At 35.7% G+C, this 144,179-nt stretch overlaps 2 protein-coding genes across 2 annotated transcripts; both read left to right on the top strand.

Moving 5' to 3' along the window:
* Positions 1 to 13,779: 13,779 nt before the first annotated feature.
* Positions 13,780 to 14,187, top strand: LOC129063038 (NADH dehydrogenase [ubiquinone] 1 beta subcomplex subunit 11, mitochondrial-like). The gene has a single exon (XM_054564050.1). The coding sequence runs from the start codon at positions 13,780 to 13,782 to the stop codon at positions 14,185 to 14,187; it is 408 nt and encodes a 135-aa protein (XP_054420025.1).
* A 20,153-nt stretch (positions 14,188 to 34,340) lies between these two features.
* ABCB5 (ATP binding cassette subfamily B member 5) lies at positions 34,341 to 124,992 on the top strand. The gene is made up of 27 exons (XM_054564528.1): positions 34,341 to 34,393; positions 37,028 to 37,085; positions 39,491 to 39,641; positions 43,315 to 43,369; positions 50,172 to 50,363; positions 50,443 to 50,614; positions 53,216 to 53,340; positions 53,425 to 53,602; positions 54,875 to 54,988; positions 55,298 to 55,408; positions 57,472 to 57,597; positions 58,898 to 59,101; positions 68,941 to 69,111; positions 85,181 to 85,342; positions 86,899 to 87,036; positions 93,294 to 93,437; positions 94,315 to 94,419; positions 94,600 to 94,677; positions 99,523 to 99,606; positions 106,856 to 107,059; positions 109,754 to 109,854; positions 110,700 to 110,840; positions 117,901 to 118,057; positions 118,398 to 118,595; positions 119,553 to 119,759; positions 123,010 to 123,156; positions 124,795 to 124,992. The coding sequence occupies exons 1-27, from the start codon at positions 34,341 to 34,343 to the stop codon at positions 124,990 to 124,992; spliced, it is 3,774 nt and encodes a 1,257-aa protein (XP_054420503.1).
* The last annotated feature ends 19,187 nt before the right edge of the window (positions 124,993 to 144,179 follow it).

The following is a 144,179-nucleotide window of genomic DNA, read 5'->3' as shown; positions in this document are numbered from 1 at the left end:
AGATTGATGATGATTACTCCCTCTTAATGTGTAATAGCTATGAAGCTCTTGAGAAGAACTGGGGCCAAATTTATCTCCTAAGTGGTATACCATGACTCTTAGAGAACTTTTAAAACAATAACCTAGTACATAAATTATACACATTCACAGAAGCCATTTACTTGTGAAAAAAAGAAAGAGAAAGAAAAAAGCAGAGTTTGGGTATGATGGAAAATTGGATTTTTCAATATCTATTATTTTCTTCATGAATAAAGCCTTAAATTCATTGGGGGAAAAATCCCTGAGCATTTGTTAATGTTGTGGTTTATTCCAATAGTTGCTTCAGATCAGATCATAACAATCCTTCACTTTGTGAAACCAGTTACTCATGGTCATTCAAGTTCTTTCTTACTGGACCCGAACAGAGGCATTCTTCAAGCCTATTGTTCTCAACGGTTAAAATATCCTATGAACCACTACATCACTGCAAAAGTATGTCCTGGTCAGGGGAACAAAATCAACAACATGACCAAAGATTCTTGGGGAGAGAATGGGGAGACCTGAATTTTAATGTGATTTCTACAACTAGATGAGAAAAACTCAGGCAATTATTCCATCTTGAGTTTTGGCCCCAGATATAATTTTTTTTAAATAAACAAACAGTTGTCTAATGTAGCCATTCCTAAGATATGTGCCAAAGCACCAAATTGCTTCACAAAAAAGTATGGGCAATCCTGAGACCTACATATATACCCCTCTTGGAGATTCCCAAAGAACATTAACACCATAAGGTTCTGAAAATTCCTGCAGCTCTGCTTAACCCACACAAAACTTACATTTTTTTTTTTGTAACCTAATACCCCTGAACATCTGTGGTGCCTGCACTGAGAAATGCTGCACTGGTGATTTTCAAATTATGTTCTGCAAATTCCTCTTAGTGTTTATCAAAAAACTGTAGTGAGAGAAAGCAAGGAAGGGAAGAGGAAGCAGTCCACAGGTAGGACATTAGGTCCTACCCCCACTTCAACATTTTTACTTTGGGATCTCAAAATACAGTATCACTTTAAATAAAGGAATCTATTTATTTTAAAGCACAAAAATCACTTTTGTTTGTAAATTTTTCTAAGAACTAATTTATTTCTAGTATGAACTGACATGTTGAGTTTATTATGCAATTGTTAAAAAAAGAGTCCACAGTATTTCCAAGACAGGTTCTTGCAGTACATTGAATTTACTATTCATGCCATTCCCTCCCACCTTTCTGTGCTATCCAAGAGAAAGAGTTCACTTCTCCGCCCCACTGACTTGGGGCTGAGCCATGTGATCTTCTTTTGTCAATGGGATGTGAAGGTCTAATGTACTTGTGTAGTTTACTTGTGTACCTTCACCCCTATTCACTCTTCACCAGCCAAAGCCCAGGAATTAGAAGACACATGAAGCCCAGCTGATACCAACAAAGCAACAGCCAACCCACAGCCCTCATGTAATATGAGCAAGAAATTGTTTATGTTTGTAAGCCTCTGAAATTTGGGGACTGTTTTTTGACACAGCAAAAGCTGAAATTCAAATCAAATGAAGCTGATTTGATTCTCAACCAAACATCTGTTATATTATCCTAGACTAGATAATCAGTTTTAAGATATGAATAGCTGAATTCAATAACAGTTTTGTAATTTCTTTTTATAAGTGTAAGAAAGTGCAATAATGCTTCATTCTCCAAAGGTAAATGCTTTGCCCTCCATGATTTTTAAGAAAATCAATGGTTAAAAACAATGCCAATACAACTCACTGTATATAGTTTTCCACTAGGGAAATCAGAGAATTTTCCCTTTGTTCACAAAGCCAAATACAGCTTTGGAGTTGGAATTTAATAAGAAAAATTCAAATATGAATCATCCATGCCTATAATTGTTTTCATACAGCTTAATCAGGTCAAAATTAAAAGTCAGCTGTTTAATCAAGCTGTAAATCAAACAAAAGCCTTCCCAACCAACACACATGAAAAGCAATCTGAAAGAAAAAAGCAACTTTATTCACTGCCATCCTAAAAACTGAAGCCACATCTATTAAAAATGGATACATAGGGAATTAATAAGCTTTCATTTTATTCATGCTCTTTAAATTTACAGTTACATAAAAGACAATGTTCCACAGTACATGGAATGACCATGCAATTACTCTGCTTAACAGAAAATACAGTTGGGAAAACACTTACCTCAGAAAAAAATTCTACTAGTAAGGAATTAACCCATGGTCGTGTATAAGGAAATGAATAATGAAAGGTTCCTGGATGTAATCTATCCTTACTGAGTTAAACTTGTGCACAGAAGGGCCACACAACCAAAAGGACAACTGTATTAGAATTACAAGACAACTCAGGAGCAAGATTCAAAATTTCTAAGAAGTGAACGCTAATAATTTCTGTGAAGCTTACTATTCATGGTTCTTTTGAAAAATGAGAAAGACATTCATAATCTACTGAGGGAGAGGAACTTTTCTCTTACTTAAATAATTAAAAATAATGCCAACTATAGTATTACTTATTAAGCACCAACAATGTGATAGAAAAGAGTTGAATAAAATAATGAAGTAGGGGACACCACCCTGGCATAGTACAATATTCGCATTCTACAGATGAACAGATGAAAACTCCAAGAGTTTAAGTAACATATCCCACAACTCCCATACAGTATATTTTTTCAAAGATAAATTGAATTAATAAACACTTAGCCAGATTACCTAAGGAAAAAAGAGAGGAGACTTAACTAAAACCAGAAATGAAAAAAGGGACATTATAACTAACGCCAAAGAAATAAAAAAAGATGATAAGAGACTATTATGAACAATTATACACTAACAAATTGAACATCCTAGATGAAATAAATAAGTTCCTAGAAACATACAACCTACCAGGACTAAATTATGAATAGAATATATTAACAGACCTATAACTATAAGGAGAATGAATCAGTATTCAAAAACCACTCAACAACAACAACAACAAAAAACCCAGGATCAGATGGCTTTATTGGTGAAATCTACTAAACATTTAAAGAATATGAATCTTTCTTCAACTCTTCCAAAAAATAAAAGGGAGAGCACTTCCAAAGTCATTTTATGAGGTTAGTATCACCCTGATATGAAAGACAGAAAACATACTATGAAAACAAATAAAAAAAAAACCCTGATGTCTCTGATTAATATTGATGCATAAATCGTCAACAAAATACTAGCAAATCAAATTCAGCAGTGCATTAAAAGTATTATACATCATGATCAAGTGTATTTATTCCTGCAATGCAAAGACAGCTCAACATACAAAGATAATCAATGTAATAAACAACATTAAAATAAAGTAAAAAAACCACTTTACCTCAATCAATGAAGAAAAAGCACTTGACAAGATTCAATGCTCATTCATGATTTTTAAAAAAACACTCAAAAAATTAAAATAGAAGGAAATAACCTCACTATAATAAAGGCCATATATGAAAAATCATATATAAAATTTTCCTCAGACCACTGCACAAGAATGTGGATAGACTTAACACTACTGAACTATATGGTTAAAAATGATAAAGTTGATAAATTTTATGTCTTTTTTACCACAATTTTTTTTTTTTAATGGATAGAGAACTCTAATCCGGTGGGGGTTTTTTTCACAGATATTTTCCTGCAAAATACACTTGGAGGTTGATGAAAGGAATAGCATGCAGTCCAAGTGGAATAAAGGACATGGTCAGGTGAACAAGTGTCCCCAGTTATACGTGTTAAATGAAAATAACATGATAGGAAAGCAGAATTGTTACATAAGTACCAGTATATACAGAAGACTGCAGTTGATATGTTAGGATATGTACCTTTGTAAGAGTTTTAAATGGCTCAATGCTTTTTATTCAAAGGTTTAATAGTTATTTCATTTTCACTGTATTAGTTTGCTAGGATGCCAAATGACTGGCATTTTTCTCACGGTTCTAGAGGCTGAAAGCCCTTCTTCAATACATTAGAAGGTTCGTTTCACCTGAGGTCTCTCTCCTTGGCTTGCAGATGGCCCATTTCTGTGCGCATGCTCCCCTGCTGTCTCTCTCTGTATGTCCTAATCTCCTGTTCTTATAAGGACACTAGTCAAATTGAATTAGGGCTTACCTTAATGGCCTTATTTAACCATAGTTACCTCTTTAAAAAAGCCCTATCTCCAAACACAGGCATAATTTTAAGTGATGGGATTTAGGACTTCAACACATGAATTTAGGGAAAGCATAACTGAGTCCATAAACAATCACACATAGTTTAATTTCCTAGTTAGTTGTACATGTGATTTTTGCTAAAGAAAAAAAGAGAAGATCTATGGACAAAGTTGAGGTCATACACTACCAAGCAGGGAGACTAAGAGAATATGCCTCAAATGGTATTTTCGAAGGGGTTCACTATAGGCAATTTCACAAATCATACATTTCTACAGATACAACCATTTTTGTTTGTTTGGTTGATTGATTGGTTAGCTGTTCTACATTTTTTTTGCAGCAGCAGGAAAAACATCAAAAAGCAGGCTGTCAGGGCCAAATGAAGTCTGGAAGAACATCTCTGTAATTCTGCAAGTTTGTTCCCAAGAGATTTCACAACATCCTTGGGGAAATCTGAAAAGACAACTTTTCCTCAAAAGGTTTTAATAATCTGGTCTCCAGACGTACTCTGAATTGGGAAGTCCCTAAGTATTTTAAAATAAAATTTAAAAGAAATCTACAAATATTTCAAAAAGTTTCTTTAATATTCTAAAGAAAACGCAATATAATTTTGTCCCTGGGAACCAGATGTTTTCTTTATTTCCAGGTTCATTTTACCGTCTTGTCTGTAATATATTCAATAATCATTAATTTTCTCTTCTGGACTTTTCCTGATTTAAATTCTTTAGAAATTTATATTCTGTACACACTGACTAATTTTCCCAGTTGTCACTGATATGAGTAATTAATATGAAAGACCAACTGAGTAAGTTGCTTTAACTAAATATATGCACACACTACATTTTTGCAATAATAAAGCTAATATAAAGCTCAGGTGTTGTTTTTAAGTCAAGGACCTAATTGATGTGTTTAAGTGCACATCGACCTGTGTTTAGTGTCTCTTAAAAGAAATTCATGGAATTGAAAATAACAGCCCAATTCAGTTTTCTGTAATTTATGAAAAGTTATGTACCGAAAAAATACCCTTTTTTTATACCTTTTTAATCGTCACCTGAGGATATGTTTATTGATTTTAGAGAGAGAAAGAGAAACATTGATTAGTTGCTTCCTGCACATGCTCTGACCAGGAATCAAACCCACAACCTAGGTATGTGCCCAGATCAGGGATTGAACCTGCAACCTTTGGTTTTATGGGACAACACTCCAACCAACTGAGACACCCAGCCAGGGCTAAATATACTCCCTTTTCAATAATATGAGGTCTGGCATGTCTTTTAATCTGTAAAATAAAAAAAATGTAGGATAATTTAGAACAGTTTCTAAATGGTTAAAAAATGAGATTGTTCAAATTTGAGTAATATTTGAGAGACCAGTTCTACATAGTAATAAGAACATCTTTCCTTATATAGATTCAGTATGTTTAATTATTATATATTTAAAATACAATCAAATTCATAAATTTTATACCCAAGTATTAAACATTTTTTACTGCTGATTAAATATTTCATTTACTCTCCCTACTACATGAATAACATCCTTAAGCACAGCTCTCTATATTTAAAAAAAAAAAAGGCAATTTAATTTAATGGTAATAGCTGCTAGAGAACTGAGTATCAGTAATTGTCATACAACATTCAGATGAGGTCATCAGAATGTTAAATTTCAAATAGATTGGTATCATTTCAAATTTCATTATATCAACCTGGAGACACTGGCATGTAATACTTCCTATTTCCCTGAAAAGTCCAGAAAACAAATAAAGCATCCTCATGTTAGGAATCTTGATCTCAAGTTAGATTTTAAAGGGGGGATATTAACATTTCCAAGTATTGAATTCCTCATAGTCTCAAGTTATACAAGTTACAAACATGCACACATATTTGTATACATAGGACTAATGAGTACTCCCTCACACCCTCATGCCCTCTGAATCACCTGTGTGCCAGTGTAGACCATGAAGAAATAGGAGTCTTTACCTCAATCAAGTTCATATACCTAGAAATCTCCCCCTGGTAATGCTGTATTTTGTCTCTGAATCAGGATGTCTAACCCTGGGATATAGTGTCCAACCTTATGGCATGTCTGTGCCACACTGGTTGAAGAGGACTTGTCCAGGGGCACAGATTAAATACATTGCAACATGTAATTACAAAAAAAAATCTCATAATGTTTTAAGTAAATTTACAATTTTGTGTTGGGCAGCATTCATAGCTATTCTGGGCTAAATGGGGCCTATAGGCTGTGGGTTGAACACCCCTGGATACGGTGTCCTAGAATTTCCTCTTAGGATAGTAGACTACCAGCTCAAACATCTTCCCAGATTTCCCATGTACATCTGGATGTTAGAGTGGCACCCTGTATCCCCATGCCAACTGCCACAATATTCCTCCCAAAAAGGAACAGAGACAGTGCACTTTGCTCCCTTTCAAATAATTTACTGAAAAAAAGTCTTATATTATCTAAATAAATTCCAAATATGAAAAATCACACAATCTAAACATAACCCAACTACATGACTTTAGGTAAGTCAGAACCTCAATGAAATAGAAATATCAGAAGTTTAGGTCTTTTAGTTCCGAGTTCATCATTTTTTCCACAGTACTTCTTGCCTTAATTATTTCTTTGATACTTAATGTATCAGACCACAATCCATATTCAAAAACACTGAAATAAATGTTAGTCACAGAGTATTTTCCATGTAATAGTCATGCAAACACACAATAAACTATCCACATCACAATAAGAGTGATACCTTTCAGAATACTTTTATTCATGTACTAATGATTTCCAAAGCATTTAGTATGTGCCAGAAACCATTCAAAGCACTTTACAAATTATTATACCATTTTACAGGCTAAAAAACCAGAGACACAGAGCAATAATAACTTGCCTGAAGTTACCCAGCCAGCCGGTCAGGAAGCCAAGACTCAACTAAGGCAGTCCGTTCACTCAAATAGCACCATTCCCCTGCCTGTAAACATTCATTATCTCCGCATCTCACACAGAATGAAAATCAAAGTCCCCACAATGCCTTAATAGGTCCTAGATATCTCTAGGTTAGACAAGTAGTCCCGCACCACAGGGTCTTCCAGCTGTCCCTCCCCCGAGCACTGTTCTTCCATATAAGTGTTTGACTTGCTCACTTGCCTTCCCTATTTCTTAATCGGGCATTGCCCATCTTCTCAATTCTGCTTTATTTTTCTCCACATATGTAGGACCATATATGTAGGTACTACATTGTACCACCTACATATATGTTATATGCTTTTGTCCATTCCCTCCATGAGGCAAGGGCTCTGTCTTTTGTTTGCTCTTTTATCTCCGGTGCCTAGAACTGTGGATGGCATGTAGCAGGCACTCAATTGCTATCTGTAGGACAACTGATTAATGATTTATGAGTGTGTAGAAGATCACATACATATGAAAAAAGTAGGAAATTCCAATTCCACTCTTTGTAGCCTGTCTTTTGACCCCAGGACTATTTGACCTGACATTTTGACTCTGCTGCTTACTTTCTGCTTCCTAAGGACTCAGGCGACAAAGTGATTCAAAATACACAGAAGACTATACTTGTAATACAATAAACCAATCCTACACATAAAGTAATCCTAAAATATTTGTGGGGAATTATTCACTTTTTTCATGGTTTTGCTAAAATTTAAATATAACGTTTTAAATATTATTTTTCCCATTTCATGGGGAAAAAATTTTATAGATTAAAAACTGATTAAAACTTACCTTACTGACAGAATTTACATTTTATTTAATCTTCACCAGAGGATATGTTTATGGATTTTAGAGAGAAGAAGGAAGAGAGAAACATCGATGTGAGAGAGAAACATCAATTAGTTGCCTCCCGCATGCACCTGACCAGGGATAGAACAAACTTTTGATTTACAGAACAATGTTCCAACCAACTGAGCCACGTGACCAGGACAACAGAATTTATACAGTAGCTACAAGAGCAGTGCAAGTAATAATTATACTTTGTACAAATAAGGAAAAAATAGTAAGTAGTTAAGCCTGTACATAATATTTAGTTTTTATAGTTCCAGACACCATTCAAAGAAGTTTGAAAAAGGTACTCTATTAACCCTTTTCATAAGATTAATCATAAAATTATCATAAGATATTATAAAACCTCCTATGAGTTAGATGCTAATATTATCCCTTTTATAGATGAAAGCAGTGAAACACAGAGACCGTTAGAAAATTTATCTCAAGTGACAAAGCAGACAGTGACAGAGGCAGGTTTGGAACCCATCAATCTAGACCGTGAATTTGTTCCATGCACCGCTCGCCTCTAATAAACCTTTATTTTTTACTACAAAATTACAGAAGATTCACATTTTCCTACTAGAATTTATACTTCCAAATTTTGAAACAAGTAAATTGAGCTTATTAGAAATAATAACAACAAAAGAAAGCTTATGACACGAAAGCTAGAATTAGTGCCATGCGATATGAATGAAACAATTATGAATTAACAATTTCTGAGAATTTGCATAAAAAACAGTTCACTGTAGAAAAATAATTTCTGAACAATGAAATGAAAATGAAAAAAATTTTAAATGACAAAAGTATACTATATAAAATAGTTATCAAAGAGTAAAATAGGTTTTATGGACTTTGCTCTTCTATGCCCGCTGGGATGAGCTAGGGAGACCTGTGGTAATAGATAACAACCATATTTCAATCATTTCAATCATGTCAGGTTTAAAGCTGAAAAGTTTATTTTTCATTCATGCTACATGTCTACTACACTTTGGCAGGGGTTTCTGTAACCACTGTCCTCTCTTGGGACTTGTACCATCTGGACTGTAATTGGTTTAGGTGACAAGCATCATTACTCTTATTTCATTAACCCCAGGGCCATGCCTACATTCAAGCAGGTGGGGAAGTGCCATTCCCCTGTTGTTCAGAAATAGAGAGGAACCATTTAATGAGCAGTTTTTCAATCAAGATTATCAGTACAAGGTTCCCAAAAAAATACACAAAATCAGTGCTCAGATTACAAGAAAGATGGAGCAGGAGGAAATGTCTGTATTTTCTGCCACCATCAGTGCTGAGAATGATAATAAACATGATAATAGTAGCTAACATTCATTGAGAATGCTGGGCACTGTGCTGTGTATGCATTTCTTCTTAAATCCCCAAATCTCACAAGAAAAGTATTCTTTGTCTATTTTACAGAAAACTGAAGAACAGAGAAGTAAAAATACCATTCTGGGCCTTAGAGCTAGTAACTGTTGGAGCTAGGACAAGAACCTCTACAATCTAATGAATACCCCCTGTTAGAAACGCTCTCCTATATCGCTTTCCCTATTGTACTTCTAAATTGTACAAGATTTGGAATTTAGAGCACTTTATCTCTGGGTACTGCAGGCTTTGCAACTATATTCATCAGCAGATCTTGAGTGCTAAATAGAATTTGACCCTGGTGGTTTAGCTATAACTGGAAAAGACAACTTCCACAAAATTTTCTCATAAAGTCTGTTGCCAAGATTGTTGAGAACAGCATGTGCTTTTCCAAATTACAGTGATAAGAAAGTCAATGTTGCTGAGAGCCACAAGTAAGTCCTAAGGAAGCAGCATGTCTCCAGGACAGGGATATTTCTCTGCTGGCTTCCACAAAAGCCTGTGCGTTGGTTTCTTGGGGAGGAGCTGGCTGATACTACTGGGAAACCATATTGAAGAGATTCATGCTGTTGGAAGGGCCATCAACAGGAAATGGTCAATAGATTGCCCTAATTCCGCTAACTGAACTTGCAGAGGGGGGCTTCTGGAATATTTTGATATCGCCATGCTATCTGTTCCCTCAAAGACTAAAAGACCCCTTCCATTCTAAAGGGAGAGTAATGAAGTAATGAAAGAAAAAAAGAATCTTTGACTAAATAAGTCGCATTCAGATTACTCACCCATACCTGGGAATTTACACCAATCATACCCCACCTCAAACTGTAATTATTACAATGTCTGGTGTCTACTGAGCTGTAAATCTCATCAATAGGTGCTTATTGTCATGGGCTGGTAGGTGCTGATGATAATGGCCACCAGCCATTGCACACATACACAGTCCATACCTTCCTTTCTTGCCCCAGGTTCCCTCAAGTCCACTCTCTCTCAATAATTTGCACCTCCATTTGGATCCTTTCTCTCACCTCTGGTGTACAAGGGATTCCATGAGGAGTTTTCAGAGCTATTAGCTCAGGCTCTTCACCATGCCATAGCTGGTCTGCTATTCCAGCCCCATTATAACTATGGGGCTTCTAAAAGGTCTCCAGTCTCCCTTGGCTCCACCTAGGAACCCTGGGATATCATGCACCAGTTTGGATCAACCAATTTGGGAGAGAATTCAGGGCAGGATCTGGGTCTCTCTCTTTAATTTTTACATAATTATACATTGTAATGATTTGGGCATAATCTCTGTCTTATTATCTTCAGGACTTTGAATTCTCATGTCCAAAGGCAAGCTTTTGAACTTTAAAGCACCTTATCTGTTTCAAGCACTTGGCTTTCAGGAATTTAAAAATTCTTAAAAATTTGCTTCTGCTATGAGTTTCAACACCCACTTATCAATTCCCTTTCTAAGCTATACCTTCCCTCCCTCTGTGGGTAGTGTATAAAAAAACTATCTTGTGAGGAAAAGGTAATTGGTTCCAAGCTGCCCAATGGAGGCAGGAAAGTGGGGTCAGGAGCTTTGACTAATGCACCTCAAAATATTATTTGTTGGATATGCTTTCTGGAATTCTGGGTGTTCCCTCCTTTTCTAAGGTTACTCTGATAACTGTAATAGCTACATTTATGTAGCATTTACTATGCACCAACACCTTAAAATAAAAGATTATTTTATCTTTTAAGCTTCACAAGACACTATGATTTGGACCTTTTATCTTACTTCTCAGATAAGGAAAGGGAGTCTTGGATACACTTACTAATTTGGCTAAGTCCACACAGGTAGTAAGTACATGGTAGAGCCAGGCACTATGTTAGTTCCTGAGTATACAAAAATGAATAGTACAAAAAATGAATAATATATCAAGATGAATGCACCAAGTGGTACAGACACCATACACTTAAATGGATCCTGATAGCCCGAGTGACTAGGATTGGGTTTATATGATTTGTATAAATACCTAAAAATTAGTAACTTCCTAAAGATACTAACACCTGAGTTGCTTCAAGAAGAATAAGCGGTAAAGTTAAACAAGTGAAAGGAATGGGATAGGAAAAACAATAAACAGTATTTCAGGTCCAAGAAACAGAATCAACAAAAAGCACAGAGGCAAGCTGAAATAATGGTTTGAATGGCTATGAATGGTTTGCTCCCTGTTTGGGTCTACTTCTCCATCTATTGTCGTGTAACAAACCACCTGAAAACTTAATGTCCTATAACAATTGTTATTTTGTTTATGAATCAGCAATCTGGACAGAGTTTTTTGGGAACACCCCATCTCTGCTTGACCCAGCAACATCTGAGAGAGCTCAAAGCCTGGGGCTAGAATCAACCAAAGTCTCACTCATATGTGAGTTGATAATGGTAGAGGCTGAGACCTTAGCTGGCTCTGTGGGATGATAAACCTACCCCTAGCCTGTCCTGTGGCTTGAGCTTCCTCACAACATGGGGCTTCCTCTTAGAGTAGCATCCTGAAAAAGAGGAAAGCAGGTGAAAGCCATATCATATTTTTTGACCTAGTCATGTAAGTCATGCAGTGTCATTTCGATCACATTCTCTTTGTCAAGACAACTACAAAATGCCACCCAGTTTCAAAGAGAGGAGAAAATACCTCAGCCCTTAAGGGAGTATGGCAAGATTTTAGAAGAGCATGAGGAACTGAAAATATGGCTGTGATTATTTTTTTAAATATCCAATCTGATACAATGTAAATAAAAACAATATAAAATTCTGTTGGAGGGATAAGAGTGGAAAGAAGGGGAAGGGACTAGCCAAGGAACATGTATGAATGACCCATGGACACGGACAACAGTGTGGGGAATGACTGTGGGAACAGCGGATGGGCTGGGCAGAGGAGGGTAAATGGGGTAAAACTGGGACAACCCTAACAGAATGACAATGAACTGTTTAATAAAATGTTGTTAGCCATCTCCCATAACAATGCTGCTCTTCCTCACCTAATCACATGATTAGCTGCATGATATTACTGATTGACTCGTTGTTTACTAGGAGGGAGTTACCAGCCAAAGCCAAAAAAAATAATTTGTCATTCACAAGGTATGAACATGACTTACCCACTCAGTAGGCTGGGCACAGGAAAATCCTGTAATCACTGCCAAAAATATTTGTGTTATCTTGGCCACATGGCAAGCAACACATTCATAAACTGTCTGCAACAAAGACTTAGCTAAAAATTGTGTCCAAAGGCTTTTATTTGATTTTTGCAATTAAAAGACCGTTTCAAGCTATTCATCCCAGGCTGCCATAGATGCCTCTATTTCTCGAGGCAGTAATCTCTAAGTCTTGACCAAGAATCTCTAATAATTTTGCAGTCATTTCAGGAAAGGTCTTCTTGTTTGTGGAAATATCCTCTGAATGGCTTGAACACTTTTAGCTTCATCTCACTTACTGGGTCCAACAATCATAGCCCCATGCCATTTAATTGTTAACAGTCAGATTTGAAAATGTTAGTGTTTCTATGTCCTACAGGGCCCAGGCTGCAATTGGCTCAGTATTGCAATGCCATGTTAATGAAATGTAAAGTTGCTTTTTCTCAGACAACTTGGAATGAAGCTAAAAGGACTGGAATCCTCTTATCTAGAGGAATTTAACTCTGAACTTTCAGTTTCTTCACCACCTCACCACCACTTCCCATGGGATCAGCAGAAACACAGAGTAGAGAAGCAATGACTTTTACTGTCTCTCACAGCAACGAGGTTAGAAATGATGGTGAGCAAAGGCAGGCAGTTACCAAGAAATTTACATTCTAGTAGGAAGGACAGAATGTACCTAGACACACAGATACGGGTTATAACCGAGAAGGGATAAATGCGATGACGGCCAAGCCCCTGACTCATGAAAGCAAATCATAAGGACACTGACATACCTGGGGAAGGCTTCCCTGAGGAAGGGGCGGTGGAGCTAAAACTGAAGAAAGAGTTAACCTGGAGTCAGAGATGAGAAGGGGGACAGGATGGAGGGGAGGTCCAGACAAAGAGAGCAGAACGATCAGGCGACCACGCAGGCCAGAGCATGGCAAACTCAAGGAAGTAGAAGGACAGACAGCAGAGCACAGAGGAACCCTGGAAGGGTGGGACTATGTCAGTCCGGAGCGCCCTTGTCCTGAGAACAATGAGAAGCCACGAACAAATTTTAAGCCTCTAGATTTTCTTAAGTTCATTCCATGCAGAAGCATGGAATATTCGACTACAGAAAACCTTATGAGAGTAGCGCGGGAGTTTTTGTGTTGCCTCTACACTTGTCTGCCATAGCTGCTTGGTCCTGGGCACTACAGCCGTCTTCCCCTTCGTTTAGCAAGAACTTGGCCCTTGCTGACGCGGGGATGGGGGGTGCCAGATGCCCACGAGGTGAGAAGCCCGCCGAGTTTAAGTCAGCCCTCCGCCTCCGCGGATTCCCAGTCATGGATGGAAAGCATTGTGCATGTTCTCCCTACCGGTTGTTTCCATCCTCCACGTGACTGTGTACAGATCACGTCTTCCAGGGCTGCCAGCGCCCCAGCCATCTGGCGGGAAAGCAGCCGCAGCCAGAAATGCCCTCGCCGCCGGAAACGCCCACGAGCTTCAGGAGGACCCGGATCTTGAGGTGGAACATCTGTGTGAGAACAGCCTGGAACTCGCGCAGGTCCCGCAGGCCCCTGGGGCGGGCCTCTGGAGTGGTCGAGGCATCGTCTTGGTTGGCTTTTCCATCCTCCTGCTCCTTGGCAGCTCCTTTGCACCCTATCTGCCTGACAACGGGATGCCGGCGTGGGCCCACCCGGAAGCTGAGAGGCTTGTGAAAAGCCCAGAGGCCGAGGGCCTCCCGGAAACCAACAAGATGCAGCCGAACTGACGGGTTTCAGAGTGCCCCTCAAGAAGTGCCACCTTCTCCAGCCCCTGCCAGCCGTTCTGCCCTCACCTCAGAGCATCTAAAAAGGGCCTGAGAGTATAAACTTTTCTGAATACTCTCAGAACTTTATTAGGATGAGTTTGAGCAAAACAAAACACCTGACACAGTCGCCCACCTGCATCATGACAACTGGAATAGAGGAGCCTTTGCTTGGAGATGGGCTCTCAGTGAAGAGAAAGCATTTTGTTTTTAAGGGGAGTTGACTGGCCGAACCTCTGTGAGCACAAATTCAGGTTATTATCAAATTGGTCAGCCAGAGGAGGGCAAGTCTCTGGGAACAAGACCAGAGCAGAAGCTGAAGCCCCTGCTCTACATGAAGACAAGTAGGTGGCATTTTATGTTGGGGGAGGGGCAGATATCACTATTTCCAAGTCAACATTTGCTGGGAGGGGAGCAGGGCACATGACAAATAGACCAGTTTCTCAAAAACAGAGGGATAAAGCAATTACACAGGGAAGAAAACTCAAATAATGGTTTACAAGGGAGCAAAATAAATTGTGATTCGTCAATGGTACCTGACCCCAATACCCAGTTAATCTTCCTACGATGAAAGTTTGGTCACATCACTCTCCTGTTCAAAATTTTAGAAGTAAATTTAGGAGCGAGGGCAAATTCAAACGCTCCTCTGGTCTAATAAATCTGTCTCCTCCACAACCAACCCCCACTCTCCCCTAAAGGAATTTTCCATTTCACGTGGACGGTGCGTTTATGCTTGTGCTCATGTCATTCCGCCTTGGAATGACTTTGCTCTCTTCCTACCTTGACCACTTCTTATTCATCCATTAGAACATCACCCAAGCCCCACATCAGTGGAGCCTTCCACAGCAACTCCAATTTACAATTATCTCTCTCTCTGAGATGTTATAGCTCTTGTTAACCTCTCCCCTTCATATTTGCAACTCACAATATTCTGTTAATCACAAATGAACTCACAATATTGTTAACTACTCACATAGGTTTGTCTTGTCGCTTGCAAGAAAAACGCGGGTTCCTGTCAGGACCCATGTGTTTGATCTCTTTTACACCTCTCATAGCTCTTAATTGAAAGGTAAACTTGAGGGAAGAGGACAGAAAGCATTCAACATACAATCCTTAAAAACTTGAATTCACCTGAGACTGGGCAATTCTATTTCATGAGCAACAGTGACATCTAGTGGTTGCAAGGTTGTATACCTTCTTCTAACTTTTTAATATTAATACTTGGAAAAGGCATTCACAGGGTGTTGCAGAATATTTAATTAATCCAAATTATTCCCATAAATTATGCTTGATTTTGAGGGGATTGCAAATGTAAATTTATGTGCTCTGCTTTCCTCCCAATGCCTTCCCCCCACTCCTGTGGTCCAACGGCCCACAAACTCCCAGTTAGGGGGTCTCCACATGTGCCCCTTGTAAACCACAACTTCCCTTTCCCGTAGGACGATCACAGAGGCTTTCATGGTGATTATGCGATTTTTAATTCTCCACTTCCTGTTAAGATGAGGCTTACGTGCATAAATATTTATTTTGGAAATGAAATATGTAATTTAAAATGAAACTTGAGATGATAAATTTGATAGCCAGAGTAGAAGCCAAATGGGAGAAAGGCAGTGTGACAATTGAGGAAAGCTATGGACTTGCATTTCCAAGGGACCTGGGATCAGAAACCATTTCTTCCCATTAAAATCTCATGGTAGTTATAACAGAGTAACATCCCTGGGACTCAATTTCCATACCCCAAGCAATGAAGTTGACATATACCTTGCCAAGCTGCTTTTGGGAGGTTAAATAGAATCATGTAAAATAGAATTCTGGCCCAGAGTAGTTAGTCAGAGAAGGGTAGCTATTATTATTATTTACATTTTACTAAGAATAATTATCCTCAAGTTTACAGGTTGATATTTTAAAGAACTAAAATGCTGGTTTTTAAATTTTTGATTGTCAGTAACTTTGATCCTGATTAAAATTACCTCATCTCTCTTGGATTCAGGTGCTTAAACTGCAAAATAATGAGTTTGGGAAAACTACTTTAAATCTCTGAAAATGAAATAAGAATTCTAATCTACTATAGGCATCAAAATTTGAATACTAATGAAAGGCTTAGAAGAACCGGAGTAGACTGATACCATCTTTATAGAGAGAACTTGAAACATGACCTCTTTATCTCAAGTTATAAATTGTGAAGATAATCTGGATTTGAGGAGGAGAAAAAAGTGCGAGGAATAAATATGTAAACAAACTTATCACAATAAAATATTGTGAAGTACTAATTTTTGTGGTCCTCCTGTGAGTAGAGTATGAATCACAATAACCCTTTTAAAATTAATGTATTGTGATAGAAAACATCATCTGAGTGTTCTAAATTTTATCTGGAACCTAAGGTAAAGCAAGAGCTTGTTTCAAAAGTTGGCCATTTTGCCTATTGTTTTGAGCTTGGCAAACTTTTTTTCCATATAAGGAATATTATATACTATGGTTTATTTCCTAGTCAGTCCCACAGATTAATGCCACAGTTAAGCCTCAACTATATAACCTACAAATAATACTAGCCCAAGTAGCATCAATGGACAGTGGTTTCTTTGGGAATGTCAAAGAACAATAGAATATTTGGGTTAGAAGAAATTTGAGATCTCCATTCTAAGTTCCTGTGGAATATACCAAAATGATACCTTCCCCAGTTTTGACCCTAGCAATGGGAGCCAATAATCCCCTCCCCACCTGGAACCAATGTAACTGTCTTCTTCTCTAATCAGAACTATAGAAATAGCAAGGCATGGGCACACCTGGGTTCTAATTTTCACTCTTACGTCCATTACAGGAGAGATAAATAAGGGGGCAGGGGTTAGTCATACCAAAATCTCAGAGAGTTAAACAAAAGTCTGTTCCAAATCTATATTCTGCGATCCAGGCTGCAGTAGCAACCTCTAACAGGGACATGTTTATCTGGTAGCAGAGGGAAAAATAAATTGACTAGTGAGAGGACTCAAAGTCTAAACTCAGGATTGCAATAAAGACCAAGTAAGACTAGGATTATATGATATGATATGATATGATATGATATGATATGATATGATATGATATTATCTTTATTGTCTTTATTATATTATATTTATTATATCTATTACATTTATTATAATCTATTATATTTTTTACCAGAGATTCTGTCCAGCAGGTCTATTGTTTTTAAGTGCTTTAGGATTGAGAGAGCCTTGGGGAGGCATAATTCTAGTCCTTCATTCTGGCTGTGCTTGAAGCTAACAAAACCCCAAGACTTTGTTTTTCATTTAGCCATTTGCCATTGGATTTCTGTCACTTGTAACCTAAAGAGTACTAATTAATACATTCCCCTCAGGCATAGTCAATTTTGTTATTGTTGTTTAATACATAAAATTCGAAGAATAACCAGGTAGGTAACCTTGTTCAGAGTACAATTGTCAAAATGATTCATGCCATAACACTGCGGCCTTTCATGTTGAAGCCTTTCAGTCACCTAAAAAGTTTTTGTGGTACAGACTTCTAAGACACATAAAATCTGTTGTAGATGTTCCATGAAGGTACAAGGAAAACCACCTTTCTCACCAGATGAAGACATTGGGAAAATGGGGTAAATGTTGTGCTCAAAGAGCCTTCCATCTGAGCAATTCCTGACTCTTCCCTCCTGTCCCTTTTGTCTACATTTTGATCACTTCTACTACATATCTGAGCCCTTTACCCAACATCACTTTGCTCAGAGGTTCTTTAGACAGCATTAGCTCTGTATGGGAAAATATTCTTTTCATCAAAAAACCAATGGAATCTTGGATAACCTCTGCTTCCATGCCTATAATGGCAACTGTTAAGATGTAGCAGTTCACATTTACAAGTTTACAAGAATAACTCATGATATTCAAATGTTAGGTGTTCCAAGGAAGAAAACCAATTATTACTTCTCTTGGGCCATACGCAGAATTTCAGAACAGATGGACCTAGCTGCCAAATGTTGCTATACATTAATTTTTTTTCTTGCTCTAAATTTAAAATGTCATTAAAATACTTAGTTTATTATGAATTTAAAGCTATTATATTTAAAAAATACACTCTCCCTCCTTCAGAAGTGATAGAACATTAACACATGATCTCAGAATAGAGTTAGTATTATATGAGACCACCTACTCACATCTGCTACAGATATATCTCATGTATGAATTCAAGAATTTGTCCTGTTTTATACTAACAGCACAAGAACTTCCCTCATATTGATCATGTTTTTTATTTTCTGTTTTTTTACGATGCTTTGACACCTTGGGCCTTGCTGATTATGAAAGGACTGCCCTTCCCAGGGTTAGCTAATTCCTAGAGACAGCAAACAATCATCCCAGAGTGCTTCTTCAAAACCAACCAATCCAGAGCCCATACCTTCCTCCATCCCCTTTATTGGCTGTCACATGCTGAGCAAGCCACTACCCCTGCCCTATCAATCCAAGACAAGGTACCAAACAGCTAGAGGCAACCCCCACACCCTAAGTCCGCTGAAATTATTCAAACTAGCCAGCTCTAAGCCTGCTTATCCTGCATTGCTATGCCTTTCCTATGGAAACCACAATAAAGGCCCTTGCACACAGTTTCCCCTTCTTCCTCTACCTCCTGGCCAACCCATGGTTCTTCCCTATGTGGCCCTGTGTAGAGTAACGTATTTCATATTTCTAGGGTTCTGAGAGTATAAGCTTCTTTTTTCGTGACTGTCATTTCCGTATCTATATGTCTTACCAGACCTGATTAAAACAAATCCTGAGTACATTTTAAAATTTCAACATCTAATATTTTATTAACTATTTGGTAAAAAATAGCTTTTCTTCGTAAATGTATTAATAATCTAATATTTTTTACAATATTCAAAGGTTTTCTTGAGATACATTTTTTTAGGCAAAACTTCAGGAGAGAGGAAAATTCAATTCCATTGAGACTATTTTGGAATGAATCACTTCATATTTTTTAGGAAAACTTCAGTAATAAAGTCCATAAAGTTGGATTTGCGGTTTACAGAACTCTCTATAATCTGTTTTTGATATGCATAAAATACTGTGAGTCATGAAAGGAAAAGTAATTACCCTCTGTGGATTAGAAATGATTTGAGAAACTTTTATAAAATTCGAAAGGGAAAGGCATTGCTTCTAACAACTTTCCTAATTGTTCATTTAAATCTGGTGATTTTACTTATCATTTATTTACAAAAGGAGCTATTAACAAGCAAGTGGCCCCCACAGATGAGTAGCTGGTGTTTCCTTGCCTAGAGGAAATTAATTTTGTATCAAATTATACCTCTTCTTTCAATTGATGTTTAAATGAGAATGGAATTGATGGCCTGTTGGTAGACAAAATAGATTAATGAGTGTTGGCTGCCTGACTGGGAGATTTTACACATCAGAGCCACACTAATGTAATCTTTCATAATTCATATTCTGAAATAAAAATATCATTGTCCCTGAGAAGTTATTTTTTCTCCCTTGAGAACTTTAAAAAGATTCTATATATAAAAACAACCAGGGATAGAGCCAGTGTCTTTTACCTTAAGCAATGATCTCAAATTCTCATTCAAATAAAATCACTTCTGGTGTTTGTCTAAAATGCAACTCCCCAGGTCATACTCTCCAGAGATTCTGATTCACTAGTTTAAGGAGAGGCTCAAGAATCTGCATTTTTATTCAGCACTCATCATGTTGACATAGGTGTTCTAAGAATCACAATTTAATTAACACAAAGAAGCCATGGCCTACTTTCCTGCTTCCAAAGACTCATTGTTGAGCCATGTGTGCAGTGAGCTGTCAGCGTGGGTCCTAAAATATCTCCTAGTAGCAGTTTCTCTCTAAACATTGATCTGATAATATTAATTTCATATATAATATATATATTTATATATAAATAAATATATGTAGATATAAGACAGATGTCTAGGTATATATTTAGGTTTATTGTTGTTATTATTACTGTTATTATTCCCCCCTTTCAGGTCCAGATATAAATGAGCAAAAACTTCAGGTCGATCACTGATCAACTCTCTTAGGGCATGATAAACACTTTGAATCTCAATTTCCTCATCTTTACAATGGGATTACAATGCCGCTTCACAGAATTATAGTGAGGATGGAAGGCCCAGTTGTATGTAATGCATTTAGCCCAATACCTAGCAAAGAGTAAGTCTTCAGAAAACAGTAGATATTGTTATTAAAAGATAGGGGTGGAGACACCACAACCCATTGATATCAGAGGGTACATTGTATTGTCCAGTTTATAAATGAGGTTCAACCTCAGTCTGTCACAGGGAGTATTTGCTCAGAGATTCAGTGGGAGGAAAAATGAGCCTCAAAGCAGCTGAGAACATAGGCACTTTTTTCACCTTTTGATACCAAGGATAGTGTACGTTAGAATGTTCCTGTAAACTTCAGAGCTCACAATAGGTTTCAGATTTGTAGAATGGCAGAGTAGTACAGGGGCTAAGAGCATAGGTTTTGGAGTAGACAAATTTAGCTTTGCCACTTGAACAGTTGTGTCATCTTGAACATGTTATTTAAGTCTTTTAAGCCTCAATTGCCTCTTTGCATAATAGTAACATCTAATATTTATAGAAACTTTCATATAATGTTTTTCACAGTGAATAGCAGAGTGCTGCTCAGAATAGAGTTAATATATAAGAGACCACCCACCTATACATGCTACAAGTATTACTAATGTCTGTGAACTATTATTACTATTGCTAACAAAGAATAAAGTAATGAATTTTTCCTAATGTGAAGAGTTATCTGATGAACAAGTTATTCGTCACCATTATAATTATTCACTTCACTAGGAAACAGTAAACATGAGACTGGGTCGCTAGGCCCAGATCACAAAATGACTCCATGGCAGGGTCAAATTTCTCCTCTGTCCAAGACCTTGTCTCTTCTCCAGAGATCGCTGTGATCCTTTCATTTCATTCAGAAAAAGGACTTGCACTTGCGAATTCCCTTGTAGAGTTCCATAATTTTATCCCAACTACTCTTAGGTCTGGAAAACTACTTTGTATTCTTATGTTTAATATTCTCAGTTTCTGTTAAAGATGGAATTTTTGCTGAGTTGAAGGCCCACACAGTTCTTACAGGTTCCAACTTGGAACCAATCTGAATCTTTTGTGGTTTTGAGTTAGTCTTGGCAGAACACTTTCAGAGTGGGAGGATTTTTAATGGGTTTCTTTAAAGAGTCACTTTAAAGTATGCATTTAGGCTCAAACCAAAGTAAACTGACCACTCTATTCCCATGGATTTTAGAGCAACAAGGGTTAGAATTCAAGGGAAATGTGGTAACCAAGCCTACTGAGAATTTGGTTGATATTGTGGGCCATAGAGCAGAAGACTATGGTATCACTAAAAGAAACTTTCTCACAAAGACTTTCAAAAGCATTCTATTATGTTATGTTTCCGTTATAGTAGAGGTGTCTTTGAATACATACATATATGCATGTACACACATACATATACTTTATACCAATGCCAAAGGTGGAGTTATAAAATGGATACCTTGCTGAATATTAAATCATAAAATAGCTTCCAATATAAAAGAACAGTTCTAAAATTTTTGCTGAAAATCCTAGTAAAAACTTTAGTCTAACATGACAGTGAAGAACCATAATGTTCCAACAACCGCTAATAGTTTCTACAAGTCACTACACAGCACATTTTTCTTACTAAATAGACGTTTATTTGAGATAAGTGAAAGACAAAAATATTTCCCTACAATAGTTTTTTTCTGTACTCCATAGTTTTTAAATTTTTTATTATGTCTGAAAATTGTATGTGATTATGAATTTATAATCCTCAGGATTATCTGAGGTAGCAAAATGGATTTGCTGCATCTAATTATTTTTCATAAGTTGTGAAGAATTCCAAATGGGACTTTTTCTTGAAAAAACTCATGATTTGAATATATTTTAAAAGTGTTAAATTAATATATCTTGTAATATGTATTATAGTTATTGTATAATATTATGTTTTATAGTATTCTGATACATATTAGTTATCAAAAAATTCAATGAAGTTTAAAAAAATACCACTTTTTATTATTTATTCTACTAATGTGATGCATCACATTTATTGATTTGCATATGTTGAACCATCCTTGCATCCCAGGAATGGATTCCACTCAGTCATGTGGTATGATCCTTTTAACATGCTGTTGAGTTTGGTTTGCTAGTATTTTGTTAAGAATTTTCACATCAATATTCAAAAGGGATATTGGCCTCTAGTTTTCTTTTCTTATAGTATCCTCATCTAGTTTGGTATGATGGTAATGGTAGGCTGAAGAATGAGTTCAGGAGTGTTCCCTCCTCTTCAATTTTTTTAAATAGTTTGAGAATTGGCATTAATTCTTTAAGTGTTTGATAGAATTTACAGGGAAAACATCTAGTTCTGGGCTTTTTTGGAGGGAGAGCTTTCTCAATCTTCTTATTCATTGTTGGTCTATTCAGATTTTCTATTCACGATTCAGTCTTGGTAGGTTGAATTTTTCCTCAGAATTTATTCATTTTTTTTCTAAGTTATAGTTTGTCAGGGCTTCCTAGTAGTCTCTTATGATCATTCTATTTCTGTAGTAGCTATTGTAATAGCTCTTTCTTTCATTTCTGATTTTCTGTATTTGAGTCTTTTCTTTCTTTTTATTAGCCTAGCGAACCATTTGTCAATATTGCTTATATTTTTAAAAAACTAACTCCTAGTTTCTTTTGTCTTTACTATTGGCTTTCTAGTCTCAATTTCATTTCTTCTCTTTGTGTTCTTTGTTATTTCCTTCCTTCTACTAACTTTGGTCTTGTTTGTTCTTTTTCTAGGTCCTTGAGCTGTACAATTAGGTAACTTGAGATCTTTTTCTTAATGTAGGCATTTATTGCTATAAATTTTTCTGTTAGAATTGTTTTCGTACATCTCATAAGTTTTGATATATTGTGTTTCCACTTGCATTTGTTTCAAGATTTTTTTTATTTCTTTGATCAATTGATTGCTTAAGAGTGTGTTGTTTAATTTCCACACATTTGCAATTAACCAGTTTTTGTTTTCCTCCATTTTTGATTTCTAGTTTCATACCTTTGTGGTCAGAAAAGACACTTGGTGCCATTTCAGTCTTCTTAAATTTGATAAAACTTATTTTATGAATTAATATATGATCTGACCTACAATATGTTCTGTGTGCATTTAGAAGAATGTGTATTCTGCTGCTGTATATATGGAATGTTACATATGTGTGTGTTAGGTCTATTTGTTTTAAAATTCTAGTCCATTGTTTCCTTATTGATTTTCTGTCTGGATGATCTATCCATTGTTGAAAGTGGGATATTAAATTACCCTACTATTATTGTATTGTTACCTGTTTCTCCCTGGAGAGCTGTTAGTATATGCTTAATATATGTAAGTGTTCAGTGCTCAGTTCATAAATATTTACAATTATTATGATTTTTGATTAATTGACCCATTTATCATTATAGAATAACCTTCTTTGTCTCTTATCACAGTTTTTGACTTAGAATCCCTTTTTTATGATATAGCTACCCCTGCTCTCATTTGACTTCTATTTGCATGGGACATCTTTTTCTATCCTTTCACCTTAAGCCTATGTGTGTTCATAAAGTTGAAGTGAATCTTTTGTAGGCAGCATATAGTTGGGTCTTATTTTTTAATCCACTCAGTCACTCTATGCCTTTTGATTGGAGAATGTAACCATTTACATTTTAGTAATTATCAATAGGAGAGGGCTTACTAATATCATGTTATTAATTGTTTTCTGGCTGTTTTATACTTCCTCTTGCTGTCTTCCTTTGTGAATTAATGATTTTATGTAGTTGTATGCTTTGATTATCTCTCTTTATCTTTTGTGTATCTACTGTAGGCTTTTGCTTTGTGCTTACCATGAGACTTACATAAAACATCTTAAGGATATAACAATCTATTTTAAGCTGATAACAACTTTGATTGCATACAAAAAATATACCCTTTTACTCCTCTGCCAATACTCTATGTTTTAAAGTAAAATTTACCTTTTTTATATTATGTATCCATTAACTTATTATTATAGCTATAATTCTTTTTAATAACTTTGTCCTTTAACCTTTACACTAGAGTTAAGTGATTAGCACACCATCATATTGCTGTATTAGACTATTCTGATTTTGACTGCATACTTACCTTTACTGGTTACTTTATATTGTCATGTTACTAGTTAGCATCCTTTCATTTCAGCTTCATGAACTCCTATGAGCATTTCTTTTAAGGCAGGTATAGTAGTGATGAATTCCCTCAGCTTTTGTTTGGGAAAGTCTTCATCTCTCCTTCACTTCTAATGGACAACTATGCCAGGTTATGTTTTCATGGTTGAAAGGTTTTTATTTTTCTTTCAGCATTTTGTGTATATCATCTCACTCTATCTTGGCCTACATTTCTGTGGAAAAATCCAGTGATAACCTTATGTGGGTTTCCTTGTTTATGAGGATGTTTTTTGTCTTGAAGCTTTAAAATTCTTTGTATTTAATTTTAGATCATATAATTATAGTGTGTATTGGAGATCACTTTGGTTAGAAATTGTTTAGAGATCTATGAGCTTCATGAATTTGGATGTTGGGGTCCCTCTCCAGACTTGAGGAGTTCTCAGTCATTATTTCTTTAAATAGGCTCTCTGCCCCTTTCTTTCACTCTTCTACTTCTGACTCCTAATAGTGCATTGATTGTGTCTCTGAAAGTTCATGTAAGTTTTGTAAGTTTTCTTTAGTCTCTCATTATTTTTTTTTTTGTTCTCCTCTGACTAGTCATTTCAAATGACCTATCTTACACTTTATAGATTTTTTCTTCTGCTTGATCCAATGGGCTATTGATTGCTTTCTATTGTATTGTATTTTATTTATTGTATTCTTCAGCTCCAGAATTTCTGTTTGATTCTTTTTTATGATCTGTTATATTTCTCATTTTTTTCATATATTGTTTTCCCAATTTTGTTGATTCGTTTTTCTGTTTTCTAGTGGTTCACTGATCTTCCTTAAAACAAGGATTTTAGATTATTTATCAAGCAAATTGCAGATTCCCATTTCTTTGGGATCAGTTACTTGTAAAGTATTGTGATTCTTCCATTTCTTTGATTTTTCATGTTTCTTGAAGTCTTGCAGTGTTCTCTTTGCATTTGAAGGAGTAGACTCCTGTTTTTACTGACTGGGTTAGGGAGGGCGATATCTTCTATCAGCCCTGTTAGGGATTCTGAGGCATTCTTAGACCCTTTTTATGACTATGTTCCTCCACATTTCTTGTTTCCTTTCGGAGGGAAATTCTTAAGACTGACTATCTTCTCTTCCTCCTGCAAAGCCATACCATGTGCTGACAGCTTCTTGTTTCTTTGTGTTTCCTACAGTTCAGCTGTGTGTGCTTTCTCCCAATCCCACAGAGTCCGGCCAGCTTTCTACACATGTGCATGCTCACTAGCTATCTGAAAAGGCTTGCTTCCACTGCCCTCACAGGTACACACAGGGAGATAATCACTGGTTGGGGTGTCAGGGGTGGGGGTGATGTGCAGAATGTTGGTAATGTCCATGAACCAATCAGAGGGAATCTGCAGGCAAGGCATCCCCAGCAACTCATGAGCAGGCTTTCTGATAGTTTTTCTTTCAGCATTTTGTATATATCATCTCACTCTCTCTGTTTCTGCAGAAAAATCCACTGATAACCTTATGGTGGTTTCCTTGTATATGACAGAGTCCACCATAGAGTTAATAGGATCTGCATTCCCTTGATATGTTCCATCTGAGCCCTGGCTGGTGTTTTCCCAGTTGCTTCCTGCCCCTCAGTCACAACACACTGCAGTTTGTCCTCTGAATCTATATCCTGTCAACCTTCCCTTAGAAACATGTCTCAAGTATGACTTTCTTATGGCTATCAAACTGGATCATAATAGGTCTACCTAAATATTATCTTTCCCCAAGTCTTTCCAGTCTATCCTTGGTATCAGGTTAATTGTACCAAATACCAATGGCCCTGTCCCTCTCATTCTCAGAAAATTATAGTATTTTCCCTAAAAAATTAGTTCAATGCTTTGTACAAGCATATCTACCTTATCTCTTCCCCCATTTCTGCATGAACTGTCTGTTCTAACAAGACTGGTCTTATTCCATTATTGTGAGATAATTTACCTTTGAATTCCTGAAATTATGTTCCCGTTCCTCCTCCACTCATTTCCAAGTACTAACCTCAGGGCCCTCCTTATCTGTGGAGTGAAACCATTTTAAGTCATAATGTTCTTTTCAGATGCTAGAGTAGTCAGTCACTCTATGTACTATTCATCACCTTACTTTCTGTCTTGCTAGTTATATTAGTCAAGGTTCTCCAGAGAAACAAAAGGAATAGGAGAATAGGAATATATATATAGTGTTTATTTATATCTCTATATAGATATGAGAATGGATAAATGATAGATAGATAGATAGATAGATAGATAGATAGATAGATAGATAAATAGATAGATGATAGATAGATTTTGATTGATTAAGCTTAAGGAATTTGCTCACAGGAGTGTGGTGACTGGCAACACTAAATCCTCAGGGCAAGCTAGAAGGCTGGAAATTCTGGCAAGAAGTTGATATCTTGAGTCTAAAAACAGTCTGGAGGCAGAATTTTTTCTTCATCATAGGACCTCAGTATATTCTCTAAAGGCTTTAACTAATTGGATGAGGCCTACCCACATTATGAAGGGTAATCTGCCTTACTCAAAATCAACCAACTTGAATGTTAATCACATCTAAAAAAATACCTTCACAACAATATACAGACTGGTATTTATTCAAATAACTGGGTGTCATTGTCTAGCCAAATTGACACATAAAATTAATCATCACATTGGGTATGTATATTTTTTAGAGTTCTTACATATAATTCTCAGTTCTGCAATCTTGCTAGACATGTGGAAGGAAGAAGGAAACAGCATTTGAGGAACTGCAGTAAGTCAAGTATTAGAAGGTATGAAAACAATTGGAGCCTGTAAAGAGTATAAAACACTTCATTTGAGAAAGAATAGCTTTATAGAGAAGACAAACAAAAAAAATTTTGTGAAATTTGTCCATACTCAACAATGATCTTCTTACTGCTAGTTTGTTCTTTTTGGAGCTTTTATAGAATTTATATCTTTTTCCATCTTATCAAAAACCTCATGTTTTCTATCCAACCTGTCTATCTTAGCTATGCATCATATTATTCTTATTCACCATGTTTCAGGATTAAGTTCCACTCAGAAAATTTCTTCCCACAGTTTTCCATCTGACTTTCCATCTTGGCATATGAACTCCCCCCCAAAAATTTTTTAAGCTAAGAGCCCTTGTAAACAAAATATTTCTTTCTAATTTTGTATTTCTTTGTATCCTCTATAGTATTTGCTATGATAACCTCTACATAGTTATCAATCAGTAAGAATTGGCTGACTGGCAGATTTTACTTAGGCCAAGTAAGATGTTCACAGTTCTATTCTCACATTACCCACTTACTGTTGGATATTACCAGCTGATTATCTCACCAGTATCTCACATTTGATATGTTTCAAACCAAATTTATTTTCTTTTCAAAACATTGGATGATATAGAGGAACAAACCAAACCTGTATCTTTCCATATAATGATGAACTCCTCATTGTCCCATTTTTTCATCTTGTGTCCCTTTGTCTCATGCACCTTTTTCTCTCCACCATATAAATCATACTCCCTCTTTCTGGAATACTCTCCTTGATCTTTATATGTCAACCTCCTTCTTAAAGTTCAACTTTCATCTTAAAAATTACCTCATAGAAGAGGTTTACCCTGACTGGACAGTATAACAACCACATTACTCTTCATCACATTGCCTTATTTTAGTTCTATGCCTAAAACTTACCACTGACTGGCATGACAGTTGATTGAGCACTGTCCTGCAAAATAAAAGGTCACAGGTTCAATTCCAGGTCAGGGCACATATCTGGGTTGTGGGCCAGTCTGCATGAGAGAGGCAATGGATCAACCAATTTGTGTTTCTCTCCCTTTTTCCCTCCCCTTCCACTCTCTAAAAATAAATAACATCTTTTAAAAAAAAACCTTACGCTATCTCATTTTTCTAATTTATGTATGTTTTTGTTAAGACTGTACCAAAAATAGGGTATAAGCTCCATGACAGCAGAGACTTCTAGGACAAAAAAAATCATCAGTTAGACTGGCTGGTATGGCTCAGTTGGTTGAGGTGTCATCCCATAACCAAGTTTGCAGATTCAGTTCTCAGTCAGGGCACATACCTAGGCTGCAGGTTGGATCCCCAGTCTGGGCATATGGGAGTAAACAAATAAATGTGTCTCTCTCACACTGATGTTTCTCTCTCTCCCTTCCCCTCTCTCTAAAAGCAATCAAAAAATGTCCTCAGGTGATGATTTTAAAAAGTTATTTAAGCTTGTTAAAAATGTAGATTTCCCAGAATATTGCCTTAGTTTCTTATTCACTACATGAGGGGTAAGGACTTGAAATCTGTTTTTTTTCCTAAATCATGTTTATTCTATTACAGTTGTCTCAATTTTTCCCCCTTTGCCCTCCTTCACCCATACCATCCCTCCCCCTTTTCCCACAGTCAATTCCCACTCTGTTGTCCATGTCCATGGGTCATTCATACATGTTCTTTGTTTAGTCCCTTCTCCTTTCCACCATTGTCCTCCTTCCCCATCCCTTCTGGTCACTTTCAGTCTGCTCCATGTTTCCATGCCTGTGGTTTATTCTGTTCATTAGTTTAGCTTGTTGAATAGATTCCAGTTTTAGGTGAGATCATATGGTATTTGTCTTTCACCGACTGGCTTATTTCACTTAGCATAATATTCTCCAGTTCCATCCATGTTGTCGCAAATGGATGGAATTCCATCTTTCTTTTTTTTTCAATGCAGATTGATTGATTTATTTATATGTAAAAATTCATTATAAAGTATTTAAAAATTTAAATCCATTATAGTCTCAGCAATTAAAACATGACACCAGCACAGAAATAATCAGGTAGATAAATGAAATAAAATGAGCATTCCAGAAACAAACATATATATCTGTCTAACAATGTAATATATGATTAAACTGATATTTCAAATCAATGGAGAAAATAAGGCTTTTTCAACAAATAAGGTGCATGGACCGCTATTATTTGAAATAAAACAAATATAGAGTCCTATTTCATACATCATACAAAACATATTCAAGTGAGTTAAAAATTAATATGTAAAATCTAAGGAGTTTTAGGAGAAACTACAAGATTTTTCTTACCCTGAAGTAAAATATTCAAACCCAGAAGCTGTAAAGTAAAATATTAACAATATGAGTATATTAAACATTTAAGCCTATACAGTAATATACATATAAAATAATTAAAGGACAAGTAATAGAATAGGAAACTATTTGCAACACATCTAAAAAAGGATTAATAGTTTTTTTGGGGGGGAGGAGAAAAATTCTACAACCATTTAATCAAAAAATGGACAAAGAATACCAAAAACTCATTTAAAGCTTTTTAAAAATAATAGAAATAGGCAAGAAATATACAAAAACAGGTTTAGTTTCAACAAATAATAAAGGAACAATTAAAATAACACATCATTGTAACAATCAGATTAATAAGTATTAAAAATATTGGTAATATCAACTATTGGTGACTGTGAAAGGAACTGAGTATTCACAGACTTTTTCTTCATCTTCTTAAAGCAGTCCCTTTAGCATATTTTGCAATGCTGGTTTGATGGAGATGTATTCTTTTAGCCTTCTTTTGTCTGGGAAACTCTTATTTCGTCTTCCATTTTAATTGAGAGCTTTGCTGGGTAGAGCAGTCTTGGTTGCAGCCCTTTGCTTTTCATGACTTGGAATATTTCTTGCTATTCCCTTCTGGCTTATAGTGTTTCTGTTGAGAAGTCAGCTCCTCGCTATACTGGGGCTCCCTTCTATGTTACTACCTCTTTCTCCCTTGCTGCCTTTAGGATTCTGTTTGTCTTTGATATTTGACATTTTCATGATGATGTGTATTATAGTGGGCCTCATTGGGTTCCCCTTGAATGGGACCCTCTGTGCTTCCTGGATTTATGTGACTTTTTCTCTCCTCCAATTGGGGAAGTTTTCCATCATTACTTTTCAAACAGGTTCTCTATCCCTTCCTCCTCTCCTTCTCCTTCTGGTATCCCTATTATACAGATATTACTACAGTTCAGGTGGTCCCGCATTTCCCTAAATGCCTCTTCATTCTTTTTTAGTCTTTTTTCATTTTCTTGCTCTTTTTGGGAGCTTTATTCTACCTTGCCCTCCAGCTCACTGATTCAATCCTCAGCTTCATCTAGCCTGCTTTTGATTCCTTCTACTGTGTTCTTCAATTCTGAAATTGTATTCTTCATTTCCTCTTGTCTCTTATTGATAGTTTTGATGTCCTTTTGCCTGCTGATTTAGTTTGCAGTAAGTTCCTCGTAGTTTCCCTGTAGTGTTTTTGTAATTTTCTCTGAGCTCACTGAGCTCATTGAGTTTCCTTAAAACTGTTGTTTGGAACTCAATATCTGATAGTTTACTTGCCTCTATCTCGTTTAGTTCTCTTGTTGTTGTTTTTTTAACATATGCTCAAGGAGATTTTAATGCCAAGAGGTTCTTTGATCATATTTTAAAACCATGATATGGACAGTAGATAAGAATAACATTGTTAGCATTGCACTGTATTTTGAACTTTATTTTTATATTCTTAAATATAGCAGAAAGAAAAATAAAACTTTCTCTAAGGAGTTAATGCCTTCTATTTGCCAATACTAGTGCTAGGTGCTATAGACCTGTGCTTCTCAAATTTGATATACAAACCACCTGAAAATTCTTATTAAAATGCAGATTCTATTCAGTAGTTCTAGGGATGTATCCAAAATTCTGCATTTCTATAATAAGTTTTAAAAAGCATGATCCAGTACAGCCACTATGGAAAACAATACATGGGTTCCTCAAAATATTAAAAATAGAGCTGCCATTTTAACCAGTAATTCCAGCTATGGGTATGAATATGAAGGAAAATAAATCACTATTTCAAAGGGACATTTGCACCCCTGCATTCATTATAACATTATTTACAATAGCCAAGACCAGGAAACAATCTAAGTGTTCATGGATGGGTAAATGAACAAAGAAAATGTGATATACAGTCATACACTGCCAAACAACAGAGATACATTCTAAGAAATGCATCCTTAGGTCATTTTGTTCATTATATGAACATTATAGGGTGTACTTACACAAACCTAGATGGACTAGCCTAAACTGTATGGTACACACCTAGACTATATGGTATAACTTATGGTTCCTAGGCTACAAGCCTGTCCTACATGTTACTGTACAAAACTGCACAAGATTAAATCAAGCACAAAAGAAAATGATTCAATCAAGAGATGTGGTAAACATAAGATGTATGAGGCTGCTACTAGTGTAATACGGCATACTGTTTTACAACAAACTTTATTTTTATAAGTAGAAAGAATACACTCTAAAATAACAATAAAATGTACAGAATAGTAAATACATAAACCAGTAAAGTAACATAGTCATTTATTGTCATTATCAAGTATTATGTACAGTACACGATTGCATGTGCTATACTTTTATACAATGGGCAGCACACAATTGGTTTGTTTTCACCAGCATCACCATAAACATGTGACACATTGCCCTATGATGATAAGACAGCTACAGTGTCACTAGGCAATAGAAAATTTTTAACTCTGTTATAATCTTATGGGACCATCACTGTATATGTGGTCCACCATTGATCAAAATGTCATATATGGCACATTACTGTATATATACATTGGAGTATTATTCAGCCATTACAAAAAAAAAGGAAATCCTGCCATTTGTGAAAACATGGATGGCCCTGGCCAGGTGGCTCAGTTGGAGCATCATCCCTTACACCAAAAAGTTGTGGGTTCATTTCCTGATCAGGGCACATACCCAGATTATAATTTTGATCCTCAGTCAGGGCATGTATGGGAGGCAATCAATCAATTCTCTCTCTCTTTCTCCCTCTCTCTCTCACACACGCATGCACACACACAACACACACATACTTATTCTCCCTCTTTAAAAAAATAGATAAATCTTGAGGTCATTATGCTAAGTGAAATGAGTCAGACAGAGAAAGAGAAGTATTGTATGATCTCACTTATATATGTGGAATCTAAAAAATTTGCTTTTCTACACACTAACAGTGATCAGGAAAAAATTAAGAAAACAATTTTATTTATAATAGCATCAAAAATAATAAAATGTTATATATGTTTTGCCGCAACTCAAAATAATTAATTCTTCATTTCTAGTAATGTACCAGGTATTGCTGATGCTACTGGTCTTGGGACCGCACTGAGTAGCAAGGCTGTAGTATAGAGGAAAAAAAAATCATATGAGTTCCTCAGGAGAAGAAATCATATCTTTTTACTTTCCAACTAATGACTGATACATCTTATAAGCTCAATAATTTTTCAATGAACTCATAAAGGACTAGATAAAAAAATATAATAGGGTAACTAGGAATTGTAAAATAAGGCAGAATTTGTCAAAGAACATAATACAGATATGAGCAAAGCACAAAAAGGAGGTGATTATTTTCACACTGCAACAATGGGGTAATTGAATGAATGCCCTGCATGTGGTATTACTCAATGATTATTTATTGTGCCAGTGTGACATTGACATATTAAAGAGATTTATTTTAGTTACTATAATTGCTAATTCAGCTAACTAAAAATATTATGGGACTAAATAGAAAACTGTGCATGTAAACATTGCAGATCTTTAAAAAGAGTGTTTATTTGGCTCATTGAATTGTCTTTGCTTACCTTGTTTCCTGGTATGCAGCACAACATGAAGAACAGAATGTGCTCTACCTGGAAATTAACCATTGTTGGAACCCAGAGACTACAGAGTGATCAGAAAATGAGCTTTTTAAAGCACAGTTATAAAAGTGCAGTTATTTGTTGAGAAGAGAAACCACACATGATTTTTATGTAAATGAATAGACATATACTTCATAAGGTGAGCTTCAATTGTTTTGATTTCTTTTTATGAATATGAGTCTTATTATATAATAGTTAACTACCATAAAATATAAATGATTAATAGAGTGTGTTTTATTACTTTTCTTACACATATGTCAAAATAATGAAATGGGGTAAAGTCAGTATAGCAATTGTAAAGATTTTCTATATGGAATTATGACCACTGATTTCTGAAAAAGGAAGAACATGTCTTCTTTCTCAGGCACTAAAAACTGATCCATTAGGACTCCTTTCTTCAGGGAGAAGCTTACTATTTCAAAGTGTATTTTTTTCAGATATTCAGGTAATATTTAATGACTTAGTAATTCTACTCTAGATTTTAAATTTATATTCTGCATAATCATCTCAACATAGGTAGTATGTTATATGGCCTAACAAATGGAATTGAGTTAAAAAAATCTCTTACATTTGCATTGAAATGATAATTTATGTAAATAATTGTGACCTTAAGACAAGCTAAGATTCTGGAGTGTCATCCAAAGAAAGAATACATTATGCTTAATAGAATTTGAATGATGAGTTTTAATATATTCTATTTTTTGATAACCATTAGTTTATATTTGGTAGAAGCTCTAACTTGCTTATATTTGGTGAACTAAAGAGCCCTCTCTCTCTAACTGCTCACAGAGACTACTGCATGAAATTTTTACAGAGAAAAATAACCATAAGATAAAGTTTTCATCAATTACAACAAATCAGTGGCAGAGTAGAAATAAAATCCAATGTCTTGAAAACTATTCATTGTTGTAGAATCTAACATTCCTTTTATTCAGTTTCTAGAATTTTCACTGACTTTAAGTCCAAGCCCCAAATGAAACAAAGGAGCCATAAATTCAATGATAAAATCTGAATAGTTACCTAACCAGAAACCTCAGTTGGGGTGGGGAGTGGAGAGGCAGTGTGAAATTCAGTAGTATGATTTTTCAGAAGCTATTAGGGATATAAAGAATGGTTTATATAAACTAAGTGATAAAATTTCATATAGCTATGATATATTTGTTAATATTTGGTTTCAGAAGAATTAAATGGTAACTAAGATGGAAAATTCTGAAAGAGCTGAAGAAGTACAAGAAAATTACCGGAGAAATAGGTAAGCTTTACCCAAGTTCTAAAGAAAGGGTTCTGCAACCTCAAAGATACCTTATCCTTTTCACAGCTGTTGCAAAAATGTTTATATTTTTCCAAAAATGGCATTCCTACTTGCTTTTTGCTGGACTTCAACATAATCAGTGTTATAGATGGTTTAATAGTAATTTTAGGAAGTGTTAATAACTGTAAGATTTAGTGATTTGGTACTTCAGGTATCACCTCTTCTGAACTTCTTGTAGCTTACCAAATGCAGACAATCCCATTTTAATTCTCTATGGATCCTTCATTTCATATGGCATATTTAATAAAAGAAAATATTAGATTCTGATTTTTTCACTGAATGGAAGTCTATGTGTGTATGTATGTTATAAAAAGTGTCTTCACCTATATAATCCATTAATTTAGAGATATAAAGTGAAAATGGTTTAAAATCTATTATATTTCTACTTTCACCATAGTAACTGTGTTACATTTCAATGTATAAACTGTGAGACTCAGGTGGACCCCTCTAGATCATTGGTTCATAAATGCAGGACTACAATAGCCAGATAGGGAGTTCCTGCCATACCTGCCCATTCCTCTTCTTCACTTTCTTTTTTAATTATTATTGTACAATCTCTTTTCTTGAATTTATTGGGGTTACATTGGTTAATAAAATTGTATAGGTTTCAGCTGTACAATTGTATAATATATCCTCTGTATATTGTATTGTGTGTTTACCACCCAAAGTTAAGTCTCCTTCCATCACCATTTATTTCCCCTACACCCTCTTCTACCTTCCCCAACTCCCTCTTCCTTCTGGTAATCACCATGCTAGTATGCTGTTGTCTGTGTTTATGAGTTCTTGTTTTTGTCAGTCTTTTCTTAATCCTTCACCTTCTTTACCCAGCCCCACATTCCCCCTCCCCTCTGACATCTGTCAATCTGTTCTCTATCTAGGAGTCTTCACTTTCAACTCTGGTAGAAAAAAGACTTTTAGAAGAATACCCAAGGGGCACCCAGTTAGCTCAGTTGCTAGAACACAAAACTCTTAAAAGACTACTCAGTCCCTCCTTCCAAGGCTTTCCATGAAAGTCAATGGCAGATAAAAGTGTTTCCCTAAAATAAAATCTATTAAAATAGAGTTTACTTCTTGATCTTAGGCTTTAAAATCTTAGTTTGGGGTGGGGGAAGGACTTCATAATCTTAAAGCACTTCTTGTCATCTATGAATCATCTCAGAGCACTTGGCCCAAAGCATAAGTAAATTATTAACCTCAGATGGAATAAAACTAAGTGACGTCTCATTTATCAACACTGATGGAACAATAGCTGTAAAGCTGTAGAGAAAAGTTGGAAATTTGTCCTTCTGTGATATCTTATTTAAAAAACTTAATCTGATCCCCTCCAGTCTCCTGTTAATGTTTAAGAATTGGTATATATTCAATTGACAGATTTCCCTGAAATAAATAGATAAAATTTACAGTTTTCATCTGGACCTACTTGAAATGCGAGCTACAAAATGAAATCTTCAATGGGGAACAAAATGCACAGTATACTTATTTAATATGTAATTAATAGAAATTTAATTTAACGTTTACAGTGGCTCTTGAGCAATTTGTTACAAAGGGTTAAAAATTCTAATCTACCACTTCATACTCATTAGAGTGGATACTATTAAAATTAATAATAGTAAAATAAAAAGTATTGGAGAGGGTGTGAAAAAACCTTGTGCATGGTTGGTAGGAATGTAAAATAATGCAGCTGCTATGGAAAATAGTATGATTGTTCCTTGAGAAGATAAAAATAGAATTACCCTGTGATCCAGCAAGTTCCTCCTTAGATATATATATCCAAAAGAATCAAGAGTAGAAATTGAAGAGATATTTGTATGCTCATATTCATAGCAGCATTATTCACAGTAGCCAAAAAGTAGAAGCAACCCAAGTATCCATTCATTAAGAAATGGATGAAAGGATTTTTTAAAAAATGTTTCTTTGCTAGAAAATATAATATATATATATAATTAAAATTCAAAAAGTGTGGTGTATATATACAATGGAATACTACTTAGCCTGAAAAAGGAGGAAAATTCTGACATTTGCTACAACTCAAATGATCCCTAACGATGTGCTAAGTGAAATAAGCCCATGAAAAAAGGACAAAATACTGCATGATTCCACTTATATGAGGTTCCTAGAGTAATCAGATTCATGAGACAAAAAGTAGAACAATGTTGGCCATAGGCTGGCAGTTTCAGTTGTTTGTTTTTAAGATTCATGGTGTTCTGTGGGTGGATGGTGGTGATAGTAACACAACAATATTAATGTACTTGACACCATTGAACAGTACACTTAAAAATAATTAAGATGGTAAATTCTATGTTTATGTGTATTTTACCACAATAAAAAAATTTTACTCCAAGTGTGTTCCTTCAGTTATTACTCTAACTAATGGGAAAAGCCAGTAGCAACTTACTTTTCCAGTGATTATACTAAAAAGTTTTGTAGTGTCTATCATTAAATTTGTTTTTTAAATTTCAGTATTATAAATTTACTAATAAGGGTAAAATTTGACACTTCAGCACAATTATAATTAGAAAATGTTGCAAATTAATGCACATTATAACCTTTACATTTTAAACTTTTATTTTCCAGTAAACTACAAGAACAACTGCCCAAAGTAAGAAACCAAGTTGTTGGACCTTTTGAGATAGTAAGTGATATCAGTTAGAATGTATGCATATCAGAAAATTTTAGCACATTGTCAATAGTGGATAAAAGGATTGTTTGATAGTTTACATCTATTTGGGAGGAAATTGGAATTAAAAATAAATATCAAAGTATTATTTCTAATAGGAAAAATATAATCAACCCAACAGCAGTTTCACAATAAGGGAATCATACATAGCAAATCATAGAGAGAAGGCTGACAGCTGTGGGGGAGGGTAATCTGGCAGGTGATGGAGGGATGGAGCAAAAAGGAAAAAGAGAAAATTAAAATAAATGGAACAGGTTTAATTCTTTAAAAAAATAACAGTATCTATACAATGATTCCAATTTTGGGTAAAACTAAGTTCTGTGTGTGTGTGTGTGTGTGTGTGTGTGTGTGTGTGTGTGTGTGTGATACATAAACATCAGAGGCTGTGTCTGACTGGTATGGAATTATGATTGACTTTTACTATTTTGTTTACATTTCAGTATTTTCCAATGAATGATAATACATTGATATGAGCTGTTTTTATTATTTTTAAGTGCTATAAGTCCTTTTCAAATAAAAAATAATTATCTAAACATTTTGTAAAGGCTATGCAACAGAGTATGTATCAGCACAATTCTTTGGCATTATGTTCAAGAAACATTCTCAGGACTGTGTTCCCAAAACAGCCCTTCATCTACTCTATCTTTAAATCAGCCCAGCTATAAATGTCACTAGACATACTCATGAAACAGTACCTTTTTTTAAAAACGAGCCAAATTTTTTAAAAACCTGGGGAGTAGCAGAACATGAGAAACTTTATCGAGGAGGTAACAGATTACTCTGGAGGATGGTGGGAGGAAGAGCAGATAATCTCTTATCTCTAGTACCAAGTACAATGCTATGGCAGTTAATTCATAAATATTTATAAACTATTGCATTAATGAATGGGAAAACATTAAATGTTTTTCAGTCTCCACTTATAAAATATGAGGTCTGTCCAGAAGGTGTCTAGCCATGTAATATAAAAAATAGAGACATTTATTGAAGATACAAGATACAAGAAACACTGTACGTAGGACAAGGACACCTCAGTCCCCTTCAAAATAGGCACCTTGGGATCTCACACAGTTCTCCCAGTCACTATCAGATGCCCCGTCATATTTTCCTGAATCTCATCAGTGGTCTGAAATCTCTTCCCTTTCAAAGGTGATTTTAGTTTTGGGAAAAGCCAGGTGCAGGGTGCCAAATCTGGGCTGGAGCGGGGCAGAGTCACCCGGGTGATTTGATGTTTCTGAAAAAAACTGCAGGAGACATGATGCATGAGTGGGCATGTTGTCATGATAAAGCTGCCCATCACGAGTTGCCCATACCTGCAGCCTTCTGAATCATCCTAATAGTTTCCACAGAAGAATGTTCAAGCTTAATGCAAAATTTGATGCAGATTCATTGCTCTACTTAGTCATTTTGTAAACGGCCACACAGTACACATGCTCACTCAACAGCATCTACCACCCCCACTTAACTAGTACAGTGAAGTAATCATTGTTCACACATACGCATCCCAGTCCACTCTCCTTGACTGCCAGGTTACATCAATGTTGCACAAACCATTCTTGTTATATTAACAATGAATGGAGTTTTTCCAGACAGACCTCAAATGTACTAAGTCTCACTTGCTGTTATTCAAACCTAATTTCATTTCAGTATCATTATACATTTTATCTTGACCTCTCTCAGTAAGATAAATAATCCACATTTTCAAGTTGATGTTTCTGGTTTTGGATAGTGCTGTGGGGACCTGAGATCTATAGAATAGAATGGGAAACACTTCAATATTTGACTTTCAGTTATTTATTTCTTATTCTAAACAGCTTTGCAAATTATTGTAGACTCTAATTTACAGAACAGATGTTGTCCTGCATAGAAAAAAATCTTAGGAATTTAAAATAAGAATGAAAACTGTAATTAATTACATTTGGTAAACTAATATTTACTGGATAGTTATTGTTCATTGCACTTTCATTGCTATGACATTGATAAGCCTAGGGAATTGAAAGTTTGAATATCAGTTGTCCATCATCCAATACATTATCATTGCAATCTTTTGAAATATCTTAATTTATTCCAGAATCAACCAAGTGGGAAGAAGTTTCTGATTCATGACCGCATCTGACCTGACTCATGTCACAGGTCAACAATATGTACTGATTATACTACTTCATATTTGTCGACAATTTCCTTAAAATGCATTATAAATCCCTAGGATTGGTAATTTTTTTAACTTTATAAATACTTACCCATGATTGTATACATTTATTTAATCTCGTACTTAATTTATAAAATAACATTTACTTGATGGCAAAAACTATAGGTTGGTTTTGGGTTTTAATTTACTACTATGTTTTGCTTATTTTCCTCAGTTTCGCTTTGCTGATGGACTGGACATCACACTCATGATCCTGGGATTACTGGCATCATTGGTAAATGGAGCCTGTCTTCCTATAATGTCAATGATTTTAGGAGAAATGAGTGATAATCTTCTTAGTGGGTGTCTAGTCAAAACCAACACAAGTGAGTACAATATTTACTTCTCTATATTATTGGAGACTCAAAAGCATTATAAACAACAACCAGTAAGCTCATAATGCAGATTATTGTATTGTCAAACAATATCCATATCATATGTACTTGTCATTTATTCTTCTATATTGCTAGGGACTAAAAAACCAACATTGATATTCATCAGCATTTTTCAAAGAAAAAAGAACCAGTAGGATGTGTGTGTATATATATATGCATGTGTTTATATATAGAGAGACAGGCAGACAGACAGACAGAGACAGAGAGAGAGACACACACACACATACAAAGAGAGACAGAGATTTATTTTAAGGAATTGGTTTACTCAACAATGTAAGCTGGCAAGTCCCAAATCTGCATGGTGGACCTGCTGGCCGGACACTTGGGAGAAAACCAGTGTTGAAAGTCAAATCCAATAGCTGTCTGCTCATGGTATATAAAAATCATCTGAGACCCAGTATTGCTCAGCTTATCTCTCTACGTATTCAAATAATTTTCTATCTAAAGTACGGCATAGGAAATATAGTCAATAATAATGCAATAACTATATATGTTGTCAGATGGGCACTAGATTTATTGGTGTGATTACTTAGTAAGTTATATAATGTTCAATCACTGGGTTATACACCTGAAACTAATTAATATTATAAATACTGTATGTCAACTGTAATTGAAAAATAAAAAAATTATTTAAATTGAAAAGAAAGAAATGGTGATTACATCAGGATTTAATCAAAGACTTGGGCCATTCCCGGCCATTTACCTCTAATTCACCCTTTAAGAAGAAGAAATCAAGAATGGCTAAATCTTTCAGAGAGCTATTTAGAATTTCATTAATAGTATACAGACATGCATGACACTATAGAACATAATACAGCAAAAATGCCAAAAAGAACATGCAGAAAATTATAGTACTAGAGACAAATAGCTTGAATACAGATAGGAAAGCAATCTAGCAATCAGGTGTGGGAAAAACTGTTTTTGTGCTTCCCATAATTATAGATGTCCTTCATGTATTATTACCTTTGAAGCATCTTATTTTAGGGTCTTTTAAAGTGATACTCTTTAGATGTAAATTTCATCAGTTCTCCTAGGCACTAATATAAAGAGTATTCACTTTTTTAAAAATCTGGTGGATATTATAAATATTAATATTGATAATTCCCTGATATTACATTTTCCCCAAGTTACACAGTAGGAGGGAAGTATCCTTTAATTATTATTATAACTAGGATAAATGTCTCATTAAAACCTGTCTTTTAGACATAAGCCTGACTTTATACATTATACTCCCTCTGTGCCCTCTTTGCGTATTTGACTTTAAATACTAATTTGTACTTCTGGTTTTCCACCTGAAGGCTAATCTTTCTGGTGTCCCAATCTTGTCTGAGTGCAATAAAGCTGTTGCTTCCACCTCTAGGTCCTTGCAATTGAGGATCTCCTTTCTTCACAGTTACTGTTTGGCTGAACAAAAAGTTAGTTTGGTTTTTCCCATACAATGGCTCTAGTAGCACTTAGTTGTCTTTAACTTCATTTGAAACAATTTTGTTAGATTGTATTGTGACAGTTGTCATGTCATCATACAATTTTTTAAAAAACATCAAAATTGGTGAATTTTTTGTAGCCATTTTAATATTGAAGATGGAAGAAAATAATCAACCTTTTCAGTATATTATGCTTTTTTGTTTCAAGAGAGGTTAAAAACACAACTGAAACACAAAAAAGATTTGTGCAGTATATGGAGAAGGTGTTGTTACTGGTCAAACGTGTCAAAAGTGGTTCGTGAAGTCTTGTGCTGGATGATGCTCCATAGTCTGGTAGACCAGTTGAAATTGATAGCGATCAAATCAAGAGATTAACTGAAAACAATCAACATTATACCACATGGGAGAGTGAGAAAGATGACTTAAAAACATGCAAATCATGAAGTTACTGGTGAACATAAAAAATGTGTCTTTTATGGAAAAAACCAAATGGACTTTATGGCCAACCCAATAATTTTTTAATATTTTAATGATAGAAGCTAAATTAAGGATGTTATTCTGTTTGTTAAACAAAAGGAACTACCAATTCACTGAGCAAATATTTGTAATTGCCAGTGATGTCTGTGTCCAAATGAATGGGTGAAGGAGGAAAGGAAGTAAAAACCTAGCAACCTAAGGCAGTGGCCTTTGGAGAATTCCTTCTGCTAGACCTACTCGATAGCTGATTGCCCTAACAGCTTTAGGTAGGATAGGCCAAACCTAGCTCATTGATATTGATTTGAATTTTTATTTTTGTTTTTGTTTAAGGCTTTTCCATTTCTGGGGTTTTTTTTTTTTAAGTTTCATTGTGGAGTATACAAACTTTTAATATTGATTTTCTGGTGGATAATAAAGGAGGATTGTTTGCTCCAAAAGATGAAAATATGAATACAGCTATTACTGCTCTAGGACCCATATTTGTGCCAACATTGAGCTTTTGCACATGCCACCTCTATTAATATAGTCTCCAAAATGAGATTATACAGTTTTTATGTGATTCTAGGTACCACTTTCAGAAATAATGTTTATTATTTTTGTTAGCTCAGTTAATCTTACTAACACCTTTTACTAGTCAATTCTGATACTTCTACTATGTTAATTCTGATATTTGGAATAAGCTGCTTTAAAATTCTTTCCTGCCATAATTTCATAAATGGATTAAGAGGGAAATGATTATTTGCATATAAATAATGATCATAAACATTATCATATGTCAAGATGTTGTGGTTATGTAAGAGATGAAGAGTCATGATGTTGCCCTAGCTTGGTGGCGCAGTTGGTTGGAGTGCATCCATACACAGAAAGGTTGTGGATTTGATCCCCAGGGTGCATATAAGAGGCAACTGATAAATATTTCTCTCTCTCTCTCTCTCTCTCTCTCTCTCTCTCTCATTCCCTCTCTCTCTAAAATCAATAAAATTTCCTCGGGTGAGGATTTTAAAAAAGGGGTCATGATGTTTACAACTCATTTTATATATTTATTATAGAGGTTTAAGAAAGAATATTATGATAGTGATTATGGACCACTGTTTTGTGCCTTTGGTGAAACCATGACCTTGGTATACTAATTAATGTTTGATTTTTTTTTACCAGATACATAAAAAAATTTACATAGAAAACTTGTAACTCAAGGAGTGTTTTAAATACTGTTCTATTATGTTGCTATCCTTGTTATACTCAGCATATTTCAATGGGCTTTATTTACATTTTTCCCATGACTACTGCTTCTAGAATTTTCACGTGTTCATGCTTTTCTTGGATTTTCTACATTATTCCCAGTGGTATCTCAAACAGAATTCTAAATGCATAGTCTCAGCAGGAAAGGGGAGGTCTATTACTATTAATTATATACAATTGTTGCCTGAAATTGGGGATGCCCTAAAGAATTCTTTCCTGGTATGAGCTTCATAGTTAATATTAACTTATAATTTTTCATCTTGCATAAGCACTTATTGAGACCAGAGATAATTATTTCAAATTTTAAGTTAAAGAATAGAAAGTGACATAATCATAAACCTGTCTATAGGCATTAAGTTTATTTTCTTGAGAATGCACCGTATTTAGTTTGGAGAGCTATGTATGAAACAGTATGGCCAATTATGAAATAACTGCCTTTATAATTTAAAAAAACTTTTTTACAGCAAATTATCGAAACTGTACTCAGTCTCAAGAGAAGCTGAATGAAGATATGATTGTGTAAGTCAAAATGAAATGTAAACATCATGTACATTGCATGCTGCTTTATTTAATATTTATAAGGAAAAACCTGTAAGTTTGCTCATTAATCATTAATATTATTTACAAGTGATTAAAGCAAACATGTCCTCTTCTTTCATTAGGTATATAAAATATAATTATTACATAATATTTTCTTCTACTGAAAAGATATGTAGGTTCATATGCTTTAAGTTGTATTTGACAAGATTATCATCAATAGAAAAGTTGTTTTGGGGTTTGCATTTTTACACCAATTTTCCCTCCTAGAACTGAAGGTACATATCCTAGAGTTTAAATGACTTGTTTTTCCTTTTTTTCAAATTATTTTTCTTACAACAAATGTTATAGAAAAATGCCACTTCTTTGGTCTTTAAAAAAAAAGAGAAGTGTGCAAAAAATAGTAAAAATAATAATAAAATGATAAAATTTGATTGACTAATTTTAAAAACTAATCATTCAGACAATTATAGTTTTTAGACTAAAAATTGTAAAGTCTGAAATAAGTAATTTATAAAGATATTCTGTTAGTAGTTTCATGTATTAAACAGCATGCTTTCCTCTGTCATGTGTATTGAGTCTTTTAGTTAGAGAGATGTTACTTCACTGAGTATATTTACTGGATTGCAGTAGTATCTCACTAAAACGATGACTCTTTGTTATAGACCTAAGTGATTTCTCATGTTTTTGCCCAAAAGTGAAGCCTCCATGTTGAACAACCCTAGAACACACCTATCACATCTCAGGGACATCCTCTGGACCATAATTCTTGACCTGTACTGTCCAATATGTTAGCCACAGCCATACATGGCTATTTAAATTTGGATTAAATAAAATTAAATATTCAGTTCCTCATTCTCAGTCACATTGCAGGTGTTCAATTGCTACATGTGGCTGGCTGCCATAGTGTGCAGTACAGATAGGGAATATTTTCTTCATCACTAAAAGCTCCACTATCTATTGCTGCTCTCTACCGTGTGAATGGTATCCCCTCAGGTTGTGCTTTGTTGCAGCCTCAACTTTCCTTGAGGGAAAATTCTCTTTTGTTTTCCAACTTTTACATAAAATTTCTTTATAGTGGGTTTTCTGAAAATTCCTGAATAGGATTCAGGGTAGTGTCTTCCACTGAATTCTGTTCTTACAGTATGAAAGCAGGATTCTGATGTACAATTATATAGTAAGAGTTTCTTACAAAAAGTTTGGAGCTTTGAAAAATAGGGGTATCCACTTGAAGGACAAATAAAAGGGAGAATAAGCTGAAAAATATGTCCGTACAGTTATTAAAAGGTTACTAAACTTATTAAAAATCATTTTTAACATTTATAATGTAGTATTTGTTAGGCTACTATTTCTCAAACCAGTGTTCTTTTTCTGGAAATATTTGAGATACATGATTTTGAAAGGTTCCATGGTCAAATTGGTTTGGAAAACACTCTATCTGACAGCCCCCTCTTAGGTACACACAGGACAGAGAAGGTAAAGGCTCCATTTAATCCAAGCTTTCCAAACCTATTTGACTATGGAAATTAATTTTTTTCTCCTAACACCTAGTTACATTCTGTGGTACTAATGTTTTGATGATGACATTATTGCTTTATGTTACCTTTTTTTAGGATAAGCTAATACCTCTATCATACATAATCATCAGGAACTGAAGAATTTTATTCTACCTATTTTCCAAAAACAATGACTCATAGCCTTATAAAAAAATGTAATGCTTTAATGTTAGGTCTGTGCCTTTGTTTTATTTATCAGGCAGTTATTCTGAAAAATAACTGAATCTCCTCTTGTTGAATTGGATTATAATGCCTAAATAGTCCTAAGATTATTGTTGATGAATATGATTCCTCCTCTTTTGCTGTTGAGAGTTAATTAATTCTGTGTGAACTTTTAAGCAATTTGCTCCTTCCTTTTTGCTACTTTGGATATATCTACTATAATCTAGTTGAAAATGAAGGGGCAGACTAGAGGACCAAGTATACATTAGACTTAGTTCAACTGCATTCCATGTAAAGCCCATCATGATAGTCACTTCACCATGGGAATAAATTTCTCTCACACATAAAAATCTACAAGACAAGAGGGGAGGAGCGAGGAGAGTAATGGGAAAAGGAAGGGGAAGGGTCAAATCAAGGAACATGTATGAAAGACACATGGACAAAGCCAAAGTGGGGAAGGATTGAGGGAGGGAGGTGGGAGTGGGTGGGGCAGGTAAATGGAGACAAATGTATATGAACAATAAGAATAAATTAAAAATAAAAGAAAAAATAAAAAATCTGTAAATAGGCAGTCTAAGGATGAAATATGACTCAGATGTAATCAGGGACTCAAAATTTTTCTGTCTTTTTACTAGTTATATGACCACATCCATCTTAGTTGGACATATTACCACTCCAAGTAAAATGGAGGTTCTCTTACTTCGGAAGAAGATCAGGTATTGAGCAGTAGATTAGATAGATAGTGATTTCTGCTGCGTCAAGTTGTAGCCTGGAACATTTCTCAAATTGTATACAGTGGAAGTGACTGATATTAATAGATAATACATTTTAAAAGAAGGGGGATTCTTATGGTTCATTGATCTGAAACATCCTAGGTTGAACAAAATTAAACTATTTCTCTGCTTTTAGATTTTTAAAAATCTTTTTTGTGTATTATCAATTTCTGAGGGGTAGTGGTGATAAGTATACAGTGTTTCCCAAACCTATTTGAAAACCTTTATTCTCAGAAATATTGCCAGAGTGATTCACCTCATAACCTAAGAATTCAAGTCATAGATTCAGGATTCAAATGGTGGGCTCTGCCACTTGCTAGTTACAGAAACTATCCGGTAACTCCTATATGCTTCAGCTTCTTCATCTGTAAAATGTGATGTTAATACGGCCTGTAGATTCAATGATGCTCAGATATATAAAGTTCCTGGCATAATATTCAACACACAATACATGTGCAATAAATGGAGCTATTAAATCAATCTTAGTTTGCATACAGTTTTGAATTAGAAGGTTTAGACCTTGAAGTTAGTTTCATTTCCTAATACAAAATAAAGCCTGGGTTATGGGACTACTAGGTCCCTTCTTGGTCCCAGGTACTTTGGAAGACTGATTAATAGAAAAGTAAGAAATGAGAAAAATTAAGTATGGTTCTTTCATATTGAATAAATTGAATGCATTTTTTTCTTTGTTTTCAAGGAATAGTCTTTTAAAAAGTCAATCAGTGCTTACATAAAAATTATCTTAATTACTTTTTCTGATTAAATACTAAATATACTCATTGTAGAAAATATGAAAAGATAAAAATGCACAAAGAAAATTAAATCACTTATAACCCCACTACTAATAGATAATAAATATTAATTTTTTGTTTATATTATTATGGTACTTTTACATGTACAAGTATGCATATATAATTTTAATGATATTAGAATTATACTGTTTATATGATTTTAGCTTTATTGAAGCATAATTTACTTATTAAAACGCTCACCAGTTTTAAGAATACAATTTAATAGTTTTTAGTAAATTCACAGAGTTGTGCAGCCACCACCACAATCCATTTTTAGAACACTTCCATCACTCTACAAAGACTCCTTCTTTGCATTCAGTCATTCCCCGTCCCCACCCCCAGCCCCAGGCAACTACTTATCTGCTTTCTATTTCTAAATATATTACATCTGTATAGAAACATATATGTACAAGTTTTGCACCTGGCTTCTTTTATTTACCATGTTTTTTGAGGTTTATTGATATTATGACATGTATCAGTAGTTTATTCCTTTTTATTGCTTAGCAGTCCTCCATTGCAAGGATATATCACATTTTGTTTATCTATTCACCATTTGGATTGTTTCTGGGTTTTGGGGTTTTTGGGTTTTGGGGTTTTTTTGGCTATTTAAAAATAATGCTTCTATGAACATTGATACATATGTAGACATATGTTATTATTTCTCTTAAGTAGATTACATAGGAGTGAAATTGCTGGGTCATAAGGAAGCTTATGTTTATCTTTTTAAGAAACTGCCAGACTGTTTTCCAAAGTGACTACACCACTTTCCTTTCTCACCAACATGTGTAAGAATTCCAGTTTGAATACACCCTTGTCAATACTTGTTATTGCCTGTCTTTTTTATTTTATTTTTTAAAGGTTTTATTTATCTATTTTTAGAGAGAGGGGAAGGGAGGGAGAAAGAGAGGGAGAAAAACATCAGTGTGTAGTTGCCACTCAAGCATCCCCTACTGGGGACCTGGCCTGCAACCCAGGCATGTGCCCTGACTGGGAATTGAACCGGCAACCCTCTGGTTTGCAGGCCAGCACTCAATCCACTGAGCAACACCAGCCAGGGCTGTCTGTTTTTTTTTATTACAGCCATTGTAGAAGATGTGAAATTTACATTTCCCTAGTGACTAATAGTAAGCATTTTCTTCATGTACTTTTTAGGTATTCATGTTTTCTTTGGTGAAATATCTATTCTAATATTTTGCATACTTCTTAATTGTCTTATTGAATTGCTAGTTCTTTATAAAATCTAGATACAAATTCTTTGTCGTATATATGATTGGGAAATAGTTTCTCCTAGTCTGTGGCTAGTATTTTCATTTTCTTAAAGGTTTCCTTTGAAGCACAAAAGTTGGAAATTTTGATGAGGTGCAATTTATCAAGTTTTTTTTTTATGGGTTATTCCTTAGGATTTAAGAATTCTTTAGCCTAACCAAAGATCATGAAGAGTTTCTCCTACATTTTCTTCTAGAAGTTGCAACATTGTAGATCTTACACTTAGATCTGTGATCCATTTTGAGTTTATTTTTGTGACTGTTGTGAGGTAGGGATCTAAATTCTTTTTTTGCATGTGGCTATCCATTGATCCCACCACTATTTCTTGAAAAAAACTATAAGTTCTCTATTGAATTGACTTAGCCACTTTATTAAAAATACTGTCCATAAGTGTAAGGGTTAGTGTCTATTCTCTTAATTCTGTTGTATTTATTTATGTTTATCCTTATGCAACTATTAACAATGTCTTCATTACTGTTCTCATAGCTTTTAAATAAATAAATAAATATCAGGAAATGTAAGTTCTTCAAATTTGTTCTTTTAAAAAATTACTTCAGCTTTTCCACCCTGACCAGTGTGGCTCAGTTGGTTGGGCATCATCCTGCAAACCAAAAAGTCATCAGTTCAATTCCCAGTCAGGGCATGTGCCTGGGTTACAGGTTCAGTCCCCAGCTGCAGCATGTCCAAGAGGCAACCAATCAATGTTTCTGTCTCACGTCAAAGTTTCCCTCTCTTTCTTTCTCCCTCCTTTCCCCTCTCTCTAGAATCAATACAAGAAAAAAACTGAAAAGGATAATAAAAGATATCATTTAAAAAATTATATTTGCTATTTTGAGTTTTTTATTTATATATAAATTTTACGCTCACCTTTGTCAATTTCTGCAAAATAGTCTGATTTTTTATTAATTTATGCAAAATAGTCTGATTTTTGTTGATATCTGCAACATAGCCTGATTTTTGACAGACATTGCATTAAACCTATATATTTTTAGGGAGGTTGTCATCCTAATAACATTGGGTCTCCTGATTCATAACATGAATTGTCTCTACATTTATTTAAATCTTCTTTAATTTCTCCCAACAGTGTTTTGTAGTTTTCAGTGTATAAATCATACATTTCTTTTTTTATTTGATTTCATAACCCATTTTTCTCTTACAATATTACATTTTTTCTTACAACATTAAAAAGTTCTACAAGTTGATTTTTATTAAACTTACAGTGTTTTAGGCTGTCCTTAAATAGTCCCTCTTATTAGAAAACAGTCAAGTTTCATTATTTGTAATATTTATACTCTATTAAAGTTACGAACACTGACTTGGCAAATACTGAACCATTGCTCCTAGGATAAGTACAGGGTTAGTTTCCTGTGAGCCTCTGGCCACATTTTCATCAATCAATCAAAATGTAACCTCATTTTATATGTATTTCTGTTTAAAGACACTTTATTTACTATATTATTGATTCATTAACATTGAATTCACAGTCAACAGCACAATAACTCATGTGCCACAGTTCCCAATACCCCAAAACCAACATCATCTCAGTGTCCAGAATGCCAATGAAATTTTTTCTTTTTTTTAAATTTAAATACTTTATTGTTTATGCTATTACAGCTGTCCCAATTTTCCCCCTTTCAGTGTAACTTTTAAATAAAAATATTTAAGAATGTCAAAAGGAGATATAAATAGCAAATATGTTTTAAAATACTAATTTCTGCTAATAATGTAAGAGATACATCCTAGTAGTCTCACCTAGATTTTTACATTCAGTACACTTCACTATTTCTCAAGAAGGTTTTACTTGTAGTTACTATAGGGTTAGTAAAAATTCTCTTAGCCCTGGCTCAGTTGGTTGGAATGTCATCCCATATACCAAAGAGGTTCTGGATTAGATTCCTGGACAGGGCACATACATGGGTTGTGGGTTTTACAGCAACCAACCAATTAATGTCTCTCCCTCTCTCCCCCTCTTTTCCCCTCTCTACCCCTATCATCTCCCCTCACTCTTCCTCCTCTCCCTCCCTGCTCTCCCTACCATTCTTCCTCTCTCCCTTCCTCTCAAGGATCAATGAGCATACTCTTGAGTGAGGATTAAATAAAAATAAAATTCTCTTAGTCAAATATTGTAATAGGTTTTTTTTGTCCGTTTGTTTTACATGGGGGAGGGAGGTGTTGGCAACAAGGGAAAAAAGTTGTTCTTCAGTCTCACTGACATTTCCAATAACCTTTCTTTCAGGTTGACCCTGTATTATGTTGGAATAGGAATTATTGCCTTGGTATTTGGCTACATGCAGATTTCCTTTTGGATTATGACTGCAGCACGACAGACCAAGAGAATCCGAAAACAGTTTTTTCATTCCATTTTGGCACAAGACATCAGCTGGTTTGATGGCTGTGACTTGGGTGAACTGAACACTCGAATGACTGAGTAAGAGGATAGATATGTAGTTTATCAACCTCATTTTCGTATGTTATATAACTGACTTTGCTGCATGTATTTGTTTCAGTGACATCAACAAGATCAATGACGGTATTGGAGACAATATTGCTCTGTTGTTTCAAAACATGTCTACATTTTCCATTGGCCTGGTAATTGGTTTGGTGAAGGGCTGGAAACTTACCCTGGTGACTCTGTCTACATCTCCTCTTATAATTGCTTCAGCAGCCATGTTTTCTAGGGTGGGTAAGATGGCTAATATGGTGTTGACTAGAAGCAGGAATGTGAACTAGTGTTTTACTGCATTTGTCAGACAGGCTTTTCATTTTTTATGTCCCAAAATAGAAGGGGACATTATACACAAAATTACTTTTGATTTTGTTCACCATTAATCACCTTCCTATCTTCAAGTTATTAGGCTACTGTGAAGTTGGTTTTTGCATCTTACTAACACTAAAAATAGTCCTCTTCATTTAGTAGCCTATTGCAGCTTCAGATGATAGCATAGGTAAAGTATTACGCATGGATACATTGGATGCTGGCAGTGCCTTGTGTGTTCTAAATCCCTAGATAAATGGGTTGCAGTTTATTTCACTAGAACAGTATGAGAAAATTCTAAAACAGTAACTACTTAAACACTTTTTTATGACAGCCATTTAAAGCTTAAAATTTTAATAAGGCTCTAAATTATATTTAAAATGTTTGCTGCTGTCTGTTTTTATGTATTATGTAAATTTTTAACAAATTATGTATGTGCATTTTAAATTATATTTTGTACTTTTATGCTGTGAGTATACCACAAGATAATCTATTTAAAGCCTGATTTTGAAACTAATGTTCCTTGTGAAGTCTAAAAACAACCAATATATCCTTAATAGCTCTCTCCAAATCAAGTCTTTGGCAGTTCTACCAATGTATATACCCATTTCCTAGATATGAGTCACAGTGTATTCTTGAGGAATAGAGTTTTTAACTTTGCAAAGCTCATTGTTCTTTATGAAAATCAAAGACAAAAAATTCACTGAGTTTATTTGCTAATAATATACAGTCAACCAAATAAGAATTTTTAGCAATAAAAATATTCTGTGATTGAATAATTCCTTAACAATAGACTTGGCTGTTTAGACAACAAATCTTTATTTAGGGTGACTTCTAGTGTTGACCTGGTAACCCTTGTCAAAATCTTCACCCCTAAGTTATTTGAAATGAGAACCTCTAAGGAAGATTACCCACAGGATGTTACTAAGATCAGATCTTTAACTTAACTGCCCAGGGAAGTGAAGTGGACAAGTTGTTTGAAAAGAACAGTGGTGGGGAATCTAAGTACTAGCTTCTTTCAATTTAATTAAATTTGGCAAAGATTTATTAAATACTCACTATGTACAAGGTTTTTTGTCAGTGCTGATTTCCTTCTAGTGATATAATAAAGAAATGATTATCTTTTTTTTTGTGGTAGATTGTTTTATTGTTCCTAACCATTTTCTACCTTATATAATGAAGGACTATATATTGCCCTTCTTTTTTTTTGTTTTTGGTTTCTTTTTGGGTTTTTTTTATTTTTAATTTTTTTTTTTTGTTCAAATGCATTTGTCTCCACCTTCCTGCCACCACTTTCCCCTGCCCCCCCTCACCTCCCTCCCTCAATCCTTCCCCAATTAGGCTTTGTCCCTGGGTCCTTTATACATGTTCCTTGATTTGACCCTTCCCTTCCCTTTCCCCACCACCCCTCCCTCCTTCCCTCTTGACTTTGTTGGTTTCTTTTTTCTTTCAATGTTGCCTGTTATATTTTCCTTGCTTGTTTGTTTTGTTGGTTAGTTTCCACTTATAGATGAGATCATATGGTATTTGTCTTTCGCCCCCTGGCTTACTTTGCTTAGCACAATGCTCTCAAGTTCCACTCCAAGAAATGATTATCTTTAAAAATAATTTTAAAAAAGAAAATAATTAATGAGTATTACTTAGCTTGTGCTACCTTCTGAGTTTAACAACGGGCTGAGCATGTCTTACATAAAATCAGCTCCAATTATGTGAAATGTGCTTCAAAAGTTGATAGATTTGTTATGTGAGTAGGCAATAGTTAGACTCACAGCTAAGAGGACAATTTTCTTCCTGTTCCCCTTCATTGAACTGTTGTGTTAATTACTAAATTAAATAATTTACTCATCAAAAGAATGTTAAGTGCATTTAATAGAGAAAAAGACCCATTCTGATTTGAACTTTTTGAGAAATCACATAAACCAGCCTAATATCGTGAAGAGTGATATTCTCCTCTCTGTCTATAGAACCTCACCTGTTACTGTTCAGAGATACAGCATTTACCAGGAAGCCTACATTATGCAGTAATCGCTTCTGATCACTCCTGCCACAACCCTATAACCAATGTCCTCCAAAAGCCTTGCTTTTTCCATAATAATAAATCAAATCAAGTTAAATTAGGTTTACTAATTTCCAGAGTGCATCCAAAAAGAACTGTGTATGTCCCTAACATCCTTCTCCAAATCAAGTCCTTACCAATTGCATTAATATAAATACACATTCTCTAATTTTTTAAAAATACAGAGAGAAAACAGTGAAACTCTACTAGTAGACGGCAAATAGAGAGGTTTAAATTCTAGGTTATGTTAGGCTAAGTTCTTTCACTGCTGTGAGACTTTAAAAAATCAGTTATTATCTCTGGTCATTGGTTTCCTTATGTGCAAACTGATGAGGTTAGATTAAGTAATATTAAGTACCTTCGCAATAATACAATTATGTTATTCTAGATTCTACCTGAATTAAATTCTTGTACAGTGTTACTACCCCAAAGTCATTCTTGGGTTAACAGTGGACATGGCTTATTACAGATAGTCATCTCATTGACCAATAAGGAATTAAATGCCTATTCCAAAGCTGGAGCTGTGGCAGAAGAAGTTTTGTCATCAGTCCAGACAGTCATAGCCTTTGGGGCCCAAGAGAAAGAAATTCAAAGGTGTGTTCTTTTAATTATGACAATATATGTTTGATTTTATTTTTTTTCCCCAAAAGCTATTACATTATGGTTTTTCTTTTTAAGGTATACACACAATCTAAAAGCTGCAAAGGATGTTGGCATTAAAAAGGCTATAGCTTCAAAACTCTCTCTTGGTGCTGTATACTTCTTTATGAATGGAACCTATGGACTCACTTTCTGGTATGGAACCTCCTTGATTCTGAGTGGAGAACCTGGTTATACCATCGGAACTGTCCTTGCTGTAAGTCTTGTTTGAGAACAAAAATAACTGGCCTTGTTAAATCTTTTCTTCCTACAGCATAGTAAAAAATTTCTCTTTGAATAATATTGAATATTCAAAGATAAACGTTTTGAATTAACAACTATTCTTTTCTTCAAATGATTTGTATGTTCCTTTCAATTATATTTATGACAGGATATATTCATCCAGCCTATCTTCTAAAAGCGTTGTAGTTTTAGAAGAATCATAATTTAATTTTCCACTGAGACAGAGAGTTTTCTTAATCCAGCAGTCAAAAAGGCCAGCCTCTGGTGAGACATCTTCCCTTCAGTCTCGCTGATGTATAATGGCACTCCACATTCGCATTGCTAAGTGTCTTCCCTCTGGAAGTGTTCTGTAGATGGGACTCTCCTGCCCTTCCTCTGTCCTTTCAGCATATAGTAATTTTTAAAACAGACTAAATAAGCTCTGTCCAACATTACAATTTAAAATTCTTTAAACTTTTAGGGGTTATATATTAAATTTGAATTTATTCAGTTATCCTCCCAAGTTTTGACAATCAACAGATTATTTCAAGATTAAGAACTATTTGCCTTGCTGAACTGAATTGTCTAGCTCTCCTGTGTAGATTTTTTTTCTCAACTACAGTCATACTATGAATTTGAGACTTTCATAGTTAAGGCTTGAAGCTATTTATTTCATATAAATAAAACTTGAACACGAGGAGTTTGAGACACACCCTTGCTCCTCAAAGTGTGTGACTTTGGCAGATGACTTGCTTAACCTCAGTTTCCTCATCTGCAAGTAGGAATAATAGCACCTAGCTTACGGGGTTCTTTATTTCATTTTTTGCAGAGATGTATTTATCTGTCTAAAAATGGACAGGTGTCCACTAAGAAAAGAATTCATAAAAATTTGGACAGAAATAGTACAATGTCTCTGAGTTAGTGAAATCTAACACATCCTTCTCTTTAAAGAGCAAGGAGGAGAGTGCAGCTTGTCTCCTCACTCAGTCAGGTTCATGTATGGCAGGCACTCCCGAAAGCGAGTTTTCCTGCTCAGACTTCCCAGGAGGTGATAACAACAGGACTATGGGACAATCAAAAGTTGATCCACGTTAGGAAAAGCCAAATATACTTGGATTAACTTGTGTTGCCTTTATATTTGACAGCAGCTTCTAGTCTCTCTTATCTAATTTTTCTAATATCTGTCTGAGTCTCAACCAAGTATACACTTTATTCTGTTGTCTTTTTCATATAACTGAGGAAAGATAATTTTTTTTTGTTCTTGCAGGTTTTCTTTAGTGTAATCCATAGTAGTTATTGCATTGGAACAGCAGCCCCTAACTTTGAAACCTTCACTATAGCCCGAGGAGCTGCCTTTTATATTTTTCAGATTATTGATAAGGTAAGACTTCTAATTGCTTTAAAGATAACTAACATTTCTGCAAGAAGGAAACCAAAAAACAGGCACACTCATTTCACTAAAACAAAAAGATCAATGAAATCCATGTCAGGCAATTGTCTATGGAAAGAGAGGTGGTTTTTAATTCTTCTACAAGGAGATTGTGTTTTATCAAAACCTTCATTCTAAATCAGTGCACTTCTAAAGCAAAAAGGAAACTTGTAAAAAAAAATCTTTTAACTACTTTTTAGAACTTAGAGAGTGTCAATTCAGTCCCCTGAAGATTTATAATGTTCTCTTTGTTTTTCCAAGAAACCTGCTATAGGGAACTTTTCCACAACAGGTTATAAACCGGAATGCATAGAGGGGACTATAGAATTTAAAAATGTTTCTTTCAGTTATCCATCAAGACCCTCTGTCAAGGTAGGTTAAAATTAATTATAGAATTGTACAGCTTTCTGATTATTGTGTACTGCTTAAGATCTCCTTTTATAAGATAATCTGGAATCATTTTGGCGAAGATTTAGCTACTTTGTTCAGAGACTTGAGAAAAGAAACAGAGATCAAGGAAAGAGGTGGCTGTGGGGAGGAAGGAAGGAAAGAAAGAAAAATCAGTAACGGGCAAATAACTATGGATGAGCCAGTTATATCTTGCAGCCTCTTTTCTATATTCAACTGACTAAAGCAATTTCACCTCCCTGGAATTTCTTAACTCTGGATTTGGCAACACACATCAAAATGTCTTTGATTGGTGGTGCCATATATTGGTGGTCCCCAGATATTGTCCCACTCAACATAACTCGTTTTAATCTAGTTTCTAACCTGGGAGAATTATGCACAGGTTGTATTGTTCACTTCACCCTTTCCTAGGACTTTTACTGCACAGCATCTATGCCTCCGTTATTGCCTCCCCACCCGTCACTTTTGCACACACACAAACACATTTGTGCATACACATGCAACACAGTTTATCCTCCTTCCTCTGTCATTCAGCCTTTGACAAATTCTTGAGAAAATGTGTCAGTCACTTCTCTTGTCTTCCTCCTTTCATTTTATTATGTATAAATCCAAAAAGTAGTTAAAGATTGCAAAGAGTAAATACTAATGAATACTTGTTTCATAGAAAAAGGACATTATTTTAAGTGAGATTAATCAAATTGCTAATATCATCAACCTCTGTCTTTTAAAATATGCAAGTGTCCTCTGCATAATTTGCATCAAAAAAGATCTACCTACTCCTACTTCCTTATTTTTCTCTAAGTATTTGAATGAAATTCTCTTTTCAAAGCTCTTTATTTTTTTTTAATTTATTATTTAATTACCATTATTATAGTAGTATTGTCTTCTACCATTTTTTAAACATAAATAGAATATTTCAACTCCATTTTGCAACTACATTTAAGCTAGCATCCTGGAGACATAGGCACCAATTGTGCTATTATGTTGCATGGTAAAGTACTCTCTGGGTTTTAAACAACTATTTTTAAATGAAATTTTGAAACGTAGCTTTATTTGTTAACCTGAAGAATAAATAACTTTAAGAAAGAAGTTCACTCATTTTAAATAAAACACAAATTCTTTGAAGGAAAGTACAGAAATCAACTCTAGAGTAAAAGTGCAGGTAGAAGAGGAGGCCCTCCCACTGGGGTCCTGATTTCTCACCTTCTTTAGAGGATTTTTCTCTGCCTGGGCCTTTGAAGTTTTTATGTTTGGCTATTTAAAGGGTCAATTTCTTTACAAATGGAGAGATCAAAGTGAGAGAATCCAAGGAAAGATTTCCATACTTAGGGATGAATACATACAAATGCAAGCAAAGATAGGTGAGAGTTTCTCAATGGGATTGCTGTTGTCATTTGGGAGGTTTCTCTCATGTTGCAGGTCCCTCAGGTACTAAATGCCAGTAGCAATCCTCAGTTACTGAGAAAATTTTTAAAGGCTTCCCCTAAATTGAAATGTCCCCATGAGATCCACCACTAAAAAAGGGAGAGTTTCTATTTATGGAATCTCATTTATAGGAAGCACTGAAGTTTTAACAATTGTTTTACTTTGGAATATATTTTGCAATTATGTTAAATATATTCTTAAAAACATATTTCTTGAATAGCTCACAAAAATATCTGGCAAGATTTCATTCAGTGGTTGCAAATTAAAAGGTAAAACTTCCACTAACTTGGTAGCCATGAAATTCATATTAAAGTATGTCAGCTGAGAATATAGTTTGCTGTGCCTTGTTAATATTTAATAACTAAATTTAATTTAGATTTCTTCTTCATGCAGAGAGATGATAAGAGATTGTTTACTATTATTTTCCAAAATTATATAGGTTATTATACATGAAACAAGTATTATATAACAATATCTTAATTTGTTTTTAAGTGTCACAGAAGAATTAGTTTTATTTAAATTACATTAAATTTCTGAAAATGTGTAAACCATATTCTCACTTACTCTAGTTTGATGGAATTTCTTCCCATACATTCCAATAGATTCTGAAAGGTCTGAATCTCAAAATTAAGTCTGGAGAGACAGTAGCCTTGGTTGGCCCCAATGGCAGCGGAAAGAGTACTGCAGTCCAACTTCTGCAGAGGTTATATGACCCCGAAGACGGCGTTGTAAGTGTACCTAGCAACACTATGCACAGCCTACACAATGAGATTTGGAAATGCCACCTATTACAAAGATCTTATAGCTATGGCAACTTTTAATTTTTAGCAGTGGAACTCAAAGAAAAGTAGTATCATTTTCTTTCCTGCATATTCATTCATTCAACAAATATTCCTTGAGGACCTACTACGTGCCAGATAGTGTTCTAGGTGCTGGGCATGCATTGGTGAACAAAGCACAAAAACTTCTGCCCTCATCAAGTTTACATTCTTATAAGTAGGGACAGACAAATAAAATAAGTAAGTTATATGGCATGTTAAAAAGTATTAAATGCTGTAGAGAAAAAGAAAACAGTAATTTGTAGTACCCAGAACTTACCAAGAATTTCAGTTTCTTAAAACATCCTGGAACAATGGCATCTGTAATGAATATGCTCTCTCATCTCATTCTGTCACCCATAATGTTGCACTTAATTTTAATTAATTAATTTAATTAATATGCACTTGTACATGGCATAGAGAATGAGACTATGATAGTCATGGAAGTATAATTTTTCATGCTTCTACTCAAATTTTCAACTATTATTTTTAGAAGAAAATCTACTCTCCAATAGCCTGGTTTCACTTAAATTTGACTTCTTAAGTAAGTCTTCCTTTGCAGTCTACTATATTCATGTATCCATGCTAATATAAAATAAGTTATTAGACAATCATTTCATAAATAAAGCAGTTGCATAGAATACCCTTGGTTAAACAGAATACCAGAGTTGGTGAGAAAAAGAGACTCTGAGTTATAATTACCAAACATTGACTTCTGTCATTGGAATATGTTGGGGTAATAGGTAATGGCACTACCTGTGGAGCAGACAACATTTATTTACTACTGTTTATAGCAATGAATAGAAGATACTTTTGCCTTTTGCAGGGGAGCAGGGTGTTGAAAAGTAAGGAATGATATTTCCCAGAAAAAATGCGAAGATCACATCAGTTTGTTACCTGTGTCTACACAATAACATTGTGACTCCTAGGATGTATATCTTTATAATACCTAATTTGTGGATCTTAGAATAAAGATTATTTAGGTGTTTTGGTGAGATTTTTAAGCCAATTTTTGGAAGTTCTTTTGGTTTTTACCTACTGGAAAAAGTCTCTTAACAATATAAATGCTATAAATATTTCATCAAAACATAGTCAGTCTTTGATTTCTGAAACACCATGCTTCTCAGTGTATGTTTTAGACTAGCCAAAATTGACTCAACACAATGCAGCAATAGGCATCACAACATGATTCATTCCTTTGGATTGGCAGATCACAGTGGACGGGAATGACATCAGAACTTTAAATGTGCAGCATTATCGAGAACATATTGGAATGGTCAGCCAAGAGCCTGTTTTGTTTGGGACTACCATCATTAACAATATTAAATACGGACGAGAAGGCGTGACCGATGAAGAGATTGAGAAAGCAGCACGGGAAGCAAATGCTTATGATTTTATAATGGAATTTCCCAGTGTAAGTACACTATGTAGTCTATGGCCTTAGCTTAGAGCTTAAGCATTACAATATTCCAAAATGAATTAACAAAGCAATAACTTCTGCAGAGTAGGGGGATGTGATTAATTTTGAGTTGTTCTAGGTAAAAAATCTCTAAATGAGAGAGCATGGTAACAACCAAAAGAAGTGCATCATTGAAAGATAAATTTTAAAATTCATATTAGTTCTAATTGGTTTTTACTGTAAATGAAAAAGAGTACAAGAAACAAAATCATTACAAGCAGAGAAATGATGTCTACAAAATGTTGATTTGCAAGGCCATCTTGTGGCTAAGAGTGGGAATGTCACACAGAATGTTCAGATTGGTTCTACAATGAGACAAAAGGAAAGCTATGATCATCTTTTTTCAGAAGCACATGGAGCTAATATTGTACAAGAAATGTGAACTCATACTTGTAAATAGATACAATAACTGAAAATTCTTAGTACAAGGACATATCCTAATGGATATCTAGAATTGATTGTTGTAAAACCATTTATTTGCATTTACTATTTGTTTGCCGGTACCACCTGAAATTGCTGTGGGAAGTACCCTATGAAATATGAAAGGGTAAGATTTAAAATTAAAATACAAATAAAATTCCACCATCCCTGAAGTAAAAAATAACAAAAAAGTTCTTTTTAATGGGTATATTTTATACATTGCCCTCTATAAATCATACTAATTTTGTTCTTTTGTTTTTCTTATAAAAATTTTCATTATGCCAATAAATACCTTCTATCCCTATTATTTAGCATCATAATTAGGACAGCAAATTCATTAAAGACTTGAGGTCATTCTTTGACTATGGTTTGGGGAAACACAGACTTAATTTTTTTTTTTTTCACTTTTTGACACAATGACTTCCTTTTCTCAAAACACCAGTCATCTTCAGTTTCCCAGTTGAATCTAGGGAGCTTTCTCATGCCTCTTAAATTATATCCTGTAAGTTACTACTTGCTTTTACTAAAAGTCTCATGTTTATACAAAGATTCCCCCTCCTATAAATAGAATAGTAAATATTAAAGATATAATCCAATGATCAAATTAAAGATACTAGCTTATGATGATGGAAACTAAATTCCACAGCCATGTTTATCCAGAGAAATAGGAATAAGTACAATATTAAACAAAAATTTCAAAAATGGTTACTTTATATAGGTGAAAAATTGGGGAAAGCTAGCTCAAAAATACCATTACTTTTATGATATTTCTAAGACATATACATATTTTTAAATTAATGTAGTATGATTAACTAATATTTGCTAGCCTTTTCCTATAAACAACTATAAGTCTGGCTAAAATAAGACAGTTGTTTCTAAGCACTTGATAAAAGGCAGCATAAAATTATGATTCCTGAGAGAAAGGAAACTCATCAAGAAAGTCCATGAATTTGCAGCATTCTCCCTGGGTACAAATTTCTAATCACATCTCTGGAAAATGGAATCCAGACAGAATATGGCAGTCTCACTGAGGTGAAAGACAGAGATAGAATTTCAGGGCAGCTTTTAAGCAAAGGGAAAGGCAATGAGAGAGCTGTGGAGTTGAGCTGGGAGCAGAAGTCCATGTAGGCATCCCATGGGAATCTTTGCCTGAGGATAAGACTACACAAGGCTTGCCACAGAGAGTAGCTGCTACAAAGCTGAGAGTAGAACAGAGATACTAGAAGTCGAGCAGTATGGTGGAGATACTGAAATCACAGCCCAGCCAGGGTGAAGAGATCACATTAACATCTTTTTAATACCTCAGGAATATACCTGAGACACCAATAAAAGCTACACCTTAGGAGTAAAAACCACACCTTAGAGTATGGCTGACAATAGACCTGCCCTAACAAATCCTAAAACCAAGCCATGACAAGATCCCCTGAAGAGACAGAACTTAGAGGTTGGATCCTGCCAAGTTTCAAGACTTTCGACAAACTCCCAACAAAGCATAAAACCAAAATTACACAAGTTCAAAGTGATGTCAATATTTGAATTGCCTACTAGAACAAAAAAATCAACATTTTTATAAGGAAAACAAAATTCAGACTTTCTCTAACATATCACACACAGAATTGAGTACATATTAAAAAAAACCCCACTAGACATGCAAAGAAATAGGAAACTATGATCCATAGGCAGGAAAACATAATCTTAACTGTTTATGCACTTCAGAAAACCTTCAAAATTATTGAGGCAAAAAAAAAAAAAAACAACACCTGAAAGGAGAAATAGACAAATCCACAATTTTAGCTGAAGTCTTCAGTACTTGATAAAATGAGCAGAAAGTAAGGATATAGATGGCTGGAACAATACTGTCAACCAAGTAGATCTAACTGACATATATAGAATACTCTACCTGATAACTGCAGAATACATTCTTCTCAAGTGCACATGTAATGTTTGCTGAGATAAACAATATCTTGAGCCATTAAAATAAAAATTAGTATGTTCTCAGTTCATAATAGAATTAAACCACAGAAATCAATAACAGAAATATATATCTGTAAAATCCACAAATATTTGAAAATTAAATAACCCACTTCTAAATAATCTATAGTTCAAAGAGGAAATTTCAAGGAAAGTTAAAATCCATTTTAAACTAAATATAAATGAAAATGCAATGTATCAATAGTTGCAGGATACAGTTAAAGCACTGCCTTAAGAGAAACTTATAGCATTGGATGCTTATTTTAGAAAAGAAAAATACCTAAAATGTATAAACTAAGTTTTCAACTTGAGAAACTAGACCAAAAACAGCAAGTCAAATGCCAGGTGAGCAGAAAGGGGGAAATAATAGAGTTTAGAGCAACAGTTAATAAAATCAGAAATGGGAAAACATTAGAAGCAATCATTGAAACAAAAAGCTAATTATTTGAAAATATCAGTACAATCAGTAAAACTATAGCAGGGCTGATGAAGAAACAACCTAAAAGAAGAGAAACTACCAATATCAATAAAGAAAGAAAATACATCACTATTGATTCCAAAGACATTAAAAGAAATACTGTGGATTTGCAGTCAAGATGGAGGCATAGGTAGACATACTTCACCTCCTTGTGCAACCATAAGAAGGATCACAGCTAATTTCAAAATGAAAACCACCCAGAACTGCCAGAAAATTGAATGTGTGAGGAAATCCAACAACCAAGGATTGAAAGAAGCTGTATTCATCCAGATGAGTAGGAGGAGCAGAGACGGGGAGTTGGGGCAGAGAGGACACAGTGTGGTGATGGCAAAGCAGTAGCCTCAGCCAATGGAACAGGAGATCCCACATTCATGGGTGGTGGATAAAAATCAGGGGGACACCTTGTGAGCGAGTGATCCCAGCCCCAGGCCAGGCCATGCAGCCCAGGTTTCCAGTGCTGGAAAAAAAATAAAGCCTCATAACTTCTGGCTGTAAAAACGAGTAGGGGTTGGGTCGACAGAAGAAAGTGCTGGTTGCTCAGGAGAGCCCAGAACATATGCAAACCCACCCACTCTGGGAACTACAACCAGGGCAGCAGCTGGAGGGTGCCAGTCACATAGGGGAAGCGGCTGAGATGACTGGAAATGAGGCAACTGTCAGGCAAGCATCTAGAAGTGAGCCAGCAGTGACATTGTCCCCTCTTCAGCCCCTCCTTTGCACACACACAACCACAAAGTGGTGAAACAGGCTGCTGCCCTGGCAAATACCCAAGAGTCTTCCCCATACAACTTAACAGATGCACTAAGACAGGGAGTCAAATCAGCTCTACCTAGTACATAGACACAGGGAGGCTGGCAAAGTGAGGAGAGAAAGAAATATGGCCCAAGTGAAGGAACAGAACAAAAACCCAGAAAAAAAACTAACCTATCAGACACAGAGTTCAAAACACTGGTGATTGAATGCTTAGAGATCTCATTGAATACAGCAAAAGCATAAGGGAAGAAATGAAGGCTACACTAAGTGAAATAAAGAAAAATCCACAGGAAACTAACAGTGAAGGGAAGGAAACCAGGGTTCAAATCAATGATTTGGAACATAAGAAAGAAATAAACATTGAACCAGAACAAAATGAAGAAACAAGAATTCAAAAAAAAAAAAAAAAAGTTTAAGAAGCCAAATCATAGGGATGCCAGAAGGAAAACAGGAAAAACAAAAATTGAAAACTTATTTGAAAAAAAAAAATGAAAAAAAATTTCCCTGAAATGGCAAGGGAAATAGACATACAAGTCAAGGAAATGCAGAGAGTCCCAAACAAGTTGGACCCAAAGAGGACCACACCAAGAGACATCATAATTAGAATACCAAATGTTAAAGATAAAAAGACAATCTTAAAAGCAGTAAGAGAAAGGGAGAGAGTTACCTACAAAAGGGTTCTTATAAGCCTCTTAGATGATTTCTCAAAAGAAACTTTGCAGGCAAGAACAGACTGGCAAAGAGTGTGAAAAGTGGTGTAAAGCAAGTGCATACAACCTAGATAACTCTATCCAGCAAAGCTAAAATTTAGAATGGAAGGGCAGATAAAGTGCTTCCCAGAGTAGGTAAACCTAAAGGACTTCATCATCACCAAGCCCTTATTATATGAAATGTTAAAAGGTCTTATTTAAGAAAAAGATCAAAACTATGAACATTAAAATGACAACAAACTCACAACTCTCAACAACTGAATCTAAAAAAACAAACCAAGAAACAACTAGAACAGGAAGAGAATCATAGATATGGAGATCATTTGGAGGGTTATAGTTAGGAAGGGTAAGAGGGAGGATGGAAGAAAAGGTATAGGGATTTAGAAGCATAATTGGGCAGATACAAATTAGGGGGACTTTAGGAACAGTATAGGCAATGGAGAAGCCAAAGAACTTAAATGTGTGACTCATGGACATAAACTAAGGGCAGGGGATTGCTGGAGGGAAAGTGGGTACCAGGCAGAGGGGGGGAAAGGGGGAAAAATTGGGACAACTGTAATAGCATAATCAATAAGATATGCTTTAAAAATAAAAGGGAAACTATGAACAAAACTATACCTATAAATTTGACAGCCTGCTGAGAGTCAGTTCTTTGGAAGACACAAACTACCAAAAGTTACTAAAAGAGATACAGATAATCTGTAACTGTATAAGACCTGTAACTGTGGAAGGAAAAATTCAACTAGATTTCTAAATAATACTAATAGTTATAGATGAGATTAAATTGAGTGACATTCCCAATATCATCAAAAAATATAAAACAGAATGAATTTAATGAAAGATATGTAAATCTTCTCTGTGAAAATATCAAACATTGCTAAGAGAAATTAAAGAAGATCTAAATAAATAGGATATACCTTGCTCATTGATTTAGACATTCAATAGTTTGAAGCTATGCATTATCCCCAAACTGACCTATAAATCTGATGCTATACCAATCAAAATCCCAGCATTCTTTTTTCGCATGCAGCAATTGGCATGCTGATTCCCAAATTTATTTGGAAATTTAAATGACTAAGAATTGTCAAAACAATTTTGAAATAAGAACTATAAACATGGAAGACCTAAAATATCTAATTTAAAACAGCAATTACGGCAGTGGGAATAGTATAAGGATGGATGACTTGTAGACCAGTGGAGTAGAATAGAAAGTCCAGAAATAAACCCACATATATCTAATTAATACACAAGGCCAATATATTTCAGTGGAAGAAAGTCTTTTCAAAAAATAGTGCTATCCATATGGAAAAATTGGGTATCCCTATGGAAAAAATTAAATGTGACCCTTACCTCACACCATACGTACATATAATTTGCCATGCTTCTTATACCAACTGTAAAAACTTAGGCTGTTGCAGCCTTTGATAATCTGGCCTTTATTGAAATTAAAACCTTTTAAATTTAATTTAAAAAGACATGATTTAAAAAATAAAAAGGCAAGACACAGAGTGAAAGAAAATATCCACAATATACAGATCTGGAAAAGGACATGCACTCAGAACATATAAAGAACTCTTACAACACAGTAATAAGACAACAATAAAAACAGATACTTGTACATTTTACAAAAAAAAAAAAAAACAGAAAACAGAAAACTTGTACATTTTACAAAAAATGTACAGAAAACAGAAAAAAAAACAATAAAAACAGAAAACTTGTACATTTTACAAAAAAAAAAGACTCAAATGAACAGTACATACATGGTGTAATATTAACATGTTTAGTCAACAGGGAAACCCAAAGTAAAAATCACAATAGTTAGGTATAAATCTAACAAAATCTGTATAAAGAAAACTATGAAACTCTGATTAAAGGAGAATTAAATAAATGGAGAGATATTTCATGTTCATGGAGAAAAAGATTCAATATTGCCAAAATACGGGTTCTTCTCAACTGGGTCTAAAGATTCAATGTAATCTGAATCAAAATCCCAGCAAGTTACCTTATGGATATCAACAAACCAAATCTAAAATTTATACGTGGAGACAAAATACCCAGAATAGCCAACACGATATTGAATAAGAACAAAGTTAAAAGACTATACTATAAAACTTCAAGATTTACTGTAAAGTTAGAATAATCAAGACAACATGGAGTTTTTGGAAAAACAGGCAAATAGATTAGAGAAATAGAGTACAGAGCCCAGAAATACATCCATATAAATAGAGTCAACTAATCTATGACAAAGAAGCAAAGGCAATATAATAGAGCAAGGATAGTCTTTTCAACAAACAAATGGTACTGAAAAAACTGGACATCTACTTGTAAAATAAATAAATAAATATAGACACAGACCTTGTATCGTTCCCAAAATTTAACTCAGAATGGATCACACACCTAAATATGAAATGGAAAGCTATAAAATTCCTAGAAGATAACATAGGAGAAAACCTAAATGACTTGGGTATGGCAATGATTTTTTAGACATGACAAAGGTGCAATCATGAAAGAAATTATTGATAATCTGGACTCATTTAAAATTAAAAACTGCTCTGTGGAAGATAATGTCAAAAGAATGAGAAGATAAACCACAAACTGGGAGAAAACATTCACAAAGGACAGAACTGACAAAGTACTGTTACCCAAAGTATGTAAAGAATTCTTAAAAATTCAACAGTGAGAAAACAAACAATCCAATAAAAAATAGGCCAAAGATCTTAACAGACACCTCACCAAAAATGATATACAGATGGCAAATAAGCATATGAAAAGACACTCAGAAAAACTACAATGAGATACCACTACACTTGATTTAGAATAGCCAAAATTTAGAACACTGACAGCAAATATACTGTCAAGGACATGGTACAATAGGAAATCTCATTCAACAAATGGTGCTGGATTTATACCTCATTCCATTAGTGGTACAAGAATATTGCTAGTGGGAATGCAAAATGGCATGGCCATCTTGGAGACAGTTTGGTGACTCCTTACAAAATTAAACATATTCTTACCATATTATCCAGCAACCATGCTCCTTGATGTTTACCCAAAGGAGGTGAAAATGCATGTCCACACAAAAACCTACACAAATATGTTTACAGCAGCTTTATTTATAATTGCCGAAACTTGGAAGCAACCAAGATGTTCTTCAAGAGGTTAACAAATAAGCTGTGGTACATCCAGACAATGAAATATTATTCAGCACTAAAAAGAAATGTGCTTTCAATCTATGAAAAGACATGGAGAAAACTTAAATGCATATTACTAACTGAAAGAAGCCAGTTTGAAAAGGCTACATACTGTATTATTTCAAATATATATCATTCTGGAAAAGACAAAACTATGGACTCAGTAAAAGATTAGTGGTTGCCAGGGGTTGGAGATGGGGATGATGTAGGGGAAGGAATAGGTAAAACAGAGAATTTTTAAGGTAGTGAAAATACTCTGTATTATACCATAATGATTGATACATGTAATTGTATATTTGTCCAAAATCATACCCAGAGTGAATTCAAATGTAAACTGTGGACTTTGGGTGATTATAACATGTCAATGTAGGTTCACTTGTAACAAACATACCCCTCTGGTAGGGAATGTTGATAATGGGGAAGGCTGAGCATGTCTGGAGATGGGATATATGGGAAATCTCTTTACCTTCCTCTCAGTGTTGCTGTAAGTCTAACACTGCTCTACAAAAAGTCTTCTAAAAAAGCACACACTATACTATTCCATTTATATAAAGTTCTAGAACTAGTGAAATTAATTTATAGTGATTAAAATCAAATAGGTGCTATCCTGAGACACCGTATGGGTTTCAACTGGAAAGAGTCATGAGAAAACTTTCTAGGTTGATGGAAATATTCTAAATCTTTATTGGGATGATGATAGTATGGGTATAGTCATTTGTCAAAATTCATAAAACTGTATCTTTAAGTTGAGTGCATTTTATTGAGTGCATAATGTTTATGGGTATATAATTAATTAAATTATTCCTCAGGTTTCTATTTTAAAAACAAATTTGAAGGTCAAACTCTAGAAATTTAAGATTTAGAAAGGATATTTATTCAAGAAATTTATGTCTTTCAAACGACCCAATCAAAAAATGGGCAAAGGACCTGGGCAGACGCTTTTCCAAGGAGGAGATACAGAGGGCCCAGAGGCATTTGAAAGGATGCTCAGCATCACTAGCCATCAGAGAAATGCAGATCAAAACCACCATGAGGTACCACCTCACACCGGTCAGAATGACCATCATAAACAGATCAACAAACAACAGGTGCTGGCGAGGCTGTGGAAAAAAGGGAACCCTAGTCCACTGTTGGTGGGAATGCGGACTGGTGCAGCCACTATGGAAAGCAGTGTGGAATTTCCTCAAAAAGCTGAATATGGAACTGCCTTTTGATCCAGTGATTCCCTTGCTGGGACTATACCCTAAGAATACCAAAACGCCAATACAAAAGAACCTATGCACCGCAATGTTCATAGCAGCACAATTTACAATAGCCAAGTGTTGGAAGCAACCTAAATGCCCATCAGTAGATGATTGGATCAAAAAGTGATGGTACATATACACAATGGAATACTACGCAGCAGAAAGAAAAAAAGAACTACTAAACTTCGCGACAGCATGGATGGAACTGGAGAGCATTATGCTAAGCAAAATAAGCCAGGGGGCGAAAGACAAATACCATATGATCTCACCTATAAGCAGAACCTAACCAACAATACAAAGATGCAAGGAAAATATGACCAGCAACACTGAAAGGAAAAGAAATCAACAGAGACAAGAGGGAAGGAGAGGGCGGGGGGCAGGGACAAAGAAGGGAAGGGGAAAGTCAAGGAACATATAGCAAGGCCTCATGGACAAAACCAAAGAGGAAGAGCTGAGGGAGGGAAGGAGGGAGGGGGCAAGGGAAAGTGGTGGGGGGTTGGCAGAGACAAATGTATTTGAAAAAATAAAATAAAATTTAAAATAAAAAATCTTGCAAAATTGAAAAACATTTGGAGGGAAAGTTTATTTTTGCAGTAATTATTTTCATACTCTTTTAGAACATCCAGGAAGGAAGTTCTAAATAATGCATTTAATTGCTAATAAACATTTTGAATAGTAGTTAAGTATGTGTTTGCATTCCGTGTTCTTTTAAAGATGTTAATGTATTCAAAAAATTTCCTAAAAACTGAAAATTCATTCAAGTTAGTATTAATCTTCTTAAAAATCTTTGATTATCATATACTTCATTTCTTTTATTGCTAGCCAAATTTTTCTTAAGTCCTCTCTTTATTAGACTTTTTTAAGTAGTTGTTTGTTTTTACAAAGAACAAATGAAAAGTGTAAACCAGCCAGGCTGACCTAGTGATTTGCTGGTATTGAAACATAACTGTGATTGTTTATCATTTCCTTTTCCAATCATTTGATCATTCTCTCTTCTGTTTCTGTGCTCTTTCCTATTTTTCATTAGAAATTTAATACCTTAGTAGGTGAAAAAGGAGCTCAAATGAGTGGAGGACAGAAACAGAGAATCGCAATTGCTCGAGCTTTAGTTCGAAACCCAAAGATATTGATCTTAGATGAGGCTACATCTGCCCTAGATACAGAAAGTGAATCAGTTGTTCAAGCTGCACTGGAAAAGGTAAGTGAGCAGGCACATTTCTTATTTTAATATTCCTGGTTTGGCATTGTTTTTAAATATAAGGAAGTATAGTGCCATCATGGATTATTTTATTAAGTTTAGTACCCTGCTTAATGTATAGATGCAGGGTGTTCACCCCTGTAAAAATGTATATGATGGTTATAGGAAATGATTTGGAGAAGAGAAGAAGATGCTATAATTGGCACTAAAAATATATTTGAAGCTGATATCTAAGCAATCATCCTATATAAACCTTCATTCCAATGGGTCTGAAATGTCCACCTCCCCATGGTAACCCCACACCATTACCACCATCATGACTATACCTTTGCTTTTCCATACACACCTGTGGGATTCTCTTCTCTGACAACTTTTCTTCATTAAGGCAACCCTGGAGTACTCATTTCAACTTAATTTTACCTCAAGTAGAGAAGCATACATTGTGGTTTGACCTGATCTTGAACTTTCAATCCCCAGGCCCTCAAACCTCACACTGACCTTCTGTTTACCACAGGCACATGCCTCATGCCACAGTGCAGTCATAACTCTTTACCAAACTGCACTGCATCTGGGAAGGTAGTTTGTGATGGTGGTGTGAAAACATCAGATATTTTTTTCAATGACCAAACCCTCTTTATAATCATGACTTCCACACCCTTCAGTAGGCTTAATGGTGCATTCTATGTTGACCTTGTTTGAAAATGTGCTGGTTTTCTCTCAAGGAAAATATAGGCTTTTCTTTTTAAATGCTGACTTTCTGGGACCAGGAATGGTTACTGGCAGCCAAAGTGCCTACTGCTTATTGAAAAATTAATTACTATTATCAACTTTCAAATAAGATTATATAAGATTTTTACCCTTGTTTCCATCCCATGATAAGTGTGTCATATGTTGCACATGATATTTCTTATTTTCATAAACAAATAATAAGAAATTCATGTTTATTATGGACACTGGTAATTTGGTTTATTTGGGTGAAGAAGAAACAGTGATTCCCTCCAGGGGGAATGATTAAACATAATGATATATTAAGTTACATATGATTTCTTCCAGGTTTATTGGGGTATAATTGACATACATATGTAAGATTTTTAAAAACATCTTGTAATAGACTTTAGAGTTGTTTAAAAGTTAAATATTGTCACCACTGTCTTTTCATCCAGTATATTAATCACTTTGGGTGATCAAAACTTGTTCAAACATTAAAAATAAATAGTTGCAAGATTTCCAGTCAAGATGGAGGCTTCACCTCCTTGCAACCACAGAAAGAATTACAACTAGATCTCAAAACAAATAACACCTACAACAGTCAGAAAAATAGAGCTGTAGGGAAGTCCAACAACCAAGAATTTAAAGAAGCCACATTTATCCAGACAGATAGGAAGGACAGAGTTGTGGAGATGGGTGGAGAGGCACAGAAATGCAGCGTAGTGCTGAGAGGTGGTGGCGGCAGAACAAAAGGTCCCACATTCACGTGTAGTGGATAAAAATTGGGAGGGATACCTTGGGAACAGGTGATCCTATCCCCAAGCCACAACTCACAGCCCAGTGTTCCAATGTGGGGAAGATAAATTATTGTAACTTCTGGCTATAAAAACCAATTGAGGGTTGGGGCAGTGGAAGAAACTGCCAGATTTTCAGGAGACTGTTTAAAGGGTCCACATGGACTTAGAATGTATGCAAACCCACCCACTCTGGGATTCAGCACCAGGGTGCCAGTCACATATGGGAAGTGGGTGAAGTGACTAGAAAAGGGGCAAGCGCTGGGCAAACCTCCAGAAGCCAGGCAGTGGCATTATCCCCTCTCTGAGTTCACCCCCCCCCCCATACAGAACCACAAAGCAGTGACGCCAGTTGTCCTGCCCTGGTGATTACTTATAAGGCTCCACCCCATACAATTTACAGGTGCCTTTTCTACACTAGACCATGCTATAAGGAAGTCAAAGCAGCTTCACCTAATGCACAGAAACACAGGGAGGCTGCCAAATCAAGGAGACAAAGAAATATGGCTCAAATGAAAGAGAAGAACAAAACACCAGAAAAAGAACTAAAGGAAATGGAGATAACCAACCTATCAGATACAGAGTTCAAAACCTGGCAATCAGGATACTCAAAGAACTCATTGAGTATGACAACAACATAAAGGAAGAAATAAAGGTTACTAAGTGATATAAAGAAAAATCTACAGGGAACCATCAATGGAGGGGAGGAAGCCAGGATTCAAATCAACGACTTGAAACATAAGAAAGAAATGAGCATTCAATTAGAACAGCAGGAAGAAAAATGAATTTAAAAAAAACTAGCATAGTATAAAGAGCCTCTGGAACATCTCCAAACATACCAACATACGAATCATAGGGGTGCCAGAAGAAAAAGAGGAAAAGCAACAATTTGAAAACTTAATTGAAAAAATAATGAAAGAAAACTTCCCTAATTTGGCAAAGGAAATAGATATGCAAGTCCAGGAAACACAGAGAATCCCAAACAAGTTGGATCCAAATAGGACCACACCAAGATACATCATAATTAAAATGCCAAAGGTTAAAGATAAAGAGACAATCTTAAAAGCAGCAAGGGAAAGGCAGAGAGTTACCTACAAAAGACTTTTTATAAGACTGTCAGCTGACTTCTCAAAAGAAACTTTGCAGGCAAAAAGGGACTGGCAAGAACTGTTAAAAGTGATGAAAAACAAGGACCTACAACCTAGATTGGTTTTACTGTATCCAGCAAAGTTATCATTTAGAATTGAAGTTCAGATATAAAGCTTCCCAGACAAAGTAAAGTTAAAGGAGTTCATCATCACCAAGCCATTACTGCATGAAATATTAAAGGAACTTATTTAAGAAAAAGAACAAAACTACAAACATTAAAATGACTACAAATTTACAACTATCAACAGCTGAATCTAAAAAGACTAAGCAAACAACCAGAAGAGGAACAGAATCATAGATCTGGAGATCGTCTGGAGAGTTATCAGCTGGGAGGGAAAAGAGGGAGTATGAGTGAAAAGATTCAGGGATTAAGAAGCATAATTGGTGGGTACAAAATGGGGGGATGTTAAGAATAGTATAGGAAATGAGGAAGCCAAAGAACTTATATGCATGACCTATGGACATGAACTAATGAGGGGATTGCTGGAAGGAAGGAGGGTACCAGACAGAGGAGGGCAAAGGGGGAAAAATTGGGACAACTGTAATAGCATAATCAATAAAATATATTTAAAAAAATAAAAGATAACTAGTTGCTTGGCAACATGATAAGCTAATACACAAATGCTTTGTTTTCCTACTGATTAAAGTGAATCCTATATCATAAGTGTAAAGAGAACAATGCAAAATATTTGTAAACTGTGATTCCAATTAGATAAAATAGGCATACATGTGAACAAAAATGAAGGCAACAAATAGGAAAATAGTAACAGTTATGGGGCAGAATTATGGGGATTTTTAAGTTCATTTTTAATTCATTTACAACTCAACAGTGTAGAAATGTACGCATGTGAAACTGATTTAAGCAATGTTTGTTCTTTTGTGGGATGAGGGCAAATGGTAACAAATGGGATGATGAAGACAGTAAATTGGGTTAATTATATATGCCTTAATTTATTGGAAAATGACTCATGGTAAAGAGGAGACTTAAAATATAGGCAAGGTAATGAAAGCTCCAGTGCCATGGGAGTCCTCTGCGGCCACCACAGAGAGCAGCTGTGGAATCAAGAGAGGTCCCTACATGTGGAGGGCAGAGCATCTAGCAGGTTCTATTTCTGCTCACCTAAGAACCCTCAGACCTGCTGCATGATACCACCTAATTCACAACACTCAGGAGATTTTTACAACTCAAAATATCATGTAAACCACTAACCAGCCAAAAAGAGAACAGTAAAAAGTATCCCTCCTAAATGATGCATCTGTTCGTGCCCAGCTTTCATGTATTCCTCCCAACCCCTTCTCTCCATTATCCCATTGTCTTCTTGTGATATGAACTTTTAGAGCCAGTAAAACTAACCTATAGTGATTTTTAAAAATCAAATCAAAAAGAGCAGGAGATGGGTTTTGATTAAAAAAGGACACAGAAGAACTATCACCCTTGTCCTCGCTCAGATTATTGCAGTATTTCTCTGCTTCAGCCCATGCCCACTTCAATCTTTTCTCAACACAGCCTCCAGGCAATGCTATTAACGTGTAAATTTGATGATTGCCTGCTTCTGCTTCAAATCCTCCACTGACTCCTTATCTCACTCTTCACTCTAAATAAAACCCAAATTCCTTACAGTAAGCTACAAGGTTCCCTGGAGTTAGGTACCAAACTCCTCCTGGAGCCTCACATCCCGCCACTGTCCCCCACATTGGCCACTCCGTAAACATGCCAGAGCGCTTTTCATCAGCTAATATACTATGTAGGTACTTGTTTATTTTGTTGTCTCTCCCCACTGCAATGTAACTCTTTGGTGGCAGAGGACTTGATTGAATAAATGTGTTGTCCCCGGCACTAAAACTATGTCTGGCCCTTAGTAGATAGTCAATACACTTTTGTTGGATGTATTTTGGATCAGTGTGGTTCAGAATAGCTCCAAGGCCTGAAGTGGTTGTTTCTGGATTTCTTAATTTAGGCTTGCCGAAAACTAGCTTTGCTTCATTAACCTTGTTCAAGAGGAGAATCTAGGATCAGTGGGTAAAGATTAATGCAACAGGCCATGGGGTTCCACTCTGCTACTGGTTCTGACCCAGAGCGCCAATGCAGCAGGCTTCCAGGCTGTCCCACTGTGTGGAGGAGAAAGGAAGGGCAGTGATCGCCTGCAGGTCACTGGGGAAGCAAAGGAAGCCCACGCTGATTTTGGTATAAAACCTGGGAAAGCTATTTGAATTGTTAAAAGTGGTATGCAAATCTAAGGAATAATTATTTTTAAGGGAGGTTCACCTATATACCACATCAATAGAGAACCTTCATAAAGGCCCTTTGTTCGGTGAAAAGGCCATTCCATTTTTAGCTTTTTGAGGAAATTCCAAACTGTTTTCCACAATGGCAATTTCACTGCTGGGATTATACCCTAAGAATAACCACCAATTCAAAACACCTACACACCCCAGTGTTCATAGCAGCACAATTTACAATAGCCAAGTGCTGGAAGCAACCTAAGTGCCCATCAGTGAATGAGTGGATCAAAAAACTATGGTAAATTTACACAATGGAATACTACGCAGCAGAAAGAAAGAAAGAGCTACTACCCTTCGCAACAGCATGGATGGAACTAGAGAGCATTATGCTAAATGAAATAAGCCAGGGGGCAAAAGACAAATACCATATGATCTCACCTATAAGTGGAACCTAACCAACAAAACAAAACAAGCAAGGAAAATATAACCAGCAACACTGAAAAAAAATAGAAACCAACAGAGACAAGAGGGAAGGAGGGAGGGGGGCTGGGGAAAAGAAAGGGAAGGGTCAAGTCAAAGAACATGTATAAAGGACCCATGGGCAAAGCCAAAGTGGGAAGGGATGGAGGGAGGGAGGGGTGGGGCGCAGGGGAAAGTGTTGGTGGGAAGGTGGAGACAAATGTATTTGAACAATAAAAAAATAAAATAAGAAAGGTCCTTTATTACTTACGAGGGAAGTGTTTGTGTCACAGTTTTATGAGACAGAACTGACTGCAAGAGGCAGAACTGCTTTTGTCGCAACCCTCTTGGGCTTTTCTTTATCATCACTGTTCTTTCCCACTATGATACACAATTTGTTGGTCTTCCCTCAAGGCCCCTTACATTATATTTAAACAATATTTATACTACCTAGAGAACTAAACAGTAAGAAAATTGGTATATTAGAGTAAGCTGTGGGTTGCTTTATTAAATTAAGCCCAAGAAGTGGTTATCAAAGTTGAAGTTAGGTTAACTATTGTACACACATACTCACACATATTTTGGTATGTCTATGTCAGTTATATATCTTGCTATCTATATGATATCGGGAGATTTTTAGGTTTCTTTCTTTCTTTCTTTCTTTCTTTCTTTCTTTCTTTCTTTCTTTCTTTCTCTCTCTCTCTTTCACCATCTGTAGGATCACTATATAAGTGGGAACAGAAAGGGGATTTCTGCAACGGGATTTCCTTGGGTGGAATTTAGCCAGGAGAACAAAAGTTACACAGAAACTACCTCATTTCCCAAATATCATGGGACATTTTATAAGCCTGCTTAATCAAGCTCACATTTGTAAAACTTGATGTTAAATTATAGGCCACTAACTTCTTTTAGGGTAGTGTTTCTTCCCCTTAGATCAGGGCCCCCATTGAGACTCTGAAACTCTTCAGAAAAATCTGCAAATGCACTTATACACAAATATTTACAAATAATATTGAAGAATTCATAGACTCCCTAAAGCCATTTATAGATCATTATTTTAGGTGTGATAAAGGAATAAATTAATAATATCTAATCCTTCAAAGAATCCATGAGATATGAACATATATTCTCCCACTTTACTGATGTACACACTGAAATGCAGAGTGGTTGAGTAGCAACTGGGCAACAGTGAAGCCAGAACATGGACGCCGATTGTCAGCCCTGTAGTTCATGTACATAATCCCCCTGATGTACTTCATCAAGAGTATACATCTGCCAGGGATTGAATTGAAATCCAAATACAGATCACTCTTAAAAACTAGTCTCTTTCTGAACATAGAAATGCCATATGATCCACCAGTTCCATGTATGGGTACGTACCCAAGAAAAATTGAAATTAGGGATTCAAACCGGTGTTTGTGTACCCATGTTCACTCACATTAGCATCATTCACAGTAACCAGAAGTTAAAAACAACCCAAATGTCCATCAACAGATGAATGGCTAAACAAAATTTGGTATATTCATGAAACTAAACAGTATTCAGTCCTAAAAAGGAAGGAAATTCTGACCCATGCTACAATAGTGATCTTGAGGACATTATACTAACTGAAATAAGGCAGATGAAAAAAGATAAGTTGTATGATTGCATTTATATGAGGTACCTAGAATAGTCAAATTTATATACATAAAATAAAATAGAGGTTACCGGGGCTGAGAGGAAAGGGGAATAAAGAGTTATAAACAGTCTGGAGTTTCAGTATGGAATGAAGAAAAAGTTCTTAAGATGGTAGTGATGATGGTTGCACAACAATGTAAATGTACTTAATGCCACTTAATTATACACTTAAAAATGGTTAAAATTTTGTTATGCATATTTTACTACCAAAAAAATAATAGCAATCTAAGCGTGAATATAAAATAATAGTGATACAAAAGAAATTAGCCTCTCAGATCCACGAGGACCCTACCCTTAAAATGCTTAGAATCATAAATTCATGTTATACATATTTTACCAGCATTTCAAAAATAACAATCTAACCTCTTCCTAAAACTACTCTGCCCTCTTAGAATAGAAACTCAAACCATACCCCAAATAGAGTCTCTTGTGTAGACTTATAATAGACTGACTTTTGTCCCCTTATGCTGCTTATTTTGATCCTACTGTATGTATAGGTACTGGGTTTTTCTTTCGAAAATGAATTTAAATAATTATTACTTAGCAGGATATGTCAAGGTCTTAAAAATTATAATGCAAAGCTTTTAAATTACAATAAAATATTTTTCCATGATATGGATATGTATCTTAGTTATTCCTGTAAATTTAAATTATTCCTAAGTTTTGCCCTCCCTCACAAGTAAGGAAAGCTATTATATATAAGATACTAATTTTCCTAATTGCTACTGAATAAGATATCTATAGTGTATTATTTATTAGTCAGCATTCTAGCATAGTTAAGATATTACTCCCTCATGGAAGAAAGATAAGCTAATTAATTTTAGCATTTTTCTCTTCTTGCCCACACTTCATCATTTACTCTTTCTTGTCCATTTAGCCACAAATATTAGCTTGTTAATAGAGTTAAATGAAGGAAAAAGGTATTAAATGACTATAAATCACTGTATTATTGTAAATGGTTAACCTGTTAACTTATTTAGATGTAAAAATAAAGAGATTTCAGGCTATAAAAAGAAAATATTGTAGTACAGAGTATTGTTCCTTGTTACTAATTAGGTAGTACAACATGGTCTCATCTCAGCAAAGAGTTTAGATATTGAATGTCTTTCCTTTCTAAAGGCTCTTAACCTAAGTATATATATCTTTACGTGAGTAGATTCCTACAAGTTGAAAGGAAGGAGTTGAGGTGCAGATGAGTCACTTCTTAAATATGGCTCTAAGTGCCTGATATTTTGCTATTTGTTGTCCCATTTTACGAAAGAGAAAGTATTCTAGGACAGGTGGAGTGACCTGACAGTAATTTGACATTGTTCAGCTATGGAACCAGTGTTGACCTAGAAGACTGGCAATTTAATTGGCTTTTAACATCATGGTCAGAAGTTAAAATACCAGAAATGTCATGTTTCCTATATAACTACTCTAGAGACCTTCTTATACCATGTGGTCAGTTAAACTTCAGTAGCTAAAAGAGGTGGAAATTTGTAAAAGAGTCACGAGAGGTTTTACAGATGGTATTCTCGGAGCACTGGAGACTGGGGTTTTCCAGGAGTCTCTTGAGGACAGAAGAAGGTGGGGAAGTGGGGTACATGATCAGGTAGGGTTCCCCCACCGTCATTTCAAAGAGCAGCCACCTGCTAATTAGTATGGTTTATTTAAATATATCAAGTTTCCATATGTGCTTTTATTTGGTGAAAGGATTTTGCTTAAAATCTTTTTTAAAATCTTAAAAAGAGTTTGAAGACCACAAGCATATGTCGTCCATGAGTCCCAATCTACTGGAGGCAACCTTTTGAGTGGCAGTACGTGGGAACCTGTGTTCTCATAGGTTTCTCACCCCCACCTTGCTGAGGGGCACCAGAACTCTGTGTTTACAGGCTTCTCCAAAGAGTATATTATCCCTGTTAATTGACCAAGCAGTCAGTCAAATTCAGGCCCTCTCACATGCTCACAGCTTTGCATTGTTCTTTCTTTTCATGTCGCCCACCTTTGTTCAAGGCCCATTACCACCACTGGTGAGAAGCTGGTCTCCTCAGGCCCTTATCTCTGCCGTAGCAATTCTTCCAGGGATGTTTTAAACCACCTTCTATTTCAAAGTCCAAACTAATTACCTGGTGATTTATGGTTGTGCATGGAATTGTGAAGTAATCTGAAAAATGCCAGCAAAGTGTCAAGTAGAGACCTACCTTCCTGTTGACCTTTCTTTGGTCAAATAGCTAATTGCTTGGCTTTTAGCTTTGTATGAACCGTGAAGGAGGAGAGGAGATGCTAGGTAATTCTTTCAATTTGGTACTTTCTGGAAGAAATAATAGCAACAAAGACATACTGAAAATCTACCACACCTATATTGAAACATCCAGAAATAAAAGAGGAATAGATTGCAATAAGTTCTCTTATCTTTACAGTAATTCTTGCTAAAACACAAAGCATCAGGTCAAATTTCTGAGATCAGTTTTCTAGGAGACTTTGGCTTCCAAAAATCTCTTCTGTTTTAAGTCTGAAACAATTAATGTTGAACTTTTTTTGTTCCCTATGGCTAGTACATCATTTTAGGTCACATTTATGACATAGTGGAGCTGTAAGCAATTGCAGTATTCATCTTCTGTGTATCAGGTATCTCAGGCATCGCCGTGTTCCATTGCCTAATAACATTCAGTGTTTTGAAAACCATTTTTCCATATATTTTTCCAGTTGTTTTCTTGGTTTCAGATGAGAGGGTAAATCTTATTCTTGATATTCAAACTTGGTTAAAAGCAGAATCTGTTTTTTATACAATTGGCTCTTCATTTTTTGAGGCACTGCTTTGGTGTTATCCTTTTCTAATATTTTTATCTTATTTCTTTTTTATAAAATTCAGAAATTGCCCATTTTTAGAATCCTACATAAACTGTTAGAGGGTATAGTTTATAAATATTGTTTAAATGAAGTATATGTTATAGAATCAAAAATAGCTCTTTGGTGTGTATGCTTAAATCAATAAGATCAGTATTGAGAATCAGCAATTCTCATTATTACCTGCATTTCAACAGAAGGAATTTAAATAGGTCTGCTTTGTTCACAGGTAAACCTGTTACAAAAGTGTTCATTTGCATGAAAGCTTGTCCTTAGTACTAGTGTAAGGTACAGGAAGAGAAAGCTTGCAAGGTATAAGAACTAGTCAATGCAAAGGATTTTCATCACATCAATAGGAAGACACCTCACAGAGATGCGGCAGGGTTTGTGCACTTTGCATGTTCAGAGGGCCTGAGTGTGTGTTTCAGTATTTCCACCTACCTGCCATGTGGCCTGTCATCCACTGCTTCACTTCTCTGAACTGCAGTGTCCCTGTCCCTCAGAGGGAAATAAGCATACTTCCCCAGTCAGCCCATGGGACTGTGTAAGCAAAACCGAAGAGAGAAATGTTAGTTATGGAACCTTTCAAAATCTAACATTCTTTAAAATGTAACATTCTCAAAAGTATGAATTATTTTTGCCATCTGTAGTTAATAATTAACCTGTAATATTGTTTGGCTTATTGATGGATGACTATTTCTATGGCCTTTCTACTTCTTTTTTAAAGATAACAAAACTGACAAGTGTTCATCACCTGAAATTAAAATTTATATATGTAATGTATATATGTAGTTTTCTTAAGGAGCTACAAGAGAAAAACAGCAATAAAAAGAGTTCAAACTATTATGTCTATAGTTATTTATTACAACATCAATCATTTTTACCTTGATCATTTTACAACCTCTGAAGTCTCAAAAACATGCTAAGATCTGCCTGTACGAAAAAAAATAGAAATCTAATAGAAAAAGACCTTAAAGGTTCTGTATCCATATTTAAATAGAGAGTGATGGGTAATTTTTAAAGAACAGACTTCATTTATGTACACTACTCCTGTGTTCAGAAACCTCCAATAAATTCTGTTCCCTCCAGGAGAAACACTCCTTAGTATTGCTTTACATGAACTAGCCCTAAATTCTGTTCCTAGCCCCATAATCTTCTGTTTTCTACAACCTCTGCTATATGTGCACCTCTTTATTCCCCACAAATCCATGTTCTTTTAGGACCAACTGCCTTGTCTTGCTGTACCCTCTATTATAATTGCCCCCCCCCTCTTTTTCCCATTAAACAAACTTTTACCCATTCACTAAGACTCTACTCAAAAGTCTTTGATTTGGCAATCTTTCTCTATGCAGCTAAACAGTTAATCACTTCTGTACTCCTATAGTATTTTTATATACTTTATTATAGATTTATTACTTTGTTAAAATTGTTTTCTGTCTCCCTTATAGTTCACACAAGAGCAAGGACCTTAACTTATCTTTTGAATTGACCTTAATAAATAGTCAAGGCTCTGCGGCTTAAAGATACTCAGTTAATAACTTAAAAACTATTATTTACTACAAACATTTTACTTACAAGCCATGATACCAAGAACATTAATCTACACAAGAACCCTAAAATATAGGTAGTATAATTTTTCCTCATTTAACAAATGAGGAAACTAAGACTCAGGGAAGTAAATAGGTCCAAGACCACAAATCCAGAAATTGGCAGAAACCAGATTCAAACCTAGGAATTGTGACTCCAGAAAACACAAATAATGAAGAAATTATTGAAAATTAGATTTTCCTTTATAAACATGATACACTGCACAACAAGAGTTCCCCACCTCCCTTCTCCCCATCCATGGGTGCCACTTGCATCACTGCCTGGGCTCTGCCTCCTGTCTCCCCAACCCTCTTCCGTGGAAAAACTGTCTTCCACAAAACCATTCCCTGGTGCCAAAAAGGCTGGGGTCCACTGCCGTATAGTCTATCTATGAGATTGTTTACAATTTATATTTTCTTAACATGTAGTACAGTAAGAGTTATGCTCATCATTATATGTCAGAGTAAACTGTATTATGAGTTTTTATTGAAACAGTGGACTTCATTGCTACATCATTAGTCTTCTTTGTTGTTCAAGAAGATTGTTTAAATATTCATGTAATGTAATGATCTGCTTTCAAAATAAAGGGAAATTTTGGTGCTAGTCATATTATTTAATTATTTCATATTGCTAGGAAAAAATGTCTGAAACAGGCCTGCGAGGGCAGAAATAGCTATCTCATCTGTCTACTCTATGTGCCAGGAGATGTAGGTTAAATATAAATAAATTTAGATGCTTTGAATCATAATTTCAGTCTGATTATTAGAATGTAACTGAGGTCATGACAAGAAGGTACCCTGCATTGGATAGATGTCAAACTATTTTTTTCCTTTTTTAAAAATTTACCTTAATATCCATGCTTGGGTTAAACTAAGCTATACACACATGGAACCATTTTTACCTTCACCAATGGTCAGAGTCAGCTACATAGTTTGTGAGGCTCAGTGAAAAATGGAAATGTGGGGCTTCTTTTCCAAAAATTAAGAATTATAGGAAGTGAATCCTGGGTTTCAGCACCAAAAAAAGATGAATTGTAAGATAACAGCAGAGCATTAAGCCAAAAGTAGGACCCTGCTAAGCATGAGGGCTGTATCAACTGCATAGTTCATATACCCATGAATCTGGTCCTGCCACAGGTCCCTTTACTGCTGCCATGACTAGGGGAAACTTTAGACTGACTGTGATACAGTGACTTATGCTCACTTTTGAACTTTAGGCATCAGTCCTCATTACTAACCCAAATTATAACATTCTTAGTTGGCTTGGTGGGGTACAAAATGTGCATGCACATACACACACATATACCCATTGGGTGTATGTATATATGAATGTATATATTCCTGACATAACTATATCTGTGTGACATTTACAGGTATACAGTATATTTCAAAAACCAAAATTAATAACCTTGTCTTCTTATTGTGGAAGCCAAGTTTTGATGAGTTCTAGTGTCTCCATCCCCACTACTATTTCTCAAAGTAAATTTAAATATTAAAGTCCAATTTAGGTCGTAACCACTTCTCTATTGCCATTTTTAACCTGAGTGATATATGATTCCTCTTTAAGTTCAAAAGGTTTTAAGTTATAAGTACATGACCATATCTCCCAGTTTGTCTCACTCAAGGGTGTCCTGGTTTGGGTGATACTTTGGATGGTCATTTCAACAAAAGCTAAATATATAAGAATATAAATAAGGTACCATAAAAATAGTAAAAAATAAAGACCTTTAATAATAACAGTGTAACTATTTAGTATTTCATAATATTATCTATTTGTTGCTCTTGTGCCTGTAAGCATCATAGGAACAAAATCTTTTTAAAATAAAACATCTTTTTCCAAATTATTTTAGCTCTATTGCTTTTAAACAAAGATGTAATACATGTATATTAAATAAAATTGAGAAAACTGAGACAAGAAGACTACAACCCATAGGCCCAATAATTATATATAGGCACTATTAATATTTTGATATACTCTATATTAGTATCTTTTTCTATGGATAGATTTTTAACATAGTTATAACATGATGCATACATTTTCCTACATTTTGCATATAACATTATATCATAAATCTGTTTCCTCCTGTCAATCATTATGGTTTTAAAAAGTTTTCTTCACTTATAGATTTGGAATAGAAGAGTTTGAAAGAAATAATCATCTACTTCATCCAGAATATAGTCTGCAATAGAGAAATCCTTTCCAGAGAATAGAGTACACATACCAGATTCTAGTACCAGTCCTCCAGTGACTAGATGAAACCTTGAGCAAGTCTCTTCACTTTCCTGAGCTCCAGTTTCCTTTTCTCTAATAGATAAGAATAAAAAGTCAATATCAGTAATATATTAGTACCATACTGTTAATAATAATAATATTAGCTAGAAGTTCTTAAGCACCCAGAAAATTTTTAGTGTGCCTAAAGTATGCCCAAGGTATCAGTTACAGTGTTAGGCATTTACAAAACTACATTACCTGAAGGATAATCAAGACAACCTTGTAGAGGAGCAATGAAGCTGAAAGATTTAGATGAATAAATATGAAAGCCTACTTTAAATTTATGGTAGTTAAGACAACATAGTATTGGTGTTATAATAGATAAACTGAATAGAACAGTAGACAGAATACAAAAACAGATACAAAACAATGGTCACCTGATGTAATGACAAAGACAGCTCTGCAGTGCAACAGAGAAAGGATGGTGTTTTCAAAAAGTGCTTCTGGAACTATTGATTAACTTGTACATTTGTCTCCTTATCTGCAGGGGATATGTTCCAAGATCCCCAGTGAATGCCTGAAACTGCAGATAGTACCAAACCCTATCGGGTACATACTATGTTTTTTCTGATACATGCTACCTATGATAAAGTTTAATTTATAAGTTAGTCACAGTAAGAGATTTACAGCCACTATTAATAAAATAGAACAATTATAACAATATACTATAATAAAAGTTATATGAATATAGTATCTCTCAAAATTTCTTTTAAATTTATTATTTCTGAAATTTTCCATTTAATATTTTCAGACCACAGTTGACTGAGGGCAACTAAAACCATGGAAAGTAAAAACCTTGGATAAGGGGTTACTACCTGTATAGGGAAAATGTACATTGACTCCTACTTGACACCCGACATAATTAATTTCTGATGATGTATAGATCTAAATAGGAAAGGCAAATGATAAAGATTGTAAAGCAAAAGATAGAAAAATATCCACATGACTTTGGAGTAAAGATTTCTTAAATAGGACACACCAAAAAACATAGATTATAAAAGTTGATCAGTTAGACTCTACTAAAGATTTTTAAATTGTATTCATCAAATGACACCATTAAGAAAGTGAAAAGACTACCATTTGGAGGAAAAAATAATTGTAATACATAGTATCTGACAAAGTCCTCATATGTTCAAATATATAAATAACTCCTGAAAATTGACAAGAAAAAGATAGTTCCAGTAGAAAAATGAGCAAAATCTACAATTCACAAGAGAGAATATCCAGATTGTCATTACCCATATAAAAAGTTGTTTAACTTTATCAATCATCAGGGAAATGAAAATAAAAGCCAAAATATGGTAGTACTTACCTACCAGACAAATACAGAAATTACCAAGTGTTGGTGAGAATACTGAGTAACTAAAACTGTCCTGTACTTTTATAGGAGGTTTATAGATTGGGACAACCACTTTGACAAGCTGTTTGTCAGAATCTAAAATAGCTGAGTATATGGCTCAGCAATTCCTCTCCTAGGGATATAACTAGTAGAATTGTATACATATGTTCACCAATTAGACATGGATAAAAATCCATTCATTATAGAAAAAAACCCTGAAACTACTCAAATGTCAAACAGTAGTAGGGCAGGTAAGTAAATTGTGATATATTTCCACAACGGAATACTATTCAGCCATAAGAATGAATGATTCACAGCTATATACAACAAAATAGATAAATTTCAAAAACAATGTTAAACAAGATGCTCAGACATAGAGAGGTATATACTACACGATTCCATTTATATAAAATACCCAAAGAAATAAAAACAAATCTATGCTCTTAGAAATCAGGATAGAGGTTACCATTGGTGTGAATGAGCTGGGCAGCAGTGATTGGAAAAGAACAGGAGAGAGTTTCAGAGTGCTGATAATCTGTTTCTTAACCCGGGTACAATGCATCTGGATATATTCAGTTTGTGAAAGTGTATTGATCTGTATGCTTATGTGTACTTTTCCATATGTATAGGATATTTGTAAAAAAGTTAAAAACCTATATTACTTTGAACCTGTACCCACCTAGTTAAAAAATATCCTGATTTTAAAGATGAAGAAAATAAGAAATACTGAGTATAAATTACTTAGTTACTAGCCAGATAGCTCTTAGGTGGTTCAGATTAAATGGTTTTTAGTTTCTTTTCTAGCTCTAAGGTACTGTGGCTTTGTAAATCCACCAATATGGAATCTAATTAACTTTGACTTCCTTTTCATTTTAATTTTTATTGGCCTTCGTAACTACCAATGTTTCTAAATTTCTATATCCAAAGATAACATTCTTTGACACATAAAATAGGACAAGCAGTTTTCTTGAATATTGAATAGTTTGTTATTCCTATTAATTTCATTTTATTTTTTTCTATACTTACTTTGTAGGCAAGCAAAGGCCGGACTACAATTGTGGTAGCACACCGACTTTCCACGGTGCGCAGTGCGGATGTGATTGTGGCCATGAAGGATGGTATGGCTGTGGAAAAGGGAACACATGCTGAACTAATGGCACAACAAGGTCTATATTATTCACTTGCGATGTCGCAGGTAATGTTTACATATTTTAAACTGGAATCCCAACTCTGACACTTAATAGTTTTTGGACCTTGGGCAAGTTGTTTAAGTTTTGCTTTGTTTTGTTTTGTTTTGCCTCAGTTTTCTAATTGCTAATGGGGAAAATCATGATAACCTTTCCATGAATTCCTGTGAGTGTTAAATTAGGTCATTCATGTAAAGTGCTTTGAATTATTGTTGACATAATAAATTTTATTATATTATTATTATTAGCATTAGCATTATCCAATCAAACTTTTCAGAAAAATGTTTGCTCATATGTTTGAGCAACCCACGGAGATTAATGCTATAATTATTTGTCTTGGACATGCATGATTATTTACAGACATATTCCTTTAGTGAGTTTCCACATGAAAAGGAAACAAAAACAAGTAGAGATACATACATACCAAAACTTGTCTTGTCTAGCAGCCTTCTCAGAAAAAAAAATTCTTTGTCCTGTTAAAACACCTTCTTAGAAAAATTTATTATGAGAAGAGGTCAAAATTTTATATTAAGCCTGTCACAAAGTAAATATCTCCTGAAAAAAAAAAAAACAAATAAAAGATTTTTTTTTTCTTGGTAGAGAAATTGGGAAAAAAAAAAAAAACAGTGATAGCAAAAAGGAATGTCTGATTAAAGATGTTAGGATAGTATAAGAATGGTTAAACTTCATTGTACTTTGAAAAGACTGATTCACAGTTGTTAAGCTTGTCAAAGAATCAGTGTCCCTGGGAAGCCTTTCATGTGCATATTCTCCTTTGTACCTAAATCCACCTATGTCTTTCATCTCCGCTCCCCACCCTGATCTCGGCCACAATCATCCTGACTGGGGTCCTCATTTCTGTCTCATCCCCTTCCTCCCCTCTCTTCATGGGGTAGTCAAATTTATTTACTCACACCACTAAAACTGGTCTCATTTCTCTAAATACCAAGAAAAACAAAACTAGGCTTACAGCGTTCTGGTTTAGAGCTTTATCCTATCCTATAATTTAAACAGCCTCATTAAGTTTAACTTGATATTTTTGGAATTTCTTATTGTTTATGAGCTAGCCTCAGCAATTGTGCTTTGTGATCAGTTTGGAATGGGCAGCAGTGACAGGCATGGAACATATTATTCTCCTCAGATCTTCCTCAGGCTAAGGACCAGCCTCACATTTAAGTTTCTAGCTACATGTTATAAATTTATAAGCTAGGAAGAAGGGGTCAGAAAGCGTGCCTTTGAGTAATCTCCCTCACAAAGCTCCTTTAAGATCTGTCCCTGCTGGTGGAATAATTGTTTTGGATTAAGGCATTGTTTTCTCCAGTTAATTATACAGATATTCGGTGAGAGGAGAGGCAGAATAAGTTATCATCACTCAATAACATTCTAGTATGAGTTGGACTTGCTCCCTATGAAGCCTGAAAACTTCAGCAAGACCTGCACAAGAATACAAGCTATACCACTTTCAATAAAAGAGGCAAAATATAGTTTTAGAGGGATGTTTAATATAGCTCCTTTGAATTTTTAAGGCATTATTCTAATGGTAACCTGTATATTCATTATTAAGGATATTAAAAAAGCCGATGAGCAGATGGAATCAATGGCATATCCTGAAAAAAATAGCAGCTCAGTTCCTCTGTGCTCCATGAATAGCATCAAGTCAGACTTTACTGACAAGTCTGAGGAATCTACTCAATATAAAGAGGTAATGGTTCAACTATCAACAAGCTTTACCATATTCTCCAATGAATTTTGATTTAATTCTTATAATATTTAGAATTTATTTATGATAAAATGTTACTAGAACTCTAAATTTATAAAGCATAAATCTTTCCCAAACTTCACTCTAGCATCACTGTGATATTGTAAGAAAGAGGCCCTCAAGTAAGACTGCGTTTTTGTCAGAGGTCATTGTGTGGACAAGAAATCTCATGAAAATGTTACATTATTCTTTCCAGTGAGGCGAACCATGGGTTAAAACAGTGACTCAGGAAGGTACAGCTACTACCAATGTTGCTCAATATCAATTGGGATCATACAAAGACCTAAATCCACTCCACTACCAGGACACAGATAAGCACGCACCAGCACATGTGTAAGGGATCTAGTGGTCTCATATCAGGGTACAACCACAGAGAGTGCTAAGGAGCTTGTTCAGAGTAAGGGTTGAGGCCCAAAGTGGTACTGGACATGGTTAGCAAAAGAGAGGCTGAATGGGGAAACAGAAATGAGACTTTAGGGAAGAGTGGGAATTGAAGAGAGTAGTACTGAGGGGTGCAAGATATAAAGAGGGTTAAAGAAAGGGGATGTGGACTAGGGAAAAGCCTGGGGGTACAAGTCAGGAGGCAAGCATGAGAACAAGTACTCCTTGTCCAAGTGAACAAAGCTGTGTGTAGCAGGATACAGGCATCCGTGACCTGGGCGAAACAGGCCTGTGCTCCATGGGCCTGCGGGTACACCTTTACTAGCCAAGCCAAGAGCTAGAGAAAGCTCCTGGTGGCCAAACATATGAGCAAACTGCACCCCGCAGGCACCTTGTTCTGAAAACACTGCAGGCAGGACATTGGAGAAAAAGTTCACCTGGCAGGAGCCTTCCCAGTGAGCCACCAGAAAGAGCAAGAAGAAAAATTTCTTCCTTCTGCAGTATCTTCCCAGTACCCTCTACAGACAGGGCTTGCCATCTTACCTCCTGTTAAAGGAGAAATAGTTGTCAGGCAGAAGGGTGAATTTGGACCTGAGAGGCAATAAATCAATAACCAGGACAGAGGTGGTATTATCTTAAATACAGGAATGGCAAATGTAAAGGCTTGGAGGTGGGGGTTACAGTGACTAAAGAAGAGAGGAGTAGGCCGAGGGAGTGTGTGACATACTCAGGGACTAAATCATGTAGTGCCTTGTAGGCCATCATAACAGCTTTGGATTTTGTTCTTACTCAAACAGAAAGCCATCGAGATTTTAATTAATGGTTCATGACCCCCAAGGAATCTCTGGTTAGAACTCAGAGGCAGTGAACATGAAAGGGAAAAAATTGCAACCTTTTTCCCCACTTATCCTTGATAGAAATTTTACTTACTTTTTATCATGAATATAAACAACAAACTACAAAAGAATTACCAGTGCCTGTGATGTCACCAATGAAAATCACAGAAATTTTCATATTAGTTATTTGAGATATCTCAGATCTTATTTACATTTGTCACTATTAGATCTTATTATTTAATGTGGTAATAATGAGGCATATTCATAACTATATCAAAACTCACATTTTTTGCTAAATTTTTTGACTATTATATTTTGGTATAATTGGTTTTCTTTGAGATCTATGGGTTATTTTAGTACATTGCTATGACTTCTTCTGGGAAAGAGTCCATAGACCACCAGTGTTCCAAAATGTTCCATGACACAAAGCAGATTAAGAACTATTGCACGAAAGGGTCTTATTCGAAGAGTGCATGGACTGATATACGTGATGTGGCTGCTATGTGGAAATGATGTTTGGGAGCCAGAGTGGACCAGGGACAGCAGCAGGGAAGAGCTGATGGGGACTGAATAATGGACTGATGGGCCGGACTTAAGCTGTCTAAGGAGAAATAAAGTGTAGGTGGAGAAGTAACTAGGCTGGGAGATCGATACTAGGACCCTGCAAAATTCAAATTCAGATAGTAAAGCAGCAGCCAGCAAAGAAGCTTAAAGAATGGCTGAAAAATAAAAGAAAGTCCAGGAGAGTGTGGTATCATAGAAAAGTGTTATTATGTTAAGTGTACTATGAAAAGTGTTATTAAAAAAAAAAAAGGAAAAGATCATTTGTGTCAATTGCTGTGAAAACCAGATGAAATTAGAGATTTCTACTTCCAGCCAAGATTGATTAATTGTGATTAGATTTACCTTCCTGCTTGAAACAACTAAGAAACTGGACAAAATATATGAAACAGTTTTCTAACACTGGACATCAGGCAGAATAAGACAGTGATCCCCAAGAAAGGGGAGAAAAATGAGATGAACTTTATCATTGACCGAGGTTATTGCCTGGGTAGTTTCCAAGCCTCAGAGCTGGGAGGAGAAATCCAGCCTAGGAAGTAGGCAAAAGTAGGTGAGTCTTCAGAGCAAGGAACTAGAGAGGAGGAAGCTACTTTGGCGGGGAGGGACGGGGGACAGGAAGAGAGAGAGAGAGATTACCTCAGAGTAAAAAATTAGCCCTAGACCAAACTCACACTCTGAACCCATATACCAAAGCCTGAAAACAAACCTCAAAAGGACCAAACTGTTCCCAAGTAATGTAAATGTGTTCCAGAACAAGGCTGAACAATATATATTAAGATACAAATTACCAATACTAAGAATTAGAGTGCTGATCTCACTACAGACTCTGCAGTTATTGAAACAATACAATCATATGAAAACTGTTATGCAAATACTACAACTCCAATGGAATGAACAAATTCTTTGAAGGACAGAGACTAGTAAGGCCTACTCAAAAATAAATTAATCATTTGAATAATCTTATATATATATAAAAGAATTTGAATTTGTAGTTAAAACCTTTTTTATAAGAAAACTCCAGGCCCAAGTGGCTTTACTGGTGAATTCTACCAAACAGAAAGTAGAAGAGGACAGAGTTCCTATTCTATGAGACCAACATTACTCAGGTATCAAAATTAGACAAAGAGCCCTGGCCAGTGTGGCTCAGTTGGTTGGAGTGCCATCCCATAAATTGGTTCAATTCCCAGTCAGGGCACATACCTAACTTGTGGGTTTGATTCCGGGTTAAGGCGTGTACAGAAGACAACTGATTGATGTTTCTCACATTGACGTTTCTCTTTCTCTCTCCCTTCCCCTCGCTCTCAAAATCAATGAACATGTCCTCAAATAAAAATTGTTTTAAATTACACAAAGATGTTATAAGTAAATAAAATTATAGACAAATATGCCTTATGCACATTGATGGAAAAATTCTTAACAAAATTTTAGCAATACAATCAACAATATATAAAAAGAATAATAACATTACCACCAAGTAGGGTTTATCCAAAGAGTGCAAGTTTGGTTTAACATTTAGATATTAATGCAATTACCCTTATTTAAAAAATTTACAGATAGGAACTATCTAATCATCTCAATAAATGCAGAAAACTCGTTTGGCAAAGTATACTGTCCATTCCCAATAACTCTCAACAAACTAGAAATGGAAAAAAATTACCTCAACTCATTAAAGAGCATCAACAGAAAAATCTACAGCTAGCATCATACTAAAAAGTAGAAGACTAAGATCTGGAATGAGACAAGGGCGTACACTCTCACCACTTCAATTCAAGATTGTGCTAGAAATTCCAGCCTGTACAACACGGTCAGAAAATAAAAGCATCCAAATAGAAAAGAAAGATGTAAAACTATCTTAACTATGTGAACAATGCAATGGAATCTACAAAAAAAAAAAAAGTACCAAAGTTGATCTTTGAGTTAGCAAGGTTGCAGACTACATTATCAATATATAAAAATCAACTCTAATTCTATATACTTAATATTAAAATACTTAGTAAAATCATGAAAGACTTCATGCTACCTAATTATGCTATAGGTTATAGCATGGTTTAAGATATTCTGATTTAAAAATATATGAAATTATAGTCATTCTGTAAAAACATACAAAAGGACTTTAAAATGTTAAAAAACTCTCCCAAAGAATTTAAAATTTCATCTGATATCTTTTAGAGCTTTATTGGGTTATAATTTTCATACAACAATCCATACATACTTAAAATGTACAACTTGATAAGTTTAGACATAACTACACACCTGTGAAATCATCACCATAATCAAGATAATGAACATACCCCTTACCTGCAGAAGTTTACTCCAGCCTTTTGTAACCCCTTTCTCCCATACCTCTTAGCTGCCGGTCTTCCTCTCCTATAACCACAGATTTGCTTTCTGTCACTATAGATTATTTTGAATTTTCTAGAATTTTATATTAATGGAATCAGATAGTATTTATACTCTTTTCATCTGGCTTCTTTTGCTTAACATAATTACTTTGAGACTTATCCATGTTGTTGCATGTATTAACATTTCATTAATTTTTATTGCTGAGTTATATTCCTTTGTATGGATAAACCACAATTTATGTGTCTGTTTTCCAGTTGACGTAAATTTGGGTCATTCACTCTTTTGGGGTATTACAACTAAAACTGCTATGAAAAGTCATATACAAGGCTTTGTGTGTACATATGCTTTCATTTCTCTTGGGTGGGTAAATACCTAGAAATGAAATGACTGGATCATATAGTAGGTTGTATGAGGGGAGGCCCCCAAAAAACTGGAATTATCTTCTGGAGGGTGGGCCCATTTAGTACAGGCTTCCCCTGCTAGGTGAATGTTCTAGGAACCCATCTATATCAGTGTACCAGCTGGCGTTGTTGTGAGAGTCTGCCATTTGGCTTCAGTGAATTTTTTTAAAGATTCTTTCGATGCCTTGTTTTAGTATATTTATTTGTTTTTGTCTTATTTCATTTTATTCTTTTCTATCTTGATAACATTATTTAAGTAATACTTACTTTTTAATCTGTTATTTTATATTTTCCCAGAGGAAAAATGATAGCTTATTCTATAGGAGCAAGATACCCCTCCTTCATTTACTGGTTCTGTAATTTGCTGGTGTTATGTCCTGGGACACACTAAGCCTTTGTTTATTACAAAAAGAGGTGATTTGATTTAAAAATTTGATTTAAAAAATTCATGCTCAGTACTCAACAAAGAGTTAGTATGGAACTTTTTAAATTTCTGTATTTTTTGAATAGTCAGCTAAGTGAAAAATGAGGCTCTTTATAAGGATGATCTTCAGAAAACTTCAAAAGGAAAGAATAAATAGTCAAATTAAGTAACCTAATATAATTGTGGTTTAGCCATCCTGAAAAAAGACTTTCAAAGCTTTAGAATTTGAAAGTTCTATTGTTCGAACAATAGAGTGTACATTATATTGCCAAACTAAAATTAAAGCAAGAATTATAAACTGTTTATAGTCTTTCCTGTAGAACTCTCAGGTTATTAGGTTCATTAATGTCATTATTTCAAGAGTGAATACCATGAGGATGTTTTAGCATATGAAATGCATAGTAGTTTGCTGTCCACTTTCCTATTCAAAATAATTACCACAAAGCTATTCACAAGATTTTGAAAGTGTATCTCAATGTCATCCTCTACACATCCCATTAGAAGGGCTGGCAGATACCAGAACGGCTACTTGCATTGTGCTTTCTCAGTCTTAGACCTGGGATTTTGCATAATGTAATCCTTCCTCTGTAATAATAACATCAACAACAGCTAACATTTATTTGGTACCTATTGTTTGCTAACATTGAGTTAAGTTTAATCCCCAAAACAATTCTATGATAGGAATTGATATCATTCTCCTTGGAAAGATGAGGAAACAGGCACTTGGCAAGTGTAAATAATATGCTCAGAAGTTGAAGCAATTTTCTTGTAAATAGGAGACTGCAAATAAGCTTTTAACAAAGATATTAGAAAATGTTTCTGGAAATTGTTGTGAAACTGGAAAATGTTCAAGCTTAAAACGCTAATAAAACTTTACCTTTTGTCTCTGCTTAGTTCCTACCTAGAATTTGTCCTAACCTAGAGTGTAATATTCCAACCAGTTTAACAGGAATAGAGAAAAACATGCCTGTCATTTCTTCTGAGTCTTAGCTGTCAGAACATGTGGGTTAATTTGTACTTTTTCACCCTGGCCGGTGTGGCTCAGTGGATGGAGTGCCAGCCTGCCAAGCAAGGGTCACTGGTTTGATTCCCAGTGAGGTCATCAAATATATAGAAATATTTCTAAGAAAAATTCTTTGTACTCCACCACCTATTATATTTGCTATTTTATATTATTGATCTGTTAAAGATGGGCTAACACCAGGTTCCATCATGTTTTCAAACTGGGGTTTTAACCAAGGTATTTTATTTTAGACAAGTCTTCCTGAAGTTTCACTATTAAAAATTTTTAAATTAAACAAGTCTGAATGGCCTTCTGTCGTTCTGGGGACATTGGCTTCTGTTCTCAATGGAACTGTTCATCCGATATTTTCTGTCATCTTTGCAAAAATCATAACTGTAAGTAAAACTATTTTGCTAATATTTTTAACAATTTTAAACAAAATGTTGCCTGAGAGAGCAGGCTTGTTGAGCTCTGACCTGGCAAGCGGAAAACTGGAATTTGCGGTGGGGTCACCTCCACTAAGGGACCCATGATGGAAAGGTTAACGAAATGTTCTCAGGGAAGAAGTCTGCCTCTATTGTAAAGTGTTTGGCTGGGCAATCAGCAAAGAAATTGCTTTGTTTTCTAATTTTGACTCCAGTGCTGTATCAGCATTCCAAAGCCCTGAAGCAATAAAACAGACAAATACAACTGTTCTTCTTTCAACTAGTTGGGACAATGGCCATTTTTTATTAACAGCCAGATCAGGGAGAGGAAATAGAGTTTTGGATTATGCCAAGGGACCCAGGAAAGTTGATGGATTCAAGGATTTTACTAGAGCTATGTGAAGTTTATAGTCTCCCAGGTTTGCACAGCTATGCTTTGTCAACAGAGAGTCCTAGACATGTATAATTGCTAATTTTAGGAATATAGGGACATCTACAAAGTTCTCATATTGCAGGTAGTACTCTAAATAGAGTAGTACTAAGAAACCTGAGTTATTCAAAATTATAGGAAATAAGTCATACTGTTGGTTACTATGAAAATAATAACAGAACTCATTTGTCTGATTTAATATTTACATACCTTAAGTGAGAGAATTAACAGCACGTTATGTTTTTACTATATTTGATAAACCAAGGATAGAACAGTGGTGCACCTTCCCTCCAGAAATGTGTATATAATCTTATTATGTTGAAATTCATTTTAAATCCTAATGAATAGACATTTTCATTTTTTTCTCTTTCACATTTTCCTCCAATCACCTGATTTTAAAAATGTATTTCTTTTCAGATGTTTGAAAATGATGATAAAACAACATTAAAGCATGATGCAGAAATGTATTCCATGGTATTTGTCATTTTGGGTGTTATTTGCTTTATCAGTTATTTTATTCAGGTAAGGTTTCAATGAATTAAGTTTGAACATGATTACTTTTTATGTTGTCTTCTCTATTTGAGTTAAAAATAATAACAATATAATAACTTAATAAAATATAAATAAGTAAATATAGTAACTATTACAAAGAAATATAAAAAAGACTTAAGAATAAATACAGATTTTCTTTTTGTTTTCCAGGGATTATTTTATGGCAGAGCAGGGGAAATTTTAACCATGAAATTAAGGCGCTTGGCATTTAAAAGCATGTTATATCAGGTCAGTGTTTAATTGACTTTTTTTCTTATTTTATTTAAAATGTTCTTTTAAATAGTCTAGTTTTGAGTTTTTCTTCAAGTCAATTTCTTGATATAATCTCTTTTTTCTCATTTAAAAACATGTTTTTTTGTGTTCCAAGCAGCACCTGATGTCAAAATTCTCATAGTATATTTCTCTAAGAGAGCAAGTCCAAAATTACATTCTAAATTACAACTTATAGAAAACAGGGTTTAGAGTCTACTTCTCATTCCTTGCATTTTTCTTGACAAATCTATCTTTAATGTATAATGTGGTGTTCTAGGGTCAGAATGTAAAATCAAATTAAAACTGAAAAGGAGGGTTAAGAGCTGCAATATCTTGAAGAACATTTTGAAAGGAAGAGTTAATTTCCCTTGTTCTCATCCATCTGCACAATTTAAGATTTTTTAAATTTTGTTTTGTTTTGTTTTGCATTTTTTCCCATTATCAGTTATCCCCCTTAAGTTTTTTTCACTTCATACTTCTTAAAGCATCCAACCTCTCTCCCCTGATGGAAGAACCCTGAATTCAGATAACATCAGTCTAGCTGGCAGGTCAGCCTGCTGCACACAGATGATCAATCACGCTTGTGAAATAACTGAAACTAGGTGGATTAAGTAATAATCTTGAGAAGTGAGTCTTGGGGGCAAATGGCAGGAATGTCTCAGATTAGCACCTCAAAAATTCTTTCAGGAGGAGCCTGAGGTGGATTGGGTTACCCTGAAAGCCAGTAATCACTTGGAGCCCTATCACCACGCTCTCTGTCACCAGAGCTCACTGTGCAGGAACAAATAGCTTCCTGCCAGGGTCATTTCTTTTCAGAAATAGAGTTCCTGTCACTCCAGCCAAATCATCAAAACCAGTTTTTATACCTTGTGACTTTTAGCAGTAGCATTTGGAGGACTGCCGTGTAACAAAACTCCTCTGCCTTTGTGTGCGTAGAGAGCTACGAGATACAAAATGCAGTGAAACAAATGGGAGGTTTCCCATAGCAACCCGATGCTCCGAAGCAGGTGGTGCCTGACACCCTCTGCTCAAAAAGATCAAGTCAGAGACAACTGGAGACACTCCTTAATCCAGAAAAAGAAAAATCTACCTAAGGGATCATAAAACGTTTTAATGCCTGCACATCTTGCTCAAGTTAAATTTGGTACTTTAGTGTTGTTTTTTGTATAAACACTTCATGTTATGTCTTTACTGCAAATGTCTGATGAAATGTGGATTTTTAATTAACTAATACTATATTTCACACTCGTTGACAAGTCCTGCTCATTTTTTTCTTTATGATTTATGTATTTTCATATTCAAGTATTTTCAATTTCTGGGAATTTTTGAAAATGTTCCCTGATTATCTGAATGTTTTAAACAAAAGAGTATACATTTTGCCCTGGCTGATGTGGCTCATTTGGTTGGAGCATCACCCCATAGACCGAAGCATCGCAGGTTGGATTCCTGGTCAGGGCACATACCCAGGTTGTGGTTGAATCCCCACACCACAGGAAACTGATCCAAGTTTCTCTCTCATATGTCTGTCTTTCACATTTCTCTCCCTCTCACTCTCTCCCCCGTTCTCCCCTCCCCCCGCAAAAGCAATGAAAATGTGTCCTTGGTTAAGGATTAAAAAAAGAGTATACATTTTAATTTTTACTTTGAAATTCCTCTCTAGAGTTTCACAGCATGCTTTTGGCGGAAAATTCTCAAGGCCACGAGCCAGTTTAGCCAGTACATATTATTAATCCAATATCCTGATTGTTAATGATGGACATTAATGCTCTGCCCAGCATTAGCCATGTGAACATCAGGACAGTAGCATTCTTGGATAAAGTAGCTTCTGCCCACGAGAATGCACCAGTCTATAAGCCATAAACCCTTGTCTTTCAAAAAACATGCACATGCAAAGACACACACAGAACCTCTCTGCTAGCTACCTTTTAAAATACCCTCATAAATTCAACTCAGCCCTTTCCGCGTATTTTCTGTTTTCCCTTCTCATCCTTCAGTATTCTTTTTCTTCTTGTTTTCTTTTAATTGGAGGAAAAGAAAATAATAGTATATTTGGTCCTTTCCTTATAAATATATTACCAGTTTTACTTTTATCTATGGTAAAGGAAGCTCCTAATGTTCGGTTTTGCCTAACTTTTATGATCTAGTTTTTGTCCTAAGACTTTTAGGCTTGGAAAGCATGCTTAGACTTGCAGTGCTTTTTATAACCATTTTGAAACTTCATTTGAGGTAGAGGTATTTATGGAAACAGGTGCGGTCCTTTTCTAGGTATAAAATCTGTATTTTATTTGATTACTTGAGCTTCTTCTAGTTGAAAAGAATGTTCTAATTTTTGCTGACTTCAGTGGTTGTAAATAATTCATTGTTCATTGTGTTTCAAAACTAAACTTATATTTCATTTTTTTACTTTATTTTTTTAAATTTTAGTTATTTATTTTCAGAGAGGGGAAGGGAAGGAGAAAGAGAGGGAGAAGAACATCAGTGTGGTTGCCTCTCATGTGCCTCTGACCAGGGACCTGGCCCATAACACAGGCACATGCCTTAGACAGGGAATTGAACAGCAACCCTTCAATTTGCAGGCCAGCGCTCAATCCACTGAGCCACACCAGCCAGAGCTAAACTTATACTTCTTAATGATAAATAGTGGCCTATAGGTCATTTGGGTTTTTGACAGATTTGAAGTTTATTTTTTCCTGTCACTCTCAAAATTAGATTGGCCAAGGCTTCAGTGGGAGGGTCTCTAAAGCATAAGATGATGGCATTAAATGATGATCACTATGGGATTCCAAAAAGTTACTTCCAAAAAGATTCGAGGTAACAAGTACTGAAACAGGCGAAACAGGTAATAGAACTCAGCTACAGTGCTTCAGTTAGAGGGGAGGCATAGTTTATTAAAAACTCTGGCATCCGATTGCCTAAGTTCACACCCTGGTCTCAGCATTTGCCAGCTGTGTGGCCTTAGGCAACTTATTTAATCTCTCAGTACCTCAGTTTTCCCATTTATAAAATATGGATAATCATAGTATCTACCTCACAGAGTTTTGATGATTAAATGGAAAAGTACATACCAACTACTTATCATAGTGTTATTTATTTCTAGTAAAATTACAGGCATAAAAAAGAATGGATTAACTAGTATCAAAAAACCTTATAGTCTTACTTATAATTATTTTATCAAGAATAGAAGCAGCAAGAATTTTACTCAACACCAGCTGTGGTCTAGAAACTCTGCTAAGTGTTTGGACATATATTCCCTATGCTGGAAAACAATCTCTAGAGTATTCAGTTGCTGACTTGAAAAGCAATTGTGGACATCTTGCTGATTGAACATCAAATAATGACGAAGACTAGTCACATATGTATCCTATGCCTTGTGTGTGACTATGGAATCAAGAAAGCAATATTCAGTAATATAGAAATAATTGGAAAATGTATGGTATACTTCATTTGGGGGTATACAATAAAAAGAAAGCAGACAGTGTCTTCTAGTTCGAGACTACTATATTATTGCTTCTGATGTGAGTGCACAATATTTAGGCTCTTGACTGTGGTTGTGTTTTCAAAGTTACTGTGTTGTGTACATCAAGATCTCTATAGGATGCCCTTTGGGTATCAAAAACCGTAGAGTCTTTGGGACACTTTTGCAATTCAGGGGTTTAGAGATTAGCACTGTCATGCCAGGGTTGTACACACTCTGTCTCCTGCCATGTTTCTCCACAGGAGCTTTCTTCTCACATGACTTTATGATTAATGCACAGCCCTCTCTGTGTTATGCTTTTGTTTCTTTAGTTGGCAGAAATCTGTACCCAGGCACCAGGTTCCTGGCTGGCTTGTTGCATGCACAGTTTTTTCACTCACTAAAAATAAGTCATTTTTCAGAGACAGCCTCCATGTTGCTTTAATCCACAAGAGATATAAATGGTTTGAGTGAGTGGGAAGAAACATTCAATAGCTAATAAAAGGAAATCAGAATTCCTTGGGTTGAGAAGTGCAAAGTACTGTCTCTATTTGCTGTTGAAAATAAAATTGGTTATAGCATGATGCTTTTATTGCTTGTATTTTTGACCTGTCTCCTTCTTCAGAGTACATGCTTCTTGGCTGCAGGGGTTTTATAGCAGCCTTCCCACCTCCTCAGCTTTTCACAATGGCCATACTTCTAAAATATAGGGGGTAATATGAATTATCGGAGAAAATCTTGCCTATGTGAGTCCTAAAGAAAAGGAGATAGACTTTTTATTATTAATCGGTTTAGGTAAGAAGGTTTGAAAATATTTCTAAGTTCTGTTGTGCATCACCTTATTTTTTTTAAAGATTTTATTTATTTATTTTTAGAGAGAAGGGAAGGGAGGGAGAAAGAGAAGGAGAGAAACATCAATCAGTTGCCTCCTGCACACCCTCAACCGGGGACCTGGCCTGCAACACAGGCATGTCCCCTGAATGGGAATCAAACTATGACCTTTTCCTTTGCAGAACCATGTCCAAAACACTGAGCCATGCTAGTCAGGGCTCACCTTACTGCTCTCCACAAATTACTTGTGAAATAAAATTACAAATTTTTTGGTGGTTCAAACTGATCATTTTTACATTAATTATTATAACAATATTGTATCATGGCAATGAGTTCAAGCTGTTGGACTTGTTTTCAATTTATATCTAAGTAGAGATCTTTGTGAAATAAGAAACAAAAGTCATTTGATCCAAGAAATTTATAAAAATTAAGTACCTGTGAATGAGGAGACAGGTAAATGCCTTGTGACTTACTATAGCAAAATAACAACTCAGAGAATCTTTTTAATAATCATGTTAATTCCCTTTTTTCTCTAGGATATTTCCTGGTTTGATGAAAAGGAAAATAGCACAGGAGCCTTGACAACAATATTAGCCATAGATATAGCCCAAATTCAAGGAGTATGTATATTGCTTTTATTTTTAAATGGTGTATGTATATGGTATGTTTGTGTGTATATGTGAGCTATACTGAGATGACCCATATCTTTAAGGAGACCAGGTAAGTCCCAGGACTGACAAAGGAGTCTCGATAAGGGAGCCTTGCAGTTCTGGATATTTTTAACTAAAAATAAAGAAGATTAGCAGATATAATAGAACTAGTAGGCTGAAGAAGACACCAAGAATGAGCTAGTGAATGAGCTCAGAATTAAATAGATAGGAAAAGGTAACAAAATGAACACACAAAATTTAGAAGTTTTAATGAGTTTAGTGTTTTTTTTCTTCCCCCAGAATAAGATCTTATTTCCCATAATGTCTAACAAGTTAGATTCATGTGTATACCTGGAAATGATTTTGTACTAAGTGTTATTCAAATCATTTGAAGTTTTCTTGTTGGAGTTAGTAAATGTTGGTCTCATAATAACTTCTGGACAGGTCACATCATTTTCATTGAATAAGAAGTAGTAGCTAAAGAAAAAATGGTTAGAATACTGATGTCAGATTTTAAAGTTGTCGAATTTAAAAAGCAAAACAACCGAAGAAGGATTTCAAGAGTGAGACTGTGTCCATTAGCCTGTAATTCACATAAACCCTTGCTTGAATGGATACTCATTTTATTGAAAGAAGAATTATCATCCTATATGTCCACTATTTCTTTTCTCACAAAGACATACTACATTAGGGATGAATCATGAAATAGTAATTCAGGGCCATACTTCCTATCACAGCAACTTAAGACATTTCATCTCCATTTCTTCATGATGCGATTTCAGTTACACTTTGTTTTAGCAAATGTATTAGGGTGAATGTTGATAAAACAGCTCCTTAATAATAATAAACATTATTTTGAAACCTTTCCTACCAATCAAAAGTACATGCTCCTGGCCATTTTTTAGAAACTCTGAAACTTTGAGAGCCATGAGAAAAATATGTTAGTGAAATGAAGTCATAGGACAACATGATGCCTGAAATAGTTGAATAAATACAATGGATATAGCTACTATTATTTCAGCCTGAGGTAATGGCGTACTGCCAGCATACCTGTCAACAGGCTGCTTTCTGTGTAATATACAGTTTTATAGAGTTATAAGACCATTTTAGATTCTTTGGAAGACTAGATTCCACAAAATTATAAAGACATAATTGCTGTATCTTTTAGCAACCCTTTTCATCAACCAAAAGTCTTACCTCACTTTTGTCCACAAGAAAATGTTATCAATACTACAATGTATACTAGATTGTAATACTCATTAGAACCAAATGTTCTAAGAATTCCTCTCATCAGAACTATAATTATATAGCCCAAAGAAATCATTAAAAACTCATTTATTAACTCAAAAAGCCCAGTGAATTGATTAGATATAACAAAGTTATCATTACCTGGACAATAGTGACCTTATTTCTTGATCTAACTTTTTGACAAGGGAAATGTATAAAACAGCTTGGCATTAATTGTGATTTAAACAATGTTAGTAATCATCAAAGTGACTTAACCATAGTATAAGTTTAGCATATAATTTCTGTTTTGCATTATAATTTTAGGTTGAATTTATTTAGAGACATTATCAAGCCTGTAGCGGAAGCTAATATCCCAAGCCATAATAGTTAAATGTGGTCTTCTAGTAAAGTAAAATTTCAATCTCAGCTCTGAACTCAAAATATTGCAATTAAACTTTATCACTGCAACCCCTTGAGCTGTTGTGTGGCAAGGCAAGTCAAGACAGTCAGCTGCCATATTGGACAAAAATAGAAATAAAGATACTTAAGTTTATAAGAGCAAATGAGCCTCACTGTTTACCATATTGGTCCAATAGTGTGTGATAAATTCAATTATTTTCCACAAAATACTTGCTGATGAATAAATTCAATCAATAACAATATTAAACACTTTATATTACATTTTTACAAAATTCATATATTTGTCCAAATAAACCTTTGTTTTGCTTTGTTCTGCTCTGAAAGAGCCTGGATGCTCTTTCAGGGGGTAAGCTGGGGCAAAGATAGGGCTCACCTGGCTTGTTCCATCTCTGCCCTGGGTTGCCTTAGGGTCCGTACCTTAAAACAACTGGTTCATGTTTTTTGCGTACTTTTTGTTTGTTTTAGATGGGAGCATAAAACCATTCCATTACTCGAATAATTTCACTATCACCAGTAATAATATATCTTAGCAGATTCTACCTCAGGTTGTACTGACTTAGTTTTTTCTCAGCTTCTTTGAAAATATCTTTGCCTGTAGTTGTTCCACACAGACTATTCATAACAGCTAATTTGTCAGTTACTTCAAACTCAGCATTTTCTCCTCAAAAAACCTACATACAGTTGAGAAGTATCAGTAACATATGTCAACCCATCAAGAGCCAGATAAAGCTAATCAAAATAGTCTACCTTCACCCTGGCTGGTGTAGCTCAGTGGACTGAGCACAGGCCTGCAAACCAAAGGGTTGTTAGTTTGATTTCCAGTCAGGGCCCATGCCTAGGTGGTGGGCCAGGTCCCCAGTAGGGGTCATGCAAGATGCAACCAAACATTAATGTTTCTCTCTTTCTCCTTCCCTTCCCCTCTCTCTAAAGACAAATACATAAAAATATTTTTTAAAAAACAGCCTATCTTGATTTTTAATTGACTATTGTTATTGCTGTCAAGGTTCTCAACTTTTTGAGCAACCATTCTCACCAAAAGGCTAATCATCTAATGTAAGTTTATGCTTTCTAGGTACATTTCTTCCACTGCTGAAATCAAGTATGATTTAATTAACTCACTATCTATAAAAGACTTTACTTGCTTAGCTAATAAATGAGCCACTCAGGAACTTAATTTTACCCACAGTTTTACTTTTTAGTTTTATGAGAAAATTATGCTAAGATGAGATACTTCATTTTAAATTTTCTAATTTTCCTGAATATTGCTTTCCTGTGAGTTAGGAATATTGTGATGAGTGCTTAATCTGGTAATGTTGATGCATTTTGTATATTTTTAGTAACCTATGGTGTCACTGCATAATAAACACGACACTGTGGCATCTAGTTAGGACACAAAGTAATGTACATTCCACTGTTCCTTAAAAGCAGGACATTCAAAGCATTTTCCTTTCTTGTTTTTAGATGTTGAATATGCACTGGTAATTTTTAAAATTAAGATAAATTGTCAGTACAGAAATACATGGAGCACTCAACATGCTGTGAAATTATGATCAAATCACAGATTTGTAGCACCCTGAGCAGCAGTACAGCGTGAGGAGAATGGCACCAAAGGTGTCTCTAGCAACTACTCAACTCCACCATTATGGTCCTAAAACAGTCAGACTATAGGTAAACAAAAGGGAATAGTTGTGTTCTAATGAAACTTTATTTATGAACACTGAAATTTTCATTTGTAGAATTTGATGTGGGTCTTTTTGATATCTTCATTATCTAACTTTTTGAATATATGTTATACAATAATAACTTCTAATTTCATTTTATGCTACATCTAACATTTGTGTCAGTTCTGGGTCAGTTTCAACTGATTGATTCTTATGCTCATTATGGGTCTTATTTTACTGCTATTTTGCATACCTGGCCGTTTTTGACTGGATGCCACACATTGTGATTTTAATATTTTTGAGTGCTAGGTATTTTTGTATTTCTACAAATCTGGTTTTGTTCTGGGATGCAGGTAAGTTACCTGAAAACAATTTGTTCCTTTTGGGTCTTGATTTTAAGGTTTATTAGGCAGGACTAGAGGCTACTGCTGAGGCAAGACCCTTCCACATACTCTGTCCAACACTGCGAATCATGACGCTTTCCAATCTAGCTGGTGTGATCAGGCACTATTCCCAGCCCTCACACATAGATGGCTCAGCTGAATAATGAAGGAGAGCCCTCTGCAGATATCTAGATTTCTCTTTTCATATACCTCTCTCGTATTCCGTGCAGCAAATTCTAGCTTCCTTGAGCTCTCCCAATCTCAGGTTCCCCCACTCAAGTTAGGGCATCTATTGGGCTCTGTCTTAGCTCACCCTTCCTACTCCACTGCCTGGATGCTCTTTCACGGGGTAAGCTGGGGCGAAGATAGGGCTCACCTGGTTTGTTCTGTCTCTGCCCTGGGTTGCCTGAACGTCCGTACCTTGAAAACCATTGGTTCATGTTTTTTGCATACTTTTTGTTTGTTTTAAATGGAAGCATAAAACCATTCCATTACTCCATGCTGGTCAGAAGCAGAAATCCTACCATATGGAATTTTATTTCTATAATTGCATACTGTTTCCTTTCCTTTATTTTCTTATGTAAGCCATTCCTCTATGTATGATGTAATTTTCTTATAAAAGTTGTATTCCCTGCATTTAGCATAGTACCTTAGACTTGGTAGATACTCCATAAATAATTGTTATTTAAATAATTATTTAATCATGATTTTCTGCTCTCAATTACCAACAAAATAACTATATTTTTGTGCATGTTCCTGAAGTATCTAAGGAAGTTTCATTAATTTACTCTGATTCCAGTTCTAAATTCATTCCAGAGGTACACACAATTCCTCAAGTTTTTTGAGACCATTTTCCATTAGTTCTTACAGTATTTTTCTTTTTAAAAAATGTTTGAATTTTTTTACATTTTCATTGTTTTTACCATTACCATTTATCACCCCATTCCCTCTTTCACCTCTACCCACCCACCACCTCCCACCAACAAAACCACACTATTGTCTGTGTCCATGAGTTCTTTCTCTTTTTTTTACTTTTTTGCTCAGTCCTTTATTGTATTTTTCAAGGCTGAATGTCTGTTATTTTCTGTTAATTCTTCATGGAAGGGGGAAAATATATTCAGACTTTTCTTATTCTACCACCATCACCAAAAGGCAAGGTTCGTGGCCTGTTCTTGGTTGGAATGACTGAATATTTCAATAAGTTTCTGGTAGCTTAAACTAAAATACTATATAAAAAGGTATATAATCTTATTTTCAAGCATCAGTTTAGTACACAAGTGGATAACCAAAGTGTATTGGGTAGCAACGATATGCAAGTGCAGGTCACTTCGTAGAAAATTAAGTGCCAAGAAATGCTCAAATAGAAGACTGTCTCATCAAAAATTTGACAAGTTTACACTTAAATGTTTTGAGAAATGAGATTGATATGTATAATCCTTAGACTAATTTTCAGTGGCTTTCAAATGTTTATCTAGTGCAGCTTGTTTAGACACGGATCTCTCCCTCTTTCTCTAATACACTACGTAATTTTAAACATAAAAACATTTATTTCCTCATCCTTAAACTCTCAAGAGACATAGTGTAAGTCATCATTAAGTACCAAATGATATTCCTGCTTCAGCCTCATAAGTCTTAGAGTTCATGTGCACCTAAAATAGGTTATCTGTCTATCTTAGTTAAGGCACTTAAAATAGGTTATCTGTCTATCTTAGTCTTCAGTATTTAGTGGTTGGTTTGGTGTGTGCTATTATTGTTTTTACTTTTTTGGAGTTTTCTTTGATAACTTAGGGAGAAATTGGGAAATAGTGGATCAATGCCAAATGCAGTCTTGATACTGAAGCCACAACAGTTTTTTAGGAATGAGACAGAGCCTTGGTGGGGAGCAAGGGCTTTTTATTGTTATTTTAATGACAATACTAATTTGGGAGTACTTTAGTGAAAGCTGATATCAACTTGTAGAGAAGCAATTTGACAACATCTACCAATAATGTAAGAGCATGTATTGTTTAACATATAACTCCAAACTAGGAATTAAACATTAGGAAATAAAATATAAGCACAAAGATTTCACACAAAGATGCTCATTACATCTTTTTATTAATAGTGAAAAGTAGGAAACAATCTAAATATTTTTGAAGACTATTTATAATGTCCCAGGAAAAAGCTTGTAGTGTAACATAAAGGGATAAAAGCAGGATAGAAAAAGCTACATACACATAATAATCCTAACTTGAATATGTATATCTATTTATGTGTGTAAGGATGTAAATTTTAGCATTATCAAACTTTTTCCAATGGTCATACTTTCATGATCAGAGTAAAATGTATGTTTTAAAATGTGAATCAATATCTTGGTTGATTATAGTTGCATTTCTAGGTAAATAAGGGTCTCAGTTTTCACCCCAGCACTAAAAGAATTTAACATTTTCTTTATTATGTTTTACATGTCCTACTGAGAATTGATTCATAGACATGTAGTTTTTGTAAAATAGTGATAAAGGCATTTCTACTTATTTAATTTTTAAAATTTCTTTGGTTACTTTATACCATGATGTTTCCAACTTCTTTTCTACTTTGATAATGTTTGTTTAGACTTTGCTTAGTGAAATCAAGTTATAGAGCAGAAAGGGAATGCAAGATGTAACTAAAGTGTATATTTTAATGAATATCCTCAATTATTCAATTCAGCTATGATGGCATAGTGGCTAAGAAGCCAGCCTTCCCTCAGTGCAGGGGGAAGGAGCAGGGCTGGGTTTGGGGGCCACGTACAGTGAGTGGGGATCCATGTGTGTCAGCATGCTTGTGTGGAAAAGCCAAGCCGGAGCAGAGTGAGCAAGACATCCATGCAGGGGAGAGGCAGGGGCCATGATGGCAGACTGGTTACATACAGAGAGATTGATCACATAAATCCATTAAAGAAAGTGAGAGCCAGGTTTCTCACTGTTGAAGAGAAGATGACAAATCTGGGAAGGCAGAAAGCTGAAAATAACCTTGTGGTGTTGGATTGGAAATGTAGGTATTCATGTGAACTCATGCATTTCAAGAAACATAACTAGAGAAATAATTGTACATTTCAACATGTGCATGCATCTGCACACACATACACATTCCCCAGTTCTGTCCACTGACATTTCACTAATAATGAGCACACCTGGCACCATGTATTGAATTTTAAATGGCATCCTCCACTAAAAGGAACCAAGACTCCTTGGAGAAAAGACAGATTCTAGGAGTAGCGCCGAGAAAACCTATTTGTGTTAGAAAGTAAAGATATTTAAAGAATGATAGGAACATATCAAAAGACAACAATATCAAACATGAGTAGACAAATAAAGCATAATGACTCCATAGTACAGGACATCTTAAAAATATGGATATTATTTAATCTCTATAAATTCAAAGTTAAAATCTAACTATAAATTCTAAAAAAAAGGAGAGAGACTACCTTGTTTTGCAAGAAACTATAATAGCTATTCTTGTAAATTTTAAATTAATTGCCTTTTTTTCCCAAAATATGTCTGATTATAGGCAATAGGTTCAAGGATTGGTGTCTTAACACAAAATGCAACTAACATGGGACTGTCAGTTATCATTTCCTTCATATATGGATGGGAGATGACACTCTTGATTCTGAGTATTGCTCCAGTACTTGCTCTCACAGGAATGATTGAAACCTCATCAATGACTGGATTTGCCAACAAGGATAAACAAGAACTTAAGCGTGCTGGAAAGGTAAAATAAAGACTGTTATCATAACATTTTAAGAGAAATAATCAGAGATCCTTTTTTACACTATGTTAACTTTTTTTAGGAATCTATAAAGTGGTGTACATGTATGTGTTGAAATGCACACAGGCAAGTTAAAGATGGGGTACAGATCTGTTGTAGCAATAGGGTGCCTGATTTAGATCATGGGCTCTGGAGTCAAATGGGCTGGATTAGAATCCATATTCTATCACTAACAAATGTGTGACATGAGCAAGTATATCAACATTCCTGGACTTCAATTTCTTCATCTGTAAAGTGAGAATAATAGTATTCATTTATAGCCAGAAGATTTGTGTAATTCAAAATTCACTTACCCAAATTCACTTTTGAATTACACAAAACAGTATTACATGCAAAACACTTAGAATAGTATCTAGACAGTAAGTACTCAGTAATGTCAGCCATTATTACTGTTACCTTATCATGGGGGAATTTGCTAACATATGATTCCCTGTTCTCTGATTATTAAATAATTAAATTTTCTTGAACAATTCTGGGTATTTTATTTTTCAAAATAAAGAAGAAATATAATAGTTACTGAATACAAAATGGTACACATTATTTAAATTGATAGTCACTAAAACAAGGTTTTAGAGACAAGAACCATTTTTATGCTGATTAAAATGAACAATTTAATTTCTTGGAAAATGCTTTGATATATTTAAGCTTCTCAGGATTAATCATATTCATGAAAATAATCTTGTATTGGAGATTTAGGGAAACATTATAGTACCATAATAGCTAACAATTGAAAGGGATGTCATTTTATCTAATCAGGCACCCAAAGTAAGACTCCCTTGTACAATATCCCTGTCAACCTATCAAGTGCCCATCTATCTCCACCCACCCTGTCTCTTCAGTTGAGGGCAGTGCATTACTTTCTCACTTCTTCTCCTCCTCCTTCTGTGGTCTTCTATCCTACTCTTCTTGGCTTTCATCTTGGTAGAGATCCAAAACCTATTTCTCCTGACAGCCTTTAGTAAGCTACTTCATGTAAATGCCGAGTCTTGTCTTGGCCATCCAGCCCCAGGTCTTTAACCTATTCTCACATATAGTTTCAAAGATCTTTATTACACTGCTAAACATCCTCTGAATATGAAAATGATTTTAATATTCACTTATGGTCTGTTAAACAGTGACTGTATCACAGTTGGCACATTATAAAGAGCATGAATACTCACGAAGAAGGACACCAAGCATGTGACTCATCAAAATTGGGTTTGCATGACCCTTGGACCTTTCCACCCTTCTTGCACTAAACAAGCTCCCATGGAATATCTGCTTGGGCAGTGCAGACTGAACTACGTACTATGTTATTTGCCTCAAACACTGAGAATTTGCTTAACCCTCCCTGTGTGCAGATCTTCACAACTTCCAAATTAGTGGGACCCTAATTAATTATACTTTACTCATCTTAATTTGTATGTCATGAGCTTTAGTTACATATGTGCCCTTTGATTTTTCCTTTTTATGTGATTAATCACAGAATATATAGTAACTTTCAATTTATCAAACACCAAAATGAGAATATGGACCAATAAAACATATTGCTCCTTCTTTGGTTGCATGTATAGCTTTTGACAAATATCAAATGTTTTATTTTTCAGACTTAAAATGGACATATAAGTTTTAAAAAAAACTATTATCTAAGGTTCTAAATTCATAATAATACTTTCTCCACTGTGGAAAATGATCACACATTTTTTTGTTCATTTCTATTTTTTCCAAGGTTTCAACATTCTTACCCATTTTCCTTGTATACCACAGAATGTTACAATTTTACTTTGAGTTCATTTTGAAATTAATGAGAATATCAAATAAAACATCAAAATTGAGAGTAGAATCCAGGTTTCCTGGCCACAGTCCAGAAACTTAGTCCTGCCCTATATCCCAAATTCTCCTTCAAAGAACACTTCGTGTTCACCTAGGTCTTAGTCGGTCCCATAACCCACTCTGCCTGTCTGGAAACAGAGTGAAAGCAGGAAGGTTCTCTTTCAAGTTAAGATGTGTTCTCATGTCCATGAAGTTATTCTCAGCCAAAAGTCTCCTCCATTTTGGATTCCACGTGATTACTCCTTTTTTAAACTATATAAATATAGAAAAGCATTAATTATATTTCAATTAAATACCTTTCAGGTTCACAGACAACAAAATAAGAAATAGCTACAGCTTACATTGAATTCTATAGCTACATCCCATTACTTTACTGCAATATTCCTGAGGTTTTGGTTGATATTTGCCTTTTTCTGCTAGAATAAAATAGTTATTTATTTGATTATATCTGCTCTCTTCTCCTTGAATTATCTTGTAATTCATAGGACACTTCCTTTGCATAATTACATATGGACATAATGCTAACATTTGAACCTTCTGCCTATGGGACCAGTTTAAATAGAAATTCTGTGAAAAATTGAAGGGGGCTAAATTTAGGTCAATGGACAATCTTTTCAGAAGAATTTTTCCTTGAGCCTATTATCCTGAACTGTTAGTTTCCTATCTTATTTTTTGGAAAAGAAGAAAGGAAGCTAAGAAAACCCATTAGGAAAACTTACTGACTTGGTATACTGAATATGTCCTCTGTGTAAGCAACTGAAATTCACAACCAGAATTTTAACCGTTATTAATTTTATTTCTATCTTATTTATTCTATTTTATAAGATAGCAACTGAAGCTGTGGAGAATATACGTACCATTGTGTCACTGACAAGGGGAAAAGCTTTTGAGCAAACATATGAGGAGACGCTTCAGACTCAGCACAGGTGATTGTAGATTCATCCTGACTCCATTCACTAGAGTTTGTCCCTGTAACAGCAGTACTCCTGGTGGCTCCGGTGCTTTGCCTACCAATTCATTTGCTTGGGAATCTTCCCTAATAATGGCATATCATAATTTCTCATTTGACTTCACCAAGAGAAGACTAAAAGAGGAACTGAAAGCAAGCACCGTTAGAATATATGTTTTAGTTCCTCCCACATTGCCATGTGCTTTTGCTAAGTGTGCACCTTTTCTTATTTTCCTGAAGCAAAACTGGGGAAATATATTCAAGAAAGAAAACAAGATTGCTCAGCCTTTTAAACTCAATCTCTAAAATGTTTCACATTTTAAAATGAATACGCACAAAATAAATGGATCATCCCTTTTAATTTTAAACTAGTCCTCCTTATCATATTTACTCAGTGATACCCTTTGTATTACTTTATCAGAGAGATAGCTTTGTACTGTTTTACACTCCTGCTTGTGATTGGTACTGACCTTTAATTTGCACTCTTTATTCTCTTAGTGAAAGATTAGTATAGAAAATATTTCTAAATACTTCTAAACCAAATCTCTCTCTTTCATTAACTGCTCTTTCAGACTGATCCATTCATTTGAAAGTAAAGAGGCAACTTTGTTATACTGAATTAAGTGTATAGCTATACAGAAGTTCATTACATTTTCTGTTTTCTTGATAATAATTTTCAGTAGTTAAAAAACTGTCTAATTCTTAGAAAATGTATATCCCCTAAATAACATGTCTAGTCTTCTATATTCTGTATTCTACATTTATTAAAATGTTCTTGGTATAACTTATGACCCATTATTTAGTAAATTTTGTGCATTTCAGAAATACCTTGAAGAAAGCACAGATCATTGGAAGCTGTTATGCATTCAGCCATGCCTTTGTATATTTTGCCTATGCAGTGGGGTTTCGATTTGGAGTCTATTTAATTCAAGCTGGACGAATGACCCCAGAGGGCATGTTCATGTAAGTTGTACAAATATATAAACCCTGAAAATGAATCATGTACTTAAAGTAACCAGAAAGATGTCTAGTTTATAGGCAGTATCATGTAAATCATGTATGTGGGAGAGGCATGCTGGGAAAAAATTTTTTGTTGTTGTTATTTAATATCTGTAAATTCAATCTAGCTAGTAAAATATTGATACTGATATAATACAGGCAATCTATTGAGTTAAATCCCTAAGTGAATTGCTCCCTATTTCAGTTTATGAGAATTTGGGAACGTAGGGGTTAAATGTGCCTTCTGGTCACCCATTCCTTCTGGAATTAGTGAGGCTTTATAAAACCCTCAAGGTAGAGATAGCTTTATTAAATATGGCTTTAAATCAGTGAGATTGAGTTCTTCACTAAGCAAATATTCCGGAGGGAACACACATAAATGAATATTTCCCTTCAGGAAAGTGACATTTGGAATTGATTATAGCATCCCAACAAAGTTGCCTCTTCCCAAAATATTTGTTGGAACTTCTATTTTGGAATTCTGTTTACAGAATTATGAATTTTGGGCCTCTGCCTTCCTCTTCCAACCTTATCCACCACTGTCATTTTTGTGACCTGGGCATCAGCCCCACACTTGCCATTTCTCTCCCTGAAACTCCCATCTCTTTGCGCTTGCTTTCCCCTCTGCCTAGAATGATCATTGCCCAGGTCTTTGCCAAGCTGCCTCTTTCTCACCATCCAGGCCTCTGATCCTAAGTCCATTCCTCAGAGGGACTTTTGCTGACGGCCCTAAGTAATCCCCCTGCCCCTCCTCATCATCACTCTCCATTTTATTACCTTGTTTTATGTATAATACTTACCACAATTTGAAATTATCTTTTTTGTTTCCTTACTGAGTGCAGGGACTGTAGCAGAGCTTAACCTGTTTTGGTCACTAATGTTTCCCTAGAGCCAAAAACAAATGTTTGACACATAGTAGGCACATAATAAGTATTTACTGAATTAATAACTGAGTCAAAAATAAAAGGGCAACCTTGGCTGGTGTGGCTCAGTGGATTGAGCGCTGGCCTGAGGACCAAAAGTTTGCCATTTCGATTCTTAGGGCACATGCCTGGGTTGCAGGCCAGGTCTCCGGTTGGGGATGTGCAATAGGCAACCAATGATGTTTCTCTCACACCTCAATGTTTTTCTTCCTCTCTTTCTCCCTTCTTTCCCCTCTCTCTAAAAATAAATAAAATATTAAAAATGAAATAAAATTAAAAAATGAAGGGGGAAATTTGGACTGCATAATTAAGCAGTCTAGTCATTCCTGGAAATGTGCTTCTAGAGTCAACTTTTCCACATTTACTCTTATTTTTCACAGATTATTCTATTTTTTCCCCCCTTCAACATACACACAGCTAACACCAGGTACTTTGGTAGCAGGATTGTGTCTAAGTCAAAGATAACCATTTATATAAAAATAGGATGTTTGTAATTGGGAACCTACTTTTACATTCTGAGATTTGTTTCGATTAAAAGTAAGAAAAAAACTAAGTAAAGAATGTTCTCCCCCCACCAAAAACAAGAATATTCTTGGTTAAAGAATGATACAACCTCAGCATCACGCTGATTACTATCACGCCTACAAGCAAAATCAGGATGTTTCTTGAAAAGGGCCTTTCAAGACTGCCAGCCATTCTTTTCATATGATAATCACTATAACAGCAAACCTTGTATTAAGGATTTGTCATGCATTATCTGATTAATCCTCTCAACTACCCTGCGAAATGTTATGATTCCCCTTTTTACAGATGGGGAATATTAAGACTCACGGAGGTTACCTAACTTGCCCAAAGTCACTTAATAAGTAAGGGGTAGAGCACAGATCAAGTTCATGGCTCAATATGGCAGAGGATTTGCTTGGTAGACATTTATTTTTTTTATTATTGTCATTACGATTTATTACTATTACTACTTCTGTAGACAAACTTTCACAGAATCTTTCTGTAAAAACTTTTTTAAAAACTTTTTTTGTTTTCCAAACACTTGAATATCTAGAGATGGGCTGATTCTTAACATAAATGGAAAAAGTAACTTGTTTAATGTTATTTTATGACCCTAAACTATAAGAGAATCAAAGGCCCCAATAAAAACAAACAACAACAACAAAAAAAATTCCTTCTCCTACTGGCATACCATACATCCTGAATTACCTTTCATTACATTCATTAAAAAGGGTCATTTCTGGAGAAACCATTTTAGCTGTCAGAACATACGTAGAATATTAACATAAGAGTAACAATTAGTGAACAGATATCACATTGTATTTCCCAGTGCCCTGAGGAAAGGAAGAAACAGGGATTTTTCTGAGGTAGGGCAACTAATATCACTTTCTGAGGTTCATTTAACCAGTCTACAGACAAAATAAGGATACCCATGCTTTTTATAGTATGGGCAAAACAGAGAGAGTCTCTGGAAAACATGAGTAGAGAGCCATGCAAAAATGTGAATAGATGAGATTTGTCTTCAACACCAAAATCTCCAGCCTTCTGGGATATCCAATGTAGCCCCCAACTATCATGAAGATGTCACCAGTGTCCCCTTAGACACACTGTTACACCTGGCCTAGAAGACTCTGTGCCTTCCAGAATGTAGGGTGATAGCACTCTATCTAATCAACTAATTGAATGGAAGAGCTTTACAAAGATACTCTGTCCTTCCAGAACCCTCCTCAGGTAAAAAGAACTTTGTATCATTCTCTAAATCAATGGTTTCCCAATTTGGTTTCCAATTAAGGAACTGGTTAAAAGTGCAGATATCCAAAAGTCACCCCACAATTCTAACCCACATATTTGTAGATCTGGTTTAGGGCCAGAAATCTACATTTTACCAAATATCCCAGATTATTCTGAGGCACAGAATCTGAGGATCAGACTTTCATTAAGAAATATGAACATGGGGACTGAATCCCAGGCTGCTCCCCACAGTTGCTTAAAACCTTAGGGTTTCCTTTCGGCCACTACCAGAAACCTCCTAGATTTATATAAAAATTGAAGAAGTCATATTTTAATTTATTGTTAAAGATATTTTATTTACTTTCTAAAATGGGCATGTGTTTTCATGATTTATTAAATCATGAAATAAATCATGAAACAGCTTTTCAATAAAAACAGCTTTTCAATAAAAACAGCTTTTCAATAAATATTGGTAGTTGAAATTATAGCTTGAAATAATAAGGGGTAGACAAAAGCCAGCTAGGCCTCCACCACCATCTTTGCTCTGCTAGGCTAGGAAGCCCTGGAAGAACTGTGTGTGTGACAGCGTAATTTGGAAAGCAACCTTAGTTCACCAAAACAAGGAAACAGGAGAGTCTTCTCCAGTGTTCACTTGATGGCAGCCACTCAACTTCTGCTCCGCTCCTCCCCCACGATTATCCAGAAGAGAGGAGGACAAGATAAGGAGACTAAATGGACTGATCAATGACTGAAGGGATCTAAAGGAGGCAAATCAAGGGAGATCTGATATCTAGGGTCCTCTGAAGACTCTAATACAGGAAAGAAGCGGTAACGAACTCCAACGTGCAGAGGCGATAGGCCAGGCCAGCTTGCCATTGGAAAGAGCACCATGTAAGGGAAAGCAATGAACAAGGAGGTTCAAGTTTGTCCTACAGTTTCACAGTTATGTGATCCTAGGCCAACTGCTTGGTTCTCTGGGCTAGAGTCTCATTTGTTAAGAAGTGACAAGTCCCTGCTCTCCTTATCACCTAGGTGATCAAATGGTATAATGTATATGAAAACATTCTATAAAACCCAAAGTACCAAATCAATATAAATTGTATATATTCTCTTTCCCATTTGTTGAGGAAGGAATTTAGGATGGGAAGAAAGGATTTCTGGATTATTACATGGGTGTTAGGAGAAAAGAGTAGGAGTATGGGAATGATTGTAATGGCCACCTCTGTGAGGAAATATAGTCTGCCTTCCAGTCAAAAAAGGAAACCTGCTGAGTGGGGACCTCCAATGTTGTGATTTGATCTGCTGGGCTAATCTATGCTTATAGAAGTGTGAGAGCTTATTTTCCAATAGAAAGCATGCCATTCACTCACTATCTTTCAGTTCTATGAAAGGAATAATAATTTGTTAAGCATTATACTAAGCATCTTATAATATTAATGTACTTAATTCTCACAACAATCCTTTAAGATGTATATAACCTTGTATCTCCTGTTTTCTAACAAGGACACAGAAACATGCCCAGGGTCACACAGCAAATAAATAAATAGTGGAGTTTGGATGGGATCCCAGTCATCTGGCTTCAGAGCCCCAGCTCTGAACCCCTAACCCCAAGTCCTCATGTTATCCCTCTTAGAGTAAGTCACCAAAGGTGTACAGACCAGATATGGAAGCAGGGTTAAGGGGAACAATTAGATCTTAACCAGTAACTATGGAGGATATTCCTAGTTGGCAATCGGCTTAAAATAAGAATTATTTATTTCTATACTTTTTTGTGTTCTTCCTATCCAAAAGATATTTTTAAAATTCAAACTTTATTTCAGCAGCAACAATGAGCACAGGAATTCCCCCATTGCTTGGACATGCTTGGAAAGACCAGTGTAGTGAGGATGTAGTGACAATGGACCCATGAAGCCATGGAGAACCCATAGGATTAGGGAGGAAGAGGCCCAACACCTGAAAATCCTTCCTGTTCAATATTCTCCCCCCCACCAACCCCTACCAACCCAAAGATTTTTGCTATACATTCAGTATAGCAGTATAAATTCAGTATAAATCCATATGAGGATATATTGTGGGTAAGATTTATTCTTCCATGCATGATTTAAGCTTAAGAAAGTTATGGAAGTTAAATTTTAGGATTTTTAATTCCTATTTTATATACTTATGCATAAAGAGTTAATTCAACATGGAAATCATTTCTACACTATGTAATGTTTCTTATAATCTTAGGTAGAGGCATGAATGGGGATAAATAAGCAATTATTATAGATTAATACTTTAACAAATGTGTTATTAGTGACTTTAAAACATTTGTCATTATAGCAAATTGTTCCTCTTTATATATTCCCAAGTAGATGAAATTCCCCAGACAAGCAATGGCATGGGAAGCTGGCCTGAGCATTTCTCTGGAGTAGGCTCTTGGTTCAAACGCCTCTCAGAGTCTGGACCAGATTTGAAGGATGTGGTTTTAACTCTGACATGGAGTGGCAGCACTGTTTGCTGTGCAATACACACTTTTTGAGTAGAAGTGAATGGCTGTTTAGTTTACTCTAATTGGGTCGGACTAGGTTAGGACAGATTCTGTAGCAGGCTAACCTTGGCCTTTTTCCCACCTGGGGAAAAAATATAAAAGAGGTGAAATGTCCCTGACTCAACCTGTATAATCCTCCCGAGCATCAACCCCCATCCCACTCACCCTCCTCTCAACAACATACACAATAAAAACAGCATCAGGACTTTGAACTGGTATTCTGCCTCCTCTAGTGAAACTTTTCTTTTTGCTCTGTTGTGCATCTGGTCATTTACCTCTCACAGACCCAAGTTCTAAATGGAAGGCCCCTCTCCCCTTCTCGGTAAATTTCCTTTTTATGAGGGACCTAACAGAGACATTAGTCTCTGTATGCCTATGCCTAATGCTTTAACTGACTTCCAATGGTGGAAATTTAGGACAGGTAGATATTTTGGGACACCTCAAATCAGAAGAGGAAGTCTTGTTCTGAGAAGGCTTTATCCCTATGGAAACTAGAATCTAGGTCACCTGACTCATGATCCAATTATTTTCCCATCTCACCCGCTGACTCTTGGATTAGACTGAGGCTTAAGCCTGATGCAGTTAGATTTTTTTCCCCTTGCGTTATAAAAAATAAAAACCTCTGACGTGTTCCTTAAACTCAATAGCCACTTCTGATACTAATAATTGGGTATTAAATATTTTGAATGGCATTTTGAGCTTTAAACAACTTCTGTATTAGTACTAAAAATGCCTTGACATCACAGAACTAGTGGTTACAATAATTAGCATCCAGCATCTTAGTAAACTGGTTGTTTTTATATTTTATACTGTGTTTGACCTTTGTAAAGAAAAGATTCAGGACCTGAGGTCTTGGGTCACTGAAGAGACTGCATCAACATCCACCCCTTGGTAGGTACCATCTCCAGAGAAATTCATAAGGATCCCAACTTCCCATGCCATTGCTTGTCCGGAGAATTAACACCTGTTAACCTTGCTCTAAACTAGCGCCACAAACAAGCAACTGGATTCTCTGATATCCTTTTTATGTCTAATGCTTAAATGTTGCCAGTGAAATGTATCCAGTCTTAGCTGAATTATACCTTTTGCTCTGCTACTAAGATGTATTATTTTGCATTCCAGTAAAATATTTTCATGTCTCAAATGAAAAAAAGTGAGAATAACCTTTAACCATGATCATGTGGTATGCCACATTTCAGTGAGTGTTTTGTATGCTATCAAATATCATTTGCGTACTTACCATTTTATATTTAACATGTTTTGAAACTGAGGTCATAATCCACAGCAAACCTAAAAGATCAAAGCTTTTCTTCCAGTCTTGCTAAGGTATATTTTAGTCAGATTTTGTTTTGAGGAGCTTAATAAAGTCTCCATGCTTTGCTCTCTTTAAATCGTGTAGTATCAATTATCTATCTACATGTCAGTATATGCAAAAGGGGGGGCATTTATATCTAATGTGTAAATTCAGATTTCACTCCCAGAGACTCATTCTTCCTATTGTCAGCTGAATTCTTTCATATCTCCAAGCAAGTGAGCCATATACCAAGGTGGCTAAGAAGTTTTATATTCACTAGTTAGGGCCTTTGATCTGTGTCTCTAATTGGAAGAGAAATTTTTAGGATTACCTGAGCTTCAAATGTTATTGCAGTGTACAGAGCAAGAGATGATCGCTGTGTGGTAGAAAATTACAAAAGAGATATCGTTGTTGGGTCTTTAGCATTAGTGGTGTTGTCTGGTTCAAAAGATTACGTTCCTGTGCCTGCTTTTTCCTTTGCTTTTAGAGCTCCATTGTTTGAAACAGGCCTAATTAAGATCCAAATGCTTTATCTTTTGGTAGAGTTTTCACTGCAATTGCATATGGAGCTATGGCCATTGGAGAAACACTTGCTTTGGCGCCTGAATATTCGAGAGCCAAATCTGGGGCTGCACATCTCTTTGCTTTATTGGAAAAGAAACCAACTATAGACAGCTGTAGTCAAGAAGGAAAAAAACCAGTAAGCACATCTATGATTTTAAATGTCCATTTATTGTTAATTGCCCATATTAACAGCTAATCTGCAGAGAACAGATTCACTATGTAGTGAAGCTAAAGGAAAACCGAGCTTTTAAGCAATTTTGTGAAGTCCAGTGGTGAAGACGAGTACAGATATAAATATGTAAACAAAAGTAACAGAAACCAATGTGCAGTCAGCAGCTCTACAGAGAGGAATATGATGTTTAAAATTAAAATAGTGTGGAAACACACAGTTTTCAGAATGCACTCAGCAAGAGTGCTATAATGCATTACAGCCTTTCAAAGGCATCCTTCTAAGCGCTGCCAACTTTCTTTCACAGGACACATGTGAAGGGAATATAGAGTTTCGAGAAGTCTCTTTCTTCTATCCATGTCGTCCAGATGTCCTCATCCTTCGAGGCTTATCCCTCAGTATTGAGACAGGGAAGACAGTAGCATTTGTTGGGAGCAGTGGCTGTGGAAAAAGCACGTCTGTCCAACTCCTGCAGAGATTTTATGACCCCGTGAAAGGACAAATAGTAAGACCTAATTTAAATACAATTTATCTGCGGATTAGTGATGCTATTCTTAAAACATTCTCTTGGGCTTAAGCATCCTCACTGGCTTGGGTAGGGCAAAACAGTACAGTAGTTAAAAGAAAGAAAAAAGAAATCTATCCCTTTACTAAGAGGCCAAGCAAACCAATAACAAAAATGATGGATAGGACTTTGAGGCTAAGTATAAAGACCCAAAGATTCTTCAACTATGATGGTGGTAGAAATTTTGATCTTGCAAGCCATGGAATTCTTTTAAAATACAGGTGTTTAGAAGAACGGTCTAATATCCATATCCAGGCTCTTTAATCTGTTCTGGTTTAAGACAGAGATAATAGTTGCCTTTGTCTCCCTGGTTCAGGCTTTCTGCTATTCCCACTGACCACCTTCAGCACCCCCAGTGCCAGTTCCCACAACCTTTGCATGATGAGGGCTTATCCGAACCAGCTCCAGTAAGTCCCACGTCCTGATCTAAAAAAATTGCAAACTCTCCCTCTTTTGAACTCCAAAGATGGTTTTTCTCACCTGAGTTTTCTTACTCTACATTATATTCAGGTTTTCATTTATCCAATTTGCAGCCTTCTTCCCACCAGAGATTCTCAGTGACAATTTATGAAATAGAACAGTCCTGTTACAGTGGAGGTTGGTCATTTTCAATATGACTTAAGTACAGAGCAGCAGGCTTTACTCCTGACGCTGGGCAGGTCTCTAGAATATTTGGCCATTCCTAGAAAAGTTTGGGAGTTGGCATTTTAGTCATTTACTCAATGTTAGCTTCTATGCGACACATGATTTATGAGCTTTCCTTGGGTAACATTACATTACTAAATAGCTTGAATGCCTAACCTTCTTGTTATGATTTGTATATGTTTGAATACAGCAAACTGTAACATGACACAGTGTTGGATCGTCACATACCATTCTCCATTCTGGTTTTGGCAGCTTTTTGATGGTGTGGATGCAAAGGAATTGAATGTGCAATGGCTCCGCTCCCAAATAGCAATCGTTTCTCAAGAGCCTGTGCTCTTCAACTGTAGCATTGCTGAGAACATCGCCTATGGTGACAACAGCCGTGCTGTGCCATTAGATGAGATAAAAGAAGTAGCAAATGCAGCAAATATCCATTCTTTTATTGAGGGTCTCCCTGAGGTAAGAAAACACCTGAAATCTTGAACTACAAAGCTAAGTTAGCCCAGATAGTTTAGTGGGCCAGCTCAGAAGCAGCAAATCCCCAGTTCCAATTTCCAAAAGCTCTTAAAATTCATTCCCTCTCCTCCCCCTCCATGCACAAATTTTATGTTTTGTGGCCAAAATGATGTGAGGCTATATGCAGTTTTTTCAATCCCATTTAGAAAGAATAATGAAATATTTCTTCACAAATATTCACGTAATTGATTATCAGTTGCTTCCTCAGACCTTTCTGGGGATTTTAAATAATAAATATCATATGTTAAATGTATGTAATATATTGCATATACAATTTATAGTATATTGTCTTTTAAAGCAAAAGAAAAAGGGGGGGGGGAATTCTTAAACAGATATAACCCTCAGGGTTTCAGGTGATACCAAGGAGTCAATCTGATGTGTGCTCAGGGCAATGTATCTACAGTATGTGTCATGGAGGTGACCTGTAGGTGTTGGAAAATGTCGGCCTGGGGCATAGGAGACGAGTTGAAGCAGCACAACTTTGGTCTTAAGGCTCCTCTGAGAATGTGAGTAGCTTAAGGCTCCATATGTAGATGTCCCCTAGTCCCCGCGATATCACACAGTGGCAGCTCAGTCAAGCTACACCCTGTATCCTTGAGGAGGACTTTGACCACTGGAGCCACCCTACAACTCCTTCACAGGGCCCTGCAGGACCTTCCAGCTGGTTTAGGATTAGACACTTTCTGATGTTTCCTCCAGGACCCAAAGGGCTTTTAGCCCCAAGTTCAATGTAAGAAGCCATTGCCCCTTGAGCATCTCATACCACGTCTGTCCAGAAAAAGTCCAGCCATTGTTAACATAATGAGATTGGTTTGCACAACATTGATGTAACCTGGCAGCAGAGAGTGAACTAGAATGTGCGTGCATAAACAATGAACACTTCACTGTACTAGTCAGTGGGGGTGGTAGATGTCATTGAGTGAGCATGTGTACTGCGTAGCCATGGCATTCGAAATGACTGAGCAAGTAGAGCAACAAATCAGCATCCAATTTTGCGTTAAGCTTGAATATTCCTCCATGGGAACTATTGGGATGCTTCAGAAGGCCACAGCTATGGGCAACTGGTGATTGGCAGCTTCATCACAACAACACACCTGCTCATGCATCACATCTTGTGCAGAGTTTTTGTCGAATCATCAAATCTCCCAGGTGACTCAGCCCCCCTATAGCCCTGATTTGGTGCCCTGTGAATTTCTGGCTTTTCCCAAAACTAAAATCACCTTTGAAAGGGAAGAGATTTCAGACAATTGATGAGCTTCAGGAAAATACGACAGGGCACCTGATGGCGACTGGGAGAACTGTGTGTGAAGTCTCAAGGCGCCTACTTTTAAGGGGACTGAGGTGTCATTGTCCTATGTATAATATTCCTCGTATCTTGTATCTTCTTCAAAAAATGTCTCTATTTTTCAAAGTACATGGCTGGATACCTTCTGCACAGACCTCATAAAACAGGCTATTTCCAAACACTCACCATCCCAGTGTTTGCCAGAAAATTTATTTATATTTTCAGTTTAAGCAGGAAAGAATGGAACTCTATGATTCTTTATTAAAAACAAAAACTTTTAAGTGCCTGAAAATGTTTTAAAGTTTCTACTGAAGCAATGAGCATATCTACATTTATATCTATATTTATAATCTGTTCTGCTTAATGATAAGCAACAACATTTGAATTTGACTTTCATCCAATTCATTCTTGAGACTTATATTTTCCTACAGTCCAGCAAAGGCCAAGAAATGTGAAGTGATTTCTAAGATAGTATTGCACCTTCTTCAGGTACATAGAAAAATCCATGTACAATTTAAGCGAGACTAGCTGAAAGAGCTACAAGCTCATTATCATTCCCCAGTTTTCTCTGTTTTGGGTTTAAGATCGGAATCTCTAATTTAGATGGAAATTTTGCAGTGTGTGGAAATGAAAGATATAGTTTTATCAGATTATCCTGCCCTACGATTCTGAAGTTCAGAAAATACATTTGAGGAGGAAGGGGCCCAGCCTGCTATCAGTCCCAGATAAAATTTCAGAGGAGATAGTTGAAGTCTGTTTCCTTTGTAGAGCATTTCACTTTAGAAAAGACACTTTCACTGAGCTTTAATGATTCAGACACCCATTGTTTTATATAAAGCAAGCAACTGTGTATTTTAAATTGAAAAATGAACTTTGAATGAAGTAGACACATTTGTCATGAGACTACGTCATAGGCTTCCTCCATACCCACTTTGCTGGAATGGCGCCCCCTGAAGCAGTCAGACATGAAAGGAGAGACAATTCGTTCCATCGTCTCCAAGGTACTAAGACAAAATGAACAGCATATAATCACGTGCTGTATCTTCTCTGTGATGCTATTTCAGGATCTACCTTTAGAGGGTTGTACCCATGGACTTACTTTCCAGTGGAACTAACCCATCCTCCCATTTAGTCTGGGTACATGTAATTATTAGACAGCTGGCTACCACTGCTAGAAAGCGGTGTGAAACCTTGGAGGGTAGAAGTCAGCGGGACTATCTAGAAAGCAAGCAGGAGACTGCTTTCACCAACTGAACTGACCAATCGTGATTTAGCAGACTACAAAGGCTCCAGGATATGAGAAATTTCCTTTACCCCTCTACAGAGGGAAACACTGGAGGGGGTCACCAGTAAGTAGGAGAGCTTTGGAAACATTGTGAAATGCTGTGTCAGTCAAGATGCCAGCCTAACTTATAGCCGGCAAGATACCCACCTGCACACTGAGAATGGCAACCTGGCATCTGGAGGGATTTGCCAATAAGGATTTAACAGGAGCCAAAATAAAGGAGCCAAAAAATTTCCATGTGTTTAGATACTTTAAGTCATTTTAACCTGAAAATAGAAGGTAATGTAACTTAATAGAAAAAGATTTGTGTTAACTTGGAACTTTTTTTTTTTTTTTTGCCAATAGTTTTTTCTCTTGTGCTTTAATTCAAACAATTCCTTTGTAGAAGTACAATGGCAAAGGTCTGTTGCAAGTGATCAGATTAGATATGTAAATGAGATGGTGTTTACTGCTGGTTTAGCATTTATTTGCAACAAAGCACAACAATACACTTCAGTACTTGTTGGGACACAAATTCTTCCAGAATAGCAAAATTTGAAATATTTAGATGGTTCTCGCCCACAGTTGCCATGGTAATTTAAATAACAAAATCTTACTTTCTTAATTGCATGTTCCTGTACTAGAAATATAACACACAAGTTGGACTAAAAGGAGCACAGCTTTCTGGCGGCCAAAAACAAAGACTAGCTATTGCAAGGGCTCTTCTCCGAAAACCAAAAATTTTATTGTTGGATGAAGCCACTTCAGCCCTTGACAATGAAAATGAAAAGGTAACATCATCTTTATACATCTCAGAATATAATATCAAATATGAGATGGAAGTATTGTGGAAAAAATAAAATCAGTTTAGAGAAAAAAAAGGCCTGGAGAGAATTGTCGTCATAGGGTCACCAGTTCTAATTAAGAAATTGGCCTGTAAAAAAAAGGTTAGAGGCTGGTGGGGAGGTGGGAGACAGCTGGGACACAGGGCATCGCATGTTCTAAAAGGTTTTCTCTCTAGAATGTCTCATTATTTAAAAAGGGGTCTGGATACTTGAAATTTTTCTCCACTCAAGGAAAAAGCACCAAAAAATTAACTTTCTATTTTGTTATTAGTCCAATTAAGCCAAACAAATGAATGAGGCAACCTACCCATCTGCCTGTGTAACACAGGGATCTGCGTGGCAGCGGCAGAGCCTGGTGGTTACTGTGCCTCCTACAGAGGATTTGCTCCATTTGAGAAGGAAACGAGGCAGCAAACAGCCCTGAGACAGGAGAGCCACACTGCAAACACCTTCAGACGTTTAGTTTTGCTATGTCCTTGTCCCCCAGGAGTTCCGTACACCTAGGAGGCCCTTGTTTGTCAAATGAACATCGGTTAAATAAATGATAATCATTAATACAGGGTGGGGCAAACATAGGTTTACAGTTGTTCATATGGAAAATAATGATAGTACAGTAATAAGTAATACAGGAATAAACTGTTTTGTATACTCACAACTCTAAACCTACATTTGCCCCACCTTCTATTTATCGAAGGTTCACTATATGCTATCATCTCAAACATCACAACAATTCAGTGAACTGGGTTATTTTATCATCATGTTCATTTTACAGATTAGAACACTAAGTAAGGCTTAGAAAAGTTAAGCAACTTCCCTGAATTCCAATAGAGGGTGTCTGACCTAAGAACTCCTGTGGTTAACCCCTGCTCAATTGCTGTTTTGTTTGTAGATGATTATCATTCTTGATTTCCACGGAGACAGTGTGGTATGAAAGAAAAAACTTTTTGTTTTTTTTAATCAGATATCTGGGCTGTGTTCCTGGCTTCAGCAGTTACTGTCAGCATGACCTTGGCCAAGTGACTGAATCTTGTCAAATCTTAGTTTACTCATCAGAAAAGTGAAAATACCCCCACCTTACAGGGTTACTGCAAAGATTTAAATGAGATATCATCACTGGCACATTTTACATATTCAACAAATACTGCTTTTACCCTCTAGTCTTATTTCCTTTATACAGCCTTATCACCTCATTGTAGCTGAGATCCTGTTTTAGGAAAATTTTACAGATAAATTCTATTTAAAAAATACTATGAAAAGAAATGAAGAAAGTAAATTAATTAATTCTACTTCTGTGTGGAAATACTACTTTCTGACTTTGAGTTTAGAACCACTTAAATACATACAAATAACCATTTCATTTTTATTCCTTGTCACAAATGCTAGTCCAGTTAAAAGTCTTACTTAAAATGTCCATAATTACTTTTTCTACATATCTATTGAGTAGGGTGACTATTTCTCAAAGTAGGGCAACTTCCTTGAAAATAAGCAAATAAAGAATGTTATTGAATTACCTTAATTGATTTGATTTAGCAAGTTTATTGGCATCTAACCTGAGCTAGTGACCACAATCCTTCTCTCTGCCAGGTGGTTCAGCACACCCTCGATAAGGCCAGCAAGGGCAGGACGTGCCTAGTGGTGGCTCACCGACTCTCCACAATACAGAACGCAGACTTGATAGTGGTTCTGCACAACGGAAGAATAAAGGAATGGGGCACTCATCAAGAGCTCCTGAGAAATCAAGACATGTATTTTAAATTAGTAAACGCACAGTCAGTGCAGTGATGCTGTTTGAGTTAGCACATATTTTGATCTTTGTGTAATGAAAAGAAAGATTACTTAGTAATTATTTGGCATGCTTTGATCTCTTTTACTGATATGTCAATATCTAGAATCATGCTCTTCAAGTACAGACCTGTTCTGTTTACACGCCTTCTTCCCTTAAGATTTTTTTAAAGGAAACAAAAGTTTTCTACTCATTTGAGTGAGATAATGTCTGTATCCCTCACTTTATAAAAATGTTCTGGCATACTTGCTTATAAAGCAGTTTTCTGCAAAATGAATCTATTTTCCCATCAACTTCTGCTATAAAACTGGGACTATGTTCCAGGAGGGAAAATTTACCAAGTTAGCTAAGTTGAAATATTTTATCAAAGAGAGAGTAAGATGTAGCTGGGCCTGTGGCGTTACAGAAAGAACGATTTTAATTTTTAACTTCCAGCACTACGTAACTCAGATTAGAATACTTTGAGCTAGTCCTTTTCTCTACACCTCAGGAATTTCTCTCATAATATCCCTCTCAATGTTTCTCTCCTAATGAATATCCACTGTTTCCAAAAATTATTTCCCTTTGTTAGGGGGATAGGGAGGATTACAGTGTAAAATTTCTGGTAAATTACATGATTATCTTTTACTTTACCAGGAAGTGAAATGCTTCACATGATCCATCCTGAAAATTCCATTATTCTGAGCTTTGGGTTTGGCAGAATAAAGCACAGGCCTAGCAGTGTATGAACATGTAAATTTACTTAAAATAAGAGCTACTGTTATTATGGGTGAAAAATTTGAAACACTTTTATTATTATTTAATCAAATAATTTGTTTAAATTTTATGCATACCTTACTTTATATATGTATGATTTAAAAGTTCTGTGTAAATAACAATATTGGTAATATGAATCATGTTTTCCTTTTACCTAAATATATAATTTCACCTAGTGATTTTATTTCTATTCTTAGTTATATTTTCTTTCATTTACAGTGACACAGCCAGCCTCTCTAAAGTACACTCTTCCAGTAATGTATAATCTTGCTAAAAGATGTACAAAATAAATCGAAATAAAGCGCAGATGCTCACAGACAGTCCAAAGCCTTGGCGATTGATGCTGAGGTGAGAGCGTAGTCCCGGAGCTCGGCGTTGCCATTCGCTGCTCAGCGTGCACACCACCTCTATAGCCCCTGACTACAGAGCAAACCCTGACGCTATTTTCACTTTAACCCTTTTTCCGCAATCAAATATCCTCTTCAGGTTTCTTTCAGATAGAGAAAACAGGTACTAACGTAGGTCTTTCCTAAAAGAAAAGTGGCATGAGGCGAAAGTTCAGAAAGCGGGATTACCATGTATTACCACGGCCTTGTCGTGGGTTATGATCCGTGACTGTGGACCCGTTGGATAGTATTTCTATTCCTGGCTCACATAGGTCCATAAGAACATTTTCCTTCCATTTGCATGGCAAATGTAATTCTAATTAATTTTATTTTTATTTTTAGTCTTACCATAGTTCAAACTGGTTTTATTTAATTCTGAAATTATTTTGTACTTGGGCATACATTGCTGAATTTCATACATTGGCTAATTTCCCTCATGACAATTATTTATATTATGACACATCCCTTAGTCTTGAGTGCATCCTGGTCTCAGGAAAACACTGATCTCTGCCCGTCATGAGACCGACCTCAATTCAAACTTGTTCAGGCATGCTCGCCCTCTGCTTCTCCTTTGCCTTTGGGTTTGGATATACAGTAGTAACAAGAGACAATAATGAAGCGCCAGTTTAAAAAGAAAGTGGGAGAGGTGTGGGGACCTGTAAATACCTGGCCTAGAAAGTCCTACATACAACAAAAATTGCTCACCAGAGAGGCCAGGATCTATCAGAGAGCCCTTCCTAGGAGAAAGGGCTGTTCAGTGAGTCTTAAAATGACTGCAACACTGTGAGAGTACCAGTGGAACAGAAACAGTTTACCATGGATAAGCTATGGCAGATGTTAATGAAAAGGGAAAAAACAAATCCCTACCACGTCACACCTGTTTCCTAACTAACCCAGCCAACCTACTTTATATCTTGCCACTCCTTAAAACAAGCTGCACTGTGTTTTCATGTTAAGTCAACTTAGGTCATAGCTAATAACCTGGTTTTTAGCCTACTCAGTGTGTCACTTTCATGGAATGCATGGAGTGCTTTACATATGACCTAGTGTACCACTGTATGCAGAGGGTATGCACAGGGACTTTGCACATGACCTACGAAAATATTTCCTATTAGTGTTGAGCTATGTACTTACTGTTTAGTTTGAGGTCTTATTCCAAGTGGGTTTGTTAAGTGGAATCATAGATTGATTGGAAAGTTCATTTGTATGAACCAATCAGCCCTGGCAGGTGTGGCTCAGTGGATTGAGAGCCAGCCTGCAAACCAAAAGGTTGCTGGTTCAATTTCTGGTCAGGGCATATGGGGGCCAGGTCCCCCACTGGGGGCATTCAAGAGGCAACTCACACACACATCGATGTTTGTCTTCCTCTCTTTCTCCCTCCCTTCCCCTCTCTCTAAAAATAAATAAAATCTTTTAAAAAATAAGAACTAATCAAGGAAAGAAAACAACTAGAAGAGTGAGGGATTGGGAGATACAGCAGATTTCAAGCCTTTATTTCCTTGCTATTAGCAATAATCACCGGAAGTTAAAAAGTTCATTTAAAAGCCATAATTTGGGGGGGAGGGGAGAAGCAAAAATCACCAAACATCCCTTCCTAGTATCTGAAGTAACACAACTTATCTTTTTCTAGCAAAACCGTGCTGATAAAGCATGTAATACTTTTCTATTGTTGCTTTAACTAATTATTACGACAGACTTAATGGATTGAATCAACACAAATTTATCTTACAATTCTGGAGGGCAAAAGTCTAAAATCAGTCTCTGCAGGCTCTGGGAACAAATCTCTTCCTTGTTCTTTTCCAGCTTCTAGAAGCTGCCCTGTTCCTTGGCCTGCATCCCTCTGGTCTCTGCAGCCCCTGTCACATCTCCATCCCCCTCTGGCCATTCCTCAGTCTGCTACAAAGGCTGTCCATTGAAACTTAGTCCACGGAGAAGACAACTTTTCATATATTTGCATTGAGTATAAGCTCAGAGAGAACCCTGAAAACATCCAGGCCAACATCATCATCGTATGTTGAGGAGAGAGCAAAAGCTCACATTTCCTGCCTCCAAGTCCCGTACATTTCCATTGCAACGTGCTGTCTATCCTCATTGCTAGGCCAGGATTTGGCGTGCAGTTGTGTTTCTCTCTTCACTTCTACTGGATGCTGCTGTTGCTGCTATTTCCTTTTGCCCTGAAACTAGATTTATTAAGTAGCAGTTTATGCTAAGTTCTACTTTGTTAACCTTATTCTCATTCCACTTAATAACTTTATATGCAAGCAACTAAAAACAGCACCATTAATACTGTAAATATAGGAGTTTCACACACTGCTGACACCATACATTTTTTTAATTTTCCTAAAACCATTTTAAACTACTACTTCTAATGAGAACTAACATTTTTTTTCTCTTTTTGTAAAATTTTTCACACAGGCATGAGATAAGCACTTTATGTACATTCTTTTTAGTCCTCACATCAACTCTGTAATGGCACATATTATTAATATTATCTCTTTAAAGAGAGTAAAACTGAAGCTTAAGGAAATTAAGTAATTGTTGGGGCTTGGACTCCGGGATTCATATCCTTGTCTAACTCCAGAGGGTACAGTCTCAGTCGTAGCACCAAGGACTTCTCTCTCCAGTTTATTCAGGGAGACGACTGGCTGAACCGAGAGCACAGTCATTGCTCACAGGAGTCCCCCAGGTCAACTGAGGATAAAACCAAAGCTTGTCGGCAGTTACATAGTCTAATAAAATTAACCAGCCACACCCTACAAATACTCTCTACATCCACACCATTGGAACAAGACTGAATTCAGCCCAAGGTATGAAATCTGTTTTTTCTTTAGTGTTTATTTACTTGTATACGTGCCATAGGTTTGAAAATGTTCTAAATGGGCAAAATTGCAGAAATATGAGAATTCTAAACTAAAAATTTTTTAAGAGGCATATTTCTTAGACAAAAGCATGGTATCTGTGATTATAATATCTTTGGAAATACGCTGAGAAGCATCACCAATATAATTTAATTTGTTGGACATGTTTTCTTAATGATTTATACTTAATTAAGTTTAATCCTAGGAAAATGTTTTAATTTTTAAACTGCTTGAGGATATCCTTAAAGAAGATATTAGATTATTGCGAATTCAGAGAAACGAAAGTTAAGACAATTAGGTGTGAAAAACTATAAATGAATAATCACTGATGCATTATTAAACTGAGGGGGGAAAATGGTCTAGTAGATGGACGTGCATTTTTGTTGGTGTAAATGGTGGAATGTTATTCTTTATAAGCCAAGTAAAGTTTGCTGTTGAATGGAGGTATTTTGTGTGATTATCAACTCTTATTACATCACAATAATATAATAAATGGCTAAAATATTTTCTATCCAGTTGAAAGTCAAGAAGAGATTCTACGAAAGGATTAGAGTTGTTAAGTTACCAAAAAATTCAGGTCAATTTTGGAGAGAGAGAGAGAAAGAACAAGAGCTAAAGAAAGAAGGAAAAACTATTTGAAAACAAACAACAAAGAATGTAATACACTCCAGCAATCAGCTTAGTAACAGAAGGAAAAAATATTCCATCATCAAATCCTCAGAAAGCCTAAGAAAAGAGGTACAAATTTAAATTTAAGTCCCTAGTCCCATACCCCCAATTCAGGTAGAATTACACTTTGCCTACATTAGTTTCACAAATTCCTATAGCCCGCAATTTCCTAGAGCTAATCCAAAAAGGAAGAGAAATTCTTCAAGAATTAGAACAAGGTCAATAGTACTCCGCAAAATGGAGAAAGTAGAAAATATCCAAAGTAACGAAGGTAAATGCCTTCCATTATAAAATGAAATGTTCCTGACAGTAGTAGCAATAATAATATTAATAATATAAAATAAGCTAGAACTACTAAAAATAACTTCATATTCATTGAGCACACATGTACTAGACATTGTGGCTAAGCCCCTATAGGCATTAACTTAATGACAGTAAGATACATCCTATCATTTTTCATATTTTACTAAATGAGGTACAGAGTAATTGTGGAACTGTCTGAAGATCAAACACCAGGGAAATGATAAAATGAGGCTATAAACCAGAAAATCTGACTCCATAGCCAACCCATTGTCCCCTCCGAGATTCAATTGGAAATGGTAAGGTACTTTTGAGTTGTCCTCTTAGACAATAACTTGCACCCTGGCCAGAGAGCTCAGTTGGTTGGAGATTCATCCTGATATACCAAGGTTGCAGGTTTGATCCATGGCCAGGTCGCATGAAAGAATCAACCAATGAATCCATAAATGGGTGGAACAACAAGTTGACCGATCTCTCTCTCTCTCTCTCTCAAATCAATCTTTTTTTTAAAAAAAAAGGCTGATGCCTTTAAAACAAAAGAGGAAGGGAGGGATTAAAACAACTTGCTCTTTGCTTCCTCCTTACACTGCAAAAATACAAAGGTACAGAGTTCCTCTTTGGTTAACATTTTTGTGTGAAGATAGAATTTTCTGCCTATCCACACTCTGAAAAAATTCTCACACAAACCAGTTACAATTTGGAACGATTGTAATACAGCTGCTCTAGCAATAGCATGCCTTCCTCATAACTCCAGTCTTCCCTACCTTCAGACTCACATGCTCACAAGCATAAGGGAAGACTAGACCCCAGTATCTACAAAGATTGTCTCTCACTGTTGAATCATCTCCGCTATCTATGTTTTCAGGGTGTTTATCATAACTCTTTTGTCCCATTTGCAACCCACTTGCTGGTGCATCATTCCTTCTGGTTAAGATAAAAAAAAAGATCTTGATAGCTCTATCACGTAAAAACACAGATTTACAAATTAACTGAAAAAAGTAGTAACATATGCATTGGGTAAAGTGTTGACTAAGGTGGAGTCATTAATAGTGGCTCAGGTTTACTTAACTACACTGAGGCTCCTAGCCATACGAATGACTTTCCAAATATTTTAAAATAAATAACGCTTCCAGTAATGGAATTGTTTTTAAAATTAGGGTGTTTAATGATTGACTATAACATTCTGTATTGGCAGAATGCCTATGACATTAACTTAGACAAAATTAAAACATTTGGAGTGATCACTAGAAAACTACATCACAAACCCAGGACACACAGAATAAGCAGCAGAAGTACAAAACATAACAAAATTTTGATCATAGACATCTGATATGTGAGAGGCAACACTCCCTTGCTTTTCTCTTATGGATTTCACGTTACTCCTTCAATAAGAATTTCTAATCTTCACAGAAGCTCCACAGTTTGTCAGACAAGAGTTAACCCTTCTCATTTCTCCACGTTAATTTTTATCAAGGTAGATTATACAGCTAAAGATAAGACACTTTCTTTCATTTACTCCACTAAAATTCTTCTAAAATGTGTACCATTTTAGTAGAAATACAAACTAGGGACTGAAAGGACCTCTAGCTCCAAATCTAGGATCCATTTATAGGCAGCAGAAAGGTGTTGATTGAGATGAATATATTTTAAAGATAAGATCCATAGTTTTTATCAGAGTCTCAAAGGGATTTGTTAACAACAAAAAGGTTGAGAGGTATTGTTCTAGATGGAAGTAAAAAACCTGTCTCTAAACTCAGTCACTTTATATAGAATTCATGAATAAAAGTGGTAAACTTGAGCATATGCAGAGTAATTAATCAAGACCAATAAGTGGTAACTTATTTTCTTTGTCACACTATAGTTTAAAAAGACATAGGATCTTGTCGTCTTATCTCCTTTTTTTTTTTTTTTGGCCTCTTGAGTTTCAGTGTATTAAGAATTTCTTGTGTATGGTTAAAATAAGGAAAAGCTTTTCTAAAAGTCTATTTACCACCATTAGTGAGCTTTCTTAGTCTGTTATATACAATAGAATATTTAAATTTACTTAATAATCAAGTAACTTAGTTTAAAGCATGAACTAATTGGCCTCCATCCCCCTGTAACAATTTTAGACAAAATATGTTGGGCTTAATTTCCAATAAATACATACACATTTGCAGATCAAGGTTGAAGTTATTTTAACACACTTAGAACATTTAAAAATTATTACACTATAATGCCTACAAGTGTTTAATTTTTAAATAGTTAATTTTAAGACTCATAAGGGCAAGATGATGGGGATATTTTCTGTAAACAATAATTTTATCCTTAAAGAAAGAATGCCAAAAATAACTTCTATTTTACAATTATGGATAAGTTCTCAAATTATGACTGTGATTTCTGATCATGCTCAAGGCTATTTTTTAACCCGAAGTATGAGCACAAAGTACACACTCAGTATTTGTTGATTTAATTTTTAAAACTTTTGAACAAAAGCAAATATATCATTTAAAATATTACTGTAAGTTAAACTCTTATCTCTACTACAAGCTGAGGCTATATTAAAGATATGACCTAATGTGATATGATCTCATGAGTCCAGTCTACTCATCATCTTCTTCCTTTCCTCCTATCAACAACTCAAGAATTTCAGAATCTTTAGTGATTGTATTTAAGCCTTTCTTTCAAGTGCTAATGAATATGTCACCAAGGCATTACAAAACTTCGAGCTTGCTAAAGAGTTACTGTTTTTTACTCTTTTAATTATATAGATTTAAGAAACTTAAAAAACTGAGAATTACTGACTAAGTAGACCTAACTTTATTCTTGGACACTACTTCTCCAGTGGTCATAAAATATCAAAATTTTAAAAGAAATCTTTTTGCCCAGTTTTAACAGCTGATTCTAATCAGACTTATTATCTGTGGTGGCCATGAATGAATGAATGAACTTAAAGTTTCCTGCAGCCAGAGGCCAAAACATCTGGCTAATATAATTATTAAAGTCATCTATTAAAATGTTATTTTGGGGGTGTCCCATAGACATATTGATTGAATCTTTTTTTAACTTTTCTACCAGTTACAATTAACATATTCATTTGAATCTATATTTTAGTACCATGTGACAGTGCAAGACAATGTCCATCCTTAACTGGGAAATAACAACTGGTCGTCTTCCTAAAATTCCTTTGGTAAATGTTAGCATAACATTTCTGCCCTCTTACCATAATCAATCTAATAAAAGAAAGTCTATTTATGGGTCCCAGTTTAAGAGAATTCTATGGTGCAAAATCATGAAGGGAGTTTCTGCTTCCAGAGCCAGCACTCTCTTTTTCCAGAATGTTCTCCACTGCCTGAGAGCATTTGCCTCATTTTGCAGTCAAGCAGACTCTCATTCAGAAAAGGGTATAACCATGGAAGGACAATGCATAAAAGAGGAAGTGAAAATGCAAATAAACATATGCAAAAAATGTAGGAATCTAAAATCTGCATATTAAAACAATAATGAATTCATTCCTTCCTTATTAAATAAACAAAGAATAAGAATTCAGTGCATGTAAGGCTACCTCTCTTAACTGCTATTTGCTGCAATATAAACTCTACATACTTCCAGGACAGTAATCTGGTCATCTCTATTTGGAGCCTCTACAATGTTCTTATTCCCTCAAGAATTTCTTCCTTTTCTAGTATCCTAAAGAAATAATCAGAAACTTGAACAAAAAGTTATGCATAAGGATGTTCAATCATTTGGAAACAACTAAATGCTCAGTATTAGGGAAGTAGGTAAAAAATTGGTATATACAGTCATTAAGTATTTTAAAGATGTTTAAAATTATATTTGCAGAAAATTTTTAATAGGGAAATTTATTTTAATATTAATGAGAAAAGCAGATTATGCACTTGCATATATATGTAAAAATAAAAATCATATAGAAATAAAGATTATGAGGACACAACGGTTTCTCAGAAGTGGGGTTAAGGTGATTTGATTTCTCTGCTTTTTCGTGATTTCTAGTACTTTTTAGACTACATTCAATGAGCATCTAATTTTTCTCCACAATGCCTCCCTTGGAATTCACATAGGTAATTATATTTTTAAAAATATTTATTAATCCAAATGAGTATCTGGTTCTTATAAAACAAAGTGAAAATAAAAGTATGGCAGTTTGTGGGAACCTGTTTAAAATTTAATTTTAAATTTAATTCTCCAGGCAGTGCTACCATCAAGCCAGCCTTTAAATTGAGTGTTTCTAAACTTCCCACTTCCCAGTTTCGTCTGAACTTTCACAGTAACAGCTGGATTTACCGGTGAAAGTAGAATCTAAGGGGTGGCTGCCTTTTAAGCCTAGGTCCTTGATACAGTCTCTGTTTATGGATATAAGACTACCTGTATTGTTCTTAATGACTTATCTGATTGGCATACATGGCCTGTTACCACTGTTTTTACTTACTCTTTGAGCTGTGTGATGGCAAGATGGATAAACCTTAGACGCCGGGTTCATTCCCCCTCCTCACCCCTTACTAGCCTGTATTGTGTACAAGCTACACAGAATTTTAATAATTATTTCTGGGATAATCACAAATAATCATTATCAAAGGATAGGAAATGATTAGAAAAATTAAATTAATGGCATAAATGAACCACAAAAGAGAAAACGATTACATTAAATAATGAATTGCTTTTTTTTTTTAATTCTCATTTGAGGGTATGTTTGTTGATGAGAGAGAGAGAGAGAAAGAGAGAGAGAGAGAGAGAGACATCAATTGGTTGTCTCATGTACATGCCTAAAGCAGGGATGGAACTCACAACCCTTTGGTGTATTGGATGATGCTCCAGCCAACGGAGCCACCCAGCCAGGGCAACAATGGATTATTTTTTTGAAAAAATGCCCTGATAAATGAGTGACTAATCCCTTTATTTCCTATAGCAATACTTCCACAGAGGAAAAACAGACTTGCCTGGGAGAGAGTACTTTACTTGCTGATTATGTAGTCATAATGTATAGAATACCTATCAAGTGAATTTCATATGCAGTACTGCTGCTACAACTTACACATAACTTCTTGGAATAGGAGTCCATGTTTGTACAGTTTAAGTAAGAGCAATTAAACCAGGGGATGGGTGTAAAGTACAAAATACTTCCTTTTTTACAGCATCCGTATACTAAAAATGTGTGGAGATGCTGAGCAGCAAACATCAGCACAATAGTACTTTCTTGAGAGCGAGGTAAAAGTAGCTCCTAATTACAGCCAGGTAGTACTAGTATCCTAAATGTTTAAGGAGAGCCCGGAATGAAGCCAAGCAAGCTGAAAAATGAAAAGCACAAAAAAGTAATAGGAAAATCAACTTTCACCCTGCAGATAACAAGGAGATCCTAACTTCATTATGTCCTTCATTTCCCTTTTAAAATAGCACCGAATGCTACCCCGAGCATTTCTGTGAACAGGCATGAGTTACTTTGTTTTTATATTGCCTTTTCTCAAGTTTTGTCTTTATAGAGATATGAATTTCATTTAAAAAATGAAAAATCAGGACATTTAGTTAAATTTGAATTTTTTTAAAAAATCATGTTTGGTAGAAGCATGTCCCAACTATTACATGGGGTATGCTTATCCTGACAAATTATTTGTGGCTTATCAAAAATCCAAGTTCAATTCAATTGTGTATCCTGTATTTCATCTGGCAAACCTAGGTAGAGTGTAAATACATTCTAAATAAAGAATACTTTTCTTTTTCATGAAATTCCTTACAATCTTACTTAAATCAGAGAAAAACCCATGTAAATGTTTTGCTCCATGGAGTGTAGGAGATGCATTTATCTGTGCTTTAAAAAAAAAAAGTCAACCATTAAGATTTTAAAGCTTTCTGTACTCTGAGAAACAGCTCCTTAGTAAAAAGGACCCTAAAAGTTAACTTGAAAAATGTAGAGGAAAAAAGTACGATTATTAGATTATTTGGACTTTGTAGTTACTATAGTAAGGGAAATAATAATGGGTAAATAAATCATTTAAAATTGTAGAATATAAAATAAGTCTCCGCTACTAATATTGCGAAGAATAAATTTGTGTTAATTTTGGGAAACTATCAATCATTCAAAATTTAATCTGATGCTCCCAAATATGAAATAAAAATGAAAATGTAACGAGATATACAATATTTTCTTAGATTTTAATTAACTATAAAAAAATTAAAACTTTTCATTCTAAGAAACTATATTTTAAGGACAAATCCCTGAGGACTAGCTTTCTAACTTACTAATTTGTTATGTAGTTTCTGAAAGACAAGCTGACCATAAGAAGCTGATCAAAGAGAGGTCAGCATTTGATGAGCCACAATCTACCACTGATGGATGTGCAAGGCAACATTTGTTACCTTTAATTTTTTACAATTTATATAGTGATATTGACTTCTTAGGTTTGAAAAATATACCATTGTAATGTAAGCTGTTAACAAGAGGGTATACTACTAGAACTCACTGTACTATTTTTACAACTCTTCTGTAAATTTAAAATGATTCCAAAATGAAAAGTTTACTTAAAAAATGAAGTAAAAAAAAAAAGAAAAATACCACTGCTTTTGGAATGTAAAATAATAAGAGTAGTTCCAAAACCACTTCACGGACAGAAATACCATTTCTGTATAGCAGGGATTATTATTATATCCTTCTTTTGAAACAAAATTTTCTCTGAAAAACAACAGGTGAAATTTTGAGAATGGAACATTTCAATGATTCTGATTTTTCTAGGTGTGCATATTAAAACATCCAAGTGAACATTTCACAAAGCAGAATATGTTCATATTTAATAATTATACCATATACTAAGTAAATTAAATCATATGCTTTCTACAAAGTATATGCAACTGAAGAATATATAATGTTCTTTTGCCAAAATATTTACAAGGTTGTTTTACTGCTCTCTATTCATTACTATTACAACATTTGATTGTGATAATAAACTAAAATATGTTACTCTTGAGGGCATAGGAAATATGTGTGTACCTTACTAGAACTTAACCACTGCAGTTTTAAGCCAAATAGTTATTTATTGGGAGAAAGAGCAAAACTCAATTTGCTTAATAGTACAAAGGCTACTGAACTGTCACCTACAAGAACCTTATTTTCTTAAAGTTTGGGGAGAAATATAATTTAATATTATAAAAATGATTATTTCCCCCTAAATAGAAAATTCATATATCAAGAGGCAAATTCTGTTAAATAATATATATAACTTGATGATATTTTTTAAACTTCACTCAACCAACGTGAATATCTTATAAATGCATTCCCACCTTCCACTAGGTTCCCTTCCCTTACAAAGGCCATTGTTCATTAAATTAAAAGTGGAACGAAACTGCTTATGCAAAAAAGGAAAAAAAATAAAGCCAAAATAAGGGCTAAGAATGTAATAGAGAAATGAAGCATTGATCAGTGTAGAAGAATGAGCACAAAACTTCCTGAAATGATGGGAAACCTGATGATAGGGTGACTGCATAATTAGGGACATTAAATTGGGTGCAAAATTGGGCAGTACAAATCCTTTAATTTCAGTTGAACTAGATAATCACCTGAGCTCTTGTGGGGGATGGGGGAGTGGACATCTACTTTCTTCTATTCGTATGCTTAAAATGGAATGGCTAAAAAACTTCAAGCTGGAAGGATTGGTTCCCTCAAAGACATAAAGATAACCCCAGGTGAATTAGTGAGGTTTTTTTCAACATTCTCTTAGAGTACAGGGTGAATTGAGCATAATGTTGTAAATCAACTCATTGTTTGGGCCCTTTCAAACTAGTTGCCAAGAGAGGAGTGAAAACTTGATAAGCAGGCTCCAGTTTCTGTGTGTTGATTTAGAAATCTTAAAGCTTGTGGGAGCTCAATTTATTTAATGAAAGAAATTTAAAGAGAAGAAAAGTAAACAAGGAAAATGCTATGCAATGAAACACTGATGTAAACGGAGTATAAAGGGTTTTCTTTAAAAAACAAAACAATAAAGAATTCCATTGTGTTTTTGAATTACAAATTTAGATTTCTTTGAATTAGGTTAAGAGTCTGATTTCCTTTCGAGTTTCAAGATGTTGTGGATTTCCTTTTGAGTTTCAAGATGTTGTCACCCATTAAAATATTCAAACAGTTGATGCTATTTCTTATCTGTCTTGGGGGGCAATTAAATGTAAATCAAAATCTTAAAGAATGAGGTCCACATTTTTCTAATAGATACATGACTATTTTGAACGAAGTATTTTTCCTTCTAACCTTACCCCTATGGAAGTCCATTTCTGAACTGTAAACCAAGTGGGTTTATAACACTAATTGCTGCAGCTCCAGGTCTTGACCCTTTTACTCAGGAATCACGCGAAAGAGTAGTAATTCATGGAGAGAAGTGAAGAGAGGTGGCAGGACTAACTCCAGGTATTTTGAGGCAAATCCAGGAAATCTGCCTTTTTCCAGGAAAACATAGCCCAGCCTTTATCAATGTGTACTTTGTCCTGATAGGAATGCATATTTAATCACCAAAGCAAATGTGTTTTTACTCTCAAACAAGATTCTTCAGTAGAGATTTTCAAAGTATTTTTAAACCATAAATAAAACTTAAATGAAAAAAGTGACGACAAAACTGCTTTGCAGGGACACGAAAGTGAGAGCAGGCAAGGACTGCTACTACTAGCTCGTTTGCACCAATGTCTGAAAGATACTTGTAGCTCTTCCTAGCGAAGCCTCATTTAGCATTGAGCCACCGGGGATGTTATGTTCCCAGTGACAGCGCAGTGGGAATTCCCACTCCAACAACCCATGAAATGTTACTGCATAATTATTCACCTCTGAGGCCCATTAGAACTTATCAGCAGAGAAAGAAATTTAATTTAAACTCACCCCTCTGTGCTAAAGAATGGCTGGGACAGAAGATCAAAGCGCGAGACTCTGTCCTCCAGTGGTTTCCAACACCTAGGCCCAATAGGGTGAGAGAACACGGCATTCCAGCGCTTCGGGCTTCCGGCCTGAAGAGAGGGGTGGGGGCAGGGCTCGAGTCAACGGATGGGGGTGTGGAGGGCGGCGGAGGGGGATGGTGGCTCGGGAGCTCCTGGTGGACACAGCGCTTCTACGGACAGCTGCAGAGGCTCTGCGATGGAGGTCCTCGCTGCAGACCAGATAGGTCATCGCCCTGCCTTCCCTGCTACAGAGATCCGAGTCCGTGGAGCCTGTGGATTTCACCACAGGCCAGCCGCGGCTGGAACCATGCCCTGCGCAGGTCTGCAACTGTGAGAACTCCCCGAGTACGGGTGTTGGGGAAGATGTTTATGCTCCAGCCTCATCAGAAGGTGCCTTACACGCATACACATCGTGCATGCACAACGATCAGTGACAAGTTTAATCCTTGACATACCTTCTGAGTGCAAAGTGGAACCATGCACCTAACCTGCAAGAGGAGCTTCTAGGATGAGAGGAGCTAAGTCCTAGATGTGCCTATGACAGGTTTACTAGGAGCCATCTTCTTCTTCACCTTCCTCCCTGAGATGAGGGCACACTCTCTAAAACCTTTAAAGGGAGTGTGGCACTTATTTCAGACTGGGTATCGAACCTCACCTCTCTTCCGGTGTCACCAAAATATGGGGCTGCTAGCACTCCCCATATATCCAGCTTCCCAAAGGGTTGAAAGGCAAGGAAGGAGAAGAGGAAGAAAGCCCAAGAGAAGTTATTGGGGTTTAGGTAAAACGTGGTAAAGAAAAGTTAAGTTCTGTTCAACAGGCACAGTGATTATACGTCTGTAACTATAAAATGCTCCCCTAGGCGCATATACAGTCACCAAGGTGGCTAAACCATTCTTTGATTCCTGAAATCAAAAAGGGCAAAGTTTCACAGGCAATCAGCCTTAATTTTGCTTCCTTTATAACAACAGCGTGGGAAAAGGTGCACAAGTTCCTTTGAGTCTGGCAAACCCGTAACAAAATGACAAGGATAAAACTTCCCACCGATGGAGAATGCTGCACTTGTCAAAGACCTCCGCAGGAGGGGAGGCAGACGCCAGTGAACACCGCAGTTTGGACAAGAAAAGAGCACAATAGGTGAAGGAGGGGAGGCAGTAGTCACTCAGGCCAAGAGAGAAATCTAAACAAGTTTGGGAAAAACGACCTTGGCCACTCCAGGCCAAGGCAGGCTGGGATGGCACCGGCAGGACGCAGCATGGGACATGCCACCCTGAATAGGGCGAGACGGAGGCCCCGAGGTCCAGGCGCTGGTTTGGGCGGCTAAGGGCAGCGAGGATGCCGGGGGGGGGGGGGGGTTGGAGGAATCCTCCAAACCCTGGTCCCGCCCCTTTGTCTCTTGAAAACCAGGATGTGCCCGCGGAGACGGCTCACGACGGGTACTCCCAGCGTGGTTTCGTGCAGGGCCAGAGGCTTCATGAAGCGCAGGCCTGGTCGGCCGGCACTGCCCGCCCCAGGCGCGCTGCAGAGCGGGCGTGGGGCACAGGGTGGCGCTCGCTATCCGCCGCACCTTTGTGTGCGCTGGCAACTGGCCCCAGCAGCACGAGAGGGACAGCGGGAGGGGGCTCCTGGAGAAGACCCCAGACCCCTGCCCGGCTGCCCTACGCTTCGCTGTAACCCAGTGAATGAGGGTGGGCCTCGGAGGGTCTTGGGGGTGCTTCTGAGAGCAGCCCGCACAGCACATCCAGAAGCTGGTCGAGAAAAGAAGATGAAGCGTTCTGAAAGGCTGGGAAATTATCCCGGGCTCAAAACCTCCCCCTGAATTCGTTAAAAAGGCAAATGAGGGAAACTTTGGGCAGCTCAGACAGACCTCAGCTAACAGCCCTGCAAGAGCAGCAGAGGGAGCCTGCACCGTCCCCCTCCTTCGCAGCAAGAAGTGCTTGCCTGAGAAGCAAAGTTAGGGAGTGGGCTTAAACGAAGCCCCAGTAGATGGACTTGGATGAATGGCCTTCGAACAAGAGTGAAAAATGGCAACTTGGAGCGGGCGCACAAATCCTGGTTTCTCAGTCACCTCCAAGCTCTCCGCGGGCCCTAGAGCTCTTGAAGCCCGACTGTCGTTAGGAGCCAAAGCAAAATGTACAAGGCTGCTTCCTCACCGCCAGGAGACTCCGCAGAAAATTAAATTAAATTAAACACGCGCCCAGGGACCAAAGAAAATGGATCCCCCTCCCCCCTAGTATAGCAGATCAACGCTTGCGTGCACAGGGAAAGCAGCGAACCAAAAGCGACGCCCACTGGCGCGCATCACCTTAAACCACAGCGGCCTGAGCCCGGGATAGCAAGGAATTACCGGCTTTCCTTTAATCCGGAAGCAGGGGCTAAGTAGGGCACAGGCCAATTCTGAATCTTATTTTTTAAACAACAGCAACAATTGTGTATCGAGCAGTCTTCAAAAGATGCCACCCAGAACAACAGTCCTAACTTAAAAATGAGTACCGCATTAGGCTACACTTCACTCCTTTTGATTCTTAACACGATTTTCTTTAAATGCAGTGATAGAATTATGCTACTGGGCTATTTTTTAAGAAAGAGAAGACAACTGTAGAAATCATATTTTTAAAAAGAAAGAGACTTGATCATACCTGAGTTTTTCCTAGGAGAGTAAGGGAGAAATAATATGCTGGTTTGGACAAAAGCAGCAAAAAATAATAATAAATAAATAAATAAATAAATAAATAAATAAATAAATAATTTTAAAAATAGCAGGGAACTAAAAACCCCAACTTATTCAAAATGCATGCATCAAATCAATCCCCCTTTGAGGCTATTTGTGTGAAAAACTGAGCAAAATGCAGAGCTTCATTATAATATTTATCTCTATCAATTTAGGTGAGTGGAGAACAACCTAATCCATACGTTTTTCCTCTAAAGTTCCTTCCTCAATTTACCAGTCTAAACTATCATCTGACCTTTTAGCTAATCCTCTAAAATAAAATATGTATTTTAAAGAAATTCCTCTACAGGCCTGCTGTAACATGGCATCCAATAATCTCACCAAAAGGGGAAATGAAAATGTTAATGGCAGGATTACTGATCTGCCCACTCAGGAGTCTAGTCTCACCACCTGCTTGTCTGTAATTTTTAATTTCAGCCTTCTCTCCCCAAGGGAAGCCCAGCTGAGAAGTTGTACCAAGACTGAAGTAAGAGGACAGTGGAAGGAGAGCGAATCCATCCAGGAACTTTTTCCAAGAACAGTTGATAACAGTAGAGTAAGTAACTCATCACATTTGCTTAAATTTTCTATCATAAAATATTTTAATTGATAGTCCAACCTCAACAAATCACAGTCACATATGTTTCTAAGCAAGAGACAACATACTAAAAGAAGCTGAGCCAGAAAAGGAGAAAGCAGTATAGGGAAGAAACACTGAAGTTTGGGGAAGGCAGGTAAATAAACAGAAAGGCTGGATTGAGGCTGGGCTGATATATGCTGGCCTGACCTCTGGGTCAACAACTCGTTTAACTCTACCTTGATCTGCAAGACTGGAAGCTTGTTCCTTGGTTCAAAGTGAAGCCCAGCCTTTGACTTCATTTGAGTGAGCCTCCTTGGCACTCCTAGAGGTGTTTCATCACAGACCAGGCAGGGAGAAATCACAATGTTGCACTTCATCCACACTGTCCTCTGAAAAGAGGATGTTCATCTCCAAAAGGGAACCCTGCCCATCCTGCAGAACAGGAATCTAGAAATACTGCTCAATAATTATCACAACAAAATACACCACAGCTAGAAAGGGGAGGAGAAGCCAAAGGAAGAAAGTGAAAGTTTGCAATTTGCACTTCAGAAACATCTGTCCCCCCTTCAACCACCCCAAGAAATCTTCTTCTAGACAGTATCTGTCATCGTCCACCTCTTAAATTGAATGTGATCTGTATGTAATGCAACTGATGTTATAAATGTACCAAGCAGCTCTCCTTACCTGCCACTACATTTAACTCCTTCAGAACTGGTTCCTCCTCAGCACTGCAACTTTCAATAAAAAAGAAACAACACTTAAACTGTGTTCTGCGTGTTATTCCTAGGAAAAAGTGACAGAAAGAGAGACTGTTTTACTTTTTTAAACCATCATTTAGAGCTATAGTATACCAAAGAAACAGAGCTAACTTGCTTCCCTGAAACCATAGGGATTGGAGATCTCAAAGACAGAAGGATCAAGACAGTCGGCTACTTAAGCACAAACTACGTTATTCTAAAATATTTTAATCCATAATTGATTTTTCTTCTAAATTTATGATATTCATAGCACTCTATATTTTCACTTGTTTTTATGGGTTATAATGACTTCATATACATTTCAATGGAAGATTTTCAGTTTGAGATATACACCCAGACTGAACTTGGGGCAGGAGGAAGGGAAAATGAAAGAAAGAAGCTAAACTTAAAAGAATCTGAACACTAACTTTTTATTCAATTTGATTCAAAATAATATTGATCTAATAGTGAAATAGTTTGATATAACAACAATCAACATTTAAAGTTTTATTATTTTTTTTTTTTACGTTCAAAAGTATGGCTCAAGAAACCCATTGCTTAAATGCACTTAGACATAATGACAATATTTTTTATTGGCATCATTGACACCCATGAACAATAGCCTAGTAAATAGATTAAGGTTTAACCTTCCTTTTCTTTGGTGGCTGTTTAGAGACTTTAAAAGAACAGATAACTCATTTCAACAGGAATCTACTACTGATATTTACCTCTACATAATCTTTAGCTAAGACATGGAATGCCAAAAACAAGCTTTTGTTAGCTTGACCTCCTCCACCCCCTAACAACAAAAGTTATCCCCGAACCCATGTTTTTATTTTAGATGTATTGATCTTCCAGTGTAAGTCTTGCCCTTTTAAATACCAAATGCAATCAACCTGACTCCTTCTGGAGAATGAGAAGGAAGCAAAACAGGAAATTTCTTTGAATTGTTTGGTGACTTAGTCCAAATTTTAAGAGGTCAGTAAACCCTGATGCTTTAAACTAAATCTACTGGTAAATAATTAATTACATTTCTTGGACACTAATCTTTATCTTGGTAAATAGCGAAAACAGTTTTGCCAAATAGATCATTCCATCTAAGTAATATTAAAAGTAATTATTTAAATATTACCACAAAACAGGATTATATTTTGTTTAAATTAGATATTTAACTGAAAATAAAATGCAAATGTCTACAGTTTAAAAAGGAAAACAAAAACAAATTAACTGGCCTAGTCTTTTATCTGAGTTTATTAATACCATTTAAAATATTACAAATAAATCAATTA

This window comes from Pteronotus mesoamericanus, unplaced genomic scaffold (assembly GCF_021234165.1).
Source record: "Pteronotus mesoamericanus isolate MK-2021 breed Mesoamerican mustached bat unplaced genomic scaffold, CSHL_Meso_final scaffold_85, whole genome shotgun sequence".
NCBI classification, from domain to species: Eukaryota; Metazoa; Chordata; class Mammalia; order Chiroptera; family Mormoopidae; genus Pteronotus; species Pteronotus mesoamericanus.
Note: the sequence above shows the minus strand (reverse complement) of the source record. Positions and strands in the feature narration are given on the sequence as shown.

Excerpts from the sequence above, each read along its gene's own strand:
- LOC129063038 (XM_054564050.1), top strand. The coding sequence starts at position 13,780 with ATGTTCTCCCTACCGGTTGTTTCCATCCTCCACGTGACTGTGTACAGA.
- ABCB5 (XM_054564528.1), top strand. The coding sequence starts at position 34,341 with ATGGAAAATTCTGAAAGAGCTGAAGAAGTACAAGAAAATTACCGGAGA. Across the intron at positions 34,394-37,027 it reads GAAAATTACCGGAGAAATAG|TAAACTACAAGAACAACTGC; the intron begins GTAAGCTTTACC and ends TTTATTTTCCAG. Across the intron at positions 87,037-93,293 it reads AATCTACTCAATATAAAGAG|ACAAGTCTTCCTGAAGTTTC; the intron begins GTAATGGTTCAA and ends ATTTTATTTTAG.